The sequence below is a fragment of the Thalassophryne amazonica genome, chromosome 7, assembly GCF_902500255.1.
Source record: "Thalassophryne amazonica chromosome 7, fThaAma1.1, whole genome shotgun sequence".
Classification (NCBI taxonomy): domain Eukaryota; kingdom Metazoa; phylum Chordata; class Actinopteri; order Batrachoidiformes; family Batrachoididae; genus Thalassophryne; species Thalassophryne amazonica.
The window spans coordinates 106,975,984-107,120,162 of NC_047109.1; the positions used below are offsets into that span (position 1 = coordinate 106,975,984).

Consider the following 144,179-nt stretch of genomic DNA (forward strand, 5'->3'; position numbering starts at 1 on the left):
GATATATGTAAAAATATACATTAAACCGGGTTTTCAATGTTAAATGGCCACAAAATCTGTAATCTGGATCAGATCCAGATCAATCTTTGTCAGTCAATAAAGGACACCATCCTACATAACACTCCCCACATATGAAATAAATTTGATCTTTTTGTCAGTTATAAATTTTTGAAAATTTGTTCAGTGTTAAAGATAGGGATTTTTCAAATTTTCCAAGATTTTTTCCTGACTTTGCCCTTTGGCCTATAACATATAAACTGAATCACTTCTTGCCCATCAGGATATTAATCTTCAGTAAAAATTTCATAATGATATATGAAAAATTGTGGGCTTCAGGCTCTTCACAAACAAACAAACAAGGGCGATAACGTAACCTCCTCCAACTTTGTTTGTGGAGGTAACAATAGCAACTTCCTTTTTAAAATTACAATAGAATTCTGATAGGAAACAAATGCAAATTTAAAACATTTGGAAAACTTTCAGGCAGAACAGTAGAAAGCTATTAGCACAGATAATTAGCACAGATAAATACCCACACTGTCTTTTCTGTCATCTTTGGCTGCTCACTGCTCCTAGTAGCTGGATTGTGTCTAACTGTAATCTGGATGGGTTACATGCAGAAGACAATTTAATTGTATGTAGTACAATAAAAGCCCTTCTTCTTCTTAAAATTTGCAGTAGCATAATAAAATTGAAATTACTCACACAAGGTTTCGGACTCTGCCCTCCGGTGGCCACAATTAGAATTGAAATGCACCCCAATGTCAACCTTGTCTGAGGTTAAACTTGCATACTATCTTCATTTTGATACACAAAGTCTTGGTCAGCTATATTTCATTCCGCATATGACACACACACACACACACACACACACACACCACACACACACACACACACACACACACACACACACACACACACACACACACACACACACACACGACACACACACACACACACACACACACACACACACATACACATTAAGCAGTTCTACCATAAAGACCAGGTGGTAAGATAGTAACTCCCTTCAGTTTCTCCCTTGTTTCTCTTGGGATCATCACAGCAGATCCAAAATTGGATCTGCATGCTAATTTGGCACAAGTTTTACACCGGCTGCCCTTCCTGATGCAACGTCACACAAGATGGAGATGGGCAGAGGTAAACCAGGAACCTTCCGCTCTGGAAACAAGAGTACTAATCACAAGAAGTGGGACGAAGTCACTGTCAAGTCATTCTCAAGTCATGAATCGGCAAGTCTCAATTCAAGTCCCAAGTTAAGTCTCAAGTCATCTTGCAAACAACTGGTGGTCATTATGACTTGAGACTTGACTTGGGACTTGAATTGAGACTTGCCGATTCATGACTTGAGAATGACTTGACAGTGACTTCGTCCCACCTCTGCTAACCACTTGGCCATCACCCACCTTTTGTATAGGCTGGCTTTTACCTAGTTTTTATGGTTTTATGTTTCTGCTGTTTTTAATTTCTCTGTTCTTATGTGAAGCACTTTGTGATTTCTATCTTGAAAGGTGCTATATAAATAAACCTTACTTACTTACCTACTCAGGAGGCAAGATAAAGTTAAAGATTTTAATCCATTGTGATAATGTACAGAATGCTTGAACAGTCTTTGGTGGAGGTTCCATCTTGTCAGTGAACTGCAAACAGTGGAGAGCTTAGTGAGAAGTGACATTTTTAAGCAATATGTGTGTTTCTAATTAGTTGTGAGTCGATGCCAAAAAGGGTGACCAGCTGCTTCTTATTAGAAGAATGAATACTTTGAAATTTGAGTATATCTGGCTCCATTTCCTAGACCTGCTCTGCCTTCAGTGACACAGGTAACAAAAATGTATGCCTTGCATTACCCTAGCAGTATGAAGTTGCTCAGTTGACCCTCGGTATTGCATATTTAATATTTCCTTGGAGCAATGGACACTGGGGATGCTGTAGGACCAGATCAGTCAGAGAAGGATGGTGCTGGTGAGACCCAGAGGATTTGGAACGGTCACCTACCTGCACAGTGCCCTTCCTTGACCTCATGTTTATGTGTGTGCATCTATTTTTCAGGATGTACACCGCTCCAGAGAATGACCGCCGCCTCACCCCTTCTCCAACCAAATCGCCCCGTGCCCACCAGATAGTCCCCAGCACCCACTACACCATGCAACCCCTCTTCCAGGACCAGTTTGTCAGCAACCTTCCACAGAACCACTTCTACAACAAGCGAGCGGTACCGCAGACCAACGGCCTCCTCTCCCCTCAGACGGATGATGGTTCCTCACAGAGGTGGTTCATCACCTCCATGCAACAAGGGGCCAACGCCGGCGGCACAAGCAACAAGTTAGACCTGACGCCGTACGAGGGGGACTACTCAAGCTCTCTGCTTCCGTATGGTATCAAATCGTTGTCCATGCAGACATCCCATGCTCTCAGCTACTACCCAGACTCTCCTTTCAGCACCATGGCGGCAGGGTGGGGGTCCAGAGCCGCGTATCAGAGGAAGATCACTCCCAGCCTGCCTTGGTCCCCCAAGCCCAGTCCCACCACAGCTTTCCCAGAAGATTCAGACAAGGACAAGCCACAGCTGAAGAGGAGTTGAGCAGCAGTGGAGGTTTAATCTCCGCCTGGACAGAGCAGCAGCCATCAGCTCTCTCTCTAGAGAAGAGCAATTCTTATTCTACCACCTGCAAGCGGCGGCGTTTGTCCCTGAACGGTCCGAGCACAGAGGACCACCAGGTGACGTTAAATGTGAGGACTTGGCTTCTGCGGCCACCGCCAGCAACAACACCTACAGCAAAGAAGCCCCTTCATCCAAAAGCATGGCAGCTTATTATTCCTTTTACACAAATCCTTGAAAATTTTCTCAGTTTGTTAATAATACAGCGACAAAAAAGTAAAAGAATTCATCTTTTTTTTCATGTATGCATCCTGAATTTGCCAGAGCTGTTAATTATATATATATATATATATATATATATATGTTTAACTCCTTTGTGGAGATATCATGTAAAAATTAAAGTCATGAAATAAAACGTCCACAGACAGGTGTAACACAGTCATGTAAGTTGATGTGTGTGATCTGGACGCGGGAGTGCAGGTGTGTGTGATCTGGACGGGGAGCGCAGGTGTGTGTGATCTGGACATGGGAGCACAGATGTGTGTTTATCTGGAGTGGGAGCGCAGGTGTGTGATCTGGACAGGGGAGCACAGATGTGTGATCTGGATGTGAGAGTGCGGGTGTGTGATCTGGACATGGGAGCACAGATGTGTGTGATCTGGAGTGGGAGCGCAGGAGTGTGATCTGGATGTGGGGGCACAGATGTGGTGATCTGGACGTGGGAATGTGGGTGTGTGACATGTGGAAGGGAAAGTATCTTGGTAAGAAGGCATCACAGAGGAAGAGGTTTTCTTGCTGTCCTTGCCATTGTCGCTACCAGACCCGGCACCACGAGGGGGCATTTGGGGGCAACGCCCCCTCACGTCATCAACCCCGCCCCCTCGGATGTGAGAGTTATCAAAAAATAAAAAGAAAAAAGAAAGAAAAAGGAATACTGGAAAATATAGCAAAATATTGGTTATTCAATAATATCACGTATTTAACAAATAAACCAAATTAATTAACTAAAGTAAATAATTTTAAAACAAATGGATATGGCGTGTGTCTGTGTTCAAGCGATTTGATGGGTTGAGGGTTGCGCTTGTCAGTGTGGCAGAGGGCAAGGATCCTGAGTCCAGCAATTATGGCAAGGTGGACGAACTAAAGCATGCTCGATTATTCAAGCAATGTCAGAGCTGGAGTTCCTGGGATTCATCAAGTCCACCAAGCAAAAGGCAGATCATGCAGCACGACTCACTTGGGGAGGGTGATAATGCTGCGTTTACACATAACGATGACAAGTCACGAATGCCACGAAGTACATTCTTGGCCGCTGATCACGAATGTGATGATTCGGGGCAGAGGCGTCAGGCAAGCCCGGCGCCAGAAAAAAAATAGTAAGGGGGTGATGAGTTTATCACAGGGGGGGGTCGCCCCCCCCCCCCCAAAAAAAGTGCGCACCAGAGGGGACGTGCCTCTGAGCGTGCGTAATGAATTGGGTGCGCTCCTGGAAAGCTCATGTTTAGGCTACACCGTTGTAAGAGACTGACTAAGAGTAAAGAGTGATGACTATTTTTTAATTATTATTTGAACGTATAGACCCTCGGTCAAGTGATCTCCTGCATACCACAAAACCAAACCAACAACTGATCTGAGAAACGACACGAGACAGTAGATTAACCCCACATACAGCCCTCCATCAACACAGCGCAATTGGGCATGTGCGCCACTCCATGGCACAGAGCCCAACTACGCATGCAGTCACAAAGTTCTTCTGAAAAACTGGAGCGATCTGAATTCGGTTGGATGAATATGGGTGTGTGTGGAGACAATTCACCTCGTTCACAACGTGACAGAACTTAACGATGTGCTGTTACGTGCAATAGCGCAACAACACGGAACACTATTCTTGACCGTGCGTAATGGTTCCTGATAATTCTCCAGCAACACTGCCATTAATCGTAACGGTGGTAACAGGTTGCAGCAGTTCCTGAGGACACCTGACGCCTCTGCCCCAATCACATTCGTGATCAGCGGCCAAGAATGTGTACTTCGTGGCATTCGTGACTTGTCGTCGTTATGTGTAAACGCAGCATTAACACCCTCCCCAAGTGAGTCGTGCTGCATGATCTGCCTTTTGCTTGGTGGACTTGACGAATCCCAGGAACTCCAGCTCTGACACTGCTTGAATAAATCGAGCATGCTTTAGTTCGTCCACCTTGCCATAATCGCTGGACTCAGGATCCTTGCCCTCTGCCGCACTGACAAGCGCAACCCTCAACCTATCAAATGCTTGAACACAGACACACCATATCCGTTTGTTTTAAATTAATTACTTTAGTTAATTAATTTGGTTTATTTGTTAAATACGTGATATTATTGAATAACTAAATTTTGCTATATTTTCCAGTATTTCTTTTTCTTTCTTTTTTATTTTTATTTTTGATAACTCTCACATCCGAGGGGGGTGGGGCTGATGACGTGAGGGGGCGTCGCCCCCAAATGCCCCTCATGGCGCCGGGTCTGGCGTCAGGTGTCCTCAGGAACTGCTGCACCTGTTACCACCCGTTACGATTAATGGCACGTGTAACGGAGGCCAGCAGGTGTCGCTGTGCAGATGTAGTTAGTAAACCTCACTCCCAACATCTCAAAAGGATTCTCTGGTCCACAAGGCCAGAGCCCTGGGTTTTAGCCTTCTGGTTAGAGAGTCCGACTCCCATGCCGGAGCTCGTGAGTTCGCGTCCCGAGGGGAGCGAATGGGCAGAGTCATACCAACACAACGCACAGTGCAGCTGCTACAATGGTGCCGTGACCCGGATGGGAGTGAGTTTAAGGGGGTGAGTGTAACGGAGGCCAACAGGTGTCCGCTATGCAGATGTTTACTAAAACCTCACTCCCAAGAGCTCAAAAAGGATTCTCCGGTCACAGGGCCAGAGCCCTGGGTTTTAGCCTTCTGGTTAGAGAGTCCGACTCCCATGCCGGAGCTTCATGAGTTCGCGTCCCGAGGCGAGTGAGTTTAAGGGGAAGAGTGTAACGGAGGCCAGCAGGTGTCGCTGTGCAGATGTAGTTAGTAAACCTCACCTCCCAACATCTCAAAGGATTCTCTGGTCACAAGGCCAGAGCCCTGGGTTTTAGCCTTCTGGTTAGAGAGTCCGACTCCCATGCCGGAGCTCGTGAGTTTTGCATCCCGAGGGGAGCGAATGGGCGGAGTCATAACAACACAACGCAGAGTGCAGCCGCTACACATGTGTTGCTGGAGAATTATCAGGAACCATACGCACGGTCAAGAATAGTGTTGCGTGCTATTGCGCGTAACAGCACATTAAGTTCTGTCATGTTGTGAACGAGGTGAATTGTCTCCACACACACCACCCATATTTATCCAACCGAATTCAGATCGCTCCAGTTTTTCACAAGAACTTTGGGATTGCATGCGTAGTTGGGCTCTGTGCCAATGGAGTGGCGCACATGCCAATTGCGCTGTGTTTGCGCATGTGATGGAGGGCTGTATGTGGGGTTAATCTACGTCTCGTGTCGTTTCTCACATCAGTTGTTGGTTTGGTTTTGTGGTATGCAGGAGATCACTTGGACCGAGGGTCTATACATTCAAATAATAATTCAAAAAATACTGTCATCACTCTTTAACTCTTAGGTCAGTCTCTTACAACGGTGTAGCCTAAATACATGAGCTTTCCAGGAGCGCACCCAATTCATTACCACGCTCAGAGGCATGTCCCCTCCGGTGCGCACGTTTTTTGGGGGGGGGGGGGCGGCGCGACCCCACCCCCCTGTGATAAACTCATCGCCCCCTTAATATTTTTTTCTGGCACTGGGCTTGGATGCTACACTGAGCACCACCACAGTATAGAGGACACTGTGGACACATGGATGTCATGAGGAAGTTTGTGTCACAAATCCCGATGGATTCTGGCCACATTTGCCTTCACATTATGTCTATGTGTTGCTTTTGTGATTTTATTATTTTCAACTAACTGTTTTGCAGTCTGACCACTGTTATGTGGAATATAACATCCGCAGATTTGTTTGCTAGTCACTAGATCGGATTTTTAGTCACTAGGGAACATCAAAAGTCATTAAATCTAGCGACAAAGTCGCTAAATTGGCAGCACTGCTTGAAAGATTGACTGCTTTGAAGTACACAGGTGCCCTTTCTGTAAACTCAATCAACTGTTACCTTTCTGAGCAGTTACCAATTCAGACAGGCATTTCGTCTTCCAAACTTTTGAAACAAAGCTGATAATTAACTCTCAGTCTTATACCTCTGAACCATAAAGAGCTTACAGATTACCTTGGGGAAGTAATTACAACCATGGAAAACAATAAATCAGGCAATGAATCTAATGACGCCTGCATGCCATCGCTGGCATTTAGCTCTTTTCTCAGTCATCTGTGGAATAACAATGAGAATGAAGGGGATCATAGTTAAATTGTTAATCAGAATGTGATACTGCTGTCAGCAGAATCCCATATGTGAAAACGATGGCTCGTCGTCCTGCCTGTCTCTCAGAAAGGAGACATAATGTAGAAAATATTCATTCCACCCCACTTGGTGGACATTCTTCTAATAACACCAAGAATGCTTTTGTTCCTTTGCTTCTTCTTGGTTATTATACAAATGTTTTTCTATTGCTGTTTGCTATTGTAGCTGTTATATATGTATTTATTCTGTGCAAGAAAAGGTGTCCACCACAGGACTTATACTTTACTGCAACGATATTAGGATTTTTCATTGTCAAAATAAAGCCAATGTGTTAAAAGTGTGCTTTGCCATTCAACATTAAAGATGATCTTAAAGTAATTCACATTACAGGGTTATAGCAGCGACAAACACTACTGGCAACACTCATTTTGGGGTTCCATTATGAAAGGATCAAGACACTTCAGTCACCCAGTTGTAAATGAGTATCAGCCTCCATCTGGGAAAGACACCTGCATCAGACTGGTGTCCCGTCCAGGGGGAGTTCCAGACTCTCATCCGTTTAACGCTATAGAATCCGGAGATAAGTGCTGGCACCAACGGGCCTCAGGGCCTATTATGAAGGGATGACTCATCCACATTTGATAATGGACCTCCCTATGACTCCACAGTTTCTTTAAGCTATCCATTTCTAATGACTGCTCTGTGGTTTACTTTGATTCTAGTTTGCAGTCTACTGGAGTTGCCACTCAGACTAAAAAAATCTTGCATGAGACTATCAATTTTCAGAAGCTTTGCACCGTAAGTCCTGGACCTACAGTACAACTGTTCTGATTTCTTCCATCTCAGTGCACTTTCCTTCATCATGTATTAACTACATTCCTCAGGGACAATAGAGGACCTCGGGCCACATCTTGGCACGTTTTTGGCTGTAGACACTAGCAGATTGGTGAGTAGAAATTCTTAACAGTACAGATTGGGTGATAACGAGGGACACACTCTAAACAAGCTCCGCTGGCATTGGCCTGAGGCTCTATAACTTCCCATTAACTGGTTTTTGGGAGTCATGGTTCTTGGCTGAAGAAAGCTTCTAGGAAGATGGTGTACTGGTGAAGTTGTGATTTGGGTGAACTGATGAGGACTGAAGGAGTGAAATGGTTTCTGGTCTGGTTCGACAAATTTGCAAAGCTAGAGAATTCCACAATGGTTGTTGAATGCCGGAGTTATCACCTCTACTGCTGTGGATGCGAAACAGTTGAATCCTTACGTTTTTACGTTGAGGTTACTAGACTGGTTGCTGTATTGATATTGTCAGGCACTAAAGTAAAATGTAGAGTGATTGATACACTAACTCATCTAGGGTTGAATTATAATGTGATGCCGCACAAATACCTGCAATCTCATTGTTACCCGACATGATATGTTACAATTTTGCAATTTATTTACCGTTTTGTGTGCAACTATTGCATTACCATGAAGGAATTCTGTTGGTGAAGTTTCTCCTCAAAAAAGAGAGATGCTTAAGCTTATCTCTACTCAGTGCTAAATAAGATTTCTGCAGCCTCCTATATTTGTAAAGGGATATTCAGTGAGATAGTCTCCCCATATAAAGTCATGCAAACAGGATCTCATTAGCAAATGCAAATGAGAAAACACCAATCTTCGTGGAGAGGCAGAAGTGTATCTCCATGGGATAGCTGAACATGACAGCTCACCAACAGCCCCCACGCTGAGCACCAAATGTGATGGTCTGCTCCTGCTGCTACTCTTAACAGGATGTAGGACCAAACCATAAATGTAAGTACGGGGGAAGATATGAGGAAGAGGGTCACAAGTGGCCTCCACCTTCTGCCCTCTGTTTGGCGGCCTCCTTTGACCAATTTGAGGAATATGTATTTCTGCCATCATCTTCACAGTTCTTTTCCTCGAAAGTGTATTTCAGCATCCATTATTACACTTTTTAACTGTTACCAAAGTTTCAGCATTTATAACTAATTAAGAAAAGGAATTAAAAGATGGGTTGTGAAAATTTCATTTTAATTACAGATTTTATCATACAGAAGTGAGTGTTTCACAAAACTCACACAATCATCCAGTAGATTTGAGGGAGGCATATTTCTGGTGAAGGTACCTGATCAGCTACGAGGGCAGAACAGTGAGGTTTCAATCACTTAAAGTGATGATTAATTAAGGTTTCATGTCTGCACTGGTGGTTAAAGGGGGCATTTCCAAGGAAGTGAGAAAGACAAACCTGCAGACCCAAGAGTGATTTGGTTGTGATGTCACAAGCTGACATGGCTTTGGACCAACAGACCTTCTGCTCCCGGCAGGGTGGAGATGGCCTAGGGCAGGGTGGCGATGGCCAGGTCACCAGCTTTTTCCTCCTGCCTGGCACGAGCACTGCAGGAGGGCGCTGGCCGGCAGGATGGCAAGATGTCAGAAACAGCCCTTTAGACGTGTCAAAAAGCAGGCACAGCCAGAGGAAGCTGCTCACGGAGCATGACCGAGAGGAGCCAGACCACTCCACACACATACAACCAAACAAAAAGACACGGTTTGCTTCTCATTTTGGCAAAAAAATTGTGTTACCCCATGCCAAAATCAAATGCATTGACCGAGCAATGGGTCAATACTTGCATGCATTTGAATGGGAGACCAACTATGAAAAGTTTTGAAAGATTCAGTTAAGAGAACAATAATGCACCAAACTACTGTTACAGAACATTTGCCACCAATTTTGTGCAAACTCCCTGGGAAATACAGAAACTTTTTAATAGAAGGTGTTTTAACACTTCATGTTCTCACTTCTGACTCATTGGATTTACCATCAAAGCACGTGTTTGTGTTCGATGGCGAAGCAAAGAAGCAGCTTGAGAAACTCAAAACATGACACACTAAAATATATATAGTTTTCACAGCTTATATACTGTCAATAGTACCTGTTAGGACTAGACAAGTCCTCATTAAAATGCTTTTCATGCACTGCACTCTGGGTACAATTCTTTATCGAGACATGCCCTCACGTTTCGTGGTTCAGATTTCGGCACGTAGTTGATATTGGCAGCTCAGCTACCATCATATTGTTTATTGACACATCTGACAATGTAGCCAAACATTCCGAATAATGTAACAGAGCAGGTTTTAAATATCATTTATACTCAAGTGGCTTCTTTCATAAGCTAAAATGAATTTGTTATTGTATATTCTAAGGTGGATTGTTAGCCTTTCAGGCATTTCCCTGTGATGATATTAAGGTAATGCATGAGCAAAGCCTTTGCAAGTTGTGTTTCATGGCAGCATAATTATGCATTGTGAGAAAGATAAAATGAAATTCAAAAATATAAGCTCAAATCAGAAAATGTTGAGACAGTATGGAAAATGCAAATAAATAAAACCCAATAGTACTTCTTACATTTACTTTTATTTCTATTTCATTGCAGACAGTATCAAGCCATGATATTTTATGTGTGGTCAACTACATTTCATTTATTAATTTACATTCATTCCTGCATTTCAGGCCTGCACTACCTCCCAGAAAAAAAAGGATTGTATAGGAGGCAATTTAAGGCCATAATGAGGTAAAAATAAATACATAAATTTAAATAATAATGTGACTTGAAACAGGGTGATCTCAACAGGTGATTGTAGTTGTGATTTGGTGCAGAACCAATGTCCACAAAAGGCTAAATCTGGAAGGAGTTGGCATGTTTCTCCCTCTGCCACTATATCATTAAACAGTTCAAGGAATTTGGAAGAATTTCCCCTCAGATGATAATACATCAAGAACCGGCATTCATCAATAACTGACATAACCACATGGACAAGAAATTACTTTGGGAAGCCTTTGTTAAGCACTACAGAACAGAGTTACATTTACAAATACAAAACATTACTGGGCAAAAAAGAAGCCTTATATTAACCTTCTCCAGAAGTATTGGCATTTCTGGGCTCAGAGGCATTTAGGGTGGATCATTACACAGTAAAAATGTGTATTATGGTCACGTGAAACAGTATTTAAGATTTTTTTTTTCTTTTGAAGTAATGGATGCCGTATGCTCTGGACCAAAAAAAAAAAAAAAAAAGACCATCCAGACTGTTATCAGCAGTAAGTCTAAAAGCCAGGGTCTGTCATGGTATGGGGTTTTGTCAGTGCACTTGGCAAAGGTGATTTTTACTTCTGTGATGTAGCATTAATGCAGAAAAGTACACTGTGATTTTAGAGTGTCATATGCTGCCTTTATGATGACATCTTCTCCAGGGACACCCTTGCATGATCCAATAAGACAATGCAAAACCACATTCTGCACACTTTACAAAGGCACTGCTGCAGAAAAAGTGGGTATACAGATGATGAACTAGCCTACCTGCCAATCCTGTCCTGTTCCCAATGGAGAATGCGTGAAAAATTTTGAAACTAAACTAATGCAACAACAATGACCTCATAACTGTTTCACACCTTAAGATGTGGTTGCAGGACATGGGACAAAATAATGGGACAAAATAACACCTGAAATTCATGGCTTGGTATCCACAATGCCGATATGTCAATTAAGAGTAAGTAGAAATGGCAACATTACAAAGTGATAGTGCTTTTTTGTCCCAACTTTTTTTTTAATGTGTTGCAGGCCTTAAATGCAGGAATAGAAGTACATTAGATACCTGTGTCTGCATGGGTTTCCTCCCACAATAAAAAAAAACATGCTTATTTAGCATCTGCTCCTTTCTCTGCTCTTGAGCAAGGCAGCGTCTCTACCTCTGGAGTTGGTCCCAGACTGTGGCTGCCCACTGCTCCTAGTGGTTGGATTGTGTCTAACTCCAATTAGGATGGTTAAATGCAAAGAACAAATTTCTATTCTATTAAACCTCGGGTGTCCAGAGACATGAATAAATAAATAAATAAAAATAAAAAACATGTATTTGGATTCGCCTGTTGTGACATGGTTGGCTTGGAAATCTATTAAAAAACTAAAGTTTTTTTTCCTGCATTCTAGGGTAGTCTGGGAAACTAAATACTGACTCTTGAGGAACTGTTTCTAATACACAATTTTTATTTTAAATACTGGACATTCTGAATACAGCAGTGCTCATCTATCAGCCTTTGTTTGTCATTGGGTATATGATTACCCATATTTTATCACACCTTTGGTCAGTGGCTCAGTGGGGGGTTGCAACCTCTCAAATCCCCCTCTGGATCCACCACTTCATATACAACTCTGTGACCGTGACACAGAATGGAACCATAGTTTGTCTGAGCATTATGTGGCTTTCTGAGTATTTGTATTTATCATCTCTTGATCATCCATCCATCCATTTTCTATACCTGCTTACTCCAATTAAGGGTCACGGTGGGGTGGAGCCTATCCCAGCAGTCATAGGGCATGAGGCGGGGATCACCATAGACAGGACGTCAGTCTGTCGCAGGGCCACATACAGACAAACACATTCACACCCGCACGCACACCTACGGACAATTTAAAGTTTCCAGTCCACCTAACCTGCATGTGGGAGGAAGCCGTAACATCCGGAGGGAACTCACGCAAACACGGGGAGAACATACAAACTCCACACAGAAAGGCCACTGGTGGGAATCAATCCCATGACCTTGCTGTGAGGCAATATGCTAACCACTAAGCTACCATGCTGTCATCTCTTGACCAATTGCAACCAAAAAAGATGATACAAATTTATAAAAACTTTAATCATAAGCTGCCTTTTTACTGCTTGGCTCACTGTGTTGAAGCATATTTCACACTAGGGTCACATGATTGGTGATGCTAAGTGAAAACTCAGCATTTAGAAAGACTATTTCAAGTCAGTTCACTAGGGTTTTTTTTTCCCACAGACACACCATCATTTCCAAAATAAATTTAGTTATAATACACTTATTGTGTACTCCAAAAATGGAATTGCTTGTATTCTAGGCTCATGTCCAGCCTTTCTTCCAAGGTTCCTGATCATTAGTTCTTGTGTGATTCGGCGGCCTGTAGTCACACTACCTGTATTCTTGGACAAGAGACTTCATCTGCATTGTGCCAGTCCACTGAGCAGTAAATGGGTTCCAGACTCACCTGGGAATGGAACCTGTGATGGACTGGTGCCACATCCACTTCATTCTATGGAATTCAAAGGATAAAACCAACACAAATGTTTTCCGGGTATGCAGGGGGAAACCAGGTTCAAAGTAAATTTCGAACCTTCAGACACACCAGGACATCTGTGAATTCTCACTCTATATTCATGACTTCCTAAAACAATCAACTTGCTCATATCAATGCAATCAGTGGAAGTGCATTAGCTCAGACTGTTTGCTGTTCAAATAGTTGACCCAAATACTTGATTTGTCTTGTTTGATGATCGCTGTGTTTATTTCAGAGGTTGCTAATCTCCTCACCATCTTTCTCATGTAAACGTTCCTCCGGTGAGCAGCGATAGCTGAGCATCGTCTGGCCCAGAGTGGGTCTTTAAGCTCTTAAAAGGTGTCCAATTAGCACATTAATGCAGCATAATTTAAAGTCTGGGTTTGGTTTCTTTTGAACTGAAGAAAGTCAGGGAGGAAGTAGCTGAAGCATTTTATGAGCGTAAAGTGATCATTGAGTTTTATTGAACTTTTTGTTCCAACACATACTTTTGGTGTAACTGATTGCATGTAATGGGACAGAGTACAAAAAAAAAAACCTTTATTCTGAGAAAATAATGCAATCTGATTGTGCATTTTTATAAAAATGGAGATTATATTCTGCATGCATGCCACAGTTCTCATTATTTTGTTGCTTGGTGAACAGGATGCTGCTGAAGACCGACTACTTACAAACATCTTCACAGTGGAGTTCTGCAAATTGGAGACCACATGTGTATCCTCTCTGAAGACACGTCTGCAGATTCATGACTAGATGAGTTCCTCATTCAATGAGTAAGTGCGGTTTGCTTCAATCCAAAAGTAGATATGTGTATTGTACTTTTTTTTAAAAAAGCACCATACCATTATTAGGTCAATGTTTGCAGGAGCTGCACTGAACTGCAGTGAGACAGTTTTATTTATTTATTTATTTATTTATTGCTAATACTCTAATGCTATCTGCTGACAAACAGAAAAAAACCCTGGATAATCACACTTGTCTCTGAAGGCAGCTAACCGTGTAAAACTTGATCACATAGAGCAATATTGTTCTTGTATTCTACATGAAACTACATATCTGTTGCACTGTGATACATAATGCAAATGCAATATAATAGACACAAAAACAGCTGTGAGCAGGTAAAATGAGATGCATAGTAAACAGCCATGACTGAAAGTCAAAACTCACAACCAAAGTCAGAATAGTAAAATGCACAAGTTTGTTCCATTATGTTATGTGCTGGGTTACGGATGGAATCAAGCAGGCATAAAAACAGGAAGAAGAAAAAAGGAGGCTTTGGCAGCCGTGTCACTCTGTACAAATCTGATTTCATCAGATCTTCAGAGTTCGTGATTGGTGTTTGGCTGGAAGACGGATTAGGACCACCAGGAGTTGTTTCAAGAAGGGCACCCGGTGTAATACTTGTGCCAAATCCCACAGTAGATCTGTACTGGATTTGCTGTGGCGATCCCAAGCAAGTGGGGACAGCCAAAAAAAAAAAAAAAACTAAGAAAAAAAAATAAGATAATAAATAAAGGAAGCTTTGCATGTTTATGTGCTTTGACAGAATTGAATGAGAGTAATTATTTTTGAGATACAATTTTTCAAAACAAAAATGTGTCTACTGGATATACAGTATATATCAGCCAAAATGAGATGTGGAATTGATTTTTACAGAGAACTGAAAATACTTTGCCATGAACAGAATCAAAAAGTAACAGAAAGTAATCATATTGCATTATTCTCTAACTCTGACATTGGGATAATATTACTGATTTTTTTTTCCCTAAATGTATATATATATATTTTTTAAGTAACCCTCACAGGGATGATGACCTCAGATGGAGAAGTGCTGCTGTTCATTTGGGGATTCCCCTGTTAACTGAATGATTAGGTCTACAACAGTGATGATGTCATTGAAAACATGCACTTTAATACACATCTTTCTAGTTTGTCAAACATTTCAGTAATCTGTCAGAGCCACAGCTGCAAAGCTCCTGTATTCATGATCCACCCCAATTTAATTGTTAGCAGACAAAATACTATGGAGAAGTGTTTTGTGTATTTTTTCATAATGCCACATTTTGTTGCCATTGTTTTTGAATTTATTATTTCTTTATTTTTTACTTTGTTTTTGTCTCCTGATCAGTTTGGCAATAGAGTCCAGCTTGGTATGTGACCAAGCATTGTTTACCAGACGCTTATCCAACTTATTTTACAGGAAAATCTGCGGGAGGTCACCGTGAACTCACTCTTGACCTCCGCTGATGTGACGTCTTTTTCTTTTCTTGTTTGAGGCTGTTTTGGATGAATGGATTTGGGAAGTGGTCTCCCTTGACGAGGATCCCCTGCTCCTCCCCTGGAGATCAGAATATTGTGAAAGCAGGCTGCTCGGCGTGCGTCAGTGCGCAGCGCTCAAAGCAGGAGCAGTGCGCGCGTTGCGCTCCCATCACTCCACATGGCGCAGCCGTCCAACGACACGCACCGGGACGCTGCTGTTGGCAGGTCTGTCCCTGCTTTACACTGATTTTTTTTTTTTTTTTTTAATTTTATGTTTAACTTGATTTGCAAAAGGATCCCCATTGAGAAACTTCTTGGTAAGTTAATTTATTTTCACTTTTTTCCTAACTCTAAAATGATAAATCTGTTTGATTTGCGCGTAAAAAAGTGGATTAAAAACTTTATTTTAAATTTAAATGACAATTAACGTCTAATTTAAGGGGTTATTTACAACGGATTAAATTTAATTAAACAATCCAAAGCATCCAAGATTTTTTTTTTCGTATTTTTTATTCCCCCACCCCCTAATATCATTTATATTTATTTCTTGCATCGAACTGTCTGCTCAAAGAAACATTACAGATTTCTTCCAACGGAAAAATAATTGGGTTTGTCACGTCACGCGTCCCTTTGGGAGAGAGAAACGCGCCAGAAATGAATAAATGCAAATTGGTTATCTTTGAATAACGGCACTGGATTAACGGTGCCACATGCACGGGATTGAAAACGCGTAATATTTGAGTGTAATTTATTATTTAAAAATCTGACAGGCGAAAATAAAGTACAGTTTCAAAAATGATAATGTTCATAATTATAAATAATGCAACAAACATCCTTTCTAAGCGCCGTCGATTTGAAACTTTGTGGGCGAACTTTCACTTTAGTTTTCCGCCACAAATATGAGTAATAAAAATAATCAGTGCGTTTCTGCAAATTTGTCAGATGATTTACAAGAAATCCGAAATGAAAATGATTAAATCCGATTTCTGACACAATTGGAATAAGTAAAATAAAGGGAGAAAAAAGTAGGCCCACCGTGTTTTGACTCCTATCTGAAAATATCAAAAAATGCACAACAGCCTGCAGATTTGTTGATAAAATATAATAATTACTGAAGTTAAATATTCAGTGAAATGTCACAGTCAATCTTAAATTCATCTACATTTTTTTCTTTTAAAATCAGCTTCGCTTTTCTTAACTGACCTGATTGTATTTTTCTTTTACGCACAAATTTTGTGTGTCTGGAACGTACTGGGCCTTGTGTTTCAGTCTTCCTAGTGACCTAAACTCTCTTTAACAGTCACGTGTTTCTGTCTCAGACGTGAGGGGATGCTGACAGAAGAAGTTTTGATCACATTAAATCTGATAAAAACAGTTTGTCGTAACTGCTGAGGCGGAGGAGGAGGAGGAGGGCGCCCGGAAAAGAGTCCTCTGAACTGGGATCAAAGAAGGCAATCAACACCTGTGACAAGTAGCAGGAAAAGGTGAGAAGAGGAGGAGGCATGCTCGGCGGAGAAGGAGACAGCAGCAACAGCTTCTCCTCCAAAGACGCGGCGGAGGAAAGGTGCAAGTCTCCCGCTGTGGATGGAGACGATCCGGCCTCAGGCGGCCGTTACGCAGAGCACGCGATGGCCACCGACCGCTACTACATCCCACCCAGTGTTTGCAAGCAAGCCCCGGACCCGGTGAGCCCGTGTCCGTTCATCCCCTACACTCCCAGCGGCTCGGTTTACCCGCCGTCCAGCGCAGGCAGGTACGCGTCTTCTCTCCACCTGGGCTCCGTGTTGCCTCCCTCTGGGTTTTCTCCCTCCGCTGCCTCCCGGACGCACTTCAGTCCGCCAGCCTACCAGCTGGGACAGAGCCACGGCTGCATCTGTCCGTCCTACACCGGCTCAGGCTCCGGGCTGAGCGGCATGGCGCTGCCCGGTGCCGCCAGCGCCGTTGCCGCCGGTCCGGGCGTCAGGGCCCAGGTTTACCTGTGCAACCGACCCCTGTGGGTCAAGTTTCACCGACACCAGACAGAGATGATCATCACCAAGCAGGGCAGGTAATATATATTTATGGCATGTGTTAATCAGGTAACTTTGTCCGTGCACGTGGTTATGTGTCATTGTATATTCTGCAGGCGGATGTTCCCGTTTCTCAGCTTTAACATCGCGGGGATGAACATGACCGCGCACTACAACGTGTTCGTGGAGGTGGTTCTGGCCGATCCAAACCACTGGAGATTTCAAGGAGGCAAATGGGTCACCTGTGGAAAAGCGGACAACAGCAGTCAAGGTCTGAGGAAAAAGAAAAATCAAATCAACTATAAAATTATTGCGCACTCAGGCATCAAAATCTACATTCCTGCAGTTTAAGGTCTATGATTTTGGGGACTGTTTTCTCACCAGCAGCTGAATTAATCAAAGCAGCAGTTTGCAGTAAGTTAAATTCTAATAATTATTTGTGTTTCTAGGGAATAAGGTGTACATCCATCCCGAGTCTCCCAATACAGGAGCCCACTGGATGAGACAAGAAATCTCCTTCAGCAAACTGAAACTCACAAATAACAAAGGAACAAACCACAGTACGTCACAGGTAAAACAAACAAATATACAAAGGAATTAGAGTAATCCTCACCATGGACTAAAAAAAAAAAAAATCTATAGTCACTGAAAAAAGAGAATTGTTGGACCAACCTAATAAAGTGCTTTGGATCAACTTAATTAGCTGAACCAAATGAACAAGTCATATTTATGGCATATATATATATATGGAGAGAGAGCACAACCAGAAACCTGAGGAAATTGTATTATTTTAGCACATTCTGATCATGTGCAATTCATGTACATATTTAAATCTTGTAATCCAACTTTTTTCAGTTTATATATATTTAAGGGTTACTAAATACCTGTAATTGCCAATTTTTATTTACGTTTTATGTTCCGATTTTATAGAAAACAATTTTACAGCTGTCTTACATGACTTACCTTATACTTCCAGCTGTCACAGTCGGTGTGCCTTAAATTCAAGGTGCTGCCGTCAGTGTCTGAACCTTTTATGTGCAGTTTAGAAAATTATATTCTAATATTCAGACTTCCTACATAAAGCGGTGTGTTTGTTCAACTCTTTAAATCTGTGTGCAGATGATTGTTCTGCAGTCGCTGCATAAGTACCAGCCTCGGTTGCACATAGTGGAGGTGATGGAGGATGGGGTGGAGGATGTCGGCGGTGATACGAAGAGTCAGAGCTTCACCTTTGCAGAGACCCAGTTCATAGCCGTCACTGCCTACCAGAACACTGACGTAAGCACACGCCATTTGACTTTGCTGTCATAACAATCAGCTTTTTGTAGTCTGATAAATGAAGGATGCTCATATTCAAACACATCCTTTTGGAAATGTTTTTTATTTTGCTTTTCCTTCAGATTACACAGCTGAAAATTGATCACAACCCTTTTGCCAAAGGATTCAGAGATAATTACGATTCGTGAGTATTTTACTGCTCTGACAGTGTCAGGCATTATTATTTTTATATGCTTCTCTCTCTCTCTCTCTCTGTGTGCACATATATATATATACTTGGTTAAGATTATTAAAATTGCAGGTAGTTTGTACATAATGCATTGTGGTACTGTTCAATTGTCCAGAATATAATATATATATATATATATATATATAAAAGAAAATGGTCAAATCATATGTCTAGCAAATAAATTTATGGCTGATAGAAAGCTGAAAGGTTGAAGTTCTTCATACCAATGTCAGTATTGGCCCTGCATTTTGTCAGTCTAGCATAAAGTCGCTGCACCTGTTTGACACTCTTGGTCTGGTGCCAAAACTCAATAATTTTTGTTCGCTGTAGTATGGTTAATCTTGGCGTTTTCCTGAGTCTTGCTTGGCATCAACATAAACTTCAGGGTCTCTGCAAGTAAAAAAGAAACATAAGTGATTAAGTCTGTAGCATTTAAGGGTCAAACCGAGTGTTTTAAATGTATTTTTTTGGGGGGACACCCTATATATATATATATATATATTTTTTTTTTTTAATTGTAGTGTCAGTGTCCTGTGGAAGTGTTTTAACTAGAAAATAAAAGTTGCAGATTAATCATTATTAAAAGATTCAGATCAGGAGAAAAAAAAATGGATTAATTAAATACAAACTTGATTGGGAAATCTCTCATAGTAAGTATAAAGCTTTCTTCTGTCATAAGCTGGGGTCTTGTTAAAAGGAAACCACCACAGCCAGACTTTGCAACAGATTTGCAGTATTGTACAGAATCTGTGGTCATGTTCAGTCTCTTTTGCACACACAAAACAACTGCTGTCTTCATCGATAACAAATGGAAACAGAGAACAGATATAGTTGCGCACACTTGTTAAAATAACATTTTTTTGAATTAGGTTGACAACAAGACAGACATTTTCAGTATAACTTGGTAGAATTGTTAAGTATTATACACATGCATATTTTGCCAACCCAATCTGACACCATTTTGTGATGGCATCACAAAAAGTGAAGTCATCTATTAGTTTGTGATACCGTCACGAAATGTGCCACATATTTGTGATGGTATCACTTAGTTAGGGTTAGAGGAAGGAGGCGGATTAGAAATAGTAAAATAAAAACCATGTCATGAAAATGTGATTTATATCATACTCAAGTTAAATGAAGAAAGATTCTGCACCATAAACATACTATATTTTAATGAATCATGACCAAGTGCACTGGGATCATAGTAGCAGAATACTTGGGTACCACTGGAATGACTTTGTTTCAGATGTACGGGACACTCGGATGAGGTGTACCACTCACGTTGTGACAGAACATCGGATACAGTATTGTGGCCAAGTGGCGCTTTGGCATGATCTTGTATGCAGTTGCCTCAGTGCTGAAGAGCCAAAAGGTCAAGAGGAAACCTAGCTGCTGCAGCTTTCAGGAGGTGGGGATGAACAGGCTGTCTGCCTTGGTGGTTGCCATCCAGGATCCAGTGCGGTTCTGCAGTGTAGCAGACACTGTGATGCATGCCTCCGATGTATGCTTCCAGATCTGACCAGACGTTTGCATTCCAAACATGACGGGCACTGGTGCACTGAGCGAGTGAATCTAGGTGGTTTTTACCCTCAAAAATGGCAACGTTGGCATTTAACATCACGAGTGCCTGTGCTGTAGCAGTCACGATCAGCCAGGCCCGGCCTTTAACCTGCTCTGAGCCACGGATTTAGTTATCACTGAAAAACAACAGCTAACTGAGCTGCAACTAGAACACGATTTCATGCACGGAGAAACATTAAACGTACATAATGTCACATCTGATGTGCCCTCACAATGCAAACGATGCTCCTCTTCCGAGTCTCTCTAAGTAACCATTTGTTTGACACAAAGTCCTTCCAGTCCTACCCAAGTATCCTCTGAAGAGACCTGGTACCAAAGACACCCAGGTCACTGGATAGTGTCCAAGTCTGATAAACATACAGTAAGACAGGAAGCACCAGGACCCCAAAAAGGTTGACCTTTATTCGCTTGCAAAGATATTGGCATCTCCAAACACCTCCGTCCAGCAACCTTATGACTCCATGAGCTCTCCCCATTTCAAACATAAGGGTCTAGAGACATGAACGCCACTGCAGAGACAAGTGCAACACTTTCACCACATGCAGATACACTTAAGATGGCTGAGTCCAGGAAGTCATTAAATGCCTGGATCTTAGATTTGATCCAGGATAATTACCTCCGCCAAGGAGGTTATGTTTTCGGTCGAGTTGGTTTGTTTGTTTGTTTGTCTGTTTGTCAGCAGGATAACTCAAAAAGTTTTGAATGGATTTTGATGAAATTTTGTGGAGTGGTTGGAAATGACAAGAGGAACAAGTGATTAAATTTTAGTGGTGATCCGGATCATGATCCGGATCCAGGATTTTTTTTAAAGGATTCTTTGCCATTGCGGAGTAGGGGGAATTTTGACATTCTAGTTTCTAACTCCACAAAAACAAGGCAGAAAGGCTTGAAAAAAAATTAGGGTGTAACATAGTCAAATGTTCTATCAAACAACAAAGTTTGGTGATGATCGGATCCGGATTCCGGATGTGGTGATCCAGAATATGCAAAAATATAGGGAAAATAGAAAATGTGTCAGTGTGAGGTGACAAATGAAGCTAGAGATGCACAACTAACACCAAATTGTAGCTGAATCTGTACTGATTCAGTAAGGTGTCATCAGATTTGATGTAGCTTCAAATGTTATGGAGCTAGAGCCAGAAGAAAACTGCCATTACTGAAAAATCGTTTTTATACAATAACTTTTGAACTAATAAAGACATAAGTGATTCCAAGTTCTAGTGGTATGTTTTCATGGTCAAGGATGTCAAATATAAAGGAAAGAAAAGTGTATGTATCATAGTTTTGGTTGTAACACTGAATTGTTGAATAGATCACTGTGCCAAGGAGAGAATCTCTTTAGGGTCAGTGACCCTATGGCCTTGGCGGAGGTTTGAACTCTCTGAGTGCTTCTAGTTGTAACACTGTGACTCTTTGCTCAGCTTCCCAAGCGCCGCAATCAGTGTATGCATGGAACGATCATCATGTGCAAAGTCACGGTCATTTAGCGGTTGGGCAAAAAAATTTCATGTAAATGTGGCAGTATGTATTTCAGTTTCAAGTGCCCATTATTCTGTATATGTTTTTTAATTCACACATACAGTACCAAACAAATAGATAGATCAAAGGGGCTTTTCAATGTTAAAAAATATCAAATATCTGCTAAAGCCGCAATATGGAGCAGATGCGGATCAAACTTGGTCTGTTCATTGGAGTGCCAGTTTGCACCTCATTGTCACAAATAAAAGTATTTGAGGCACTTTTGATTGAGATATGTAAAATGTACATCAAATGGGCTTTTCAATATTAAATTCAAATGTCCACAGAATTCACAGTCCGGATCAGATTTGGATCAAACTTTGTCAGGTGATAATGAGTGCCAGTCTGCACCCCACTTTCAAATATGAGAGTGATTGGGGCACGTTTGATTAAGATATAATGTAAAATATACATTAAACCGGGTTTTCAATGTTAAATGGCCACAAAATCTGTAATCTGGATCAGATCCAGATCAATCTTTGTCAGTCAATAAAGGACACCATCCTACATAACACTCCCACATATGAAATAAATTTGATCTTTTTTGTCAGTTATAAATTTTTGAAAATTTGTTCAGTGTTAAAGATAGGGATTTTTCAAATTTTCCAAGATTTTTTCCTGACTTTGCCCTTTGGCCTATAACATATAAAACTGAATCACTTCTTGCCCATCAGGATATTAATCTTCAGTAAAAATTTCATAATGATATATGAAAAATTGTGGGCTTCAGGCTCTTCACAAACAAACAAACAAGGGCGATAACGTAACCTCCTCCAACTTTGTTTGTGGAGGTAACAATAGCAACTGTCCTTTTTAAAATTACAATTAGAATTCTGATAGGAAACAAATGCAAATTTAAAACATTTTGGAAAACTTTCAGGCAGAACAGTAGAAAGCTAATTAGCACAGATAATTAGCACAGATAAATACCCACACTGTCTTTTCTGTCATTCTTTGGCTGCTCACTGCTCCTAGTAGCTGGATTGTGTCTAACTGTAATCTGGATGGGTTACATGCAGAAGACAAATTTAATTGTATGTATGTACAATAAAAGCCCTTCTTCTTCTCAAATTTGCAGTAGCATAATAAAATTGAAATTACTCACACAAAGGTTTCGGACTCTGCCCTCCGGTGGCCACAATTAGAATTGAAATGCACCCAATGTCAACCTTGTCTGAGGTTAAACTTGCATACTAATCTTCATTTTGATACACAAAGTCTTGGTCAAGCTATTTCATCCGCATTGACACACACACACACACACACACACACACACACACACACACACACACACACACACACACACACACACACACACACACACACACACACACACACACACACACACACACACACACACACACATACACATTAAGCAGTTCTACCATAAAGACTCAGGTGGTAAGATAGTAACTCCCTTCAGTTTCTCCCTTGTTTCTCTTGGGATCATCACAGCAGATCCAAAATGGATCTGCATGCTAATTTGGCACAAGTTTTACACCGGCTGCCCTTCCTGATGCAACGTCACACAAGATGGAAGATGGGCAGAGGTAAACCAGGAACCTTCCGCTCTGGAAACAAGAGTACTAATCACAAGAAGTGGGACAAACTCACCAGCAAGTCACTCTCAAGTCATGAATCGGCAAGTCACAAGTCTCAATTCAAGTCCCAAGTTAAGTCTCAAGTCATCTTGCAAACAACTGGTGGTCATTATGACTTGAGACTTGACTTGGGACTTGAATTGAGACTTGCCGATTCATGACTTGAGAATGACTTGACAGTGACTTCGTCCCACCTCTGCTAACCACTTGGCCATCACCCACCTTTTGTATAGACTGGCTTTTACCTAGTTTTTATGGTTTTATGTTTCTGCTGTTTTTAATTTCTCTGTTCTTATGTGAAGCACTTTGTGATTTCTATCTTGAAAGGTGCTATATAAATAAACCTTACTTACTTACCTACTCAGGAGGCAAGATAAAGTTAAAGATTTTAATCCATTGTGATAATGTACAGAATGCTTGAACAGTCTTTGGTGGAGGTTCCATCTTGTCAGTGAACTGCAAACAGTGGAGAGCTTAGTGAGAAGTGACATTTTTAAGCAATATGTGTGTTTCTAATTAGTTGTGAGTCGATGCCAAAAAGGGTGACCAGCTGCTTCTTATTAGAAGAATGAATACTTTGAAATTTGAGTATATCTGGCTCCATTTCCTAGACCTGCTCTGCCTTCAGTGACACAGGTAACAAAAATGTATGCCTTGCATTACCCTAGCAGTATGAAGTTGCTCAGTTGACCCTCGGTATTGCATATTTAATATTTCCTTGGAGCAATGGACACTAGGGATGCTGTAGGACCAGATCAGTCAGAGAAGGATGGTGCTGGTGAGACCCAGAGGATTTGGAACGGTCACCTACCTGCACAGTGCCCTTCCTTGACCTCATGTTTATGTGTGTGCATCTATTTTTCAGGATGTACACCGCTCCAGAGAATGACCGCCTCACCCCTTCTCCAACCAAATCGCCCCGTGCCCACCAGATAGTCCCCAGCACCCACTACACCATGCAACCCCTCTTCCAGGACCAGTTTGTCAGCAACCTTCCACAGAACCACTTCTACAACAAGGAGCGAGCGGTACCGCAGACCAACGGCCTCCTCTCCCCTCAGACGGATGATGGTTCCTCACAGAGGTGGTTCATCACCTCCATGCAACAAGGGGCCAACGCCGGCGGCACAAGCAACAAGTTAGACCTGACGCCGTACGAGGGGGACTACTCAAGCTCTCTGCTTCCGTATGGTATCAAATCGTTGTCCATGCAGACATCCCATGCTCTCAGCTACTACCCAGACTCTCCTTTCAGCACCATGGCGGCAGGGTGGGGGTCCAGAGCCGCGTATCAGAGGAAGATCACTCCCAGCCTGCCTTGGTCCCCCAAGCCCAGTCCCACCACAGCTTTCCCAGAAGATTCAGACAAGGACAAGCCACAGCTGGAAGAGGAGTTGAGCAGCAGTGGAGGTTTAATCTCCGCCTGGACAGAGCAGCAGCCATCAGCTCTCTCTCTAGAGAAGAGCAATTCTTATTCTACCACCTGCAAGCGGCGGCGTTTGTCCCTGAACGGTCCGAGCACAGAGGACTCACCAGGTGACGTTAAATGTGAGGACTTGGCTTCTGCGGCCACCGCCAGCAACAACACCTACAGCAAAGAAGCCCCTTCATCCAAAAGCATGGCAGCTTATTATTCCTTTTACACAAATCCTTGAAAATTTTCTCAGTTTGTTAATAATATACAGCGACAAAAAAGTAAAAGAATTCATCTTTTTTTTCATGTATGCATCCTGAATTTGCCAGAGCTGTTAATTATATATATATATATATATATATATGTTTAACTCCTTTGTGGAGATATCATGTAAAAATTAAAGTCATGAAATAAAACGTCCACAGACAGGTGTAACACAGTCATGTAAGTTGCAGCTTTATTTAAGAGTGATTTGTGTGTTTCGTGGTTGCGTATATTGCTGCATCCGCCTTAACAACCGGGGTCACAGGGTCTCTTCCAGAAGGCTTGTTCATGCTCACAGTTATGTGTGAGAATAATGTGCTGTATATACCTTGCAATGTTCAGATATTTCCAAATAAAAGATGTGTTTTATGTCATACCTGAGTGCTCTTTATAATACAAGACACGTTTGTCCGATTATATTTAATATTATATTTACTGCTTCATAGAAACTAGGTAATAGGACCTGCAGACATGAAGAGAGTCAGCGCTACAGCAATCTGACCTTGCCAGAGCAATTTCGGAATCCACCTATACATGTGCCACATTTGAGCCAGTCAAATTCATTGACCTTTCCAAAAATGAATTCTTTAAGGTCAAACGTCACTGACATATCAAGTTGCTTAGAATCAGCAAACAGACCTGATAGGCTGATAAACAGACCAGCAGATACGACCTTGACCCCAATGAATGACCTGAATGAAGGAGCTTTGGCAAGGGTGACCATACCTGGGTAATTCTAGAATGCACTGTCGTCTGTGTGACAGGTTTGGTGCAAATCAGACTGAAAAACCTAAATTTTGACCTTTGACCACAATGATTTTGATTGACTTTTGGCAAATTTGTCGCTGGAAAATTACAGAACTTATCTCCATACGTGTGACAGGTTTGGTGCAAACTGTTTTGAAAAAAATTCATTTTGACCTTTGACCTGAGTTATCTTGACTCTGTTGATTGACCTTTGGCAAGTTGGATCTTGCCTGGACAATTGCAGAACCTACCTCTGTATTTTGTGCCATGTTTTGGTGTAAATTATAATAGGAAAAAAAACTTTACATTTTTACCTTTGACCTCAATGATATTGACCCATTTGATTGACCTATGACAAACTGGATCTTGCCTGGGCAGTTTCAGAGCCCACCTACATATATTGGTCAATTTTGGTGTAATTTGTAGCAAAAAAAAACAACAACAAAAAAAAAAACCCACCCACAAAAACTAAATTTTGACCTTTGACCTCAATGATTTTGACCCAGTTGATTGACCTTTGGCAAATTGGATCTTGCCTAGGCAATTTCAGAACCCACCTACATATATAGCACAATTTTGGTGTAATTTGTAGCAAAAAACAAAACAAAAACACAAAAACTAAATTTTGACCTTTGACCTCAATGACATTTACTCCATTGATTGACCTTTGGCAAATTGGATCATGCTTGGGCGATTCCAGAACCCAACCAACATGTGTGCCAAGTTTGGTGCAAATCTGAGTGAAAATCTTAAATTCAGACTTTAAACTGCAATAACTTTGACATTTGCCACAAAAACAAAACAAAACAAAAAAAACCCTTCAGGGCAGTTTGGGGGTTGACTGTCATCGAGATGTTGAGTTTTGTGGAAATCAGACAAAGCAGCTGGTACATGTTGGGCAACACAAATATTGATGTACGAGGTAGGTGATGTACTCTTGCACCTAACAGTGATAACGTGCGTGTGTGTGTCGTTGATTATAAAGTTTGCTAAACTAAGCTGAATCACTGCCTCAGACTGTCAGGAATGAGATCATTTTCAAACCTGATTCAAGACATATTCAGCATTAGAACTGATTAAATCACAACAATCACAGTAGTGTTGTTCCTGCAGCCGGAGTGCTCTGTGTTGTGATGGACTCTGTCGCACTCTAGTGGTCATTTCTTGTAATCACAAGCTGTCCATATTGTAGTTCGTGTTTGTGGTGAAAATATCCAACTTAAAACAAAAACACAAACAAAAACCTGCAGCTGAAATAAGAAGAGACTGCAATTAAACTAAAAGGTTTAAATGAATATGTTTGCTTTCTCTCTGGGAGATGTGGGTGACTTTACAAATATCCAACAACCCCATAATATGCACAAAACTCTCCTCGGGACTCTGAGGTGTTCCCAAGCCATCTGGGACATATAATCCCACCATCGTATCCTGGGTCTTGGGTCTCCTTCCAGTTTGACGTGTTGTAAGACCTCCCTATGGAGACAACCAGGTGACATCTTCACCAGATGCCTGAACCACCCCAGCTGGCTGCTTTTGATGCAAAAAGCAGTGGCTCTAATCGGTGTCCCTCTCAAATATTCAGGCTTCTCAGCCTGTCCTTGAGAATAAGCCCAAGTACTACTACTACTACTACTACTACTACTAATATAAACTACAAGTAAGCGAACAAGAAAGTGAACTCATTATTTACTTTTGATGCAAAAATTGCGAGATTTACAAAAAAAATCCACAGAAATGGACTTGAACACTTTTATTAATAATATCACTTCAAGCTAACAGCCCCTCTTATGGTTTATCCGTAATCTGAGTTGCTGTTGCTGAACAATGGGACACATTTTTGAAAAAGGTGTGCGCCTGTTTTGCGGTAGTTAAGCCCAAAGCTGGCAACACGGACGGACGGACGGGCGGACGGAGGGGCCTCAGCGGGAGAGAAGTTGACAGGAAAAACATCACCAGTGCTCTTTGAGCGCTCGGTGTTTATGGTGAAGCACTTTCTAACTTAACGACAGCGTACGCTGCCACGCACAGTTCAGTGACAACAGCGGGCTTGAAGCCACAACATGTGCCGTTTGTGTAAGTCTAAATAGTTATTTTCCATTGTTTACTCTGACTTTTAACAACTGTGCTAGCTAAGTTGGCTAGCCGTTGCTGTTAGCTTGCTAGCGCTATCGTAAGCGCTGACGTTAGCCAACGCAGGCGCTAGCGTCACGACGTGTTGATTTTTTTTTTTCCCCCTTTCCCTTTTGTTTTTCAAATTTGCAGTACTGGCGAAAAATATAGTGTATTTTAATTATCCACAGTCCTTTCATCAATCGGAATCGGTTCGAGGCTGTTTGAGGTTAGTTGGCTGGAATGTCGTGTTAATAAACAGTGTATTACCTCTGAGCGTGCGCCGTTAATAACAGTAAACGTGGGTTTGCTAGCAAAAAATGGAAAACAGACAAAAAAGCACAAATGTCAAGCTTCATTTTGTGGCCGTGTTATCCAGTGCCGCTAGGCGTTTTCTCATCGTGAGATTGTATTATTCCATTGTTCAGTCAATTAATATAATGTATACAAACTCATAAACCCTAAATTTCCCACAGACAAAAGTGACAGTTTTCAACGTTGTTTGCAGGTTTCGTTTTTGCTCACAATTACAATGCTGGACCACAATGGAAATAAGTTTTTTCCACTTTCTTTTGTTATCTGTGTTTGAATGTTTTAATGTCTTTTGTATTATTTTATTGATTAAACTCAATCAATTAATCAGTCAGTCGTTTAGTTACCAAAATAGAAGGATTTTAAAAATGCCCCTCACGTTTTCCCACACAGCAACATGGTCATATTACGTTTTGTGGACTTAACAGTCCATAATTCAAATGTCTCTACCATCTGGTCAGTACCAGTGTCTCATATATTCAGCAAGTATAAATCCACTTTAAACCAGTCTCATGGGTTTAGAACTGTTTAAAACCACTTCAATCACAACTAATATAGCTTGTTTGAAATCAGTTTAAAGTCTCAAAGCAGTTTCAAACAGCCGAGTCTTTATGTACAGTGTAAACAATTGCAGACCAGATTTTAAAAAGCCTACAAGTAAATTGAATTAATCTTGTGCAAAAATGTTTGCCACACCCCTCCCTGAAACACCAAAAGAAAAAACAAAAACCTAGAATGCACAAAAGAAACAAAAACCTAGAATGCACAATGGTTCCATACGTCACTTATGTCACTGAAATTTGGTGACCCACTGAAAATCCATAGTGTCTTCATTAAAAAAAGAAAGCAATGCAAATAATTTGCTGTTGAAAACTAGCAGTCTCTCTCAGAAAAGTAATGTGGTTGAGGACAACGTGTTCATCTTCCCCATACAGCCCTGAGTCCACTGAAGGGAGCACCAGAAGTCCAGCTCTGAAGAGGCTGTGAGAAATATGACTAATGCTGGATAGAGTGAGTCCAGTTTTTAGTATATGGCAAATTTATATAGCAGATCTGCCAACCTGCACAGATTTTGTGTGCCAGGCACGCATTTTTATGCCAAAGTATGCTGGTATGATTTGTCTTATCAGAAGTATTCTAAAAGAAAAGAGTATACCTATCAAACAGCAATAAATAAGTAAGTCGCCCAATCACAGTGCTATCTTCTGCCCACACAGCTAAATTCGTCTAATCACAGTGCCATAATGTATACCATGATTTGTGTGCTTTGCACAGTCTACAGAGATGGCAGCTGGTTGCTGTGGATTGACCATTTCTGTCCTTTTTATGACAAATATTTCAGATCATTCGGCCTGATGTGGTTAGTTGTATGAATGGATCATCTAAGAAATCTGGGCTGTAGTATTTCTGTTGAGTGAAAATTTTGTTTTATTTCATGGTCAAAGTGCTTTACAGTGATCACGCACACACACACTAGGAGAAACTTGGGGATTAAGAACCTTCCCTAAGGACCCTTAGTGCCTTTTCTGGCCTGATTTAAACTAATGCTGCGTTTACACATAGCGACAGCAAGTCATGAATGCCATGAAGTACACATTCTTGACCGCTGATCACGAATGTGATGATTTGGGGCAGAGGCGTCAGGTGTCCTCAGGAACTGCTGCAACCTGTTACCACGCGTTACGATTAATGACGTGTTGCTGGAGAATTATCAGGAACCATTACGCACAGTCAAGAGTAACGTTCCGCATTGTTGCGTGCAGTCACGTTGTGAATGAGGCGAATTGTCTCCACACACACTCCCATATTCATCCAATCATTAGTTGCTGAACAATTCAGGTCGCTCCAGTTTTCTCCTCAAAATCCATATTAATCCACAGCAGAACTTTGTAAATTGCATACTTATTTGGGCTCTGTGCCATGGAGTGGCACAGAGAGGAGGAAGAGACATAAGCCAGATGTGTGGCTTCATGCAGCTCTCATCTCGCTTGTTTACCGAAACATCAGGCACATGCAGCAGGTGGAACACCTGCAGGAGCTTCAGCAGGAGCTATGGAATGACACTTGGCTGACTTCGCGTCACTGATCCTCTTCGGCATACTGCATCAAACTGAACGCTGTGGAGCCGGGTTTAATTGTGCTCACGTGACAGAAAACAGTGATTTGTCATGGTGCGCAGTGAAATGTGACACCGCGTTACAAGTCGTGTCAAAACTTCTGTGTCACTTCGTAATAATGCGTGACAGTTTGGGCTCCAAGAACCATCACAGGAACCACTACGAATGCATTTATGTTCTATTAAGGATCACTAGTAATCAAGATGGATCAACACGCTCAGTTGCGACCTCCACGACATGAGACGAAATGAGGGTGGTGCGTGACATTTGTGGAAGAATTTTTGACAGGCAAAAACATGCTTCACGAAAATCACGAATATCACACACCAACACGCACTATTAAGAAACTTAATCAGATGCGTTAAGTCACGTTAAGAATGTCAGGAATGTGCCAAGAATGACAGAAAAATGACATTTGTAACGCGTCCTGCTTATGTATAAACACACCATAAGGATCCTCTGGTCACAACCCCATCTTTTTACCTTCACTTCTCAGTGTATATGATAGGTAGAGTTCGGCTGGCCGATAATGTTGGCAGATATGAGCCTTTCATGGGCATAACAGTATCAGTCTTATTTTTGCCAATATAAAATCTTTTATTTTACCAAATAAATAATGTGGAAAGACACGTCGGCTGTTGGAAATGGTGTCATTATGTAGTTTGTCCAGCAGAAGGCACTTTGATGGCATTGTTTAGTTGGGGTGTCGGAAAAAATCGATTCACGTCCGAATTGCGATTCTTATTACGATTCTGAATCGATCCACAATGTCCAAGAATCAATTTTTAAAAAGCATTTTTTTAAAAACATTTTCTTGCTTACTCGCTACGTGTACTGTTTGTCACGCAACAGCTTCCCTACTACAGCGTCCCCGCGAGACGGGGGGTGGTCCAGCGTGCTTCAAACACTTGTGAGCTGCAGAGTTCAGTGGCTGTAGCTTAGCATGGTGGACGAAAAGCTAATTCAGCCAGCACCATCTTTTCTGAAGGCAAATGTTTGGGCGCATTTTGAAATGTAATTATTTGCTGCGTAAGAAGGAGCTTGACATGACTTATGCAGGGTGCAAATACTGCAAAATGAAAATCAAGTACTTCGGAAACACTTCAAATCCGCAAGCCCACATGCTACGCTATGACCCGGAGCTAAAAGAGGGGAGCAGTGGTCTCTGCCGACTACTGACCAGCGCTTCGCTAAACTGCCACCCAACTCCGAACAAGCGAACCAGATAAGTAAATTTACATCTAGAATCACTTGATTAACCTTGTAAAGCTGCATTTTCTTAAACATAAACATTTTTAAGTAATATAACTATTTCCCAGAGCTCTTTGAATCAAAAATCAATTCTGTATCGAATCGTCACCCCAAGAATCGGAATCGAATTGAATCGTGAGTTGTTGTACGATTCACATCCCTATTGTTTAGAGTGCTGTCAAGCATCCCTTGGTCACATTAGCTGCAAGAGATGTAGGCAAAGTGACCAGCTGCCATTCATTTTCATTCAGAACATTACTATTAACTATATTTATAGTTAATACATTTATTAATTATATTTATAAATATTATATTTATAGTTCGTTATAATAAAGTTCATGTTTAAATTGTAAAACATCAAGCTTCAGTTACATTTCTTTGTCATAAAGGTTTGATAATAAAATGTTAGGAATCATTACCGTTGGCAGATATATGCAGTGTAATTTTGTTACTCCCTAATGTACTGTTATATCGGCCTCCCAAAAATCCAGTCGGTCGAGCTCTAATGATAGGCAAGCTACATATTAGCGGAAGGTTTAATGTCTTATTGGTAGTTTAGCCTGAGCAAAAGTGTCGGTGTTGCTTTGCTCTCAAACTGACTTTATTATATTGGCTTTGATTTGATTCCATGCTGTTTTGCTGTTGCAGCATGGTGGTGGTATCTCCTTGTGGAGACATGATTGTGAAATAGCTTCTGCATCTGTAGCGTGTCAATATGTATTGTTGTGTTTAAAGTGGGAGGGTGAAGACAGTTGGAAAGCTAACATGTTCATTTATTTGAATAACAGTAGCTCATATTGCCAGCTGCTTAAGCAGTGATACAGCAGCAAAAGCTGTTTGTTGCTTAAGGTGTGTATATATATATATATATATATATATATATATATATATATATATATATATATATATATATATGTGTATATATATGTGTGTATATATATATGTGTATATATATGTGTGTGTGTATATATGTATATATATGTATATATGTGTGTGTGTGTGGTGTCCATATAGAATAAACAGGAACTGACTTAATTGAAATAAGTAAGATTAAGATGGAGAGAGGTCTAACTCTTGATTAATTGCCCAGAGGTTTGAGTTAAGAAGAACACATTAGTTTTCTCTTAACAGACCTGTTGTTGAATGAACAGAAAACTTTTAATGCTTAGACTTCCTCAACAATACTGTTTTTTTTTTTCTTTGCAGTTCTGTTGATTTGTTCTTATAAATGTGTCCCTTTGCCCAAATGACCTTGACCATATGGTGTTCGAGTGGAAGCAAAATGCTGACTGTCTGCATGTTGTACATGAGTTGAAAATACCTTGGTTCATGTTGACTCCTGGCCTCAGTGGGATGAACAATATTGGCGCGGAGAGACGGAAGCGCCTGGTAATGCCAGGAGAAGTCTTGCCCTTCTCTCTGTGTGAGCTTTGTTGGCTCAGTGTTGAGTTATTGAAAAGAAAAAAAACAAACAAAAAGAGACACAGGGAGGTGGCTTACAGTGCAGTTATGATGCTGACACTGAGGCTTGTTTGTAGATTTGCCTGTGGAACCTTGAATGCACCATTCTTGTTCTTGTCATTTAGTATAGAATTGTCTTTAGACAGGTTTTATTAAACAAATGTAAAACCATTCCTTAGAAGAACTGATTTGATATTTTCAGTAAGTTATTTGCTTGAGTTTTAAGTATTTTTGCTTGAAGATCTTAATTGTTATGGCGTGAGATCTTGTTGGATTAACAAGCAGTCATGATGGACTTTAACTCCAGTTTTTGTTATTTTCTGTAGGACATTCACTATGCTGCCTGGTTGGATTTGGAAAAGTTGAAGACAACTTGAGAAGCTCCTGTGCCACTCAGCGCTTGAAGTTGGGGAAAGGGGAGAGATGGGGAATTCAGCGACCAAGTTTCGTAAAGCTCTCATCAATGGGGATGAAGTACTAGCCTGCCATCTATATGAGACCAACCTGCAGTTCAAGGAGGCTTTGGATCCAAATGCAACATATGGAGAGTCCTATCAGCACAACACTCCGTTGCACTATGCTGCTCGGCATGCCATGGCGCGCCTACTCAGGTAAGGGCACGACCTAGACAAAGTCAGAACTACTAAATGCAAACAAACATGTAACTGTAGAGTCATGTGTTTCTTGACTGATTATCACTGGCCTTGTTCTATGGATAAGGTTTTATAGGTAAGGGTCCACTTGGACCTGCTGCAGCTTTTTGATGCGCTGTAGATATTATTGAATTATCAGTATATAGGCTATATGTGGGACATCAAGACATTGAATGACCTTAGTCTGTCTTCAGCTTGCTAGTGCAGTTGGTGCTTAACTAGTTCTGTCTATTCATGCATTACTACATCGTAAGGGAAACATTTTCATGTTTATAAATTTCTGTCCCATCTGTCACTCCACATAGCCATCTGGTAGCAGCTTCTAGGAATATAGCATGCTGGGATGGAATAGTACAAGGCTCCAATGGCTTCCCACTCAATAAGATAATACTTGTGTTCTTCTGTAGCCCTCTGGGATATTCTTTTGTGTGTGTATTTGTTCTTGGGGCCCAGTAGTGTTTGCTTTTTGAATTTCTACCTTTATAAAAAAAGTCAAGCATATTAAACATAAACAGAAGAAATTCCTAAAGTTGGAGAAAAGGGAATCTTTTAAGTTGCACTGATGCAGTGGCTTTACCATTAACTGTTAGTCTATTCAGACAAGTATCAGATCCTTGCAGAAAACCAAAAATCAGGTGTGTACAATAAATGTAATTTCAGATCTTCTGGAGCATACTGCATATAAAAAGCAGAATAGTTAGACAAACTGCAAATCATTTGCATGACAAGCCATAAATGTAATTTATCATTTCTACCATCTGGGGCTCTGAACATAAAGTGGTTTCCATGTGATTTATTATGTCTTAGGTCCTTTCTGTTAAACAAAGATGGAAATCCCAACAAGCGAAATGTGCACAATGAGACATCACTACACCTTCTCTGCATGGGACCCCAGATCCTAACCTCAGAAGGGGCGCTGCAACCTCGACTTTCACGACCATATGAGGATGAGCATCGTCGGGCGGACTGTCTACAAGTCATTCTAAACTGGACTGGGGCAAAGTTGGACCACGGGGAGTATGAGACTGCTGATATCAATGCCACAGACAACAAGAAGAATAGTTGCCTCCACTATGCTGCTGCTTCTGGCATGAAAACATGTGTTGAGGTGAGGGTTTTTGGAACCTTTCTAAAATCCAGTGGATAATTCTGTATCCAAAATAATGAAATTAATATAACTATTTTGCTCCATCTTGTTGCATGAAGCAGTGGCACCATGTCTCGAAAATTTATGTAAATATATTTTTATCGTCTTCATGACTCCTTTTTTGGGAGATATGAAAAATACTCTGGTGCAAGATATAGTACAGAAAATATAGTAAATATATAGCCTTCATGTGTTGTTGTAAATAAAGTCAAAATAATGAGCTATGGATGTTATTTTTGGGTAAGTTATGTGATAATGTTAAATATAGGGCTGAAACGGTTAACAAATAGACAATAAAGCTGTCTGATTGACAAATGTTTTCGGCTTCAGGTGTTCCATTTTCTCTGTAGAACTATTTACATGACAGCATGTTAAGTGTTCATTGATGTACAAAACCAAATGCCTGTTGAAATGTTTTCACCAATTATGCAGTATAATCCCCTCATCTGCTGTCTATATTCATGCTTGATATGTTAAAACCAATCATATTTCCATGAGATTATGGCTGCATACATTGCTTCATTGAGTTGGGGACTAATATTGGAGCCTGTGGTCCTCCTGTTTGTCTAAGAATACAAGAGCTTTTTTTTTTTAAAGTAGACATATTTGAATGTTTCTAGTCAGCAGCTCATAAAGGCTGCCTTAGTTGTGCAGTCATAGCCTAAAATAATATTAGTTTTTTAGTTTTTTGAGATTGAAAGCACATCAAATTGAATGCTCCATGTATTGTATTCCTGTATCGATTTGGTTTGTGTATGAAATTTTATACAAAGGCAAATATCTTTTCTTTTCCTCCACTTTCTCTTTCTCTGGTTGTCATTATGTAGTTCCTTGTGCAGAGAGATGCAGACCTATTTGCAGAGAATGCAGACCGGGAGACTCCATGTGACTGTGCAGAGAAACAACACCACAAGGAGCTGGCTCTGTGCCTGGAGTCACAGATGGTCTTCTCTCTTGCCCCCGAGGCAGAGGGTATCGAGGCAGAATATGCAGCCCTTGACCGAAGAGAGGTACAGTATACCATAGCAAGAGGCAGTGGATAAAGCACTCAATGACATTAAACTGGTCTGAATTAACACATCAATACCAAACTACCACATGGTCCTGTGATGTCAGTGTTTCAAAGGCTATGTTTCTGAATACACAGGAGAAATGTACTCATCTGTCTGCTAATCCTACTGATAAAACCATTTTGTCAAGCAATGTTTCAAAAAGATACGTATCTCATCTGCCTTCTGGCAAACTGTAACTCAAAATCTTTCTCTCCTGGCACACCACCATGAAGCGGTATTGTTTTGTGTCTTGGTAGATTCCCTCACTAGTCTCATTCTTGCACAGTTAAGTCTGGGTTGCACCGAATAATGAAGGATGAATAATGAGCCACGCAGCATGTTTTCTTGGCTACAAGAGGGTTTCTTCAACTATCATGGGAGAATAGTGGCTCTGAGTGGCTGTTAGAGGCATTATCTTCAGTTAACGAGGCTTCTCTCTGAGTGTGGCGCTAATTTCAAGATGTTCAAAATTTAGCAACAACAGCGTCGGGCAGTTTGTGTGCGAGGTTTGAGAGGCATGTGTGTGGTGTTATGAGGCTGCTAAAAGCCCATTATCACAGTGTCTGGCAGCTACGCAGGACCTGAGATGCTATTTTTGGAGTGGCTGCCCTCTTGTGCGCAAAATTCCACCTGCTCTGTGTGCTGGACGCTGTATATGAAATAATTATTTTGTAGTGGATTAATCCTTTTCTCCTAAACCTTGGATGCTGAAAACACCTCCAATTGCTTCTGGAATCACAGAGGACTGTTTCATCTGGTCACCTATGGTCATGAGATTTAACTCATGACCGAAAGAACGAGATTGCGAGTACAAGCTGCCGAGATGAGTTTCCTTCGCAGGGTGGCTGGGCGCTCCCATAGAGATAGAGTGAGGAGCTCGGTCACTTGGGAGGAGCTCGGAGTCAAGCCACTGCTCCTCCACGTCGAAAGGAGTCAGTTGAGGTGGCTCGGGCATCTTTTCCAGATGCCCCCTGGACGCCTCGCTGGAGAGGTGTTCCGGGCACGTCCCATTGGGAGGAGGCCCCAGGGAAGACCCAGGACACACTGGAGGGACTACATCTCTCGGCTGGCTTGGGAATGCCTTGGTGTTCCCCCGGAGGAGCTGGGGGAGGTGTGTGTGGATCAGGAGGTCTGGGCGGCTTTGCTTGAGCTGCTGCCCCCGCGACCCAATTCCGGATAAAGCGGAAGAAAATGGATGGATGGATGGATGCTTCATCTGGATGCTTTTTTCCCTCTTGTTCCTGCCCCATGAGGAATGTATTTTGGAACAGCTTAAGGTAACTATTTTTAATGTTTTTATAGCTTGATAAAACAGTTCCTAGTTGTAAAAGTATGTCTATGGTTGATTTAATATCTTATTAATGGATCACATGAGCTCCGCGGTGTGTGTGCACTGTGCACTGAGGCAGTGACTCATCATGCTCCAAACGAGCATTTAGGCAGATTGCCAGCTCACAAAAGAGTGATTTTTCAGTCAATATTGTACGAACACAAAGTTAAAATTTGGATAACTGTGAGAAAGTGGCTGTGCGTTTAAGCCGTGGAAGAAATAACTCCTGTGAAGCCGCTAAAAGCAGCACAGAGCTGTGCAGCAACACCGAATGAGAGCGCGCAAAAGACCGATTTTGAAGACAAAACACAAAGTTAAAATTTGTATCATGGTGACTTGTAAGCTGTGGAAGAAATAAAGAATTTTTTTTTTAAAGTGATCCACATGAGTTGTGGCAGCAGGTGTATATAATTAAAGAGGGCACCTCATTGTGTATGGAGAATGGCAGCGCGCATGCAAATGAGTGATTTTGCAGAAATAAACAGACAAACACAAAGTTAAAAGTGGGATTACAGTGTGAAAATGACTGTTTAAAGCCAGGGAAAAAAATAAAGCCAGCAAGCCACGGATGGAAAGGAAGCCAGTGTGAAGGAGCACAGAGGCGGCTGTCCATGACAGACAGACAGCAGCGCGTGTGCAAAAGAGCGATTTTGCAGAAATAAACTGACAAACATAAAGTTAAAAGTGGGATCACAGTGTTCTGTGTTTAAAGCCGCAGAAGAAATAAAGCCAGCGAGCAGCAGAGCCAGCGAGGAGCACAGAGGTGGCTGTCCAGGAATGGAGAACATCAGCACGCATGCACAAAAGAGTGATGGACAAACACAAAGTTAAAAGTGGGATCATGGTGTGAAAATGACTGTGTTTGAAGCCAAGGAAAAAATAAAGCCAGCAAACTATGTGGCTTAGCGTGTCTCACTAGAGGCTGCTAACGTGACACATGCGGAGTACAGAGAGGCACCTTAGTAGCAGATACGTGATAGATGAAAACGTGGGTCATTCTTTGAATAATCGCTGACACACCCATGCGTGGCTCATTAGTCATGGCTTATTATTCGGTGGGACCCAGGCTTTACTCAGTTTTTTGAGAGCTGCCTACTCCAGACAGATTTACCATAGAGTAATATCTACTTTGTATTTCTTAATGATTGATGTAAAAGAAGTCCAAGACATTCAGTGACTTGGAAAAGGGTCATGTATCCATCCCCTGACTGGCCTAAAGAAACCTGGCTGTAAAAGTCATGATTTGTAGTGCTAGATTTAGTTTTTCCAATTAATTAGGACCGCTGAAAAAAATGGCTGTAATTCCTGCAGGGTTAATACAATGTTCTTCAATCCTTGAATTAAAGGTGAAAGTCTACGATACAAGCAAAGCTGGATTTGGTTCATTTCAACCCCTTGTGTTGGTGTACAGAGGCAAAACCACAATAATTGTGGCACTGTCCAAATACTTATGGACCAGAGTGTATGTCAGCCGGGCACACCAACATTTTATCTTGCAGATGCTCACGATAGACACAAACACACACAGATTAGTCACACTAAATAAATCTGCCATAAGGCATGTGACCCCTGTCATCATCAGTCTGTTAGTTTGTTGGCTGTGGTTGAGTCATGCCTCAGTGATCATTTGTCTTTTTTGCTTTTAATGTGACCATTTGTTCCTTCTCTTCATTCATTATGCTCCAAACCTGCCTCCCCTTTTTGACCCGTTTTCTCTCTTCATACTCTCCTCCATGTCCTCATTTTATCATTCTCTCTCCTTCCTCCCCTCGTCTCTAGATATATGAGGGCTTGCGACCCCAGGATCTGCGAAGGCTCAAGGACATGCTGATAGTGGAGACAGCTGACATGCTGCAGGCCCCACTGTTCACTGCGGAGGCACTGCTACGTGCCCACGGTACCATGGCACACACATACACAGACACTTGAACACTCAAATGTGAGTAATACCTATATTTTGTTTACAGGCTGTGAACCCTTTTTATTTTCCATAAAGAAATACTGAATTTTCTTAGCTGTTAACTATTGGAGAACATTCTTGCTGAAAAAGTGGTCTTGAATTTCATTTTTTTTTTAAATTAGAAGCTCTTTGTCACATAAAGCAATGGCAAGAAGTGCAGAGAAAACGGTGTCCTCATCCAGCATAACTTTTTGGTCTCAGGGGAGAATTACAGTAGATCCACTGTGTAAATGCCAGTTCAGAAGTCTACCTTTTTCACAAAATGTCTGAAAATACAGTCATAAATATTTGAGTACTTCTATTAATAAAATATATAATTAAAAAATACTGTACAGAAATTTAGTAAGTAAAGAAAATGAGGGTGACAAATCACATAAAATATGAACAAAACAGAAAATATATATGTCACCCCTTATATCTTTGCTTTTTGTCATCTTCCAACTTTCTTTCATGTCAGTGTTTCACAGATGTCATACAGGATAGCTTTAGAATATGAGAATATGTGCACACTACATCACATTATTTGTCTACTGGCATTGATAGAGTGGTAACCGCTAGTTATAATCCAAGCTCCACTGGTCTGCTATCTTCAGACCAGGTTGCTCATTGGTTAACGATATGCACTGCCACCCAAACTAGCTGTTTGTGTCCTTGAACAAGGGAATTCATCTGCATTGTCCCAGTCCACCCACCTGTACATGCTACTAGCCTCGGCTAGGGAAGTAACCCGTGATGGACTGGCATCTCGTCCAGGGGGAGTTGTAGACTTTCATCCTTCTGACAATATGGTATCCGAGGTTAAGCACTGGTCTGATTGGCCTCAGGATCCATGCAGGATTTACATGGAATCCAGGAAGGATTGATTCTTCTTCAACTTACTCTGATTAAGTGTATAAAGTGCAGCCCATTTACATAATAAATACAGTTCTGTCCACTTCAGCATGCATGCACCCGCTCTAATAAACATATACAAAAGAGGCATATGCTTCCGGAAGGTCAAATGAGTGAAAGCCTTTTTAGAGAATGAAAAGAAAGACTTTCTGTTTATACCTACATTTTTATGCACAGACATAAGTAAGCTTACCTTCAGCTACATCTCTGTGCTCTGGGAACTTAAATCTTGTGGAGTACAGAGATGTCATGACCTGAATTTAAGTTGCAACCTTGAGATTCTAATTTTCATAATATCATTTTACTGAGCTAAGCGTCTGTATGTGAATCACTTCAAAAATATGTTATTTTATTATTGTGGTTCCTCAAGAAATTCAAGCATTTAAGTTAAAAAAAATTATAGGGTGAGTTTTCTGCTTTGAAGAATCATTTTAACCATGCAGCTAATGTACACTGCAGCAGTCTGCGGATGATACTGACTGAAACCTGTTGGCTGTGTTTTGACAGTAGTTGAAGAAGAAAAGCAATAGGACATTATAAATAATGTAGAGCAGTGGTTCTTAATCTTTTTAAGTGTCACCTTAGAAAACACTTGCCTTTCCCAGTACCATCATTACAATCAGAATTAAAATTTATTTCAACTCAATTTATTTATATAGCAGCATATCACAAGATAGTTGCCCCAAGGCACTTCACAAGTAGGACTGGGTATCGATTCAAATTTCAAGAATTGATTGGATTCCAATTGTTCAGATTCAGAATCGATTTTCAATTCAATCCAATTTTTGATATAGATTTGGGTTAGTGTTATAAAAACAGTTTTTTGAGTTTTTTACCTGATTGTCGAGTTATGCAACATATTAGCGCTACTTCACAAAATTTGAGTCAATCTTTTCAACCCAGCGCTATTCACAAGGTTAAGGTCTAACCTTACCCTCTGAGAAAGCATCTTGACAATAGTGGTGAGGAAAAACGCCCTGCAAAAATTGAAGTATACAGAGAACTAGGCTAGCATAGAGTGATTTGCACATCTTGACTTGCCAGCTTCATTGTGAGATCTTGGTTACAACACAACAGCTCAAAATAGCAGGATGCATATGGATTATGATGATTTAGATCAGTTTAAACTGAAGTTGACAGATGAAAGCATTTTGTATTTGTCGTGGACCGGCTGTGACACCCAGGACGGTGTCCGGCAGTAAGGAAGAACTGATTTCTCTCACACAGTATTGGTCCAGAACCTGCAGTGCATTTTGACAGAGGCGGACGACAGAGAAGTTGTCAAAATGACTGCATGTCGTTGAAATTAGAGCGTGGATACCCGATCTGGGTCCGACAGGTTGGGTTGGGTTTGGACAAATATTTCAAAATGATACTCAGGTGAGTCGGGTTCGGTCACGCCTAGACATGGGCCGATAACTGGTTTCACGGTATACTGCAGTATCAAAAAGCCACAGTATCAAAACCACTAAAATTTTACGTTATACCGTCCCTACGGTATGAGCGGGTTACGAGAATTCTTGACAGGCAGAGCGGAGGCGACCGCTGCCGCCCTTCCCCCTGGTGCGCACCTCTGTCTCTGTTTACAAACAGGCAGCTAACGTTAGCTAGCTCTGCATCATGACTGAAGGAGGTGAAGCCTGCACTGAACTTTTCCCTCCGTCTAAAAGGACCAAGTCGGCTTTTTCGTTTTATTTTCTGAAGAATAGCACTTCAAGCCAAAAATGGTGGCAACAAAGCACTGTAGCTATGGCCTGTGTCGGACGCGGAGTGATTCAAGATACCCGCAAAGGATTACATGGAAGGAGTAAACTTTGTCCCTTCTTTGAAACCACTGAGAAGTACAAACGGTGGACTCAAGCTTGTGGTCGACCAAATTTCTCCCACAAACATGTCAAGAAGGACAAATACATCTATTCCAAGCAGTTTGTTGGTAAAGTATTGAGCATCTGGACTTCCGGACCTTATTCCAGCCACGTTTCTCCATAAGCAAATAAGTCATGTTTCCCACGGGGCAGATGCTACATGTTTAAAAGAGAAACTATTATTTTGGCATTTCCTCTAAAGTTATCAGTGGTATAGTGCTCGTAGCGGTAGACATTGCATCAATTAGTGCGTCTGAATCACGCACGCATCATATGCAAATAGCCATAATGTTGTTAAAGCACATTTTAAAGCTATACATAATACTGTGAAACTGCTGTATTTTTGCCCACGGTTATCATACTGTCCAAATCTCATATCGGCCCATGCCTAGTCATGCCAGTACAAAGAGACTGAACGTACAGAATGTTTGTGAAACAATATCATAGTCCTGCCTCTGTAACCTCAGCTGCTCATATTTAATGGCATGTTATTGTTGTTAACAGTGTTATTTAATACACTTTTTTTTTTGTCTTGGTGGATCATTAATAGGATTTATTTTCGTCATGAGCAGAATGCTACAGCAGAAACTGATTTAGAGCTCGGTATCTGAAGTGTGCATTAGCAGAGTCTGACTCTTATGAAGTATTGCTTCATTTTGCTTCGCTTCTATGGCTGAGCCAAATAGTTATATTATACGAGGTCTGTGAGAAAAGTATCGTACCTTTTTATTTTTTTCAAAAACTATATGGATTTGAATCACGTGCGAATACATCAGCCAACCTTGAACCCTCGTGCGCATGCGTGAGTTTTTTCACGCCTGTCGGTTACGTCATTCGCCTGACAGGCGTGAAAATTAAAAAGGTATGATACTTTTCTCACAGACCTCGTAGATATAACTATTTTATATTTCTATAATATAACTCTATGGGCTGAGCCCGACTCTTACAATGCATTGCTTCATTTTGCTTTGTTTGCAGAGCCGATTCCGACTCTTATGAAGCATTGCTTCATTTCGCTTTGCTTTCGGGAGAGACCGGTATCAATCATTTTAAGTGTCGAAGCCGTAAAGCCGTCAACTCCTTCGTTATGAATAGTCTGCTCCATTTATTTGTATTCATTCAATGAAACATTGTTTAGTTAGCCTTAACCTTATTTGAAATAAAGCAGCTGACTTAATTACACTATAAAAAATAAGTTTGGTTGACTGGGCGTACCACCAGAAGGGGGCCCATGTGTACCACAGTTTGAGAACTATGGCTGTAGAGAGTTTTCATAGTGTTCATGTATCATAATTATCTAATATGGTGTCCCCCAGGATGCTTAGTATGTTAAAATTACTCACTTTATGAAATGCGGCTAAATGCACCACCTTCCCTATTCAGAGAGCTAACAAAGGGTTAACTGCTCTCTGCTAATAGGATTGTTGTGTATATATGAAATGTTATAAATCTAGTTTTCCGGTAAGCCACAATCTTTTCCAATTGCTCAATTAATCATAATAATAATCAGAAAACATGAAAGTAATATATAATTTATGCCATATCAGTATCTTTTATTTAATCTCAGGGTTTTGAAATCAGTATCCTGCTTAAGTTAACCACCTCAAGTTGCGTAAGTTAAGGAATTTATTCTGTTTAATCGTTGGCCTGAGTGGCTTTTGAGCTGTGTGCCACATTTAGAACATATTTTGGGAGCTTAGAGGGGTAAGACTGACCTCTGAATGATGCTATATTTGTTCACCCCAACTGTGGGAATACTGCTTGCCTGTGGGCCTGCTCGGAAAGGGACATTTCTGGATTTTTGTTTATCAAGCGGTTTAAGAATTTAGCGCTGTAGGGATGTATCATTTAGTTCTAGTAACAACTTGAATTGATGCATTTCTGATGTTTAATATTTCCCCAATGCTTATCACTTCATGTCACATTGTTTTCATTTGTATTACTAGACTGTCTGTCTCTGCTTTCAGCCAACTTATTTGCTTTATAAGATAAGATAATATTTTATTGTCAGATCAGAGATCCGAAATTTGTCTTACATATTCAGTAGTTCTGTTACAACACAGCTTCATTTTGTTAAAGATAATTTTTCATATTGAAGACTTTTAATGTCAGAGTTTCAGATAAATTTGTAGTCCAGACACCATGAAGGTATAGTCACACTAATCGACCAGTCGCAATGTTCATTATGTAAGTAGGGCTGTTTACAGTCTGTCTCATTTTGATTGGTGGGAAAATGTGTTTCTAGGTTGGTTGCTTGTATCCTAATTGTACAGTTGACATCATGCTCCTTATTTTAGAACAGGATACTTTCATGGAATGTTTGTACTCAGGATAATGCAGAAATTATTTATTTATTTTACAAGTGGAAATGTGCCTTTTCCTCTGCTGAGAGTTAGCAGCTATTATAAATGAGAAAACCAGGTGGTAGCAGGTTTATGTTTTTGGATGTTTGGAAGGCTGAGGTGGGAATGTTTTTGCTGGACAGAGTTATGCTTAGGTTTAGGTAAAGTACTTTCACCAGTGTGCTTTCCAACCCTTGAAAATTTAAGCCATGATGAGTTGTACACAAATACCACAAAATACAAGCACATTTTAAAACCAGTAACTGCCTTTATAGTAAATGTAGAATTCAGTGGAGAGAAATATGTTTTCCGTATTTGACAGTTCAAAGTTTATGTTTATGAAGACTTGAAAGTTAGCATTTCAGAATACATTTTGTTTTAAAAAAGTTTCTTAGTCTGTTTTTGATCAGTGACCCTGTTTTAACAGTGTAAAGTATTTTTGTTTGTTGTTTTGTAATATGTTTGGCATTTGCTTGCCAAATAGCTTACAAGATTATGTTGTGATCCAAAGAGATGAGAGGTTTTTGTTGATTATAAAAGCCAGTATAACAGGTCCTTCAAGATTTAGGCCCACAGCGGAGATGGTTTATTTACCGCTGACTTGTAACTACACTGCACATATGTTTCTCTTACAGGGATAATCTCTCTGTTCCTCCCTCTCTAAATGTATTTCCTTGAATGTCATCAAAACCTGTCCCCTTCAGCTTGTAATAACACTTACCTTTTCATTTGTCTTGGAGGTTCTACTCTATTTGTTTTATGTGATGTTTTATACATCAGACTGGGACAGAGAGAAACTCTTAGAAGCCTGGATGACCAACGCAGAGGAATGTTGCCAGCGCTCTGGCGTACATATGCCAAACCCACCACCATCTGGCTACAACGCCTGGGACACCTTACCTTCACCTCGCATGCCCCGCACCACCCACTCCTCAATCACTTCCCCGGACCAAATCAGCTTCATCCCTCCTGATGATGAGTCTAATCTGGTGAGAGACATCTTCAGGTCTCCAATTATTAAATTATAACTGAATATGTGATAAAGTGACCAGTACTTTATTAGACAGGATGGCAGTACTAGGTGGTCTGATTCTATGGGAATGCTGAATGGACAAAAAGAACGTTACATTAATTATAATTGCATTATCTCAGTATGTTATATCTGCTAACGTATTAAAACATGTAATGATATAAAATCAGATTATCTCAAGAATCTTGGATATGCAAATTGCTATTAAAACCTGAGCAATGTCTTTTTGCACAACATGAATGCGTTTATAGTATCTGCAGTGTCAGTATTTTCTTCTTCTTTATAATTCATATTATAAATTGCTGTTTTTATACCTCCTGCAAACAACCATTTTGAGTAGGAATCACTCTGTTCCTTAACTGTTCCAAAATGATTTCAACAAAAGTAAGACCCTTCGGCTGCTCCCTTTTTTGCACTTTGGGTCGTCACAGGAGATCCGAGGTGGACCTGCATGTTGAATTGGCACAAGTTTTACGTTGGATGCCCTTCAGGACGCAACTCCACATTACACGGAGAAATCTGGCAGGGGTGGGGTTTGAACCGGAAACTTCCACACTGAAACCAAATGCACTAAACGCTTGGCCACCACCCCCTGCCCTCCAAAAAAATTTCAATGAAATGTCAAAAAAAAAAGAAAAAAAAAGCAGCCCATAAAGGTGTACTTGAAGGGAAATAATTCTGAACTGACATCGTCAAGGGGAGGTAATAGGAAATTTGTGTTTAATTGCATATTGCTTGATTACTGCCCTGGTAAGCGCAGGTTCTCTACAACCACTTAAAGGATTTCAGTGAAACGTCACACAGCAGTAGCAAACCATGTGAAAATGTGCATGAAGGAATATATTTACAGTCTAACATCTTCAATGGGAAGTAACCAGACTTTAGATACTTCTGTAATACATCGTATTTGTCAGTTCTGTAATACATCGTATTTGTCATCACAAAAAAAACCTTCCTACCACTGATATGTATGTGTCACTTTGTGAGCTTGATCACAGTCTGTAAGTACTTAGACTTTTAATTGATTGCATTTTCTTTTATTCAGGGTTTACATTATTCTTGTTCTTAATACGTTCTAATATTTTAGCACTATTATTGACTTTAGCTAACCTATAATGGAGAAGGTGCTTGTTTTAAGAATAATATGGAATAGTGCTCCCTGTCTTTAGCTAATACTACTATGTCGCAATTTGTGCAGTTGATCATGTGTAGTTTAGTATTGTTGACTGTTAATAGCTTTGTGAATGGATCCAAAAACATTATTCGTGCATATTTTTTATTTTTTATTTTGCTGCTTCTTGTTATTTAGGCTAGCTTCCATTTCATTAGTTGAGGACACGGTCGGTCAGTATCGTAGGGTAACTGGTCAGAACGCACTAAGGTTAATATTTATTACACTGTAGATACAGGTGGAACATCACTGTAAGAAAAGTAGTGTTTCTTTGAGCTTATTAAACCATGAAAGCCTAACACAAACATTTCTTTTATTAGAAGTGTGCTTCTTTTTATGACATCTGACTGTGGATAATTTAGGCATTTGATATTTTAGAACTTTTTATGTGACCAAGTGGGAAAATTTTACGAGAAGAGATGGATGACCGACTTGAAATTTAGTGTATGCTTCAGTCTGAAGTATTTCAATATGTGAGCTAAATGTTGATGAATAATAGCTCAGGTTCACAGGATTGATATATCAGCGACTTTATGAGAAATAATAGGATGGGTTTGTTTGACAGTGTCCTTTGTTGTGGGTCTGACAAGGCGTGCTTTGAACCATAGTCTTCCAATCGATCGCTTCTACTCAGGACCCATTTAAAGTTTACAGTTGATTATATCACATTCTGCTCTTTCACAAATCAATACTTGCATTGTTGAAGTACACTGCTCTCTTTGTGTTTTCCGTCAGGGCAGTTTTTCACTGTAACAAGGCGTGTTTGTGTTTCTGCATGCTTGACTGTTTTTGTGTCTGAAGTGTCTGCGGGTGTGAGAAAATGCATCTGATTCTAGAACCGTCATCACTGAGCCACATACTTAGGAGGTGTCATCGTAGTCATATAAACACTGACTGACACTTTGGCCTCTCTCAGATACGTTAGTTGTCCTGTCATTCTGGAATTGTACATTTATGATGAGTTGACCTATTGATTTTTAACATGAGACCATAACAAAGCGTTTCACATAAGCACGTGGGTCCCTTCTATTGCTTTGTTTTGACTCTGTATCGCATTGCAGAGGGGTTGTAGCTCAAACAAATCATTTATTTGGCTCCACATTTTTGAAATAAAACCAGGACACGAGTCATCACAAAACTAATTTAACATGGCTTTTAAGACATTAATCTGCACTGCCCATGGTAAATGCCAAAATTTTGTATCTGTATTAAAAAACAAAAGAAAATAACTGCCCTGTACAGATGTATTAGGGACAAAAATGAATTTAATGTTGTATGTTGTGAAAAATGGTTAGTGATCTAATGTATATGCAGTAAGTTTCCAAAAAAAAAAAATCTGTTTTTGAAACACTAGCAGCTACTTTATCCATAGAAGCATACAGCAGATGTGAAGACGTTCACAGGAGCATTTTTACAGATCCAGTTTGGCCAACCTGGCTATTGCACATCTCTGTCTGTGTGAGTTTGCTTTTGGTGCAGTGTTTTTTTTTGTTTTTGTTTTTTTTGTATGGAGCATCAGGATCTGGGATGGTCCAGGAACTTTTTTAGTGCTCAGTCTGTTTACAGTCCATTTGTTTGCTCTGGGTAGGACAGCTGTCACAAATGCCCCATCACACACCCTTAAAATTGTGCATAAAATGCACAGCAGCCCACAGTTTCTTTTAACGATATGACATGGATATAATGATATGCATCAGTAAGCAAACCAAGCTACTTTTTTTTTTTAACTTTAAAACATGATTTTACAGATTACACAAAAACTTCATTGCACTATGCAAAATATTACAGGAAATCATTGAAGAATTTCAGGTTATAACATCAGAAATGTTTAAATTGTTTTCTTCATGTTAATGTAGGCCTGATACAGGCTAAGTGTTGAAAACATGATAGATGTGTGCTGTGACTGTTCAAAGGATAAAAAAAAAGTATTTCCCTGTTTATACAGTCTGACAGATTGACTACAAGAATTTTTTTTGGAACTATTATTCCATTGTATATTACAGTCACGCTGCTCATCACATTTTGATTACTGGTCTACTTGAATAGATGATCTGTTCAGGTCTGGGAGCATGTGCTGGTGTCAGCCATCACACCAGCCATCGCACTACGGAACTGCATTGGGTCCTGGATGACAACCATCCAGGCAGCCTTCTCCACCTCTTGAATGTAACCATCTACAACCCCTGGCAAAAATTATGGAATCACCGGCCTCGGAGGATGTTCATTCAGTTGTTTAATTTTGTATAAAAAAGCAGATCACAGACATGACACAAAACTAGTCATTTCTAATGGCAACTTTCTGGCTTTAAAAAACACTGTAAGAAATTAGGAAAAAAAATTGTGGCAGTCAGTAACGGTTACTTTTTTAGACCAAGCAGAGGGAAAAAAATATGGAATCACTCAATTCTGAGGAAAAAATTATGGAATCATGAAAAACAAAAGAACGCTCCAACACATCACTAGTATTTTGTTGCACCACCTCTGGCTTTTATAACAGCGTGCAATCTCTGAGGCATGGACTTAATGAGTGACAAACAGTACTCTTCATCAATCTGGCTCCAGCTTTCTCTGATTGCTGTTGCCAGATCAGCTTTGCAGGTTGGAGCCTTGTCATGGACCATTTTCTTCAACTTCCACCAAAGATTTTCAATTGGATTAAGATCCGGACTATTTGCAGGCCATGACATTGACCCTATGTGTCTTTTTGCAAGGAATGTTTTCACAGTTTTTGCTTTATGGCAAGATGCATTATCATCTTGAAAAATTATTTCATCATCCCCAAACATCCTTTCAATTGATGGGATAAGAAAAGTGTCCAAAATATCAACGTAAACTTGTGCATTTATTGATGATGTAATGACAGCCATCTCCCCAGTGCCTTTACCTGACATGCAGCCCCATATCATCAATGACTGTGGAAATTTACATGTTCTCTTCAGGCAGTCATCTTTATAAATCTCATTGGAACGGCACCAAACAAAAGTTCCAGCATCATCACCTTGCCCAATGCAGATTCGAGATTCATCACTGAATATGACTTTCATCCAGTCATCCACAGTCCATGATTGCTTTTCCTTAGCCCATTGTAACCTTGTTTTTTTCTGTTTAGGTGTTAATGATGGCTTTCATTTAGCTTTTCTGTATGTAAATCCCATTTCCTTTAGGCAGTTTCTTACAGTTCGGTCACAGACGTTGACTCCAGTTTCCTCCCATTCGTTCCTCATTTGTTTTGTTGTGCATTTTCGATTTTTGAGACATATTGCTTTAAGTTTTCTGTCTTGACACTCTGATGTCTTCCTTGGTCTACCAGTATGTTTGCCTTTAACAACCTTCTCATGTTGTTTGTATTTGGTCCAGAGTTTGGACACAGCTGACTGTGAACAACCAACATCTTTTGAAACATTACGTGATGATTTACCCTCTTTTAAGAGTTTGATAATCCTCTCCTTTGTTTCAGTTGACATCTCTCGTGTTGGAGCCATGATTCATGTCAGTCACTTGGTGCAACAGCTCTCCAAGGTGTGATCACTCCTTTTTAGATGCAGACTAAACGAGCAGATCTGATTTGATGCAGGTGTTAGTTTTGGAGATGAAAACTTACAGGGTGATTCCATAATTTTTTCCTCAGAATTGAGTGAGTCCATATTTTTTTCCCTCTGCTTGGTCTAAAAAAGTAACCGTTACTGACTGCCACAATTTTTTTCCTGATTTCTTATAGTGTTTCTTAAAGCCAGAAAGTTGCCATTTGAAATGACTTTAGTTTTGTGTCATGTCTGTGATCTGCTTTTTTCCTACAAAATTAAACAACTGAATGAACATCCTCCGAGGCCGGTGATTCCATAATTTTTGCCAGGGGTTGTATTTGCTGCATCAAAGTGAAACATGGGCGTGCAATGGGCCATTTCTGTTTACTGGGGACCTCAGCATTGAGGAGCTTGTGTAATGGATCATTGCTAGAGACATGTGCCACATGGGCAAAATGTTGTTGCTGATGTTCCCTCATTTGAGTCTCCTTAAAGTGGCTGATCGTTTGACCCAGAATCATTTCAGCCAAGATCTATTGAAGAGACCTAGTGCTGAAGACATCCATTTGTCGCCTCAAGCACTAGGACCCTAAATAAATACCTGGCCTGTCTATCTCCATCAAAAACAAACGGCAGTATCCATTGACATCATGGCTCCATAAGTTCTTTCCAGGCATCTCTGTCTCAAAGGTAGAGTACCCAGAGGCAGGAATGCCGCTGACAATATAAACAAAACTCTCAAGTTAAACACTTTCACCCCATACAAATGTGCCTCTGATGGCTGAGCCCAGGAAGTCTTTGAAATCCTGGGTCTTAGTCTTGATCCGGCACAATCGCACACCCAAACATTTAGTCGTTTCAGCTTTTAAATTGCTGCAATCAGGGCACCTACTCAATCAGCAAAATCACAGACTCATCTGAACTGATGACAGGTTGAATTTTAGGTCAGGATGTTCACATACATACACAAGCCTCCACAGGTTATAGAATTTAAACATTTATAGTGCGTAGATTGGATCAAAAGGACATGGGCTGATATTCTTTCCTGTTTTCTGTTACAGTGTGGCATCTGCATGCACACCATCTCTGTCTTTGAGGACCCCATTGACATGTCCTGTGGCCACGAGTTCTGCCGAGCATGCTGGGAAGGGTGTGTTCCATTTTCACTCATTTCTTTTGACTTTAAAGCACATTTCACATTTTTAATTACTTTTTACTCATAACTCACACTTTCAAATATCTCAGCATAACAAGATTAACTCAAATAATGAGTTACTCAGTAAGATGCCAAACCAAAATAGATGAAATATGAGCACTTACTTTCTTTTATTAACTAATTATAATACTTTGGCATAATAATTCATTTTAAGATGTCACTTTAGACAGCATTTAATTAGTCTGGGTGCTTTTTTGTTATTTTATTGTCTAAAATGATTAATGAGTTGAGTCAAGAAGTAGTTCAAAATGACTATTAATCTGCCACATCATTGATACAATGTTATTTATTTTGTGTAGTCTGTAGTTCACTTGCTCAGATTGCTGTACAATTGCAGTTAGAAGTGATTTGTGCAACTGTGTATTAATTTATATAAGCTTTACACACATGGATGCAGCTTTTGTAGCCAGAATGTCCCTGTCTTCTGTGTTCAGATCTTCAGCTTATTCTTGCTTCTAATGTGTCTCTACATTTTCAGATTTCTGAATCTTAAAATACAAGAGGGTGAAGCCCACAACATCTTCTGCCCAGCGTTTGACTGCTACCAGCTGGTGCCTGTGGAAGTCATCCAAAGTGTTGTTTCCAGGGAGATGGACCAGCGCTACCTCCAGTTTGACATTAATGTAAAGCAAGAAAAGAACAAAGTTGAACAGTGAACTCAGTTGTTTAAATATTATGTCATCAATCAAGGGTGGTGAAAATTTTTTCGAGGTGATACTTCAGTCTAGGAGCGATACTAAATGTAGATCATTGTTGACTGAGGGTTTGGGTGCAGAAATTTAAACACCTTGATCGGGTGATACGACATGAACTTTGATAGTAAGTCAAAGATGTAACACAAAGCCAGTAAAATTTCAGCTCTGCTGTTATGGCGAAGTCACGTGGCAGTCTGTTTGGAGCGGTCCAATCACTTGTGTTAATTGTGCTGTTGAACCAGAACAATGGTAGAAAGCAGTGCATCTTCTCACATCTCTTTCTCTCTTTTAATTGGTCATAAGTGAATTTCTGAAAATAAGGCAGCTGATAGAGCCTATTGTTAACTGATGGCCTAGAGTCAGGAAAACACAAGGGATTATAAATTAACATGATTTCATCAACAAAACCTGTGATTATTTCAGGATTTGCCTTTTTTGTGTGTGTGTGTGTGTGAGAGAGAGATTTAGATGACGACCGTTTTAAAATTCTTTGGTTGGACAGTACACAAAGTATTTTGGAACAAGATCCAAGTATAAAAACAGTATTCTCCAAATCATGTTGATAAATAAAAATTGATATAAAACAGTGCCTTTGGGTGTTGTTGACCCAATCCAAAGGCTGGTCTTTTTATGATTTATAATGACTGTAAACTGCAGTTGTCAACTTAATGTAAGCTGCTGATGAAGTGAGGTGTTTTCACAGATGTTCACTATCCAGTTTCATAGCTTGTAGATGATTATACCTTGTAACAGTGATATGTTTAACTGGATGTTTCTTACCACTTTTAGCTTTGGATTATTTGCACTTTGCAAGTAGCATGCTGAGTACTTGTTGTATGACTGAGAATGATGTGGTACAACAATGTTGATAGTTTGTGTGCAGGAAATCCCACCTTTCTTGGTGTTTTAAAAAAATATAAGAATATAGTCCATTAATACAGTGATTCCTCTTTTGAAAGTACCATTTTTTTTTGGAGCTATAATAATGATTGTGATGCAAGAATCGAAACTTATCTGATGTTTGTGCATTTTGTTGGCAGGCATTTGTGGAGAACAACCCAGTGATTCGCTGGTGTCCTGAAGCCGGGTGTGAAAGGGCAGTGCGATTGAACACCCAGGGCCCTGGAACATCCACCTCAGACCCCCTAAACTTTCCCCTCCTTAGAGCCCCTGCCGTTGATTGTGGCAAGGGTCATCTCTTTTGCTGGTCAGTAAGTATATGCAGCATAAACTGAACATAAATCCATCCATTTTGTATACCTGCTTACTCAAAATAAGGGTTAATGGTGGGGGGAGCAGGAACCTATCCCAGCAGTCATAAAAGGATTAATAAATAGAATAGTTTTGACTGTGTTGAATGTTTGGTCTCCAAAGTAAGGTCAAACAAGGTCAACGTCCATTGGATTCTATGACTTGTGACATATGTTACCCTGCAACATGATAACTAAGTATGACAGATGGTGCAAACTATTCCTTTTTAGAACTGTGTTAACCCAAGCAATAATTTGCATCATTTTTTACTAAAATTGGAACAACTTTAACTTTTGACCCCTGTACAAACTGAAGCTGACCTTTGTCACTATGTTTGCTGTTTTTACCCCATAACTCCAGAACATTCAGTCATAGATAGTCCATACTATACCTTTTTGGAATCGTTATGACCAGACAATTACGTGGTATAGTTTTCAACATGATTGGGGCATTTTTACATTTTGACCTCTGTGTAATTATTTATTGACCCCTACCTGGCTACAGCTGCCACCCTGGGATTGCTGTACTACATTTTTTTTGTGTAGGCTATGGTACGCTGAGACTGGAGTCTAAGTGTTGTTTCGTCACTTTAAGTGGTACCGAAAACCCGCTTGGCCTATGGACTAAAACCAGTTTATGAATTTCAATAAAACATCAAACTGTGGTCATACATGCATATTAAAATGTATGTCAATGAACATAACTGGTGGCCTCTACTGGTGGTTGGCTCTCACTGCGGTATTGTATCACTTCCTGTTCCGGAGCACAGCGGTGTTTTTCTGTATCTGTTAGCTGTTTAATCTGCGCAGTTAGATTGATGTAGTTATCTAGATTACGATTTGTTTCCCAGTGTAATCTTTACGTGCCTTAACTAAAGCACTCATTCTGCTGAATCACCTCTAAATTATTTACACATTATTCACTTTGCGTGTTTTTAGGAATCCGCTAGCTTAGCATAGCTACTAGCTCTTAGCCGATTTAGCATGGCGGCTTCTCCTGTCTCTCCCGCACTTTTCTGCTCTGGGTGTGAAATGTTTAGTTATTCCTCGGCCTCCTTTAGCAGTAATGGTACTTGTAATAAGTGTAGCTTATTCGTAGCTTTGGAGGCCAGGCTGGGCGAATTGGAGACTCGGCTCCGCACCGTGGAAAATTCTACAGCTAGCCAGGCCCCTGTAGTCGGTGCGGACCAAGGTAGCTTAGCCGCCGTTAGTTCCCCTCTGGCAGATCCCGAGCAGCCGGGAAAGCAGGCTGACTGGGTGACTGTGAGGAGGAAGCGTAGCCCTAAACAGAAGCCCCGTGTACACCGCCAACCCGTTCACATTTCTAACCGTTTTTCCCCACTCGACGACACACCCGCCGAGGATCAAACTCTGGTTATTGGCGACTCTGTTTTGAGAAATGTGAAGTTAGCGACACCAGCAACCATAGTCAATTGTCTTCCGGGGGCCAGAGCAGGCGACATTGAAGGAAATTTGAAACTGCTGGTTAAGGCTAAGCGTAAATTTGGTAAGATTGTAATTCACGTCGGCAGTAATGACACCCGGTTACGCCAATCGGAGGTCACTAAAATTAACATTAAATCGGTGTGTAACTTTGCAAAAACAATGTCGGACTCTGTAGTTTTCTCTGGGCCCCTCCCCAATCAGACCGGGAGTGACATGTTTAGCCGCATGTTCTCCTTGAATTGCTGGCTGTCTGAGTGGTGTCCAAAAAATGAGGTGGGCTTCATAGATAATTGGCAAAGCTTCTGGGGAAAACCTGGTCTTGTTAGGAGAGACGGCATCCATCCCACTTTGGATGGAGCAGCTCTCATTTCTAGAAATCTGGCTAATTTTCTTAAATCCTCCAAACCGTGACTATCCAGGGTTGGGACCAGGAAGCAGAGTTGTAGTCTTACACACCTCTCTGCAGCTTCTCTCCCCCTGCCATCCCCTCATTACCCCATCCCCGTAGAGACGGTGCCTGCTCCCAGACTACCAATAACCAGCAAAAATCTATTTAAGCATAAAAATTCAAAAAGAAAAAATAATATAGCACCTTCTACTGCACCACAGACTAAAACAGTTAAATGTGGTCTATTAAACATTAGGTCTCTCTCTTCTAAGTCCCTGTTGGTAAATGATATAATAATTGATCAACATATTGATTTATTCTGCCTAACAGAAACCTGGTTACAGCAGGATGAATATGTTAGTTTAAATGAGTCAACACCCCCGAGTCACACTAACTGTCAGAATGCTCGTAGCACGGGCCGGGGCGGTGGATTAGCAGCAATCTTCCATTCCAGCTTATTAATTAATCAAAAACCCAGACAGAGCTTTAATTCATTTGAAAGCTTGTCTCTTAGTCTTGTCCATCCAAATTGGAAGTCCCAAAAACCAGTTTTATTTGTTATTATCTATCGTCCACCTGGTCGTTACTGTGAGTTTCTCTGTGAATTTTCAGACCTTTTGTCTGACTTAGTGCTTAGCTCAGATAAGATAATTATAGTGGGCGATTTTAACATCCACACAGATGCTGAGAATGACAGCCTCAACACTGCATTTAATCTATTATTAGACTCTATTGGCTTTGCTCAAAAAGTAAATGAGTCCACCCACCACTTTAATCATATCTTAGATCTTGTTCTGACTTATGGTATGGAAATAGAAGACTTAACAGTATTCCCTGAAAACTCCCTTCTGTCTGATCATTTTTTAATAACATTTACATTTACTGTGATGGACTACCCAGCAGTAGGGAATAAGTTTCATTACACTAGAAGTCTTTCAGAAAGCGCTGTAACTAGGTTTAAGGATATGATTCCTTCTTTATGTTCTCTAATGCCATATAACAACACAGTGCAGAGTAGCTACCTAAACTCTGTAAGGGAGATAGAGTATCTCGTCAATAGTTTTACATCCTCATTGAAGACAACTTTGGATGCTGTAGCTCCTCTGAAAAGAGAGCTTTAAATCAGAAGTGTCTGACTCCATGGTATAACTCTCAAACTCGTAGCTTAAAGCAGATAACCCGTAAGTTGGAGAGGAAATGGCGTCTCACTAATTTAGAAGATCTTCACTTAGCCTGGAAAAAGAGTCTGTTGCTCTATAAAAAAGCCCTCCGTAAAGCTAGGACATCTTTCTACTCATCACTAATTGAAGAAAATAAGAACAACCCCAGGTTTCTTTTCAGCACTGTAGCCAGGCTGACAAAGAGTCAGAGCTCTATTGAGCTGAGTATTCCATTATCTTTAACTAGTAATGAGTTCATGACTTTCTTTGCTAACAAAATTTTAACTATTAGAGAAAAAATTACTCATAACCATCCCAAAGACGTATCGTTATCTTTGGCTGCTTTCAGTGATGCCGGTATTTGGTTAGACTCTTTCTCTCCGATTGTTCTGTCTGAGTTATTTTCATTAGTTACTTCATCCAAACCATCAACATGTTTATTAGACCCCATTCCTACCAGGCTGCTCAAGGAAGCCCTACCATTATTTAATGCTTCGATCTTAAATATGATCAATCTATCTTTGTTAGTTGGCTATGTACCACAGGCTTTTAAGGTGGCAGTAATTAAACCATTACTTAAAAAGCCATCACTTGACCCAGCTATCTTAGCTAATTATAGGCCAATCTCCAACCTTCCTTTTCTCTCAAAAATTCTTGAAAGGGTAGTTGTAAAACAGCTAACTGATCATCTGCAGAGGAATGGTCTATTTGAAGAGTTTCAGTCAGGTTTTAGAATTCATCATAGTACAGAAACAGCATTAGTGAAGGTTACAAATGATCTTCTTATGGCCTCGGACAGTGGACTCATCTCTGTGCTTGTTCTGTTAGACCTCAGTGCTGCTTTTGATACTGTTGACCATAAAATTTTATTACAGAGATTAGAGCATGCCATAGGTATTAAAGGCACTGCGCTGCGGTGGTTTGAATCATATTTGTCTAATAGATTACAATTTGTTCATGTAAATGGGGAATCTTCTTCACAGACTAAAGTTAATTATGGAGTTCCACAAGGTTCTGTGCTAGGACCAATTTTATTCACTTTATATATGCTTCCCTTAGGCAGTATTATTAGACGGTATTGCTTAAATTTTCATTGTTACGCAGATGATACCCAGCTTTATCTATCCATGAAGCCAGAGGACACACACCAATTAGCTAAACTGCAGGATTGTCTTACAGACATAAAGACATGGATGACCTCTAATTTCCTGCTTTTAAACTCAGATAAAACTGAAGTTATTGTTCTTGGCCCCACAAATCTTAGAAACATGGTGTCTAACCAGATCCTTACTCTGGATGGCATTACCCTGACCTCTAGTAATACTGTGAGAAATCTTGGAGTCATTTTTGATCAGGATATGTCATTCAAAGCGCATATTAAACAAATATGTAGGACTGCTTTTTTGCATTTACGCAATATCTCTAAAATCAGAAAGGTCTTGTCTCAGAGTGATGCTGAAAAACTAATTCATGCATTTATTTCCTCTAGGCTGGACTATTGTAATTCATTATTATCAGGTTGTCCTAAAAGTTCCCTAAAAAGCCTTCAGTTAATTCAAAATGCTGCAGCTAGAGTGCTGACGGGGACTAGAAGGAGAGAGCATATCTCACCCATATTGGCCTCTCTTCATTGGCTTCCTGTTAATTCTAGAATAGAATTTAAAATTCTTCTTCTTACTTATAAGGTTTTGAATAATCAGGTCCCATCTTATCTTAGGGACCTCGTAGTACCATATCACCCCAATAGAGCGCTTCGCTCTCAGACTGCAGGCTTACTTGTAGTTCCTAGGGTTTGTAAGAGTAGAATGGGAGGCAGAGCCTTCAGCTTTCAGGCTCCTCTCCTGTGGAACCAGCTCCCAATTCAGATCAGGGAGACAGACACCCTCTCTACTTTTAAGATTAGGCTTAAAACTTTCCTTTTTGCTAAAGCTTATAGTTAGGGCTGGATCAGGTGACCCTGAACCATCCCTTAGTTATGCTGCTATAGACGTAGACTGCTGGGGGGTTCCCATGATGCACTGTTTCTTTCTCTTTTTGCTCTGTATGCACCACTCTGCATTTAATCATTAGTGATCGATCTCTGCTCCCCTCCACAGCATGTCTTTTTCCTGGTTCTCTCCCTCAGCCCCAACCAGTCCCAGCAGAAGACTGCCCCTCCCTGAGCCTGGTTCTGCTGGAGGTTTCTTCCTGTTAAAAGGGAGTTTTTCCTTCCCACTGTAGCCAAGTGCTTGCTCACAGGGGGTCGTTTTGACCGTTGGGGTTTTACATCATTATTGTATGGCCTTGCCTTACAATATAAAGCGCCTTGGGGCAACTGTTTGTTGTGATTTGGCGCTATATAAAAAAAAAATTGATTGATTGATTGATTGATAATTCCAGTTAGATAATTGAACTTATAAAAAAAATATGTTAATTACTTTTACAGAGGTTGGCCATTTTGTTTGTTCACGTATTTAGTAACAATAGATTTACGACCATGATATGCAATGCAGTATGGCAGAGTGATTGCCATACTCTATATTGAGTTTGCTCACAGATCTCTAGTTTGATGTAATATTTAGCCAATATTTTTGGCCTATCATTGAGCTAATTCCAGAATTTGGAGTCTGTTTGTGGCAGATGCAGTTGCTCAGCTCTTAATTAGAGAAGCGTTTTCTCCGATGCACTTTAGTGTTCAGAGTCCAAATATTTTTTATTTTTTTTTATCAATTTGAGATGATGAAACTTTAGAATCATTAAAACTCTTCTTTGAACTTTAAAATCAACAGCAAATGACATCTTTTGCAGGAAGGCATATCTGCAGTAAAATGCTGCTGACTGCCTGCTAAACACAGCTATGAGTGCAGCATATCAGGAACAAGACAAAGAGAAAACAAAATTCTCTGTGTTGAAAAGGGGGTAACACTCGTGACTGACCCGATACCATCGATGTGGTGAAGAACAGTTGTGCATGCATGGAGAAAGAGATGTGGGAAACAATGAACCTGAGGGATTTAATAAATTCTGCAGATGAGTGTATTTGACTGCAGAGGGGTGGTGGCCAAGTGGTTAATGTGCTTGGTTTCAGTTCAGAAGGTTCCGGGTTCAAATCCCACCCCTGCCACATTTCTCCATGTAATGTGGAGTTGCGTCAGGAAGGGCATCTGGCGTAAAACTTGTGCCAATTCAAACATGCAGATCCACCTTGGATTTGCTGTGGCGACCCCAAGTGCAAACAAGGGAGCAGCCGAAGGGACTTACTTACAGTGTATTTGACTGCAGACTATCAGATTCATTTATCTTTTTCTAATACACCCACGTGGGTATGCTAATTACCTCCGCCAAGGAGGTTGTTTTCGGTCGAGTTTGTTTGTTTGTCTGTCTGTCTGTTTGTCAGCAGGATAACTCAAAATGTTTTGAACAGATTTTGATGCAATTTTGTGGAGTGGTTGGAAATGACAAGAGGAACAAGTGATTAAATTTTAGTGGTGATCCGGATCCAGGAATTTTTTAAAGGATTCTTCACCATTGCGGGATGGGGAATTTTGACATTCTAGTTTCTAACTCCACAAAAACAAGGCAGAAAGGCTTGAAAAAAAATTAGGGTGTAACATAGTCAAATGTTCTATCAAACAACAAAGTTTGGTGATGATCGGATCCGGATCTGGTGATCCAGAATATGCAAAAATATAGGGAAAATAGAAAATGTGTCAATGTGAGGTGACAAATTAAGCTATAGATGCACAACTAACACCAAATTGTAGCTGAATCTGTACTGATTCAGTAGGGTATCATCAGATTTGATGTAGTTTCAAATGTTATGGAGCCAGAAGAAAACCGCCATTACCGAAAAATCGTTTTTATACAATAACTTTTGAACTAATAAAGACATAAAAGTGATTCCAAGTTCTAGTGGTATGTTTTCATGGTCAAGGATGTCAAATATAAAGGAAAGAAAAGTGTATGTATCATAGTTTTGGTTGTAACACTGAATTTACTGTTATTTATTTAGAGAAGTGTTTCATAAATGTTAAAAAATTTATATATTTGCAGTTTAGTTGAATAATAAATTGAATTTTGTCTCATTTGTTTTTGTCTATAAGCACATGCAACTGTGATGCCAAGTGCTAAGGATACATGCTATCCAGTCACAGCAGATGAAACTTTTTTATTACTGAGCAAACTTCATTGTTAGACTGTTTTAGGTTCAGTGATTCCACGACGTGTAGATGTTATGGCGTCAGTGACCCCATGGCCTTGGCGGAGGTTTCCACTCTCTGAGTGCTTCTACTTGCATTAATTAGTCTGAATACCAGTGAGTAACTGTCAAAGTCTGAATTTGTACCAAACTGAAAAATCTTAAGAAATTGTTAGTAACAGATCAGAGATGCTGTTTATGTAAATGTGTAGACATACAAAGTGTTTTGTGTGTGTGCGCGAGTGATACGCACTCGTCTGAATAATGTAAGTTTGTCAAGGTGTTCTGTGTGTGTCCACTGTTGACTCCCACGCATATTTGTAACTACTTGTGTTCTCTGTGTGAGTGTGTTTGCTTGGCAGCGGACTCTGGGGCAGAAGAGCCCAGATGCTGTAAAGTTTGACTTTTGTCCTTTTTAAACATGTTCTTGGAGCTATGCAGAATCCCTACAGCAGTTCCTCCACCACAGTCCAATGAACGCCACATGTCTGACTCAACCGAGACGTCACTGTCTGCTTCATAAAAGTGCCCGTTAGGTTTTTCTTGTCAGTCTCACTGAAGAGCTCAGCTGACATGACATTTGGTAATGGAAGTGGATGTAACACAGGCTCAACTTTGATGTGTCTTTGATAAAGGGGCGCATTTCCTTTAAAGGTTTACGACCAGTTGACAGCTTCTGTGAGAGGGCTGAGTTCACACTGCTCACCGTGTGCTATAATTTCATTTGAGTACAGTAGTTCATATCACCTGTACATTAGTGGTGGAAATTATTATTATTATTTTAAATTACAGAGTAATCTGTCAGTCATTTTGACCTATAATCATTTCCTTCCCAAGCGTGCATGCCTTAAAGCTGTCCAAAATTGAAAGAAGACAGAAAGAAAGGAATGAGAAAGTTTGAAAATATATTTGAAAATGTAAAATAATTTTTAATCCCTCTAAACCAGTTCATCCTAAAGCAAAAGCACAAATCTATACATTTGAAAACCTTGAGCAAGACAGAATGAAAAACATTTGAAATGAAACATCTTATAATTGTTTTAATGCTTGTTTCACTTCTCCTCTGGATTTGTATGGTCAATATAGCTGTATATCTTGCTTCGCCCATCAGCGTCCTGGCTGGTCAGTAAATTGCTGCTGCTGTAACTACCTAGATTTGGTGTTTGACAATAGATTGATGGGTTTCCCTGTCATTTGTGAGAGATTTCTTGCTTTGCCAGACTCTTTAACCTCTGTGTCTTTTGTTTGTGTGCCTCAGCCACCTCAGTCTTTTCAACTGTCTGCATCACCTTTATCCATCTGTGTACCTGTGCGGTTAATGCAGGGAGTGTCGAGGAGAAGCTCATGAACCCTGTGACTGTGATACCTGGAAGATGTGGCTCCAGAAGGTCACTGAGATGAAACCTGAGGAATGTGAGTTTCAAAACAACTTTATTGCTTTCTTATTATTTTTTTGGTTTTGTTGTTGTTCCTTCAGTGTGGTAATGTATTCTTGGCAGGAAATTAAAGGTACACTCCAGTATGGTTTTAACATAGGCACTATTTTTAGATGCTTTTTGTATTTACCTGTTTCCACTGAACAAAAATGATTTTAATCTGTGCCATATTGATTTTGTTGCTCACTCCTGCTGTACATGCAACCAGACATTAATAATGACACAAGCAGTTTACTATGAGTGGTTTTAGATTGCCCCATGCAATTGCATTATGTAGCTGCTTCATCCGTGACTGTGTTTGTGTTTTAAATCAACACTGCACTGAATAAAATAGTTTTTGTCCTCAGTGAAAAGATGACCCCAGGATGAAAAGTTCCTTTTTAACATCTGAACTTGCACAGAAACAGTACATTGTTTTACCCAGTGTTGCTAAAGTTTACTGCAGCATAATACAAATAGTGTAAGTTACCATATTTCCACATTGGAACACCTCAGTGTGTTCTGTGTGAAATTCTGCTTGAAAAAGGTGGGCGACTGCAAGAGTGCCAAGCCAATATTACATTCTTTGGAATGCTCACCCCTCCATATAGTTCAGTAAGTTGTCTGATTTCATCACAAATAACTCACCTGTTTAGTGCCAAGGGGTTTCAGATCCCTAATGTCATTGTCATGCAATGACTACTATTGTTAAAAAAATTAAAATAAATTGCATACATGTGTAAGAAAGACTACCACCACACGCTGATGATGTTGGAGGCAAGACGCGGAAGTGACGAGAAAAACTTAATGAAAGCTTGCTATTTTTTTGCTTCCAGTGTGTTGGGGTCAAGAACTTATTGTAGCATGATCATTTCGTCAACTTTAATTAGAAGAATAATTTCCAATTTATTTAAATTTTTTCATTTCAATTTATTTTCATTTATATAGCGCCAAATCACAACGACGTTGCCTCAAGGTGCTTCACACAAGTAAGGTCTAACCTTACCAACCCCTAGAGCAAGCACACAGGCGACAGCGGTATGGAAAACTCCCTCTAATGATTTGAGGAAGAAGCCTCAAGCAGACCAGACTCAAAGGGGGTGACCCTCTGCTTGGGCCATGCTACCGACACAATTTATAAAACGAATATACAGGAAATTTTGGGCATCCATGCTGGTGCAGAGGATGGAAGGCTTGCATAATAATGATTTAAGGTAGGTCTTTGAGCAACTTTTTTTTTTAAAAGGGGCTGGGCATATGCTCAAGGGGGCGTTCCAACATGCAGTACGGTATAATGTTGGAAATTGTAGTACAGCATTTATGTGTTTTGTGGTTATCTATATTAACACCTGCTACTTACAGTGGGTGTTGTTAAACTACTAACATAAAGAAATTTCAGTGATTGGCTTGAATATTGGATAGAGATTTGATTTGAAATTTCATGGAACTCAACCACAGCAGTTACAGTTTAGCGATTGAGCAATTAAAATTCACCATGTTTATCAGTACCAAGTAATGTACGTGCACGTCCTGCTTATTGAAATTGTGCATTGTTCATGAACAGTAATTGGACTGCCGCAGGTTGAATTGATGGTGGCTGGAGTCTGTCCATGTATTTGACAATTCAAAGATAAAAGCAATTATTTTGTTATGGCACATCTATCCCTGTGTATTTTCCAGATTGTATTTCAGTGTGGCATTTTGAATGGTACGCCAGAGTTGGTGTGAGCCAATTACTCTGCATGTGTGCAGACTGGTGTGTTTGTGTTCACCTTGGTAGATGTTAACAGAAATATATAATTAATATAATTACTCATTAGTCAGGCAAGAGGATTTCCAGCAAGAGCAGTGGTCTGTTAACACGACGTGCTAATAGCTATTCATATTCCATCTCTGTTCTGTTTACTGTTCCCTCCTCAACTGAAGTGGCGGGTGTGAGCGAAGCTTATGAAGATGCTGCCAACTGCTTGTGGTTGCTCACTAACTCCAAACCCTGTGCCAACTGCAAGTCTCCCATACAGAAAAACGAAGGATGTAACCACATGCAGTGTGCTAAGGTAAGCCAGACCGCGGAGTTTCTGCTTTTATTGATGAGTACATCAATCAACACTTACTCTTGATTGTTAATCATGATGTTTCAAGGATTAAAAGGATTTTATTTGTCACGTGCATAGAAATATGGAGTAATATGCAGAGAAATGACAGGGGTGCTCAGCTCTGTTCACAGCAAGCAACAGTGTATAGAACATAAAATACAAAAAAATATAACAAACCAGTATAAAATTGAGTTGCAGTAAAAAAAAAAAAAAAAAAAATTCCAAGCAACTCTGGTTTTCTTTTTCTTTCCAATTGTATGAAATTTACATATGCAAACTTCTGGCATTACATATTTAAAATTCTTTATATTCTGCTGGTAGTGTGACAGTTGGCATGATTCTGAGGAAGTGCACCTACAAATTGGTCATTAACGTACTGGTAGATGTTAAGATGGAGTAACAAAAATTTATACTAAGATAGTTATCATTGTTTTATTGGTATCACTGTTGAATTACTTAATTCATCACACTAGCTGAGATTTTATTATTGTATCCAGCAGCTGGGAGCACATTTACATAATAGTTTAAGACCTCCTGTGAGAGCTTTTAGCCAGATGCATTTAGTGTTATTTATTACACATGTAAACAAACCACACTGAGAAATATGTGATTTAATTGAGGCAACTTTGTGGTCTAAATCTTCTTTTTATGTTCTTTTATATTGTAACCCATTTTAATTAAGGTGTTTCTATTGTGAATTTGAGGCTCAAAATGGAAATGATTTATTTTTGTATGTTTCTTTAAGCATTATTCTATTGATCAGACTGATCAAATATTCATTTATTTGATTAGTCTGTCCAGCTATCCAACATTTTATTTCAGGGCAGCATATCCCAGATTAATAGATTCCCAATAAATTTGGTGTGATTTTAATAATCACCCTTATCTTTGGTGCCACTGTCACATGCTAAGAACCTGTAACCAGCATGTGATGTAGAATGTAATTAAATTACATCAGTTATGAGTGAAAACTTTATTCTTAATTCTAATATTCAATACAGGAGTGAGTGCGTTCCTGTGTAGCATCACTTGAATGTCCAATGATTTAAAATTGCATCACCTCAGTGATTGCATTATGTCCAAGCTGTCAGGTGGAGCTGCTCCTCTTATGAGCAGCATGTAAGTGCATGTCAGTTTAGAACTACAGTATTGTGCAAAAGTTAGAAACACTCTTGTGGTTTCAGATTTTTTTTTTCTTCTTCATTATTATAATGCAAAAGAACTGTTAATTAAAAAAAGTTACAAAGAACTGTGTCTGTTTGTGTTAATGGGTCAAACATACAACTTCAAATGAAGAAAAACATGATTACATTGTAAGGTTACAGACTAATGCACAATTCCACAAAGACAAGATAATGAATAATGAATTGGTTAAGATGACATTATTTAGAAACAATAGTTGTATTTCACCCATAAGAACTCGCTATTAAAGGGGAATGTTGACATTTTTCAACCTGGGCTCTATTTTTAAACAATTTGTGGGTCATATTTTTACTTGGTACAAAAACAAAATTAACTGGTGCATTATTAATTCAGAACATAAACTAATGGGTTAAACAGTTACTTAATATAATGTATGAGGCAAAAAAAAACAGCTCAGTAAACCACTTCTTGTCACCACTGAACAGCTGAAAATGTCATTAGAAGTGTCCTAGAAGTGGTTTTCTCATACAGTAACATTATATAGCTGGTGAGCTCAACAGCGTTTGCATACAAATTAATATTGTGCTGATAGGTTGGAAAATCCTCGAGGTTCCCCCTTTAATTGTAGCATTTTAGTATTTATTTATTGAGTATTTAGTAGTTTTGTATTTATTTCATTTTGTCTTTAATGTTTAGCACTTTTTATCATAAATGATTTGGCAAATTATTTTTTTAATACCTTTCAGTGTAGGATTCTTTCTTTCTTTCTTTCTTTCTTTCTTTCTTTCTTTCTGTAATTATGTCTAAGATTTTTGTACACTAGTGGTCTGTCATACTCTTGTGGTCAGAAACAATCCCTCTGCAATAAGTGACCCAGTTAGTCTGACTGAGATGGTGGAAATGGAGAGGAAAACATGATCAGTGACAGCGAGCGTGAGACCGAGTCATACCGTACGATCGCACCTCTGGTCCTGTGACTGGGGCTGGAGGGCAGACCCCCAGCACCGTTCTGTCAGACAGTGTTGCCTGCTTTCGTCTTTCTGGAAGATAGAACGGTTCTAAAAAGGAATAGTTTGGACCATGTATCATCCTTACTTAACACGTTACGGGGTAATATATGTCATAGAATCCAATAGATGTAGACCTTGTTTGACCTTTACTTTGGAGACCAAGCATTCAACACTGTCAACACTATTCCATTTATTAATCCTATTAGCTCAACCAATAATTTGCATCACTTTTTACCAAAATTGGAGCAACTTTAACTTTTGATCCCTGTACAAAATGACACTGACCTTTGTCACTATTCTTGCTGTTTTTATCCCATAACTCCCTAGAATTCAGTCACAGATAGTCCAAACTATACCTTTTTGAAATCTCTATGATCAGGCAAATAATGTGGGATATTTTTCAATATGATTGGAGCATCTTTTAATTTTGACCTCTGTGTAATTCTTCAGTTGACCCCTACCTGACCACCGATTGAAAAGTCAAGTGGCCAATCGTTTTTTTCAAAAGAGGAGTGTCTAAGGAGTATTTCTGCCGAATTTGATGCTTTTATCACCATTTGCGTGATTGTTTCACTTATCTGCTGCACTATAAAGAGGTTGTCTAGAGATGGAGATGAGTTTGGGAGGGTTGGAGCAGTTTTCACAAGTGTAGAGGCCACAGAGGCCTCAGCCTCTTGACCCGTTATTACCTGGTAAGAAATGGCTTTCCCCTTGTTGCTTGGAAACACAAGACTCAGTGTTGCTATGGAGCATTTCTTTGTGTTTTCGCTGCCATATCGTTCCCTCTGGTGTGGCTTTGCACTTAACACTTATACTGTCTTCTCTCTCTCTCTCTCTCTCTCTCTCTCTCTCTCTCTCTCTCTCTCTCTCTCTCTCTCTCTCTCTCTCTCTCTCTCTCTCTCTCTCTCTCTCTCTCCTTACATTCGCTTGCTTTCATATTGTATTGATTTTTGTTTTTTAAGTGTCATGTAAGTGCAGTGTTTCCAGGACAACAGAGGTCTCAGCCTTTAGTGTTTTGTGTTTGTTTGCTCTGACTATCTTGTCAGAACAGAAATATTTGTGGCAGTGGGAAAAAAAATTGTTCAGTCCCAGAAAGTCTGCCGGCTGGAGTGGCTGAAGTGTTTTGTTTTCCTGAAACATTCAGTGAACGTTTCTAAGTTAAACCACTGTCTAAGTGCCTTATATTTGTTGCATGTTACGTGGAATGATATTCATGGCCATCATAAGTGTAAAACAATTAAAAACAATTGATCACAACTCAGTTTATCTTCACACCTGTTTTTGGGTGAAGACACTGAAAGACGTCTTTAGTTCATATTAATGTTCTATTTTTCTAGCCCTGTTTTTAAGAGTGATTACTTGCCACTTGTTTTCAATGATGAAAGTATTTTTTCTGCTTTTGTTATTTAGAAATACGACTTTACACCTTTTTGACTAATTTCAAAGTGCCGAACAGTTGATTTTTAATGTTTTCACAATTAATCGTGTTTAAAAAAGATTAGCCTGATTCCATGCTTTTTAAAAATATATCCAACTAATTTATTTTGTTTTGTTATTTTTCCCTCATGTTAATTATCAAAGAGAAGGTTGTTATTCTTGGTTGGCAAATGAAGGGAATAGGTATGTAGATTTCTTTTTAATTTGCTTTATCTTCAGTCTAACAGTTGAGTGGTTTCACCTGGACAGGTAAATCTTTTTTAAGGCCCCCTCAAATGTCTTATAAACCCTGACAAGAAAAAGGTTTTCAAAACTTTTGTCATTTTGTTGTATTTTGCATCAAAGGCAACAGTATGTGTCACCACTCTTTTGTTTGTTTTGCTGTCTTTGATAATATAGTTGGATAAAGCAGAGGTATAGTGGACACTGGGTTTTTAAAATTTAAGTTATAAAAAGAAATTTCTTTGGCACCACCATATTTTTATTCCTTAGCATGTAGATAAGGAATTCATATTATGATATTGCCAATATGATTAAAATTCATGCTGTCTGGAAACAATTTAGAATTTCAACCCCTGAGGGTAAGAAATTCAAGAGATCAGATGCTATGACCAACATTTCGTCGCCAATCCGTCCGCACGTCTTTCATTAAAAAATCTCCTTTAACAGTGGAATGTCTGGATAAACTGCTGATTCCGACCTCTTTTGAAAGTTCTCTGTTCTCTCACGACGTCCTGGGTCAACAGAGGCTTAAATTTGGAGGTTTTCAGCTTGAAACAGGATGACGACGTCGCCTCGGAGCGCTGCGCGATGTCCCGCTCCGTGGGAAGTCCTTACAGCGATAGAAACAATCCAAAATCTCTCATCAGCCGTTAAAATTTTCACCGAAAACCAGCTTAATTTCTCGAATGGTATCCACTCGGATGTGCCTCACAGTTCCTGAAAACATTTTGATGAAGCACAGCGCCAGTCTCTCAGCAACTGCTCAGACAATGAAAATCCGACGAGGGGGCTGGACCACTTCTCCCACAAGGCGTGCTCACAGGCGAATGACGTCACCGACAGCCGTGGGACAAACTCATGCATGCGCACGAAGGTTCAAGCTTGGCTGATGTAAAAACATATGAATCAAACCCATATAGTTTTTTAAAAAATAAAACGGTCGGTTTCTTTTCTAATAGACCTCGTATATAACTGTCCTTGCAGTTTTTTTCTGTTTTTAATGTCTGCACTGAGCCATCATCCAGCTGTCGGTGTGCTGCGATCAGCTGACAGGCACCTCCCCGTGCTGTGTGCGCTCAGACCTGCCTGTCCAGCCTCAACCAGTCCCAGCAGAAGACTGCCCCTCCCTGAGCCTGGTTCTGCTGGAGGTTTCTTCCTGTTAAAAGGGAGTTTTTCCTTCCCACTGTCGCCAAGTGCTTGCTCACAGGGGGTCGTTTTGACCATTGGGGTTTTTACGTAATTATTGTATGGCCTTGCCTTACAATATAAGGCGCCTTGGGGCAACTGTTTGTTGTGATTTGGTGCTATATAAATAAAATTGATTGATTGATTGATTTTATGCAAGTGTGCTCCCTCTCCGGCACGCCACATGTATTGGAGGGAGTGAGGGGGAGAGGGCGCGAAGCACGCACACACATGCGAGACACGTGCACCACACGTGTTGCTTTTTGCAACACCACACTTGTGGGGGCACTTGGACGAATTTCACATCCAGCTCAAAAGTGATCGTCTGCTGACCGTTTTTGTGGTAACAGCGCGGATGACAACACATTTTCTAAGTGCAGGGATGAAAAATGTCTGCTTTTTTGGCAGATTTCCCTTTTTTCCATCAGGCATCTTGTTGGGCAGCAAGGGGCCCTTGAAGTAAAGCTGTTGGTTTTTATTTCACATTCTCTTCATTTTCCCCATTAAAACCCTAAAGAGCATATGTCTGTGAGTAATATTTACCTTTTTATGTTAAGCTGACCTGCTATGGTCACTTGAAACCGTTGATAGATGTACTTTATAACTTAAGGTCCTGTCACACCTTGACAATTTAGCCAGCGTATGCCGACGTATTAAAAACCGCTGGCATGAGTCCAATAAGTTAAGGGTAAGTTTTTAATAAATTAAGAAAATGTTGAAACACGTTGAAGCTCGCTGATGTACGTCCTGATAAGCTGAGCTCCTCAAAAACTTTTGGGCATGCTGAAAATTTTCAACGAGTGCCAGCGTGTGACTCACGTCCCGCACATGCTGGACATAAGTTGTAGGTAAGTTGTGTGATTGTTGGTAGATGTTTCTTGGAATTTACTCAGTCTAAATCTGTCCATTAATGCTGGCCACTGATTGGCTGAAAGCTGTGGTCCGTATCATTCACAAACTGAAAAAATATAAAATCTGATCTCTTCATTTCAGTCCATTTCACCATCACAGACGGACATGAATCCACATAAAGCTCCTCATTTTTGAAAATGACCTCGGAAAACCCTTTAATTTGTGGCTGGAAACGTAGCATTTTAAAGCAAGTCCCTCTGGGTTTTCCTGCTCCAGGTACATTTCTCAAGTCACACTCTCATCACACAGAAGCGCTGTGATGATTTAAGCTTTTAAAGCACTGTCACTGTGGTGTGATCATCCTGGTGGTCACACCTGATTAATGTGCTGTATAAATATTTAAAGTGCCGTGGCTGTCGGTGATCACCACGCTGACGGATCACACAGCACTTCATTCAGATCACACCTGATTGCGGTCGATTGCCGCTTTAAAGGCTTAAATCATCACAGAGTTTCATTATTCAGGTCTGTGATGACGGAGCTAAAAGCCAGCCGCTTGACGCTTTCAGCTCCGCTGATCAGGAAGCAGCCGGCACTTTAAAAGTTAAGAGTCACAGCCCTCCATGCAATCATGGCAGCGTTTCCCCACAGCCAGTCCACTCATCAGCATTCTGTACACAATGACAATGGTCCACCAAGATAAAAAATGAAAATAAAAAAATAAAATAAAGTTTTATTACTTTGTTTCAAACACACACCACACGGTGCAGTACCGACCAGAACCACTGGGTTGAACCTGGGCTGCCAGCAGATGCTGAATAATCGTCAAGGTGTGACAGCTGCATAAATTTTTTTTTAGACGTACAACAGCGTGTGCCAGAGTTTTTAATATGGCTGGCATACGCAGGCTAAATCATCAATGTGTAACAGGGCCTTTAAAATACGAGCGACGCTGACATGTTAGCATGTCTATGACATTTTCAATGTTAAAGTTAGCATTAAGCTGTCGCCTGTCAGCACGTTTGTGTGTATTTGTTTTCAGTATAATAATTAATGACTCAGCATTTGTTGAAGTTAAATAGTGTTTGTTGACATCAAAGAGTCAAATGCATTACAAATTGTAATTTTTTTCATTTAGTTTTATGTTTTTGTTATGTTTATTATGTTTTATTATGTTATACATTGTAGTAGAGAAGCTTGAATCTTCGACTGGACTGGGTTGCTTGTCGAAGATCGAAGATTCAGGTCGAAGATTCAAGCTTCTCTACTATGGAGACCACCTGGACAACTGAGAGCCTACACAAAAACGTTATACATTGTAGTTTCTCAGTGATCCTCGCAGTGAACATCTCAAACTTACCTGGTGATTCCTGGATGTTTAGTGTTGAATTATTGATTTGAAGGTTTATTATAGCACATAACAAAAGAAATAAGTGCAGAGTGATTTGTGATCCAGAACATGTTTTTCTTTTTTTTTTCTTCTTCTTTTTTTTTTAACACTGAAATGCTTCTTGATCATTTGGTTTGTTTTTATTTGATGTGTGGTTTCCAATTGACTTTCTCATCTATTGTTATTGCCCCAAGAAATTTATTTTCATTAACCCTTTCAATTTACACCCCACCAATCTGTATTTGTACTTGCTCATTCGTTCTGCACTTCCCAAATAACATTAGTTTTGTTTTATTTAAGTTTAATGACAATTTGTTTCGGTCAATCCATATTTTCAATTTGTTCATTTCTTCAGTGATTTCTTCCAGCATTTCCTCCAGAACTATGCCAAGGTAGAAAATTGCTGCATTCTAGTAAGGGCAAAATGCTACTAGAGGAGTTATTTTGAATAAGGAAAGTTGTTTTTTTCTTCATCATAATGGGTGCTGTACTCACTACAGTTTATTGTCTGGAATAGCCCCAGATTGCATTTCAGATTGTCTAGAATTCAAAAATTTTCAGGGGAGGGGAAATAATTTTGTGTTTCAGCTTTTTTTGTGTTTCAACACTTTCATCCCTGTATGTGCCATGCGAGCAGTGTTAGATGTTCGTGTGTGTAAATTTTTTCATTGGAATTTGGAATTCATTTGGAATTTCTGGAATTTGGCTGACACCTGCCGCGAGAGGGATCGAATGGGCTCTCACAGGGCACGCTCTGTCTTTCAGCCGCTGTTGTGCGCAAATAGTTGCAGCAACAGGTGTACGAGGCATTGGAGGCAGGTCCGATTTTACACGTATTGCATATGATTCCTGCTTCATGCTCAATAGGGCAGCGCAGTCTTATTTGGGGACGGGCGCTAAAGGGGTAAACTATGACGCATATGACGTAATTTCTCTATTTCCCGGGTACAAAGCACGGCATTTTCAATGGGGTTTTGGGTAAATTATACGCAAACAAAGTGAAAATGCAAAGAAAAAGTGACAGTGTGGTGGGAAAGTGGAATGCGTTGTGGTTTGTTTATGATTCGAAGCACAAACGTGTCGAAGCGGTTTTGCAAGCGAGAGAACGGAGCTACTCTGCTTAGCTGTGTCAGTTAACACTTACTGACATGACGTCTCCCACCTCGTCGCCTTTTCTTCTCCACCGGGAACCCCCCCAAAAAAACTTTTCGCGACAGCTTCAGTGATTGCAGCCAAAAACAAAACCGTACACCATTTATCCGTGTGAAGTTATGCTGTATATATATTAAATGGAGGTCCCCGTAAGTGGTCAAATCCCACGATATCACGGAGGGTTCAAATAAGCCTACAGTCTCCTATTCATGCGCAATTCGACCACATTCGTACTACACTCAACAAAAATATAAACGCAACACTTTTGGTTTTGCTCCCATTTTGTATGAGATGAACTCAAAGATCTAAAACTTTTTCCACATACACTATCACCATTTCCCTCAAATATTGTTCACAAACCAGTCTAAATCTGTGATAGTGAGCACTTCTCCTTTGCTGAGATAATCCATCCCACCTCACAGGTGTGCCATATCAAGATGCTGATTAGACACCATGATTAGTGCACAGGTGTGCCTTAGACTGCCCACAATAAAAGGCCACTCTGAAAGGTGCAGTTTTATCACACAGCACAATGCCACAGATGTCTCAAGATTTGAGGGAGCGTGCATGCTGACAGCAGGAATGTCAACCAGAGCTGTTGCTCGTGTATTGAATGTTCATTTCTCTACCATAAGCCATCTCCAAAGGCGTTTCAGAGAATTTGGCAGTACATCCAACCAGCCTCACAACCGCAGACCACGTGTAACCACACCAGCCCAGGACCTCCACATCCAGCATGGTCACCTCCAAGATCGTCTGAGACCAGCCACTCGGACAGCTGCTGAAACAATCGGTTTGCATAACCAAAGAATTTCTGCACAAACTGTCAGAAACCATCTCAGGGAAGCTCATCTGCATGCTCGTCGTCCTCATCGCGGTCTCGACCTGACTCCAGTTCGTCGTCGTAACCGACTTGAGTGGGCAAATGCTCACATTCGCTGGCATTTGGCACGTTGGAGAGGTGTTCTCTTCACGGATGAATCCCGGTTTACACTGTTCAGGGCAGATGGCAGACAGCGTGTGTGGCGTCGTGTGGGTGAGCGGTTTTCTGATGTCAGTGTTGTGGATCGAGTGGCCCATGGTGGCGGTGGGGTTATGGTATGGGCAGGCGTCTGTTATGGACGAAGAACACAGGTGCATTTTATTGATGGCATTTTGAATGCACAGAGATACCGTGACGAGATCCTGAGGCCCATTGTTGTGCCAACATCCAAGAACATCACCTCATGTTGCAGCAGGATAATGCACGGCCCCATGTTGCAAGGATCTGTACACAATTCTTGGAAGCTGAAAATGTCCCAGTTCTTGCATGGTCGGCATACTCACCGGACACGTCACCCATTGAGCATGTTTGGGATGCTCTGGACCGGCGTATACGACAGTGTGTACCAGTTCCTGCCAACATCCAGCAACTTCGCACAGCCATTGAAGAGGAGTGGACCAACATTCCACAGGCCACAATTGACAACCTGATCAACTCTATGCGAAGGAGATGTGTTGCACTGCATGAGGCAAATGGTGGTCACACCAGATACTGACTGGTGTCCCCCCCCCCCAATAAAACTAAACTGCACCTTTCAGAGTGGCCTTTTATTGTGGACAGTCTAAGGCACACCTGTACACTAATCATGGTGTCTAATCACCATCTTGATATGGCACACCTGTGAGGTGGGATGGATTATCTCAGCAAAGGAGAAGTGCTCACTATCACAGATTTAGACTGGTTTGTGAACAATATCTGAGGGAAATGGTGATATTGTGTATGTGGAAAAAGTTTTAGATCTTTGAGTTCATCTCATACAAAATGGGAGCAAAACCAAAAGTGTTGCGTTTATATTTTTGTTGAGTGTATGTGTGAAGGGGCTCTTATGGATGTTAATGTAAGATGGGTTACAGATAATCAACAAAACATGACACGTGCTTCCCCCTAGTCTGCATGACTGCGATTACGGAAAAGACAATATTCACGGTGGAATTTTCACCCAGATAAATATGGCCTCTTTATTAAAATGAGCTGTAATTTTGGAACATGTTACAAAAATAAACCTGCATTGTAATTCTTAGAATCCAAATTTTGTCAGTTTTGTGAAGTTTGAAAAGCCCTAAAGCTTTAAGTAAAGTTTATTATTTCCTGTTTCTCGCTGTAGTGCAAGTATGACTTCTGCTGGATCTGTCTGGAAGAGTGGAAAAAGCACGGCTCATCAACAGGAGGCTACTATCACTGCACCCGCTACGAAGTAATCCAACAGGTGGAGGAGCAATCAAAGGAAATGACTGAGGAGGTACCCAGTACTATTCTTTTTTTTCTGTTAATCTGCAGAAAATTGTTAAATGTCAGTCACCTTGAGTGTAGACTCTTGATCTTGACATGGCCTGTGTTGTGAGAAGACGGTCCACAGAGTGTAATTAAAATTGTGCTCTGCATTTTATAGATGTTGCCATGGAAAGACAGACAGACAGACAGACCAACAGACATGGCCATTACAGTGGCCTCTTTCAGCTTCGCAGTGGGGCTAATAACATTGTGCAGAACGCTCAAACAATGTTGCATCTGTCCATTAACTATAATGATTTTCCAGCCAATTAACGCTGGTAAATTACCACGTCTGCTGTTATTATGTGCAGTCCGCCAATGCGGACGACAGTAATTCCGCTATAACGACTGTTTTTCTACTGTCAACATGTGAATGCAGCATTAGAACAGTGCGTCGAACTGTGTTGTGTTTGTACATTCAAAGCAAAGTGTGAGAGTCTGTGGACCCTATGCAAAACCTCAACACCTTCACAGTTTTTTTTTTAAGGGCTCTTGACCGTGGAGCCATTCACAGTTAGCTCTGATTTGGCTTGTAGATAAATAAAAGTTCAGTAATGTAATCACAAGTATCGACTTAATGCGTAACACTCCTCATTGTGATTGTTCTCAACCAGCTACCTACTGTTTTGTCTGTGAGTGAGGAAAGAAAAAGTTCAAGAATCTGAGTGACTCGTGTCCCTCTTTTTCTTCTTGTTTTTGTAGGCAGAGAAAAAGCACAAGAGTTTTCAGGAACTTGACAGATTTATGCATTATTACACACGATTCAAGAACCATGAGCACAGCTATCAGGTAAACAGAGCTGTCTGTGTCTTCCAGTAAGGTCTTGTTTTGTGTAGGTTAACAGTAGCCTTTGTGATGGGCGGGTTTCATCTTATCGTGCTCTGTAGACCTTCTTTCAAATGTAACACGCTGTGAAAGCAAAGACTGCACAGCAGTGTCATGTAACCACAAGCTTTTGTTCAACATTATTCTTATCGTTTAGCAGCTGTCAGTCATTTCTCAGGAACTGAAGTGTGACAGCAACACAGAGCCAAAGAAACAGTGACATTTCTTCAATCCAAAATATCTGCTGCTCCAGTTGTTTCATTTGCATCATATAAATGCTCAATGAGCTGCATTTATATAGCTCTTTTCCATCTGCATCAGATGCTCAACGCACTTTACAAATAATGCCTGACATTCACCCCAGTGTGAGGGTGCTGCCACACAAGGTACTCACTACACATTCCACTACGTATTCCAGCAGTTTATTCTTTAAAAGGTAGTGTGTATGATTTGGTGTCACCTAATGGTGAGGTTGTAGATTGTGTTATACAATCTCTCGTCCTGATTTTGTTTCCCTTCATATTTTTGCATCTTTGGAGACATATTCATGCTCCCTTGCAATAAACAATATGTATGATCCTTCAGTTCACAAAAGTGAGGGTTCCTAAACTTGCGAGGCGACACAATGATCATATGTAACCATTAGTTTTTACTGGAACTCAGTGATGCTAAACTTTCTCTACTTGATCCTGGAAATTCTAAATATACATCTTTGTTTAAAATTGTTAGGGTAAATTATTTTTTGTGGTAAAAGAAACCCAGCAAAATCCCTTTTATTTGATTCATCAAGGAGACTATGTGGTCTCTAGCATTTTTCTTTGCTTTTTTCCCCACCAGGATATCATATACACAGGAACAGATTGCAGTGACAGTTAGTGGAGAAGTTCAGCTGTAGATCAAGGAAGAGTTGAATGTTGAGGTAGAAACATTAAGGCGACCACAACACTGTGCTCTCTACCTTTTGATATGGAAGAAGGAGGGAGACGATAAGGGCTTCATTGCAGTGCATGTATTGCATAGTGCACGTTAAAGTGCAACAATAGTGCCTTTTATTTAGATTAGGCAAATTTGCAGAGATGGGAGTAAGCCACCATCAAGTCACTCTCAAGTCTTGAATCAGCAAGTCTGAAGTCATAATGATCACCAAGTGTTTGACAGCTGACTTGAGACTTGACTTGGGACTTGCAGATTGATAACTTGACAGTGACTCACTCCCACCTCTGCAAACTTGACATACCGTATTTATTTTTTTTTACTCCGGTGTGACTCACACTAAAAAACTCAAGTTTGTTATAAGCCACAGTAATTACAACAACTATCGATACAGAATTCTCACAGGAATCAAAGCAATAAACAAAATAAACTCCAATAATTTAAAGAATAAATGCTAATCATAAAAAAAATGATATAATTACCCCAAATCCCAAATTAAAGAGTTCATAACACAGAATGAGAGTATGAGTATTCCAGCATTCTCTCCCATATGGTTGAGCTTTTCGAGACCTTTTTTATGCACCAAAAATCCTAACAGATTTTGTCTCACTCATAATAGCTGGAGCAGCGCCTGTTGAAAACAGCCAAAGAGAAGATGGAACAACTCAGTCGAGCCCTGAGCAGAAGTGAGTAAGCAGCTGCTGCCATAATGTCAATTTCTCCGCCGCATTTGGATCTTAAATCTCATATGAGCTCCAGTCAGCAGGCCACAGGGAGGAGCAGCATGGGCGGGTTTTATTGATGCCTCAGTAAGAGTGTTATCATTATTCAGCAGAGGTTTTCATGGTTCCAAGATTTTGGGCCGTGCTCAAAAGACAACCTGAATCTGAAATGCACAAAGGAAAAAGCAAGGAAGTCCAGGATGGTTAGACCAACTCAAAAAATATGTTCATGCTAAATAGACCAAGAGAGTGAACATCAACGTGATGCTTTAAAACAAATAAACAGTCCTTCAGGATACAGTATTTTCAAGTCCTTTTGTTTCCTTCAATTTAGCTCTTTCTATAGCTTGAAGAGAGAGTTGAGGATTACACTACAAATTGAATTACTAACTGTCAAATGACAATTAAATTGGATACAAAGAGTCCATACAGTTTAGCACACGTTCTGACCCTTCCACAAAACTCAACCTGACAGTCAAGATGAGATCTGCAAGAATAAGATGTGTCAAGTCCAATGTTTGATATATATTGTGAATTTGCTGGAGCTCAATTTACACTCCTGCGATTTATTCCTAAAATGTGTTAGTGAAGCAGATATTCATTTTTCTTATCTGACTTCTGCTCTTGTTTCTGCCTCCATGTCAGTGTTTATCTCTGTCCTTCTGTTCTCCAGGGGAAGGTGGTCCACCTGACACAACATTCATTGAAGATGCAGTGCTAGAACTACTGAAAACTCGCCGTATCCTCAAGTGCTCTTATCCATACGGGTTCTTTTTGGAACCCAAAAGCACGAAGAAAGAAATCTATGAGCTTATGCAGGTTTCTGTCTGTCTTATTGATCAATCAATCAATCAATCAACTTTTTTCTTGTATAGTGCCAAATCACAACAGTTGCCCCAAGGCGCTCCACATTGCAAGGCAAGGCCATACAATAATTATGAAACACAGTCTACGTCTAAAGCAACATAACCAAGGGATGGTCCAGGGTCACCCGATCCAGCCCTAACTATAAGCCTTAGCGAAAAGGAAAGTTTTAAGCCTAATCTTAAAAGTAGAGAGGGTATCTGTCTCCCTGATCTGAATTGGGAGCTGGTTCCACAGGAGAGGAGCCTGAAAGCTGAAGGCTCTGCCTCCCATTCTACTCTTACAAACCCTAGGAACTACAAGTAAGCCCGCAGTCTGAGAGCGAAGCGCTCTAATGGGGTAATATGGTACTACGAGGTCCCTAAGATAAGATGGGACCTGATTATTCAAAACCTTATAAGTAAGAAGAAGAATTTTAAATTCTATTCTAGCATTAACAGGAAGCCAATGAAGGGAGGCCAACACGGGTGAGATATGCTCTCTCCTGCTAGTCCCCGTCAGTACTCTAGCTGCAGCATTCTGAACCAACTGAAGGCTTTTTAGGGAACTTTTAGGACAACCTGATAATAATGAATTACAATAGTCCAGCCTAGAGGAAATAAATGCATGAATTAGTTTTTCAGCATCACTCTGAGACAAGACCTTTCTGATTTTAGAGATATTGCGTAAATGCAAAAAGGCAGTCCTACATATTTGTTTAATATGCGCTTTGAATGACATATCCTGATCAAAAATAACTCCAAGATTTCTCACAGTATTACTAGAGATCAGGGAAATGCCATCCAGAGTAACGATCTGGTTAGACACCATGCTTCTAAGATTTGTGGGGCCAAGTACAATAACTTCAGTTTTATCTGAGTTTAAAAGCAGGAAATTAGAGGTCATCCATGTCTTTATGTCTGTAAGACAATCCTGCAGTTTAGCTAATTGGTGCGTATCCTCTGGCTTCATGGATAGATAAAGCTGGGTATCATCTGCGTAACAATGAAAATTTAAGCAATACCGTCTAATAATACTGCCCAAGGGAAGCATGTATAAAGTGAATAAAATTGGTCCTAGCACAGAACCTTGTGGAACTCCATAATTAACTTTAGTCTGTGAAGAAGATTCCCCATTTACATGAACAAACTGTAATCTATTAGACAAATATGATTCAAACCACCGCAGCGCAATGCCTTTAATACCTATGACATGCTCTAATCTCTGTAATAAAATTTTATGGTCAACAGTATCAAAAGCAGCACTGAGGTCCAACAGAACAAGCACAGAGATAAGTCCACTGTCCGAAGCCATAAGAAGATCATTTGTAACCTTCACTAATGCTGTTTCTGTACTATGATGAATTCTAAAACCTGACTGAAACTCTTCAAATAGACCATTCCTCTGCAGGTGATCAGTTAGCTGTTTTACAACTACCCTCTCAAGAATCTTTGAGAGAAAAGGAAGGTTGGAGATTGGCCTATAATTAGCTAAGATAGCTGGGTCAAGTGATGGCTTTTTAAGTAATGGTTTAATTACTGCCACCTTAAAGGCCTGTGGTACATAACCAACTAACAAAGATAGATTGATCATATTTAAGATTGAAGCATTAAATAATGGTAGGACTTCCTTGAGCAGCCTGGCAGGAATGGGGTCTAATAAGCATGTTGATGGTTTGGATGAAGTAACTAATGAAAATAACTCAGACAGAACAATCGGAGAGAAAGAGTCTAACCAAATACCGGCATCACTGAAAGCAGCCAAAGATAACGATACATCTTTGGGATGGTTATGAGTAATTTTTTCTCTAATAGTCAAAATTTTGTTAGCAAAGAAAGTCATGAAGTCATTACTAGTTAAAGTTAATGGAATACTCAGCTCAATAGAGCTCTGACTCTTTGTCAGCCTGGCTACAGTGCTGAAAAGAAACCTGGGGTTGTTCTTATTTTCTTCAATTAGTGATGAGTAGAAAGATGTCCTAGCTTCACGAAGGGCTTTCTTATAGAGCAACAAACTCTTTTTCCAGGCTAAGTGAAGATCTTCTAAATTAGTGAGACGCCATTTCCTCTCCAACTTACGGGTTATCAGCTTTAAGCTACGAGTTTGTGAGTTATACCACGGAGTCAGACACTTCTGATTTAAAGCTCTCTTTTTCAGAGGAGCTACAGCATCCAAAGTTGTCTTCAATGAGGATGTAAAACTATTGACAAGATACTCTAACTCCCTTACAGAGTTTAGGTAGCTACTCTGCTCTGTGTTGGTATATGACATTAGAGAACATAAAGAAGGAATCATATCCTTAAACCTAGTTACAGCGCTTTCTGAAAGACTTCTAGTGTAATGAAACTTATTCCCCACTGCAGGGTAGTCCATCAGGGTAAATGTAAATGTTATTAAAAAATGATCAGACAAAAGGGAGTTTTCAGGGAATACTGTTAAGTCTTCTATTTCCATACCATAAGTCAGAACAAGATCTAAAATATGATTAAAGTGGTGGGTGGACTCATTTACTTTTTGAGCAAAGCCGATAGAGTCTAATAATAGATTAAATGCAGTGTTGAGGCTGTCATTCTCAGCATCTGTGTGGATGTTAAAATCGCCCACTATAATTATCTTATCTGAGCTAAGCACTAAGTCAGACAAAAGGTCTGAAAATTCACAGAGAAACTCACAGTAACGACCAGGTGGACGATAGATAATAACAAATAAAACTGGTTTTTGGGACTTCCAATTTGGATGGACAAGACTAAGAGACAAGCTTTCAAATGAATTAAAGCTCTGTCTAGGTTTTTGATTAATTAATAAGCTGGAATGGAAGATTGCTGCTAATCCTCCGCCCCGGCCCGTGCTACGAGCATTCTGACAGTTAGTGTGACTCGGGGGTGTTGACTCATTTAAACTAACATATTCATCCTGCTGTAACCAAGTTTCTGTTAGGCAGAATAAATCAATACGTTGATCAATTATTATATCATTTACCAACAGGGACTTAGAAGAAAGAGACCTAATGTTTAATAGACCACATTTAACTGTTTTAGTCTGTGGTGCAATTGAAGGTGCTATATTATTTTTTCTTTTTGAATTTTTATGCTTAAATAGATTTTTGCTAGTTATTGGTGGTCTGGGAGCAGGCACCGTCTCTACGGGGATGGGGTAATAGGGGGATGGCAGGGGGAGAGAAGCTGCAGAGAGGTGTATAAGACCACAGCTCTGCCTCCTGGTCCCAACGCTAGACAGTCACAGTTTGGAGGATCCCAAAAAATTGGCCAGATTTCTAGAAATGAGAGCTGCTCCCTCTAAAGTGGGATGGATGCCGTCTCTCCTAACAAGACCAGGTTTTCCCCAGAAGCTTTGCCAATTATCAATGAAGCCCACCTCATTTTTTGGACACCACTCAGACAGCCAGCAATTCATGGAGAACATGCGGCTAAACATGTCACTCCCGGTCTGATTGGGGAGGGGCCCAGAGAAAACAACAGAGTCCGACATTGTTTTTGCAAAGTTACACACCGATTCAATGTTAATTTTAGTGACCTCCGATTGGCGTAACCGAGTGTCATTACTGCCGACGTGAATTACAATCTTACCAAATTTACGCTTAGCCTTAGCCATCAATTTCAAATGTCCTTCGATGTCGCCTGCTCTGGCCCCCGGAAGACAATTGACAATGGTTGCTGGTGTCGCTAACTTGAGACACAAGTGTAATCTCAACAGCAGGTAGATAGAAATTACAGTGAGTGACATAATATATGTCTGCTTCCCTGTATATTCTTACTTTGTTCCACTGATGCTGTCTCTGTCCTTCAGCTTTCCACTTTAGGGGTTTTAATATTCTCTCAGGCAACAATGAAACTTGAGTTAGTCTGAAATTTTTTAGCTGACTCTCTCTTTTCCTCAGATGGACTTGGAGATGGTGACTGAGGACCTCGCCCAAAAAGTTAATCGGCCTTATTTGCGAACTCCGCGCCACAAGATTATTCGTGCAGCGTGTTTAGTCCAGCAGAAGAGGCAGGAGTTCCTGGCCTCTGTAGCCAGGGGAGTGGCCCCCACAGACTCTCCTGAGGCCCCGAGACGCAGGTGAAACATACGTGCAACTCATCATATTTATTAATCTGACTTTACCTCCAGCAGTAAAACCTGAGATGTTGATTTTACAAAAGCATTTGATTTGCTTGACCAGGATGCTCTAAGGGAGATCTTGATAATTTTTGGGAACCCCAACAAGTTGCTGAACTTTATAGCTCGTCTATATGTAGGGACTGGTAGTGCTGTGAAGAGTTTTTCCCAGTTGAGCAGAGGCAAAATCTCTGACTTTTTCCCAGTTAATACTGATGTTCATCCTGCACTGTTCATTGCTTGCATGGACTGGATATTGGGTCGGGTTGTGGGAAACAGCACTTTAGGTACCTTTGTTGGTGAAGAAAGGTTTACTGACATTGACTTTGCAAGTGTTGCTGTGATAAATGGACTGCATTTATATAGCCAGGGGTGCACATAACTGGTACTCATGGTGCTCGTGTGTGCGAAACATCATTGATGCACAGCAGTGGGAAACACTTTCCTCTTATGAAGTGCTTCCTTTGTGTTTTCTGCTGTACATCATTTATTTTTAGCATGTACAAGCACCATGAGTACCAGTTATATATCACTTTTCCATCTGCATCAGATGCTCAAAGCGCTTTACAAATTATCCGTCACATTCACCCCGATGTCAAGGCGCTCACTACACACCGGGAGCAATAGGGGATTAAGGACCTTGCCCAAAGGCCCTTAGTGATTTTCCAGTCAGGCTGGGATTTGAACCAATGCCTTAACCACTAGACCATCACCTCCCCTTTGTGATCTGCTGTCCTGTAGCAGTCTTCATTTAGCTCTAACCCACTTCGGTTGCTGTATGACTTCGACTGTCACCTTCATCTCTTATTCCACTTTCCCACACCAGAGCAGAACCACATCACACCATGTGTCTGAAGCATGACTGACCCAGTGTGTGTCTGTATGTATGTGTGTATACAACTTTTTAATTTTTTTTTTCCCCGCAAAAGCAATTTCATTGATCATATTTAGATGGGCATTTATGCATAAGTAACTAAAGTGAACTCACTTTTGAGCTATCTTTGAAAAAGTTCACTCATGAACCTATGTTTGTAATCTTATGCAAAACCTGTTTGAATATGAGCAAGGTTACACAGCACTCTTGGCTTTCAAAAAATTCTTAGCATTTGTAAGACTTCAGTGGTGATTAGATTGTATTGCTGAGTTGTCATGCTTTTTACCTTTTTTGTTTCTTATTCAACCAGGGTTGTAGTTTTTGGAAATCCACCCAAATGCAATGGAGTATAAAACTTTCAAAGTTAGTCATGGATGAATGTTTTTGATCAAAGACAAAAACAAACCAAAAAAAAAAAACCCAAAACATTGATTTCCATTGTTTTCTAACAAAAGCTCATTTGCTGATGTGCATTCACAAGTTAGTTTGAGCTTTTCTGTGTGTTTGTGCATGCATGCATACATGCATTCTCTCTCTCTCTCTCTCTCTCTCTCTCTCTCTCTCTCTCTCTCTCTCTCTCTCTCTCTCTCTCTCTCTCTCTCTCTCTCATTCAGCTGTACAACAGCTGTCACCCATTCCTGAAAATGCACTATTGATTTTTGTTTTCTTTTTTGGAGCAACCTGTGATTGACTTTATTGGAGTAGGGTGAACACTGAGTAGAGCAGAGGGAGTGTGACATGGCAGTGCACGTTTCTCAGCGCAGCTCTCGCCATGTAAAGCTCCTCCCTGAGAGCGTTGTGTGGTATGAAAAGTCACAAACACATCAAAATTCTGATCTGAATGTTCAGACCAAAACATTTGCGAAAAATGCGATTTGAATCACATTTCACACTACTCACGGATGAGTCATTTGGAAAAAATCTATTTCATGCCACTTTTGACTGTTCAGACTTGCAGCATGGATTCAAATAAAAATCTGATATGCACATAAATGTGATTTTTCCTGGCAGTGTAAACAAAGGCAAAGTGTCTGGGTTTGTGAAGGTCCTGGATCAATCAATCAATCAATCAATCAATTTTTTATATAGCGCCAAATCACAACAAACAGTTGCCCCAAGGCGCTTTATATTGTAAGGCAAGGCCATACAATAATTATGTAAAACCCCAACGGTCAAAACGACCCCCTGTGAGCAAGCACTTGGCTACAGTGGGAAGGAAAAACTCCCTTTTAACAGGAAGAAACCTCCAGCAGAACCAGGCTCAGGGAGGGGCAGTCTTCTGCTGGGACTGGTTGGGGCTGAGGGAGAGAACCAGGAAAAAGACATGCTGTGGAGGGGAGCAGAGATCGATCACTAATGATTAAATGCAGAGTGGTGCATACAGAGCAAAAAGAGAAAGAAACAGTGCATCATGGGAACCCCCCAGCAGTCTACGTCTATAGCAGCATAACTAAGGGATGGTTCAGGGTCACCTGATCCAGCCCTAACTATAAGCTTTAGCAAAAAGGAAAGTTTTAAGCCTAATCTTAAAAGTAGAGAGGGTGTCTGTCTCCCTGATCTGAATTGGGAGCTGGTTCCACAGGAGAGGAGCCTGAAAGCTGAAGGCTCTGCCTCCCATTCTACTCTTATAAACCCTAGGAACTACAAGTAAGCCTGCAGTCTGAGAGCGAAGCGCTCTATTGGGGTGATATGGTACTACGAGGTCCCTAAGATAAGATGGGACCTGATTATTCAAAACCTTATAAGTAAGAAGAAGAATTTTAAATTCTATTCTAGAATTAACAGGAAGCCAATGAAGAGAGGCCAATATGGGTGAGATATGCTCTCTCCTTCTAGTCCCCGTCAGTACTCTAGCTGCAGCATTTTGAATTAACTGAAGGCTTTTTAGGGAACTTTTAGGACAACCTGATAATAATGAATTACAATAGTCCAGCCTAGAGGAAATAAATGCATGAATTAGTTTTTCAGCATCACTCTGAGACAAGACCTTTCTGATTTTAGAGATATTGCGTAAATGCAAAAAAGCAGTCCTACATATTTGTTTAATATGCGCTTTGAATGACATATCCTGATCAAAAATGACTCCAAGATTTCTCACAGTATTACTAGAGGTCAGGGTAATGCCATCCAGAGTAAGGATCTGGTTAGACACCATGTTTCTAAGATTTGTGGGGCCAAGTACAATAACTTCAGTTTTATCTGAGTTTAAAAGCAGGAAATTAGAGGTCATCCATGTCTTTATGTCTGTAAGACAATCCTGCAGTTTAGCTAATTGGTGTGTGTCCTCTGGCTTCATGGATAGATAAAGCTGGGTATCATCTGCGTAACAATGAAAATTTAAGCAATACCGTCTAATAATACTGCCTAAGGGAAGCATGTATAAAGTGAATAAAATTGGTCCTAGCACACAACCTTGTGGAACTCCATAATTAACTTTAGTCTGTGAAGAAGATTCCCCATTTACATGAATAAATTGTAATTTATTAGACAAATATGATTCAAACCACCGCAGTGCAGTGCCTTTAATACCTATGGCATGCTCTAATCTCTGTAATAAAATTTTATGGTCAACAGTATCAAAAGCAGCACTGAGGTCTAACAGAATAAGCACAGAGATGAGTCCACTGTCCGAGGCCATAAGAAGATCATTTGTAACCTTCACTAATGCTGTTTCTGTACTATGATGAATTCTAAAACCTGACTGAAACACTTCAAATAGACCATTCCTCTGCAGATGATCAGTTAGCTGTTTTACAACTACCCTTTCAAGAATTTTTGAGAGAAAAGGAGGGTTGGAGATTGGCCTATAATTAGCTAAGATAGCTGGGTCAAGTGATGGCTTTTTAAGTAATGGTTTAATTACTGCCACCTTAAAAGCCTGTGGTACATAGCCAACTAACAAAGATAGATTGATCATATTTAAGATCGAAGCATTAAATAATGGTAGGGCTTCCTTGAGCAGCCTGGTAGGAATGGGGTCTAATAAACATGTTGATGGTTTGGATGAAGTAACTAATGAAAATAACTCAGACACAACAATCGGAGAGAAAGAGTCTAACCAAATACCGGCATCACTGAAAGCAGCCAAAGATAACAATATGTCTTTGGGATGGTTATGAGTAATTTTTTCTCTAATAGTTAAAATTTTGTTAGCAAAGAAAGTCATGAAGTCATTACTAGTTAAAGTTAATGGAATACTCAGCTCAATAGAGCTCTGACTCTTTGTCAGCCTGGCTACAGTGCTGAAAAGAAACCTGGGGTTGTTCTTATTTTCTTCAATTAGTGATGAGTAGAAAGATGTCCTAGCTTTACGGAGGGCTTTTTTATAGAGCAACAGACTCTTTTTCCAGGCTAAGTGAAGATCTTCTAAATTAGTGAGACGCCATTTCCTCTCCAACTTACGGGTTATCTGCTTTAAGCTACGAGTTTGTGAGTTATACCACGGTGTCAGACACTTCTGATTTAAAGCTCTCTTTTTCAGAGGAGCTACAGCATCCAAAGTTGTCTTCAATGAGGATGTAAAACAGTTGACGAGATACTCTATCTCCCTTACAGAGTTTAGGTAGCTACTCTGCACTGTGTTGGTATATGGCATTAGAGAACATAAAGAAGGAATCATATCGTTAAACCTAGTTACAGCGCTTTCTGAAAGACTTCTAGTGTAATGAAACTTATTCCCCACTGCTGGGTAGTCCATCAGAGTAAATGTAAATGTTATTAAGAAATGATCAGACAGAAGGGAGTTTTCAGGGAATACTGTTAAGTCTTCTATTTCCATACCATAAGTCAGAACAAGATCTAAGATATGATTAAAGTGGTGGGTGGACTCATTTACTTTTTGAGCAAAGCCAATAGAGTCTAATAATAGATTAAATGCAGTGTTGAGGCTGTCATTCTCAGCATCTGTGTGGATGTTAAAATCGCCCACTATAATTATCTTATCTGAGCTAAGCACTAAGTCAGACAAGTCACAGTAACGACCAGGTGGACGATAGATAATAACAAATAAAACTGTTTTTTGGGACTTCCAATTTGGATGGACAAGACTAAGAGACAAGCTTTCAAATGAATTAAAGCTCTGTCTGGGTTTTTGATTAATTAATAAGCTGGAATGGAAGATTGCTGCTAATCCTCCGCCCCGGCCCGTGCTACGAGCATTCTGACAGTTAGTGTGACTCGGGGGTGTTGACTCATTTAAACTAACATATTCATCCTGCTGTAACCAGGTTTCTGTTAGGCAGAATAAATCAATATGTTGATCAATTATTATATCATTTACCAACAGGGACTTAGAAGAGAGAGACCTAATGTTTAATAGACCACATTTAACTGTTTTAGTCTGTGGTGCAGTTGAAGGTGCTATATTATTTTTTCTTTTTGAATTTTTATGCTTAAATAGATTTTTGCTGGTTATTGGTGGTCTGGGAGCAGGCACCGTCTCTACGGGGATGGGGTAATGAGGGGATGGCAGGGGGAGAGAAGCTGCAGAGAGGTGTGTAAGACTACAACTCTGCTTCCTGGTCCCAACCCTGGATAGTCACGGTTTGGAGGATTTAAGAAAATTGGCCAGATTTCTAGAAATGAGAGCTGCTCCGTCCAAAGTGGGATGGATGCCGTCTCTCCTAACAAGACCAGGTTTTCCCCAGAAGCTTTGCCAATTATCTATGAAGCCCACCTCATTTTTTGGACACCACTCAGACAGCCAGCAATTCAAGGAGAACATGCGGCTAAACATGTCACTCCCGGTCCGATTGGGGAGGGGCCCAGAGAAAACTACAGAGTCCGACATTGTTTTTGCAAAGTTACACACCGATTTAATGTTAATTTTAGTGACCTCCGATTGGCGTAACCGGGTGTCATTACTGCCGACGTGAATTACAATCTTACCAAATTTACGCTTAGCCTTAGCCAGCAGTTTCAAATTTCCTTCAGTGTCGCCTGCTCTGGCCCCCGGAAGACAATTGACTATGGTTGCTGGTGTCGCTAACTTCACATTTCTCAAAACAGAGTCGCCAATAACCAGAGTTTGATCCTCGGCGGGTGTGTCGTCGAGTGGGGAAAAACGGTTAGAGATGTGAACGGGTTGGCGGTGTACACGGGGCTTCTGTTTAGGGCTACGCTTCCTCCTCACAGTCACCCAGTCGGCCTGCTTTCCCGGCTGCTCGGGATCTGCCAGGGGGGGAACTAACGGCGGCTAAGCTACCTTGGTCCGCACCGACTACAGGGGCCTGGCTAGCTGTAGAATTTTTCACGGTGCGGAGCCGAGTCTCCAATTCGCCCAGCCTGGCCTCCAAAGCTACGAATAAGCTACACTTATTACAAGTACCGTTACTGCTAAAGGAGGCCGAGGAATAACTAAACATTTCACACCCAGAGCAGAAAAGTGCGGGAGAGACAGGAGAAGCCGCCATGCTAAATCGGCTAAGAGCTAGTAGCTACGCTAACCTAGCGGATTCCTAAAAACACGCAAAGTGAATAATGTGTAAATAATTTAGAGGTGATTCAGCAGAAGGAGTGCTTTAGTTAAGGCACGTAAAGATTACACTGGGAAACAAATCGTAATCTAGATAACTAGATCAATCTAACTGCGCAGATTAAACAGCTAACAGATACAGAAAAACACCGCTGTGCTCCGGAACAGGAAGTGATACAATACCGCAGTGAGAGCCAACCACCAGTAGAGGCAAGCAATTTTCAAGACTAAGATCCAGGGTTTCAGTGACTTCCTTGTCTCAGTCATCAGAAGGGTATCTGTATGTAGTGAAGTGTTGAACTTGTATACACATTCAGTTACCAGTTTATATCTCCCCTGTGCCAATGTTAGCGGATAGCTGCCGTCATTTTGTTTGCGGAGGTTGTAGCATTAATATCTAATAATTTCTGGTAATATCTTATAATATGACCAGAAATATGGTATATGATTTACTTACCTAATCATAATTACACAGTACCTGTGGTACTAATTTGGTGAGCCACACATAACTGGATATTAATTCATATTCATTTGGACAGAATTGTCTGTCTGAAGTGAACCAATACCATTTTTCTTTTCTAGTGTCTAAGAAACAAACTTCAGAGAGTAAAACGTTAACCTCTATCTGTTTTTCTTTTGCAGTTTTGCTGGTGGAACATGGGACTGGGAGTATTTAGGTTTCGGATCACCGGAGGCAAGTTATTAGTTTCAGCTTGTCAGCAAAATGCAGAGTTTTGTTTTGTTCTTTTGGACACAAAACATAGAGATACAAATATCATCATTATATGTTACAATATACTTTATGATTATCATTGTAGATATTTTCAGGAGGAACACAGCATCATCTTCAAATCTTATAAAATGATAAAAAAAAAAAAAACAGCCTTCATTTTTAACATATAACACAAGTTCAGTTATATAAATATTTGTAGTGTTATATGTCAGATTTGAAAAGTTTCTATTGTAGAATCCCTCAGTAGTAGTCGTAAGAAACACACAGCAGCAGACAACATAGTAATGCTGCCCTTAATAATTCCGTCATTTTTGGTAATGAAAAAACATGAATCTAAAGATCACTGACATTCAGCACAGCAGATGGCTCAGTGTTCCTGTGTGCACCCAGTGCATCGATTAGAAGCAGATCACTCTGTCAAACCACTTAAGCAGGTTACTGTGCATCATCACTGCATTAGTAACTGGTGTTTGTAGTTAACACTCATTAAACTGATGTTGACGTAATGGTTGGATTATTGACCTGCTGCCTTTTGCTGCACTGCTCTGTGCATGTACATACATATGTTGGATCAGAACTGGACTACCAATATACAGTTGTGCTCAAACATTTACATACCTTGGCAGAATTTTTGATTTTTGGCCATTTTTCAGAGAATATGAAAAGCACAAAACTTTTTTTTCCACTTAGTGGTTGCATGAAGCCATTTATGGTCAAACAACTGTTCTTTTTAAATTATATTTACAACAGAAACTAACCAAATGACCCTGATCAAAGGTTTTCAAACCCTGGAGATTTTGGCCTGAAAACATGCACACAAGTTGACACAAATGGATATGAATGGCTACAAAAGGTGGTCGTCCTCACCTGTGATCTGTTTGTTTGTAATCAGTGTGTGTGTATAAAAGGTTAGTTAGTTTCTGGGCTCCTGACAAACCCTTTCATCTTTCATCCAGTGCTGCACTGACGTTTATGATTTCTGAGTCATAGTGAAAGTAAAAGAATTGTCAAAGAAAAGGTAATTGAACTGTATAAAACAGGAAAGGGATATAAAAAGACATCTAAGTGACTGAGAATGCCAATCAGCAGTGTTCAAACTCTAGGAAGTGGGAAATGAGGGATTTTGTTCGAACTAAATGACGGTCAGGCAGACCAACAAAAATTTCAGCAACAACTGCCAGGAAAATTGTTCAGGACAGAAAGAAAAACCCATAAATAACTTAAGCTGAAATACAGGACTCTCTGGAAAAAGTGTCTCTGACAAAAAGTCTTTCCCGAGTTCTGTAAATGTATTGGGTGGGCCACAAAAACTTTTGTTTTGCATGGGGGCATTATTTATTAAAAATTCATGAATTATTTTACACCTGCATGCAATGTTATTATTATTTTTGTAATCAGTAGCAGTTGGTTGACACTTGGCAGTATTTGCACACAAGGCGGAAAGGATCTGCCACTACGGGGGAGTTATTTGTGATGAAATCAGACATTGTATTGAACTATATGGAGGGATGGGCATTCTGACGAGCATAGTATTGTCCGCGTGCTCGCTCGTGCCCCCACCCACCCTGTTTTTCAGGCAGAAGTTCATGCAAAAAGCCCAGTTCATACTCCTGACAACAGTAAACAGCTTATAATGTAGGGACCTCCATACAACTGACAACTATTCATAGGAAATGGTTAAACTGAACCAGTGATACAACAAAGACACGCACATCCAAAACACATAAAAAGGCTTGCAGGACCAAAAAAAAACCCATACCAAAAACCAAAATGATCCGCACAGCCACAGCGCTCCGACACAAAAAGAGGCTGCATTGCATTTAACAAAAACTAAATGTAACGTTTCGGGCACAGCCCTTCATCAGACAATCTGCTCAATGTGGCACACCTGCTGCAGGAGAAGTCCTCCTCAATCAGCTCAATAGGCAGGAGTCAAAAAATGGAGTGCAGCATCAAAAAAGTATACAAATGATACAACAAAGACACGCACATCCAAAACACATAAAAAGGCGTGCAGGACCAAAAAAAAAAAAAAACATACCAAAAACAAAGTAGTCGTAAACTGAACCAGTGGACTTTTTGCACTGCCAACTCGTTAATTAACACAGCCTACCTGTTAAAAATGTGAAATTGTAAAAATCTTTGATTTATTGTTTTTCACCCAGATTTTAACTTTGAAGGAGCAGATTTGAAATTTAAAAGTCAGGTCTTTTGTTTTAAGAAACATAACTATAAAAAGGGTCGTATAGTGCAATGCAAAAAGAGTAATACTGTGATACTAGTTTTAGGTCACAACAGTTCCGAACAGTTGAAAGTAACTGACAGCAGTTTGAACCGAATCTCTTTTTATTTTTTTATTTTTTGCACGCAACAGGAGAATGCATTCTTCTCACATCCCCTGTAACTTCTGACCTGCATTATCCAAGGTCTGCTTGGCTCTGTGGAAACATAAAATTTCTGTTTGCCCAAGTTTTGTCAACAGCTGCCACTGCCGGACAAATGTGTTGATTTTCCAAAACATTTGGCAGTTTTACTGTTGTTCTTTCTAATAGAACACTTCAGATCAACAGCAGAAAACTTGCATGTTAGAAACTTTTTTCAGCATTTTACTAGTCAGTGATATGGAGTAACATCTTTGTTTTGATATATCTGTAAAAGCTCTCATCCACTTTTTATCACCCTGGTGGTGTGAGATGCGGGGAGATATAGCGATCAGCATGTCCATCCATCTGTCCTTTTTCAATTCTTAGCGTGATATCTCAACGAACCAGTTCGCCAGTATCATTCATATTTAGCATAAAAGTGTACTTGTGTGGTCCTCCGACACAGGTTGATTATGGTGATGTTGGGGTCAATTTCAAGATCACTGTGAAATAATCAAGATATTGATATTGTCATTGCCACCCTTGTTAGTGCTATATCTCAAGAACCAGTTGGCCAGTTGCATTCATATTTAACATAGGGGTGGACTTGCACGATCCCCCAACACTTTGTATTACTGATCTGTGGGGATCGGGGGATGTGTCATCTCCCAATTACTATTGTTTCCTTTGTTGAACCCGAATGTGTTTTTATCCTGCGCGCTGTAAAACTGTGTTGCATTTTTGATTCTTTGGAGGAAATGTGATGCACCACAAAATGTGTCATGTTCATGGGCACCTGTGTATTCAGGTGAGACAATCCTCTTAACCCCTGCCTCTCTTTTCTTCTAAAGGATTTAATTAGAATCCTGTCAGCAGCCCATTTTGTCAGTTATTTTGTGCTTGTGAATCTATGACAGCATTCACAGTGAAATTTGATAGCAGGCTCTGAATACCTAGTTATGCTGGAAACTAGATTTAAATTTTTGTTGCCTAATTAAAAGCCCCTGTCTCGTAGCCACAGTAGTTAATGGTAAGAGCAGAGTAATAATCAAAGCTTGTTGACACTGCCTCACAGGCACAGCTACAGATGGCCCAGTCCATGTTTCTCACAATACCTCAGAACGCTTTACAATGGCTACTTCCAGAGCTGTGCAAACATTTGCTCGACCAGCTTTTGATTACATGAGAGTAACTCAGTAACGTTTGTAGGTGGTTAACTGGAGAAAGCTCTCAGTAATCTTCCAGGTGTTGATATGCAAATAAACATACTGCACATTTTGTTTGTTGATGTAGAAACAGGTTTTACAGTAGTTTAACACTTGTCTCATTGATTATACTCACTTGACTGCTGCAGTTACCATCTGATACTGTTAACAAAACAACCGTAAAATTATAATTCCTGCTTCGTGGCAGTTCTTGTTGGTGTTTTAAATGACATTAACACAGACACAACAAACAGTATATAATAAACACTCAAACGGTTATCTGCAAATTTGTGTATTTAGGCTGTATAATGCCTGATGTCACTGTTTGTAACTCTAAAGCAGCATTTGCAAATGTACCTGCCACATGTGTATCATAAGTATCTGACCTGTATCAGAAAAAATGCAGATCACCTGATATCACTTCCTGACCAGCGTGCAGCGTGTTGTTGATGAGAGCAGGGATTTAATGTGAGAGCAGCGTTTGTCGAAGCAGTGTGAACTTTGCATTACATGATGAAGTGTGTTTTTAAGATTGTATTATTTTGTTGTTCATAGGAATATGAAGAGTTCCAGTATAGACGGCGACATAGACAGCGTAGGCGAGGTGACATGTCCAGTCTCCGAAGCAACACACCTGACCCTGATGACCCCAGCGACGGGACTTTAGGTAGTTCATGCAAGCCCTCTTTAATGTTTTTAATGTTTGTTATTTTTCTATCATATATATACAGTAGTGATCAGAATAATAGTAGTGCTATGTGACTAAAAAGATTAATCCAGGTTTTGAGTATATTTCTTATTGTTACATGGGAAACAAGGTACCAGTAGATTCAGTAGATTCTCACAAATCCAAGACCAAGCATTCATGATACGCACACTCTTAAGGCTATGAAATTGAGCTATTATTACAAAGTAGAAAAGGGGGTTTTCACAATAATAGTAGTGTGGCATTCAGTCAGTGAGTTCGTCAGTTTTGTGGAACAAATAGGTGTGAATCAGGTGTCCCCTATTTAAGGATGAAGCCAGCACCTGTTGAACATTCTTTTCTCTTTGAAAGCCTGAGGAAAATGGGACGTTCAAGACATTGTTCAGAAGAACAGCGTAGTTTGATTACAAAGTTGATTGGAGAGGGGAAAAGTTAAAATTATAGGCTGTTCATCTACACTGATCTCCAGTGCTTTAAAATGGACAAAAACCAGAGACATGTCGAAGAAAACGGAAAACAACCATCAAAATGGATAGAAGAATAACCAGAATGGCAAAGGCTCACCCATTGATCAGCTCCAGGATGATCAAAGACAGTCTGGAGTTACCTGTAAGTGCTGTGACAGTTAGAAGACGCCTGTGTGAAGCTAATTTATTTGCAAGAATCCCCCACAAAGTCCCTCTGTTAAATAAAAGACGTGCAGAAGAGTTTACAATTTGCCAAAGAACACATCAACTGGCCTAAAGAGAAATGAGGGAATATTTTGTGGACTGATGAGACTAAAATTGTTCATTTTGGGTCCAAGGGCTGCAGACAGTTTGTGAGACGACCCCCAAACTCTGAATTCAAGCCAAAGTTCACAGTAAAGACAGTGAAGCATGGTGGTGCAAGCATCATGATATGGGCATGTTTCTCCTACTATGGTGTTGGGCCTCTATATCACATACCAGGTATCATGGATCAGTTTGGATATGTCAAAATACTTGAAGAGGTCATGTTGCCTTATGCTGAAGAGGACATGCCCTTGAAATGGATTTTTCGACAAGACACTGACCCCAAGCACACTAGTAAAGGAGCAAAATCTTGGTTCCAAACCAATAAAATTAATGCCTCGCAGATGTGAAGAAATCATGAAAAACTGTGGTTATACAACTAAATACTAGTTTAGTGATTCACAGGATTGCTAAAAAAGCAGTTTGAACATAATAGTTTTGACGCTTTATAGCGTCAACAGCAGATGCTACTATTAATTGTGAACACCCCCTTTCTACTTTTTTTTTTTTACTAATAGCCCAATTTCATAGCCTTAAGAGTGTGCATATCATGAATGCTTGGTCTTGTTGGATTTGTGAGAATCTACTGAATCTACTGGTACCTTGTTTCCCATGTAACAATAAGAAATATACTCAAAACCTGGATTAATCTTTTTGGTCACATAGCACTACTATATATATATGTGTGTGTGTTTGTGGGTGTGTACCTTAATCTAATCCTAACCCGGTGCTTCTCAGTTTTTTTGTGTTACGCCCCCTTAGGAAGAAGAAAACTTTTCTCGCCCCCCATCCCACTCTCCACTGTGAATATAAATGGTTTCATTTGTCCATAAAATTGTTATAAGTACACCTCTACATAACATTGTATTCTTATTAACATTAAAGAAAAAAAGAAAGAACTTTAGATCAACTTACAACAAAGAATAACTTCAATAAATAATGATTTCAAATGGATCAGAACACTTACTCAGGAGCACAATATATAAAATACTTTAACGGACAAAACAAAAATGAATACAACAATTTGTGATTATTTTTTATTATTATTTTTTGTGATTTTTATTTTTTTTTTATTAGTTTTTATTTTTGCAGAACTTGCGTCATCCAGTATGACAGTGACCATTTCTACTGCTGCTTTGGTCCTCTGCTAAGGTGCTATGATGCTAACGGTGCTCACGTGTTTACTGAAGCAGCATTCACAAAGCTGGATGTTTGCTGGCAATATTCGGCACATTTTTACTGAAAACAGATCAAGCGGCTTATATGCGTGATTGGGGTTTAATGTCTTTACGTGACACTTTAATTTATTTGGCTTCATGCTGTCCACTGCCAACATTTTAAGACACAGCGGTCTTTCCTTGTCTCCACTATAGTGCGAAAAAAAAAAACCCTGCATAGAGCTGCGTTCCATTATGCTAGAGTCCTCAATACTCCCTGTGCACACTCTGACAATGAGAGTGCCACTGCCACCTACAATAGTGGATGTGAAATTACACTTTTTTCTAGTATGGGGAAAAAAGCATGTTCCCCGCAGGATGACATTTATCTAACTGATGTTTTAGTTACAAAATATAAATAAGAATTTAATTAAATAAATTAAATGATTACTGGTGTAAAATAATCTAAATTGATGAAGTTGGGTTGTCTTAATTTGTTTGGCAAAGTAAGCCTTTGATTGAAATTACCCCAATTTAACCCCCCAAAATGGAAAATGTGGTCAACTCCAAAGCTGCTGTAGAGATTGTATGTATGATAACTTTACCTTTTGGTATTTTTTTTGTCTTTCTTCCTCTCGTACACAGATGCACAGGACGTAGGAGGTGAACATAGACAAGGTCCTCTGATGGTGAGTTCACATTTAAAAGTCAGCCAAACTTTGTTCTACTTTTAGAGTTTTATATGTAAGGGGACTTCTTTCCCCTTAGCTGCAGTAAGCCACTGTTATTAATGCTGTTCATTTTCTTACCTACAGATAGAATAGGTTAGACTGAAGCCATTGAAAGATACTGGTGCCACTTCCTGTGTGTCTTTAAGACTTTGTTGTTGGCACTGTATTTTCTTCCAGGGTCTCAGTTCTTTGGAGGATGATGATCCAAACATTCTGCTGGCCATTCAGCTGTCACTCCAAGACTCAGGCATGGCGGGGATTGGGGCCAACCATGAGGCCCTCTCCAGTGAGTCATCACTTGGTGCGATTGGGACCTCCCTGCCTTCTCGGCTTGAACAAGGTGCTCCAGTTGTAAGTGTCCTCCCTCGAGCTTCCCTCAGCAGCTCAGAGCTGCTGGAGCTGGGCGACAACTTGGCTCGACTCAGCAACGTCAACCTCAGCAGCCAGTACTCTGGTCCTGTTGGTGTTCCCACACAGCACTGTGTGAGCCACAGCCGCATGTACAGGGATTCCGGTGCAATGCAAGCAGGTCCAGCAGGCAGCAACCCCTCCACAGGTCTTTTCTCCTCATCCAGTGACACAACAGACTCCACCACCTGCGGCAGCCACGACCCGTCATCATCTTCTGCATTAGCAGGAAACGCCAACCTGCTGGGTAACATCATGGCTTGGTTCCATGACATGAACCCTCAAGGCATCACCCTGGTCCCCTCAACCTCCTCTGACACTGACGTAGACATGCTCCATGTAGGTGGAGGAAGAGGCCTACGGGATGATGAAAAACTAGAGGTTGTCGTCCTCCCCGAAAATAAAAAATCTCAGGAAGAGGTGGCAGACGTAGCTTTCTGCTCTCAGATAAGGAGTGAGTTGGAGGAGGAGTCCGCTGCCGCCGAGAGGCCGACGCGGTTAGATCTACTCGGGATGGGCACTAAGCCGCTTTCTTACGTGGCTGCCATTGATGCAAGTGGCAGCCACGCTGAGGGGAGGGGTGCAAAGACTTGCCATGTTGACACTCCACAGTGTGAGTCTGACCACTTACCCAGCACCAGCTCCTCTGAGTGGGAGGAGCAGGTGCACTTAGTGTGATCTGATTGGATCATGATTAGCCTTTTTATTTGATGAGGGGCAAAGCACTGGTAAATTATATAACAAGTGAAGACTATGTGTTGTTGATGGAATGTACACTAAAGAATGTGTCTTGGGGTCCTGTTAGGAAATTTGTGGAAAGTAGATTTCTGCTGAGGGCGCACGAAGACACCCAACTGTGAAAACGCCTTTAACGGGCGACAACAACGAGAATCCACACTCGCACATTCTAATAACATTTTCTGTGCACATAAAAACAGCTGCATCACCTGCGGCAGGTGGAAAATCATTTGGATTGGGATCACTTCCATAATCTGGTAAGGACAGTAGCTGCACATACGAATGTGGCTTTTAAATCGTGTCGTGTAATATTTGACCCACAAATAATAAAGTAGGTAACACAGACCTGTGCTCGTCCCACGTTTGCAACTTTATCAGGAACTACGTTTATATGAAGGATTTTAATCAGGATGGAATCATTTTGATTTTTGGCCGTAATAACAAAGATCAGAATTGGCGCATTTCCACTGCATAGTTCCTGCTCAATTCGATTTGACTCGACCCGCCTTTTATCGGTTTTCCATTGGCCAAACCTCATACCTAATTCTGTTTTTGGTATCACCTCTTAAATTAGCTGAGGCAGTACCAAAAGGTGATTTGAAAATACCACAGATGACTGATTGGTCAAAGAGAATTGTCGCTGTACGGGTTTCCACTACCCTCAAATTGCTCAATTTTAAGTAGGGAATTAAAAATATGCTTAATGGAAATGCACATTTACCAAAAAAAAACAAAAACTCAGACATTGCAAATAGTTTTTTTTTCTGCTCGCATTAAGTAGTTTTTCAGATTGAAAAATTGCAATGGTAAATGAATTACATTTATATAACACTTGGCCCATCTGAATCAGAAGCTCAAGTGCTTCTGATTCAGTGATGCCTCACATTCAGCCATTCACACACTGATCTCAGGGTGCTGCCATGTAAGACACTCTACTATACACTGGGTACAACTTGTGGGTTAAGGACATTGCTCAAGGACCCTCAGTGATTTTCCGGCCTGACAGGGATTGAATTTAGGATTCCGCTGGTTTCAAGACCACCGCTTAAACACTAGACCTCTACCTTATGGGGAGGTGATGGTCTAGTGGTTGCTTAAGAGATGCTGAAGAAACCTACCATTTTTATATCATTTGACAAGTAGCATGTCTGCAGTGTACTATATCATATCACAGAAGCTAAACTATTTAATGAGAAGTGTGTGTGTGTTACAGTGAAAATGGCTTCACAGCATTTTCATGTGGCGGCTCTATGAAGAGTTTTCATTAATCTAATCTGAAGTGGAAAAGGAAGTACTAAGTACCAAAAGCCAATGGCGTTGAGTCGAGGAGAGCTGAGCCGGTACCATCCAGTGGAAAAGTTCTAACACACGTTTATATGTACTGATCAAAACAACTGGATTGGCTATTTTGGCATGTGCACAATGCAGCTCCTTTTCCCCAATGCAATTTTAGTTTGGCACTAAACCCTCATCATTCGTTATTCACTGCACAAACTACAGCAGGAGAGATTTTGTCTTAAAGAGAGCAGCAGAATCACACCACGTTGTGCACTTTTTAACCTCTTTCTTCCCCTCAGAGTAGATTCTGCTGCAGGGGCTGGTGGTTTGTGCATGTTGTGGATGGAATAACTCCTCATTCTGTTTGGTTCTAGCCATCAAAACTGTTTATTTAAAAATATTTATTTTTCATGTTTATGAAATCTATATCGTCTCTTCCCTCATCCTTTTACAGGAAAATCTCTGAGGACTTTTCCGACTTTTAATCATCATTGATCTTGTCGATATGTAAGTGATGAGCACGTGGGGAACAATCTGATTGGCCGTTCCGTGTTTTTCCACATAAACGCTTGAAACTTCCTTGTCAAACAGAGCAGGTTTCTAGTCAAATCCACATATTTCATTCTATTCTAGTTTGAGACATTTCTGTTGAGATTGTCAATTATTATGACAATTGTCAGATTATTAGTGTCAGTTGGAGATAATAAAGCACTTTTTAATAGCTTTGTGTTCACTGTCCAGACAGAGACACACAGTCGCCGTATTTCCATCACTGGGGAGCACCTTAAACTCTATGAGAGTTGTAAGATCTGGAGTTGTTTGCAAAGTGCACATTGTGTATTGTTCTCCCCCCCAGGAGTAAAAAGCCTACTGCATTTGGCTCAGGTGTGAAGGAGCTTTTTCTAGCTGTACATAATGATCAGATTATTATGTTTCTAGGTGGGGAAAAAAACCCCATCCTGTTTTTGGTCCATATCTGCCTACTTTCTCGGTGCCAAACACTGACCAGTTAAAGCACAGTTTGCAGTCACCAAGTGGATTCTTTGAAGCAAATCGTGCCTGCTGATTACAATCTCATCCACTCAGCTCCTGTTTCAATGTGAACGCCTCAGAGAGCCATATTTTATTGAAAGAAAAAAAAAAAGATTCCTGCTGAGCGATGTTTTCAAACCTCGGTGTCTAAAACCTGCAGTGTGCTGTGTAAATCTTTTAAGACCTTAATATTTGTGTGCTTACTTTGTATCTTTCATGCTAAGAGTCGTCGACGACGACCTGCCTGATGGAGCCGCCGAGCGTCATTAAATTTGCATGTTCATATTCAGGATTTGATTGTAGCCTGTCTGAAAGGGCTGCAGCTCAACAGGCATCGAAACGAATCACGGCGTCGTCAAGTAAAACCTCAGAACTTTGCAGGACAGAAAACTGCGTTCACATTACCACCTGAAGTGATCTGATCTGACCGTTCTCACAGCAGTCACATTGCCACGGATCAGATTTACAGCCGCTCGTATACGTACACGAGGCTGAGTTCAGACTGCAGATCACCTCCCGTAAAATCTCATTTGAGCGTCCAGAGTGAGACGCATCTGTTGAAATCTGAATCACATTTCAGACAAACTCCAGGTGCCCGCACACACGGAAGAGAGTTTAGGCGCATCTGCTGAAACCTTTGGATCATATCGGCGTTTCATCCACACGGAACCAACATTTTCCGTTTTCGATAACGCTACTATTTGAAAAGGGTCCCAGAGTGGATAAATCTCAAAACTGTGTTTTTATGTTTCATGTGTACAACCGTTATGCAACTTTTGTGAAACGGTATCTTAACCCCACCTGTCTAACCTTAGCCTTAATCGCGGCCAAGTATTTGTCACGTGTCTCGGTACTGCATCTGAAACGTGTTCATTATATCGGCGTATTTGGATTGACACAATTCCCAGACAACATTCTCTCACAATTTTATGACATTTGTGAATACCCATCATAAATTAAATAGCTGTGTACAAGGTCCAGCTCAGTAAAACACTTGCCAACAGAGCAAAATATTTGAAGGTTTCATGAAGCAGAGAACATTTTGACACCAATCTGGGCTTTCTGCGTAAAAAATCCAGTAACAAGTTCATGTAGGGCCATTTTGCATATTTTGAAATTTTGTGAAAAAGTATCATGTGACAAATGGGCGTGGCCTATACCCGTGGGAAGAGCACCATCCACTAAAATTTTACAAGTTATTACAAGGTGTTTTCTTGCAGGGGTGGTGGTCAAGTGGTTAGTGTACTTGGTTTAAGTGCTGAAGGTTCCTGGTTCAAGCCCCACCCCTGCCATATCTCTCCATGTAATGTGGAGTTGCATCAGGAAGGGAGTCCGGCATAAAACCTGTGCCAATTCAACATGCAGATCCATCCATGGATTTGCTGTGGTGACCCAAAGTGCAAAATAGGGTAGCATCTGTGGTAATGGCACAGTTTCATTAAATTTGGCATTGCAACTCTAACAGAGGCCGTGCACATACCTGCCCGAGTTCATGCTGTTCTGTGATCCCATTAATGCGAAAATGCATCATGAAGTAAAGATGGTTAAAGTCAAAGCCATGACAATTGCAAACAGAGCAACAAATTTTCAAGTTTCTGGTCCAATTATTAAGATTCATGAACCAGAGAACTTGTTGAGACCGATCTACATTTTCTATGTCTAAAACTCGAGCCAAGTTTTTTGGGGTGGGGTCAGTTTCACAATATTGCCACAAAAGCACCAATGCGGGTGGCCTGCACCATTAGAATCACTTCACCAATCGCAATGGTGACAACACTTCTTTCTTCAGCTTCGCTGGTGCTTGGACCCTAAAAAACAAAACAAAAAAAATATTCAGGTTGCTTTAGATCAGAGGTCTCAAACCGGTTCCAGAAAGGGCTGAGAGGGTGCAGGTTTTCTGTGAAACCACCCACTCCAGCAGGTGATTTCGCTGATTAACATCACTTTGAGCAGGTGAAATCAGTTAATCAGCGAAATCACCTGCTGGAGTGGGTGGTTGCACAGAAAGCCTGCACCCTCTCGGCCCTTTCTGGAACCGGTTTGAGACCTCTGCTTTAGATGGTAATGTGAACGTAGCCATAGATACATCTTGAGCTTTAGCCTGAATCCAGTTCCTGTAATGGTTTAAATTGAATCTGATGGATTTAAGCTTTAACAGGACGAATGTCACCAGCTCCGGTGTAAAGAGTTAAGTATTATATTTAACAGGGTATTAGTCTGACACCATCACCTTAACCAAGTTATCAGCTATTTCACCAAGAATTACATCATTTAACGTAGCTAACGGTTTATGGTAATGCTGCAACTAATTTTTTAATATGTATTTTTCTTCAGTGTATAAAATGAAGATGGTGATTCGGTTGAATCATATAAACACTTGATGAGTGAACTCATGAACTCAGAAGTGGTTTTTGTAGGAATTTTTGTTTTTTTAAGCATCAGACTTGTGTGAACGTGTGTGTTTGACTCCACGTAAAAATCACAATTGAACTTAACTAGCAGCTGAACCTAGTTAAAACCAGCTGAGAGCAGAGTTCCAGTGCCTTTCTAACCCATCACCTTTATTTTACTTCACACAGTATTTACAGCGAAAACACAATAAAAGCTGATTACCTTCAACGCATTTCTCACAGCTAATAGTGTCAAAACGAGCTTTTAATTTTTTTTAATTTATTTTTTTAAATCCAAGTACTTGTAGCATGAAGCTGTTTCTGTGACTAATGTGTTCATGACTGAATGTAATCTGGTACTAACTGTGGGTCAAACTTGGTCCCAGCTATGGCCCAGTTTTTTGTTTTTTTTAAAAAAACATGGCAGTTTATGTCTGTGGTTTGAAATGAATAGTCGCAGTGCCGCAGATAGAACGATTCAACCATAAAACACTAAAATGGTGGAAAGTTGCAGTAGAAGTTCAGTATTTCAAATTCCTGAAAAGTGGATTGTGAGTCGTTCAGCACCACTGATCCGTGTTTCAGCGTTAATCGTATCCGTACAGATTAACGTCTGACTCCACTGAGGAAACTTCAAACCTGATTGCTGTGAAAAGTGTCTTGACTTTGAGTGCCAAACGGTTTGTTTTTGACTTGATTCTTATCACCGGATGAAGTGCAGGAAAAACAAAAACACAAGTCACAGTATTTCACCTCTAAATGTCCAGGTGATTTATTTGCAATGAAATGTAACATTTGTAACTCACTGAGATTTTCCAATGAAAAGTCACTAATCCTGGAAATGCTATTTGCACTTTCATAGTCTATACTTGATACATTCCCTCTTTATACAAAACATGTTTGATGTGTGAAGACAATAAACTGTTGACTTTTAATTTGTGTGTTTTTCATGCATGCTGTCAAAATACTCATTTTTAGAATTACACCAGTTGTGTTCTGTGGATGTGTTTAAGATGGCAGATTCTGACTTTCACTTCCTGTTTGCAAGGGTATTAATCCAGTTTGAAAAACAGCATTTTCAATTTATTCACAAACATTCTATTTGTCAAATCAACACTAAAACAGTTGTATAAGTGCCATGTTGAAAAAAAGAACCTTGATTTACAAAATACACTAATAAGTGACTCACTTTCCCACATAAAGTTCAAGAGCTCTTGGTGAAACTCTATCGAACCTGCATTAATAGGAAATATTCACCAGGTGGTGGTATTGCTCCATTTTAAGAACCCAATCTCCTTGCGGAGATAAAAGATCCACAAACATAAAAAAGAGACCTCTATTCTCCCTCTCATTTACAGTTAGCATACTGGCATAGTATGGAACTATGCTTCCTATCCCTTTAATTCATCTTAATAGCAATGGAACAGGTCTCAGCCTCACTTCCTCTAAATTTTGAGTCTGTTAGTAAAGCTCAGGGCTAGCTGGCAGGGATCAACTTCGTATTCTCTCTGATTCCCTGTTGATTTACTGTTGGTGAACTCATACCTTAGGTGCAGTTATTTCCAGCCGACTGATTCAGCTTTCTCTCTCTCTCTTGTCTGGCCGAGGTACTGAAGAGACTGCATGAGGTTAATGGCTATGCACCAATGGGCGCTGGACTAAGATGCCTTGGCTAAAGCTGAGGCAGCGGCCAGTGGAGCACCTTGCTGAGGGTGACCTCTCTGAGCCGACGTTTACGGGAGTGAAGTTAACGAGGCAATGGATGAATACTGGCTCTGCATGCCAGGGTGATGGACAATGACTCACCTCAGTATTGAGGTTCACCCCAATGCACTTTGTTTTTGATGCTATTTGTGGTTTTCCTGTTTCTCCAGGATGGTAAAAGTTTGTAAAAACCTTGCAACTTAGAATGGCCTAAACAGTGGGTCACCCCTCTGTGAGTCTGGTCTGCTTGAGGTTTCAGTTGCATTTTTAGTTTTTAAAGCAGTTATTAATTTCAGTTTTCACTGACAACCGACCTGGTGCTTATATTAGTAGATGATGACGTAGCAATTAGTAGCACCTGGTAATTCATTTTAAATATCCACAAATGCATTTTGTCCACTAAATACAATTTTATCATCTTAAAGTAAAAGCTTTATCATTTATTACTCACAGTTTGAATAATACACAGGTATTGCAATTTTATTTGTGAAACATCCTGACTGTAATTCAGTATGGGCTTGAAGAAAACTATCTAAGTTGAAATTCTGACTAGTAGAGGTGTTTATCACTGAGATTCTGAAGCAATGTTAACTGATCATACACGAGTATGTGTTTACTGGACTAATGCCATCATCTCAATCTTCTCAGAATTCAGAAGTAGAAAGTTACATGACCTTCATTTCTTAACTGAAGCCAGACAGTCCTATAAGATATTCAAATTACATCAGCTCAGCTTTATATGCTGATTAATATATCTGTACAAGCAGTGCCACATAAAGTGGCAAAGGACCTAAAACAGAACCCTGAGGTGTCCCATACTTCATCACAGAAGTCTTGGAAGTAGTAGTACATTCGGTTGGACAAGGATGTAGTCTGACCAGAAATGTAAAAAAAAAAAAAAAACGTTTATTTACCTATATGTAATGAGCTATAGCATCAACAGCTACACTCAAATCAAGCAGTCACAACACTGAAGTGGTATCCACAGCCACAGCAAGAAGCTGATTTACTACTTTAGCAAGAGCAGTTTCTGTAGAATGACAAGCCCTAATGGGCCGAAAAAGCTTGTTTCTGGACAAATAATCAGCAGGTTGTTGCAATACAAATTTTCTAGAAACGTATTGGGGGAGGGTGGGGTGTTGAAGCAAATATCAGGCTGGCCTGTAATTATATGATAATCCAGGATCAAGGCACACAGCACAGAGCCTGTTATAAGTGAGAGGTGAACATTCAACATGATTGGTCCTTGTGAGGGCCTTAATCCTCAAAGAATTTGGTTGGCAAGGGATCAAAGATACAAGTAGTAATTTTAGCACCCTTTTACATCTGTCAAATATCTAATAAATATCTAAGCCACTGAGCGAAGTGACGGTGATGACAGACGAGCACAAGTGTGTTCTTGTAGCCCATCCAGCTCAGTTTTTGTGACCGCAAACGGAAAGTACACAAGAAGCAATATGACTGACCAAGGTACATGATGGGAGGACTTTTTCCCGGAAATGCATAGAAACGCAGTAACCTGGTTACCACTTTCGCTGCAATGGTTTTGCAGTTGTCACGCCGGACACCAGCGAAAGGCTGGTGTAGGAATACACTGAACGAGCCGCATTACCTCCATAACTGTATCCAGTTGTTAAGTGTGATGTAACGCATCATGTGATTTTCAACTTCCGGGTCCAAACAAAAAAGGCGCGCTGTCATTAACATTGAGAACTGCACTGAGACACTCTGATCAGGCTGCACTTAAACCGTTGCACACCGACAACAGCATTAACATCGCAACATAAAGCTATTTGTATATTGTGCCTAAAACTCTCCTGGATATATTAACTGGGTTTTTAGACATTATTATTGCATTTGTTTTATGTAAAAACGCCAGAAGCTCAGGTCATTTCTCGGTTATTTTCAATGGGAGTTGCTGTGAGCTGCGATCGCTTCCTGTTCATGTCGTTCGGGGGGAAAGTGAAGTTTGCACTTTAACATCCTGTTAATTGTCCTTTACAACACTGTTGGTCCTCTTTGTTCCAGAGTAATATATATAAGATGTCTGAAATTCGGTTTGCGTTTATAAAATTCCACACAGGTTAAATGTGGCAGACATGGATTATTGATAATATTTGTTTTAGCAAGTTTTCAGGGTCTCATGGATGCAGTCTCTTATTAACGTGATGAAAAGCATTAAAAAAATTACATTTTAGTAGTACAGTGGAACTTTGATTTACGAGTTTAATTTGTTCCGTGACCAAGCTTGTAAGCCAATCTGCTCATATTTCAAACAAATTTCCCCTATTGAAAATAACTAAAATAATTTGAATCCATTCCAGCCTTGTAAAACATCCCCAAATCACTGTAAATTATGAAAAAAAAATTTTTTATTAACAAACAGACATGTATATTTTACCTGTGCATAATAAAATATATAAAGTAAAAGAAACAAAAATGTATTAAGTGTTCTTACCTTAGAAACAGACGAATGCAGTCAGCTTGGGACTCTGACGAGGGCGGTTGCATCTCCTCCACTCTCCCTTATCTCTGCTCTCTACTTTAACCTTCAAGTCCCTACTTCACCAGACTGTGAATTCCTCAAATTATATTGGATTCTGGATCTATTGGACTACTATTGGATTAACCATGGAATTGATCAGCTGGTCTCTGAACGTTATTGACACCATTTTTTCTACAAGAAGGTCAGGAGCGGGGGATCCTACCTGCCCAGATGGAACGTATCCTGGGGGTCTTGGCATGTTGCATGCTTGGCGCCTTTCTCCATTGAGGACGTTGAGGATTTATTCATTTTTGGTCTTATGGTAGCAGGGCTGGTACGTTCTGGATTATGTGCTGCCCTGATCTACCGGATTGGCAAGACGGCGGCATCAAGAACCACGGCCCCTCGCTTGTCCATCATGATTAATGAGGTTGGCAAGGCAGTGCATTCTCAGACTGCAATGACTCTTGAACTCAGACGCAAATTGGATGACATCTTGGAGCAGATGCGTACCTTGCCGTTGAAGTTGAAGGTTTTGGAGGCCGGTGAATATTCTTAATTCATAATTGGGAATATTCTTAATTCAAAATTGGGATTTGGTTGTTCAAGTGGAACTGTAAACAAGTGTTTGTTTTTCACTGCTCAACCACAACACTCCAGGCTTATCAAGCCAGTAGGACAAATTGCCTGACTGTTTTTCCTCCAGAGGAATGTCTTTGGCCTTGGTGAGATTATTCGGCTCCTTTCTTATCTCAACCCATCTCAAAGACAATAAACTGACAGACTTACGCATGGACAAAGATTGAAGCATGCTCCATTTTTTTCCCTATACCTCCCTTCCTGCCCCGGCCACTGCCCACTTTGCCTCAATTCGGATGACGGACTGCTTCAAGTTTAGTGCACATAAACAATGTCAAATGTATATGTGTTGTCTTTCATTTTGATGTGTGCCATTATTATGGTAAACAAGTAATAATTGTGGATTAATTGCTGTATCCTGAGGTAAGTGGAGTGTAAACGTAATTTGCCCTTTTTTGGGATGAATAAAGTTGCCTGAAGTCTGAATGCGGTTAATGGAGGCGGAGAAGGGAGGGACGGAGGTTTGCTCACACTGTAAACACAAACTAAACTTAAACTGTAGACCCTTAAAAGGATCATACAGACGCAACTTTAAGTGTAAACTTGCAGGTCTTTGGATCCGGAAAGAGATTTATCACGTGATGCGTTACATCAGCACTTAACAACAGGATAGCCTTGATCAACAAAGTAGTTCAGAAAAATTAAGACAGTTTTGAGTTTCTCAGTGTGCATGCGTGATGAGCTAGCTAACACTTCCGGTGTCGCCGACTGAACGTTCCCCCCCTTAAAAATCGTTGCACCCTTCACTGCACGTGTCATTAGCCACGGTTCACCGATTATCACATCGTTTCTGCTTCAAACTGCACTCCACCCTTATCAAAAAGTAGTACATGCAAGTATGTTTCAAGTATACTCAAAGTATTCTTCCAGTTTACTTTTTATATACTTATCAGAGATATACTTGACAAAGTTTACATTGCTTATACTTGTCTTATACTTAAAAAATATACTAAAAGTCTAAGTCTTTCATCTATACTTAAATTTATACTATTATTTTTTGACTAAGATACACTTACAGAGTACATTGATAGTACAGACACCGATTTCTCTGTAGTATAGGCTACTACAATATGCTTTATATCTTATCCTGTTTTTAATTTTTTTTTTTCAGATTTGGCAAAACTATAGTTTGAGAGTGAGCAGTGGCGTAGGTCGGGTCTCCAGCCTGTTTTAAACTGCTGAGCCATTTTATGTAATAAACATATCAGAGAACTACTTCCACATGCAACTATGAGGGCAATTCACGCAGTACAGATAGGTGTTAAGGGATATTTTAAAGACAATGGTTTGAGATTAGTCTTTACTCATTTTGACCTAAATGTTTGCTGATTGTGTCACAACAACAAAATGTGACAACATGTAGAGATCCCTGGTGTAGGTGAAACTATTTTTCTTGTACAAAGTAACACAGACACAAAGACAAATTAAACATTTACCAATTAAACATTAAATGAAACAAACATTTAATAAACATTTATTTTAAATTAAATTTGACTTTAACCGAGTTGATTCATACTGGCATTCATCACATGCTAATAGCAACAATGTATGTACAATGCATGCATAAAATAAAGCAGAGTGTAGACATACTTAAAGACGGCACTGAGTTTTGAACTTCCCACACTGAAAAAAGTGAAATACACTGCACTTCATTCAAAGTACTTATTTACATTGGTTTAATGGAAAATTGTGGCTGTAACAAATTACAATTTTTTTTAAGTTGATCCAAAGTAGCACTTTTTTTTCCAGTGCAGCAGGTCTAAGCCAGTTGCATATCTCAAACAGACTGCTCAATATAACATGTATAAAAGTGGACTCTGAAAAGTGCATGTTTCCAGATGAGTGTTTACATTCATTATGTCAACAACAAGGCCAGTGTGTCTTATTTATTATTATATTATAATTATTAATATATTATATTATTGATTTTTATCATTTTTCCTGCCTAAAATCAACGGGTGCGGCTTATAATGAGGTGCGCTTTATAGTCCAGACTTTACAGTCAGTCATATGGCAAAAGCAGTCTGTATCAACTTTTAATCTCGTTCATATGGATTTGGCAATGGTATAATGTAAAGTTTATCAGCAGTTTCAATAACAACACATTTCGCAGTAATCATATCAGGCCAAATGGCACTTAAGTTTCCAGTCTTTCTGACCTCATGTATGAAATGACTGTGTACATTTATCTGTGAATCTTTACATGAAGGCCGGCCAGATTTAGCCAGTTTCTCAACCAAAACACAGCAATGTTTGATACAAGTACAAAGAAAAGGGTTTTGATGTGCACAGCTCTGTTTAAAGACAACCAGACTATTTATTAAACACAGCTGACCATTTTTCAAGTACACAGCACTGTTGAACCTTTTCCTTAATCGGTCATATGTCTGAATGTGATACAGAACTTCATCAATCAAAAAACGTCTGTAATACCAGAAGCAGTTGCAAGCCAATGTGAAGCCGAGATATTTTCTTGGAATGTGGGATTACCAAAACCCTTAACATTTCCATTTAAGGTGACACATTTCTCTGTTCTACACTTGCGGTAATAAAGTTTTTCTATAAATGATTGAACATTTGTATTCCTAGAATTAATGGCTTGTTTGGCCTTTCTGGGCAGTTCTCTCCACATTAGAAATTTTTCAGCTATTTGCGAAGGGATAGATTGTGTTCCATGAAAATATTTAAGTAGAGTGCCCATATTGGACTCAAATGGAAAAGTTGAGGTGGCCCACAAAGGCCCCCGGTGTTTAACGCTTTGTGTGACATGTGTGAGCAAGTGTATGTTGAATGTCATGTGGTCCTTTCCATAAAGTCTTTGAAACTCAATAACAAATTTTTTAAGAGCCAGTTCTGCTACCACGATGTTTCTAGCCTTGATCTTATCCTGCAGTAATGTGTATATGCTGAATACCAAAAGGAACATATGATTCCAAAATTTGGCAGGGAGAATACCTCTCAAAATTGGCAAGGCATAGAAGAGGAGAAAGGCTCGCCACTCTGAAGCTTTCCAAAACTTCCTTTCACTAATTGACCTTGGGGTCCTAGTTATCTCTACAGGAGGCTTTATTTTTTCTAGGCGCAAATCAACCTCTTTGATCTGTTTACCAATGTACCAGGGGGCTTCACTGTTTGCTGTATCAAGCCACAGCGTAGTCAGTTGCCGCGTGACCCCAAGGCACACATTGTGATGATACTCAGGAATAAAACCGTTTATCATTTGAAAATGACCAAGCTTCAGTTAAAGGAGATGGGCCTTTAACACCAAACACTGGTTCATCACTTGATGCTGACATTGCATGACTAAAATGTTCCCTCTCATTTCGCAGCTGAGGTTCGGGTCTTTCATATGGATAGTTTTTACCACCTTTGTGGTAACAAAAATCACAGCCATAAAAGCCATTGAACTGCTTTGTGTTACGAAGTAAAGGTCGGGCCACCGAATCAGAGCTACAAATCAGCACAAACACTTTAGAAACATGCTGGTTACCCTGGATGTCTTGCCAATTAACACCTTCAGTTTCCAATAATGACGCTTCTTTGACAAATGGTGTTAGAAATGTAAACATGGATGGTTTACTAGGTCCAAACCATAACGCAGGTATCAAAATTTGATTTTGTCTTAGGTCTGGGTGCAGTTCAATGATCTGGCATTGAACAGGCCAAATGCTGCATTTTGAACTTTTGAAGACTGGTGCTCCATCACAATTCCAAATTAATGTTATGTCATCTTTTCCAAGAACTCCACTTTCACATAACTTTTGATATTCTTCACCTGACTGTATGTCAGAGAGAATCCCATTTGTTTTAGCATTGTGATTAAGACTGGTACTGTGCTCTTGCAGAAGCTGCTTTATCTGTGCACAAAGGGGCAACACTAAGAAATAGAAGCCTTTTCTTAGGTTGGCGTCTGGATCAAATGGTGTGCTACAAGAGTCACACTGACGGGGACAGTCAGCTCTAATGCCAAAATATTTTGTACAGCATTCACAATAAAAATGTACTTCAAATGTAGATGATCTTCCTAATTCTTTGTGGAACAGGTAATGCGTGGATGGGATCAGACCAGGAAATATTATATTAAACATTTCCAGCAGATGAGTAAGTGCTTCACCAGTTAGGTTGTGTCGCAACAGAAAGGACATCAGCATCAGTAAAGTCTCTCCTTTCGAAATTAGAGCACCAGGATACAAGGGCTTGTCACCATTATCTCTCTGATCATCATTGGCCTAGAAGAGAGAGAGAATTAAAAAAAATGTAAGGTCAAACTGTTCATGTTCAGTCAAATTTTGCAAATAAATTACATAAATCTGCAGTCCTAAATCTGCAGATCCTTTACAAGAAAGGTGAAGTAATTTTAATTAGCCACAAACATATATTAAAAAAAAAAAAAAAAAATTACTTCATACCATTGCAAATTCAGATGCATTTTCTGCACTGGCATTGTGCTCCAAATCTTCACAGTCATCATTTTCATCTTCGCTGCTGGCCGCTTCTGGTATTTCGTCGTCTTCGCTGCTGGCCGCTTCTGGTATTTCGTCGTCTTCGCTGCTGGCGGTATCGAGCATATCCCCATCAGAATCAGATAGGTATTCTTCATTCTACAGGTTAACAAAAGGTAATATATCACTCCAGAAAATACTTAAGTATTGAAACTCCTGGCATAAATAATAAAACTATTTACCACTTGAATATCTATACCCAACAGGGTAGTTATAGATGAGTTTTCATTATCTATGAATTAAACAATACAAAGAGAATTATTTATGGAGTACAATAAACAATGACAATGTCATAGGCAGGCATTCTGTCACTCCTGTCCCAATGGTTTGCTGTGAAGATAAGACAAAAGAGGGATATATTCTGCCTTGGCCTGCTAGTAGCATCACACAATCTTTTTCAGGAAATATAACTTCAAAAAGAAACAACAATTTACAAACAACTTGAAGATTCATACAGAAATGTAATAATATTCAAATTTAAGCAACAAATTGTTCAGTATGTTTTAAGATTGCTTCTTTGTCAGTTCAGCCAACCTATTGCTTCTTTTGAGCAATAGGATGGATAAAAGAGACACCAGTGGAAGTCTAAAATGTACTTATTTACCTTCAGTGTGGGCAAGATTTGGTTCTCCCCAACCTCCTCCTCACTATTAGGGGCAACACCCATGTTTTTTTTGTCTCCATTGTTGTTCTCCAGGTTGTGCAAGAAAAAAAAAACAAGGATATAATTTGTGTGCGCAGAAAATTGAAGAGAGAAGCATAAAGACAAAAAATAAAAATAGAATAACTTAAAACTATGTTTAAGCACCACCTATTATTGCAGATAAGATGTGGTGTTTAGTTCTAGCTTTTTCACGCATTTAAATACTCCATCACATTTTAAATAGCCTTAATTTGTCATATTTCTTGTATATCATTTGTTTCTGTACATCATAATAATTAATTAAAAAAAACAATTACAGTTATTCAAAATTTGCAATTAGGTTAAGCATCAACAAAATTATTCATTATATTTACAATCATCAAAAATGCATACCTTATTTTGCAGAGTGTCTTCTCCATGTTCATTTTCCTCATTGAACTTCTTCACTGAACTTGCCTCTTTGCGTTTCTACATGAAATGGCAAAAACCGCCATCAGCACGGCATTGCATGGGAGAAGAGTGTGTTTAAAACAACGGAGTTACTTACTTTTGCTAAATTCCATCTGTACTGCGTCCTCCTCGGAATTTTATCTGTGTCGCTCTCCCAAGTACTTTTTGTAAGGTCCACAGCGTTTTGCCATCCTCTCAAGTCACAACAGCTAAACTAAAACTATTTCGTTTCTTCTGCGTTCTCGTTCGCCTTCAACTTCAACGTCAACTTCGTCTTCTTCTTTAGTTTCCGGCCAACTGGACGCCTTTTATCAGCGTGAACGGCGTCGGCAGTCTATTTATATGTATTGACCTGTGAACCGGAAGTGTTAAGAGCTCTCCGCACATGCGCACTGAGAAACTCGAAACTGGTTTATTCTGGGTTGCCCTCGTGTAATCCGTAGTCTCGCGATACAACACACATCGCACGGTCTAGCACAACACTCTTCGCGATATGCATTTTCGCGCTCTTGGTTCTGCTCGCGCTCACAGATGCCTACAGTCTTTGAAGTGAACTCAAATGTGGTTTCATTAAACTTCGTCAAATGGCTTACGCTATGTACTTCTTCAAAGACGGCTCAGTTGAGGTTGGTAAAATGGATTGGATGAGTGTCGAAGACCAGAAGGAAATATCTTCCAAATCAATCGCGGACTGCCCAAATCTGGAAGAGGATGGTGGCTGGTTGAGTGTAAAGTGGAAAGGAGGGAAAAGGAAAAAAGGCGGCCCAGAGTGTTTTCCAGCTAACGTTTTAATGCTCGGCGGTAAGTGTGTGTTATCTTTGTCACATTATACTTTAATATTGGTGGATTTTGGGGGCAAGGCTACTTTACAGATTCTAGCTTCAGTCAGTGCAGAAATAACGGAGGCTGATAAAGCGCTCCACATGCACCTGCCGCGCATTTTCGCAGTCCCATCTCAGCCACGGGCGCAGGGAGCGGGAGGGAGCGGTGCAGCTTTAGCCGTGCTCTGCTGCCTCCGCAGGCACTCTCGCTCGGCTCACCACGGGAACAAACGTAGAGCTTCAGTTATATAAGTGATGCAACACGCATATATACGCAGATGGCAACGTGTTGGGCGATGTCGGCTATGCTAATGGTTTCGTAGCCCCTGTATTCCCCGCTGTTTTGAGCTGGGCAGTACTTTATGTAAGTTTCATACCGTGGATGAGCTAGACGCTTTCTGTGCCTTTCCCTGTGTCGCGGCAGAGGTGCTTGGAGCCCACTGTCATCTGCCCACTCGCACATCGCCCTCAAAATTTCCCGCACTGTGCATTTTTGAGCAAACAAATTTGATTTAAGTTCAACTCACTGTGAATGGAAAACGCCCTTTTAGTCTATAAATGAGCCAAACTGTATATGCTATGTTGGTAATAATCTTGCTATTATCTGTTTTTGTAGGAATAACTGGTTTAATTAAATTAACACATGTTGGACATTTGGATTTTTCTAGCATGTGAAATATGAAGTGAAGCATACATGATATTGTACTGTTTTTAAAATAGAAAACTACACCGACCTGTGCAAAAAGAGGGAGGAATTTATAAATGGCGAGGATATATGGAAAAAAGTGGATGAAAAAGAGAGCGGAAAGAGGAAGAAAAAACCCAACACCAGGTGGATGGGCAATGAAGAAGAAAATCAAAAACAATCAAAACAGGTAAGTAAAGTGATTTAAAAGCATAAAGATTAAGTTACAAATTGATTTTGTAACACTGTAGCATACAGTGCCATATAGAAGTGGCATTTACTTTTTTTTTTTTTCTTGCTTTAAAACGTTCAAATCCTTCTCACACCTCGCGAGAAAGCGTCTTCGGTTTTTCCTGCCACACTCCACGCAGCGGACAATCGGAAAACATGATAACACCGAGTTCTCCCCAGACAGTGGAACAACGACGCCGCGCCATCAGTGTTCTCACAGCAACGTCACACTCTGCCATGATATCAGGTCGTTTTTAAAAATTCAGCCAGGCTGTTTGTGCAGAAGTGGCCGCCCTCAATAGCGCTGCAGCAGAAAAAACTCCTTCAGTCTAAACATAAAACGAGCTCCTCCTGGATGCATAGCTCCAGAAATTCATTTATAGGCTTTATTTTACTGTTGAAAGTCTTCATGTTTCCAAATTTTGCTCAAATACGGTGTGTGTGTGTGTGTGTGTGAGAGAGAGAGAGAGAGAGAGGAGAAGGAGAGAGGGAGAGAGAGAAAGAGAGAGGAGGAGGAGGAGAAGGAGAGGGATAGAGAGAGAGAAAGAGAGGGAGAGAGAGAAAGAGGGAGGGAGGGGGAGAGAGAGGGAGGGAGAGAGAAAGGGAGGGAGAGGGAGAGAGAGAAAGAGAGGGAGGGAGGGGGAGAGAGAGGGAGGGAGAGAGAAAGAGGGAGGGAGAGGGAGAGAGAGAAAGAGAGGGAGGGAGGGGGAGAGAGAAAGAGGGAGGGAGAGGGAGAGAGAGAGAGAGGGAGGGAGGGGGAGAGAGAGGGAGGGAGAGAGAAGGAGAGGGAGGGAGAGAAATATGTATATGTGGGATGAGTCACATGTGTCATTGTGAAATGACCACATAGTTTACAAGTTATACAGAGAATGTTGCACATATAATGAGTCAGGCTACAGTTTTTGATTTAGGTTTTATGGTTAACTGGTTATGCTAATTGCTCATTTGCAACAATAAAATACCTATTTTTTCACCATATATGTATTTTATAACATGTATAAATGTTTCAGTGTAGTTTTATGGCAACTCCGCACTTTGATAAAACAATGCCATTTGAAATAATTATTTTTGTTCTTTATTATAAACTGTTTTATTCTTTAATATTTTATATTTCAACAGCCAAGGGACATTTGACAATTTGTTAATTTTCAAGTATTTTAAGTTTTCAAATAATGTTCTGTTGTTAAATAAAGTGATGAAGGGGGTGGTGGCCAAGTGGTTAATGCGCTTGGTTTCAGTGCAGAAGGTTCCGGGTTCAAATCCCACCCCCGCCACATTTCTGTGGAGTTGTGTCAGGAAGGGCATCCGGCGTAAAACCTGTGCCAATTCAACATGCAGATCCACCTTGGATTTGCTGTGGCGACCCCGAGTGCAAACAAGGGAGCAGCCGAAGGGACTTACTGTTAAATAAAGTGATGGAAGGAGAGAAAAATTGTTTCCCTGGCACATTTTTAAAAAATTCCCCGCTAATCCGATTAATCAATTAATCGTGTCGAAACCCCATCAGATTAATCGATTACCCAAATAATTGTTTGTTGCAGCCCTAATATCTTTAGTTTTTGACACATTCAACTCCAGAAAAGATTCCTCACACCAAGAGACAAAGTCATCAACAGCAGGCCCATGGTCCTGCTCATCTCCCTGAAGAAGACTAACAATAACTGTATCATCAGCAAACTTTAAGATGTGTCTGTTACTGACACTGCTACGGCACTCATTAGTATACAAAATAAAGAGCAGGGGTGACAAGCAACAACCCTGAGGAGCGCCAGTAGAAGAGGAGAGCACATGAGAAAAAACACCGTTGACTCTCACACACTGTGACCTGTGAGTTAAAAAGTCAGTTATCCAACTAATCAGGTGAGGATCAAGTTTAAAATGATGGAGGAGCCTATCAGCAAGCAGAAAGGGTTGGATGGTATTGAATGCTGAGGAAAAGTCTATAAATAAGAGTCTGGCATGTGTCTTCTGCCCCTCCAAATGCCTAAACAAAAAGTGCAATAATGTTACCACTGCATCCTCGACACCTCTGCCAGTTCTGTATGCAAACTGCAGTGGGTCAAACTGTTGTTCAACATGCAACAAAATGTCCGACCTGATGATCTTCTCAAAAGTCTTCATCACTAAAGAAGTCAAAGCTACAGGCCTGAAATCATTAAGTACTTTGGGGGAGCCACTCTTTGCTTTTGGAACAATAACTGAATGTTTCCAAAGCTTAGGTACTTTGTGCAGCTCAAGAGACAGTGAAAAAATATAATGGAAAATGCTGCTCAGCTGATCCGCACAAGTTTTTAATACTTTGCCACAGATATTGACAGGTCCAGGGCTCTTAGCCTTAGTTTTCTTAAAAAGATTTGCCACATCATCCACATCAATAGAAAATGCCGGAGACATATATAAAGTATCTTTTAAAACACCTGTCCATGCAATAAAATTCTGATTTTCAAATCGAAGATAAAATCTGGTTAAATCATGTGCTAACTCTTTATCTGAAGTAAAAAAAATTGTCATTCCCCTTCCTCAGTAATCCTGTCATTGTTCTCATTCCATTCCTGGCTTTCCTCAGGTTGTTACTGCTCAGTTCAACATCAATTTTATCTTTATACCTTAATTTTGCCTTTTTTTTAAATTTCAGACCTCACTTCCTTTTTTAATTTCTTTCTGTAAGGACAACACCCATATTAAAGGCAAATATGATGGTTTTTCAAAAAAAATGTAACATCTTTGATATAATGTAAATTCAGATGGACAGAAATAAGATGTACACCTATTAATCATTAAGAAACATCATATTTACAGCATCCTTATTGTTTCTAGTTTCCATTGATATATGACGTGGTACTTTCGGGGCAATTACAGCTGGTCTGTCCTGTTTTTCTTCAATGAAGCATATTGCAAAAATACCAAAATTTACCGTACACCCGCGTCACCTTGCATTTAGTGGATAAAAAAATGCACGTTAAAACTTCTGGAAGTACCATACCTATTTGGAAATGTGCCTTTTTTATTATCTGTGAATAAAGACACTTTTGTGGGGCAGGGATCATTATTTTGGCAAAATATTCCAGTTGTTGGGCCTTTTCATGCAAAAGAGTGACCAGGATTTTATTCAGAGAATAAAGTTTGTAAAAACTACATTCTCAAGACCCTAATGGTCCATACTTAAAAACAAATACATGTTCCACTTGTTTTGAATAATTCTTTTTTCACTGTTGTTACATTTTGATGCCCAGCTTGGTGTACACACTCCTTTATTAAATCATGGAAGTTGCATTTCCTAATTTACTATTTATTGTGTTTGACTCTGTTCTTATTTTGCTTGTGTTGTTTACGATGGGAAGAAATTATACCGCTTGATTCTCACCTGCTCTCAAAAGTAATTTCATTTGTGTGGGGACGCTGTGGTCAAAATTTGAACCAATTGTCTTTTTGTGGACTTTCGATTTTTGTTATGTGTCGGACGCAGCTCGGAGAACCGACCAGCGTTTGAAGGACCCAGTATGAAATAAGCAGAGCACGGTACAAAGGCTAACTGAATTTAATACATAACAGTGATACAAAAAATACAAAAGAAAGTGCGGTCTGGCGTGGTGCGCTCCCAGCAGCGCTAACGGTCCGGAGCCAGAAGCTGTTCGGACCCAAGGACCCCGCCGACACCCCCCAGGTGGCCGCAACAAACCGAGTCTGTGAAAGAAGGAACCATTATGTGAGTCCACACTCTACACACAGAGAGAACACTTAAAGGTGTACAAACAGCAAACACTTCCTGGCTTGATTACTAATCAGCTTCCCAACCTGCAGGCATGGAACATCCAGTTCACAAAACTCCACTGCAGTGGAAGCCGATACATGACTAACGTACAGCTCAATATAATAAGGTGTGAGGGACACCACATTTACTGACTGTATAAATGTTAGTCACAAAATCTAACGTACCTCAGGAAGTGTGCTGACGAGCGTGAGACCTCACCCCCTCCTCTTTCACAGACCGTGCATCAAACCCTGGACGTTCTCTGCATCCACTGATGATGAGATGGCTCCCGAGACGACGATCTCACCCGTCTGGTCACAAGGTCGAGTCTCTGGCAAATACACACTGTATACTCCAGTCTTAAATGCCACCATGTTCCAATCCATATAGATGCACCTCAGCTGTGAGTCCTGACGAGCCGCAGGTGATCAGGGTGAGGTCCTGATAACCTCAGCAACACAGCCACTCAGTCCCAAATGCAAGCCACCTGGAAGGAAAAACAAAAGACAGAAACAAAAAGGCAGCCAGGCCCCCCAGCCATACAACAGTTTTGTTAGAAACACACATTGCGGGACCAGCAAAAACACCTCTACGCCACTGGAGAGGGAAGAAAGTTAACTTGACTGATGTTTTTGGTGATATGCCAATGATTATGTGTTTTGCATATTTGATGTATCAATGCAAATGGGAATGGGAGAGTCTTGTAACCAGAGTTGTATAAGTTCAGCTTCAGAAAGTAAAAACCCTCCCATGTGTTGCTTCTACCTGTGCAACTAAAACAGGTGATCTCAATAATTAGCTCATCCTCCTACCTGAAGAGCTGAACTAATTACAGTCAGCTGGTTTATTAGGAAGATGGAACCAATATGTGGCTGGACTTTTACTTTCTGAAACCGGACTTATACATCTCTGCTTGTAACTGATTGGGTGCTGCAACAGACCGGAGGTCTGGGACAATTGTCCATGCTGCAACACAAAATCCAATCACAGTGCGAATGAGATTATTTTGAGAGCAGACGTAATACTTATGATGCACTTTGCAAAGTAGCACTTCTCCACTGTACGAGTATATGTTCTAGACTCGTACATTTAAACCATGCAAGGCACAGATCCCTGTTAATCCTTATTTACCATATTGCTGATATGATATAATATAACATCTCAATTTTGCAGCAAAAAACTAAAAAGGCACCCTGTCCTGCAAAGAGGGCTGCAAATGAAATGATTGAAGACTTAAAAAAGGATCTGATGACACAAGTGGGTGATGAGGTAATTTAGTGCAATATACACAAGCTTATTTTCAATTAATGACACTGCCTGTGTGTGGAAAATGTGCAAAAAAAATTTTTGCACATTTTCCAGTGGAATGGTGAGTTGTTAATGGCTGTGTGGTTTTAGTAGTTGATAGTGGGTTGGTTAGGGCCCTGTCCCACTGGCGTTTAGGAGGATTTGCGGATGGAATGCGCACAAAAGTGGCTCACATCCGCCAAACAACCGCAATAACCGTGTAACATTCCTGTATGAGTCGGCTGCCATCCAAACACGTCCGTGATCATCCGCAGAGGCACGCATGTCTGCAGCCAGGCAGATGACATCCGCATCACTGCCTGAACACATACTGAAGACATACGCAGGACATACACAACCAACGCACCGCATATCCCCTGTCATCCGCTGATATCCGCAACCGACGGGTTGGCGTGGCTTGGCGGCAGACTGGGACAGCGTGCAAGACAGATATGACGTGTGCCCAGCACGGCCACATCACGGTCGCAAATCGTATGTCGCACATGCAGACAGAGTGGGCACGGGTGAAGCGAGTGCATCACGGCCACTGTGCCCCTCATGGGGGCGCCTCCGCGGTCGCCTTCGCTTCTGTTCCCTGTTATATCCGCTTTTCCTCCTCATGTATTCGCTGATCCACCCCGGGACCCTCGGCACCTTTGTTGTGGACGCTCAGCTTTTGTCTCCTCATTTCATGCGTAAATCCTCCTAAACACCAGTGGGACAGGGCCCTTAGATTGATTTGATGTCTTTTCATTGGTTTTAAGGTTATTTTATTGTTGGTTGTATTTATTCTGTGGGTATCACTGTAAAAATGTTGGTACTATTAACTTTGAACTTAACTTTGACTTTGCTATACATTTTTTTGTATGTTGCCTGCTTCAGAAATAGCTGAAAATATTTTAGTTAAATGAACTGTTTTTAGGTTATACTATATCTTGAAAATGAGAGCCAGTTTAAAATTGAAAACAATTTTCAGTGTCAGGGATCATAAATTAGTTAAGTTTTACTAAATTTATTTCTGAAACATTTTATTTGTATACTAGTGTTGTCATTGGCAATCTTGCATGACACATTCTGTATCTGTGTGCTTTGTTGTTTGTGTCTTGTAGTCAACAACCGAATATGAGGAATCATCAGAGGACGACCTGCTGCCCAGGAACTGGAGCAAGGCTCAGCTGCAAATAAAGCAGTTAATGGCTGAGAATAAGACGCTTAAAAAAGGCAATCTTAAAGAGACTGTAGAAGCAATGAAAGGTACATATATATATTAATATATATTTTTGTGTCTTTTCATGTAGAGCTGAGATGAATATTTCTTAAGCCCCGGTCACAACCCACCGTGCGTTTCTTTTTAGCGCGTGTGTCATCTGTACTGCTGGTGAATCTGCAGCCTGACCGCAGCACGCAGACACGCCGTAGAGGTTTTAGTGCATGCATAACTTTCGCTGTGGTCAGGCTGCAGATTCACCAGCAGTACAGATGACGCACGTTGTGAGTACTGCCTCAGTACGTATTCACAGCAGCACATTTTCATTCAGTTACTATTGAATTACCCAAATCCGTACGTAGGCAGTACAGATTTGGAGGCCGACAGACTTGCATGCACGAAGCAGCTTCTCACTTGAACTTGGACTTTATTTCCAAACCTCAGCAACACACACTCCACAGCTTCAGTCTGATAACTAGTTTTAACTTTTCGAGGCAAGTAAACACTTGTACAACTGACCGCTGCAGGCTGGACATGCTCATGCATCGCCGACGCTGAAAAACACCTGCCGCTCCGTTCCCGCTCATAAAAAAAAGAAAAACGACACCCCCCAACACACACACACATACACACTGCTTTATTGTCAACACTCTTTATGGTTACACTCCTAGAGACGTGCGTTGAACGTACTCCCTCCCTCCTCTTGCTACTGCCTCCGTACGTTTTCACAAAAACGTAGTGGCTGTGGCATCCGCAGAAAACGTACGGCGAAAAAAAACGCACGGTGGGTTGTGACCGGGGCTTTATGAAGTATTAAGATTTGTAGTTTTTTTAAGTTTGTTATGGTTAATTTTATGTTTATTGTTTTGATTAGTAACTGGTATAAAATATTAATTACTTAATTCAATTATTTTTAAAAGTCAGTCTCTCCTCTCTCTCTGTCTCTCTCCTGTCTGTCTCGCCTCTCTCTCTCCTGTCTGTCTCTCTGTCTCTCTCTCCTCTCTGTCGTCTGTCTCGCTTAAGTCCAGAAGATCATGGGTTCAAATCCCCGCCTGACTGGAAAATCACTCAGGGCCCTTGGGCAAGGCCATTAATCCCCTATTGCTCCCGGTGTGTAGTGAGCGCCTTGTATGGCAGCACCCTGACATCGGGGTGAATGTGAGGCATAATTGTAAAGCGCTTTGAGCGTCTGATGCAGATGGAAAAGCGCTATATAAATGCAGTCCATTTACCATTTATTTACCATTAAAAGTTAAACTCTTAAAATGTCAAAAATTAATGTAAAATAGTCTTCCTAAAAAAAATATAAAAAGTATAAAAGTATTGACTTTTTAATGTACTTTATGAGAAACATAAAGTACATTAAAAAGTCAATACTTTTATACTCAAGAAGAATTTGAATCTGATAGTTTTACTTAAGTAAATCTGTTGCTTCTGTATATGAGGAGTGCTTCTTAAACCACTGGATAATTCTTAAACATTTAACAAGTAATAATATGCAGTAAAGATACATAGGATCTTATTGAGGTTTTTTAAACTTGCATTAACTAGCAGGCATAAGGTTTGAAGTTTATAAACATTTTTTCTCTCATTTCATTCTCAACAGAGCTTCCAGAAGTTGTGCAGAAGTTGAAAGAAATAGCTGAACAATTTTCATCAGCTTCCATGAGTGCATCAGCTGCATCAACACCTGTGCGAACACCAATGCAGTCATCAGAGCCATCACAACTACCAGTGTCTTCCCCTGCCTCTGATTCTGCTGACATGGTAATTCTTTAACTATGCTCTTATAATCCCATGACATTTCTGTTTTTATATAAAAAAAATTCTGATAGGAACAATAATATAAAATATTTGGGGTGGGTTTTGACTAGATGTGTACATTTCCTCTCTAGGTGGCACTGTAATTATTTTAATCTCCAATTTCTATAGGCACTATTTGGCAAATATATGTCAAATTTTTACAAGGAGTACATTGTGTCTCCAGACTATTTCACCCATGTCTGTCGTAACACTGAAATTTATATCAAATAAATCTGTTTATAGCACTCTTGGTTACAACATTAAGTAAGCTTTGAGGCTTGACTTTGTTCTTCACAAATCTGTCAGACAGTTTTCTTTCATTGGGCCTTTCACTGACCTGAAATGTGGCTGATGTAGACTGATGAGATAATTGTAAAATAAACTATTAAGGCCAATAAATGCTGATAAAAATGATGACAACACAATAAACACACAAACACAATAAACATCTGGGTGCGTCGCAAAGTAGTACTCAAAAAAGTTTTGCAAGGTAGGTAAGTCTGCCACTTCGTCACGTTGCCGGCTTTACGGCACGATAGTCTATTTGATGATTTCAGGCCAAACAAAGAGACAAACACTATACATAACAAAAACAGATACCATATTTTCTGGACTATAAAGCGCATCTCATTATAAGCCGCACCCGTTGATTTTTGGGAAGAAAATAAAAAAAATACTTAAATTAGCCGCACTGGACTAAAAGCCGCATCCTGTATTTTGATCCGGGGTTCAGCGTGATGTTCCCCGTTGCGTGTGCATCTGTCTCCGTTAAGCCGTGGTCACAACCCGCCGTACTTGCACGTGCGTGCAGTCTACTTGCAAAAACGTGGGCTAAATTTGGAGATCCGTACGTCGTAAGTACTGCCTCAGTACGAATGTAGGAGCACGCAGACACGCCGTAGAGGTTTTAGTGCATGCAGAACTTTCGTTGCGGTCAGGCTGCGGATTCACCAGCAGCATAGATGACGCACGTTGTGAGTACTGACTCAGTACGGATTCCAAACGTCAGCAACACACACTCCACAGCTTCAGTCTGATAACTAGTTTTAACTTTTCGAGGCAACTAAACACTCGTACAACTGACCGCTGCAGGCTGGACATGCTCATGCATCGCCGACTCCGAAAAACACCTGCCGCTCCGGTCCCGCTCATAAAAAAGAAAAGTGAGCCCACACACACACACTGCTTTATTGTCAACACTCTTTATCGTTACACTCCTAGAGACGTGCGTTGAACGTACTCCCTCCCTCCTCTTGCTACTGCCTTCGTAAGTTTTCACAAAAACGTAGTGGCCGTGGCATCCGCAGAAAATGTACGGCGAAAAAAAAAACGCACGGTGGGTTGTGACCGGGGCTTTACGCTCTGCCCATGTCGAGCGGTGAATGTGTCACACCAGTGGCTCTTTAAGCCTTTAAGCGAATAGCGGACGTGAGAGACCAGCAAAAACCTCACGAGGTAAACGTTTGCCATGGTCTGATTATGTTTAGTGATACATTTCGTCTGTTTAAGCAGAGACTTCAGGCTGTTGCAGCGCTCCTGTCCCGTGTAGCCGCTCATAGTGTTGTTTTCCTTGTAAATTCCTTGTTCTCGTAAGTTACCTAATCTTGAAGATAATTTAGCTTTTTCTCAAAATGCCGCTTAATATTTGCATCTTAACAAGAGCTACAGACTGTATAAATAAGACACACTGGCCTTGTTGCTGTCATAATGAAAGTAAAGGCTTCAGTCCACACGTCTGGAAAGATGCCCTTTTCAGAGTCCACTTTTCTTATTTTTGACAACACCGTCGTAGTTTATTTAGTTTTCTGATGCATGTACTACGAGAGAGCAGCTAAACAGTTGTTGACTGCTCTGTCTGGTCCTTCTATCAGCAAAACATTCCCAGGCAGACAGGGTTGTCCTTGCGTGCCTGTTCAAAAATCACTTACTTACTGCCTGGCCCCAGTAAAAATCCTTATATTAGCTGCACCGCATTATTAGTCGCGGGCTCCAAATATAAGGATAAAAGTAGCGGCTTGTAGTCCGGAATATACGGTATTTGTTTGTGATAACTTTTTCATTTTTCTGTCAAGGCAGAATCCCTTTCATTGTTTCCATGAGACTGTTTATAGGACAGCACCAAACTTTTTTAGTGCTCTTGGTAACAATAATAAATAGCCATTTGCAAATAACTGATTATTGTTTTGCAGGTGTCTCTTGTGCCAGGCTCTGATGTCAAAGTCCCCAGGCAGAAGCTAAGCACTCTGCGAAATTCAAATTTGTCTGTTTATATTGGGGAACTTGCAGTGCTTGTCTACGGCAGGGAAACACTGTCTTGCTCAAGTTTAACAGGGAGACAGTCAGGAGCACACAAAGATGTGGAATCCAAACCACAACTTGATGGAACAAAACTTGATGCTATTATTGGTGAGTATTATTTTTCTCAATTAATTATTACACTTTTTACCTTTTTATAAAAATGATGTATTTTAGATGTAAAAAATAGAGTGCTACAGTGCCTGTGAGTGCTAGAAACTGCATGTTCTTGATACACATTGTTGGGGAGTAATAGGCCTTTCACATTGAACGCGTCGGAAGCGTCAAACGCATCACAAATCGGTCTAAAAAGCATTATTTTCAATGAGACACGTTGCTTTTTAGATGCGTCAGAAGCATCGCGTCAAAAGCCGAGCTAAACCGACACTTCTGACAGGAGCGCTCATTGCTCCCCACCTTTTCAACCAGGGGGGACAGAATATGGTATGTCTCCCCCACCTTCTGACATATATGTGTGTACTTGAAACATGCTATGTCAGTCTTACGTGCAAACCATGTCAGTCTTATGTGCAAAACCATGTCAGAATAGTATCTTTGTTTCTGCAAGTTTGTATTTTTAGCAGCATTGACTTGTTTACACCTGTTTCTTGTTTGTCACATTCAGAATTTTCTGGGACTGCATTTGTCCAGATTTGAAACCAAAAATAGTTGCCTCTAGGGACTAGTGTCTACACATAAGTATCAATGGACCATATGCATGAACTTGAACTTATTTATTTGGCACACAACTCGCCAACAACAAAAACTGATATACAAAACAATTCCACAGTGACATATGCGATCAATATGCCAATTTACTAAATTCTGAAAGTTAGAAAAGGAAATCAGAAAAGCTATCTGGGACCTCAGAAAGCCCATCTGCAATTATTGCTTGATCTCCAAAATCAGTCGATGCAAGCGAAATTATGTTCAGTAGGAGTGTTGTCATTAGTGCCACTTCGAAAATTATATTCATGATAAGTAATTTATCTTAAACTTATGATCTGTTGTTTTTTCAAACTTATGCAAAAACAAATCTTGAGGAAAAAAAATACAGTATGCAATAGTTAATAATTATTAAGAGCCTGTTTTCATATTTATGAATACATTTTACCACATAGCAGTTGTTTTTTAATGACAACTCAACCTATCATTCTTTTTGAGTTCTACACATGTGGTGATACCTTATTTACACCAGGATGTTAATAAAATCAATGCTGGATATTCTCAGAATAAAGTACTTATATCCACAGTTTCAAATTGCTTAAGTCAAATGGTGTCCACTTTATGCTCTTCTCAAAACATTAAAATTACTGTTCTGGATGCTCAGAATACATCTGAGCTTATCTAGAAACCGTTGGCTTCTGGGGGCCGCTCTTGGGCTTCGGCCCTGCGGGCCTCGCACTTTGTACCCCACAATTTCTAGTTCTAAACTGCATTTTTTAAGTCTGGTAGACACTAAATAACAGACACTAAATAAATACAAATGGTTATTATAAATGCAACAGCAAATAATTTAACAATGACTGCAGTGTGATTGTAAAGTAGGATTTCTGTGACATAACCTCATGATGAATTTTTTTTAATGGTCATTTCATCTTGTAATTACATCAAAATATGTAATTACCTTTAATGTTGTTATCAGGACAGAGTCATTTCTAAAATATGAATTTGAGCACAATAAGTGGAGAGCTTCTACCTGTTCAAATGTCTTTGGACTTTGAGTCGTGGACATTTTTAATGATCCGTTCATTTATTGTTAAAAGATAAAATGAAACAGGTTTTTTTAAAAATAATAAAATAGTTGCTGTTTAAAGAGCCTTTTATTTAGAAGCAGGTGATGTTCTGCTGGATTCTCAGGACCAGATGAAGGTCTCTTCTGCAGCTTTGAACTCTGGTGGTGTTGCTGAAGAGCAGAGATGTTTTCTTTTGACTGGACTTCATGGTGTTCAGCTCATCAATGGAAGTTTGGTTGTCTGCACAGCAAATGTTCCTGATTGGGACAAATAAATATTTATTTAAATATGAAGAAACATTAAACAGTTTATATATAAAAAGGAAAAAACCCCGGAAAAAACAATTGGAAAAAAAAAACTCCCCCAAAAAAGTTATTTAAAGTTGAGCTTTTGTTGTGTCTGAAAAAAGCTGTAGCTTTATTTGGTAAAAATAAAAAAGACTGAACCATTTACAAATTAAAGCGTTCACTCAGATCAACAAGCTGACATTAGCCGATCAATAAACCTTCACAGCAGTGCAAATGTCACATTTTATTTTAATATTATTCTCACCTCGATAAAGCTGCAGAACTAAACTCTGTTGGGCAAACTGGGACTTCGCATATATCCAAAAAGTGGGAGATTTCGGACTGAGTGGGTTTGCTTCATCCCCCCGGCTGCCTGCCACGCTCTGCCCAGTGATGATGCCTGAAGGCCGGCTTATCCGTGCGGGTCGGCCCGCTGTTGCGGTTCAATGGATATCCCACCAAGTCGTCAGTCCTCCCTTGGTCGGCATCACGCCAAAAAGTAGCTGAAAAAAGCTTCTCCCAGCAGGGTGATGGGAGAATCGTTCTGCTGCTGTTTTTTAAAGCTTTTTTGTGGTTCAGGCAACGCAAATTCAAGTTGGCGATCACTGAACTTTTTTCAGGTTGTGGAAACAGCCAGAGTGTGATGTAGCAATCTCCGCCCCCTTGCCGCTTCCGAAGCGTTAAAGCGTTGGGAGGCGTTATGAAGCTTTCAGTGTGAAAGGCCCATAACAGAATACATGTATTCAGAATGCTGTGAGTAACTCTATTCTGGTACAGTGTTTTCATTTGATATTGGGGGTTAGAATAAACATACTTTACTAAAATCAAAGGGACACATCACAGCACTCAATCTTTAAATTTCAACTGTAAATTATTAACTGTTGAGTACAAAGTAAATAACGTTTCTTCTGTTTTTATCTGTTTAATTCACAGCATGCTCTGGCCAAGTTCCCTGGCACAAGTGTACAGGATGTCAGGAGAATCTTTAGAAAAAAAATGCAACAACGAAAGCTTCAAGCAAACTGCAAAGAAGACGTAATCAACTTTCTGCATTGGTGACTTACAAATGCATCAGTTAAAAAAATGTTCAGTTCTTCTGTATGTTTTTAACAGAAAGGTTCAAATAAAATCAATTGTTTTCCTATAACATGGAAGTTATTTGTATGTTTAGATTTTTTATACACTGACCAGTAGATAAAATGTCTTCTGTATGTTTTTAACAGAAAGGTTCAAATAAAATCAACTGTTTTCCTATAACATGGAAGTTATTTGTATGTTTGGATTTTTTTATACACTGACCAGTAGATAAAATGTGTACTATTAGTATACTTAAAAGGGAAACTAAAAGAGTACTTTCAGTATACTTCAAAGTCTACTTTGATGAACTATATGGTCTTGATGAGTTTACTTGTAGTAAATTAATAGTATACATTGAAGGTTACTTTCAGTATACATTAAAGTATACTTTCATGAACTATAACTTATAACTAGTAAACTAATAGTATACCCTGAAGTTAACTTAAAGTATACTTCAAAGTGTACTTTTATAAACTTAAATTGGGCCAATTTAGTCCCAATTTAGTCCCAAGAAGTATACTTGTAAGTAACCTGCAAGTATATCTGTAAAAGTGTACTTGGGCAATAAAAGTACACTTGAGGAAATGTACTTTTGTATACTTAAGTATACTTATAAAAATGCAGTTAAAGTATACTATTTTTTGGTAAGGGCAGTCATCATCTATCTCAGAGACATATCTGAAGCTTTTGTACAACAATCATTTCCACATAAATTCAGCATTATTTCATCATACAAGATGGAGGAAGCAATCAGAGTGCCGCGGCTACACGAGCTGCTAGCTGATACATTCACTACACGGTCATTTCAAAGCGTCACAAAGTATCACCTCGTTTCTGCTTAAAACTAACTTTAGAATGATTTAAGAGGTTTTATCTTGTCATCTGATGGTTAATCACATTAATCCATTTGATCACTTTGGGTGAAGACACTGAAACTGCTGAGCTCTGAAATGACGCATGCGCAGTGGAGGCAGGGCAGACCAATTTTTTGGGGGGGAAGGGGGCATTCCGTCTGCGACACCGGTTCACAGGTCAATGCAAACTCGCTGCCAACGCCATTCACACTGGTAAGAACACAGTGTTTTTGAAGCAACATAACAGCTAAGAGAGTCAAAAGAAGTTGCACGTTTGTAGCATGGCCCAAGCAGAGGGTCACCCCTTTGAGTCTGGTCTGCTTGAGGTTTCTTCCTCAGAGGGAGTTTTTCCTTACCACTGTTACTCTGTGGGTTAGTAAGGTTAGACCTTACCCGTGTGAAGCGCCTTGAGGCAACTCTTGTGATTTGGCGCTATACGAGGTCTATTAGAAAAGTATCCGACCTTATTATTTTTTTCAAAAACCATATGGATTTGAATCACGTGATTGCGTCAGACAAGCTTGAACCCTCGTGCGCATGCGTGAGTTTTTCCACGCCTGTCGGTTGCGTCATTCGCCTTGAGCAGGCTTTGAGTGAGGAGTGGTCCACCCCTTCGGGGGATTTTCATTGTCAGGAAATGGCGGAATGATTTGGGCTTTTTTTCCATCAGAATTTTTTCAGAAACTGTTAGAGACTGGCAGCTGGAAACCATTTGAAAAATTTATCTGGCTTTTGGTGAAAATTTTACGGGCTTCACAGAGAATAAAGACTGTTACTACAGCTTTAAGGATGGCTTTAAGGACGCTCGGCGTGCCGCGCTCCGTGCCGCCATCGAGAGCCACAAACCACCGGATCATTTCTAAACGGATGGCTCTGTGGAGCCGGACCGTCGTGTGCACTTTCTCTGGTTATCACAAGAGCTGGACATCAACCATTTTCCGGCAGATTTCACGTTTAACAAGAAATTTTGTCATGGAAAACCGAGCGGAGGCTTCACGTGTCAGGACCGATTCGCTGATCGAGCGAGACAAAGGAACACCTCCGTTTTGGTCTCACAGGACGGCTTTGAGATGGCGTTCAGACAGCTGTTGGTGGTTTTTCCATCGAGTGATTATCCGAGAAATTGTGGATGTGCCTGGACATGCCAGAACATGTCCCGTGAGGCTTCATCACAGTGTTGCTGTGCGCCAGTCAGTAGTTGGACTATGTAGGCCCCGTTCTATGACAAGCCACTTCCAGTGTTTGTAGACAAAGTAGCAAAAGTATCAGGCTGCGAACACTTCACCGTGCAAGGCCTGTTCTTTGTTGTGTAAGTATGTACTTCTGCTCTCATTAGAACAACTTAACTGTTGAAGCTGTTGTATAAATTTATGTTTAACGTTGATAACTCTGTCATTGTTATTTTTCTCTTTGTATGTGTCAGCTTTTCACTTATGCAAACAACATATCATAAAGGCCAGGAAAGCACGCTTCTTGAAGAAACGGAAAAATCCAGCACACATGGACTTCAAACTAAAATATTCATCAAACTGAACGGATCACCAGAACAAGCAAAAGTCATGGCAATAAGGAACATCGAGGAGCTGGACAAATATGAACAATAGTGTTTCTTAAAGCAAGGATCTGGACAAATATGACCAATAAAGTATGAGGACACAAACACATCACAACACCATGACACAGACCAGAGGAACCTATTCATCTACTACCTATTCATCTACATCTGGAGACAAGAAGGATATAACTCAAAGGATTGCTGATCATGGAAAAGTAGAACTGAGAACATTTAAATACACTAGCCACAATGTACTGGACTTGGAGCACGATATAGACCCGGACAATAATTTCTTCTCAAATATCAATGACAGTTGTTGCTATTATACAGATGAACAGTTTAATCGGATCATTAGAACGGATAACAAATTATCAATAATCCATTTCAACAGCAGAAGTCTATATGCAAACTTTAACAACATTAAAGAATATTTAAGTCAGTTTAAAAAAATATTTAACATAATTGCTATATCAGAAACATGGATCAATGAAGATAAAGGAATGGATTTTGAACTGGATGGATATGAATTTAATTGTGTAAACAGAAAAAATAAGAGTGGAGGAGGAGTGGCTGTGTATGTGGATAAGAACATGGATTATAAAATAGTAGACAATATGACAACTGTGATTGATAACTTATTAGAATGTATAACTATTGAAATATGTGAAGAAAGAAGCAAAAATGTATTAGTCAGCTGTATATATAGAGCACCAGGATCTAGTATTGAAACATTCACTGACTGTATGGGAAAAATGTTCTCAAAAACTAATCAAAAAACTGTTCATTTGTGGTGACTTAAATATTGATCTGCTCAATCCAAATAAGCATAAAATAACATGAATTTATCAGTATAATGTACAGTATGAGTTTATATCCAAAAATCACCAGGCCAAGCAGAATTACATCCCATAGTGCTACCTTAATTGATAATATATTCAGCAATGATATTGAGAATAACACTGTGAGTGGATTATTAATCAATGACATTAGTGATCATCTACCAGTTTTCATCGTTTATAATAGAAACCATCGGCGGAATCAGCCAGAGGAGAAAATAAAATACAGGCGAGTGCGGACAGAGGAAAACATGAACACACTAAAGAAGGATTTACAGGAGCAAAACTGGGAAAAGGTATACAGTGAAAGTGATGTTGATAGTGCATATGAAACTTTTTTACAAATATTTACATCATTATATGATAAAAAATGTCCAATTAAACAAGACTACAGAAAACAAAAAATCCAAGCTCGACCATGGATGACGAAAGGGTTACGAAATGCATGTAATAAGAAAAATACACTGTATAGAGAATTCATAAACTAAAGACTAAAGAGGCAGAAAATAGATATAAGAAATACAAAAATAGATTAACTAATATACGGGTATGTAGGAAGGAATATTATAGTAACATATTATATAATAACAAAAACAATATTAAAGGAATATGGGATATATTAAATAGCATTATCAAAAATGGTAATAAAAAACAGAGTTACCCTCAGTATTTCATTGATAATAATGTCAAGAAGGAAAATAAGGATGAGGTAGTCAACGGTTTTAATAATTTTTTTGTAAATATTGGACCAAGCTTGTCAGAAAAAATTCCCGATTCCCAATCTGAGGATTGGGATAATAATCTTATAGAAATAAATCCCTGTTCAATGTGCCTCACAGCAGTGGATGGAAATGAAATTATAGACATTGTGAATAATTGTAAATATAAAACATCTACCGATTTAAATGAAATTGATATGGTGGTGGTAAAACAGGTCATTGAATGGATTGTAGAACCATTAACATACATCTGTAACTTATCATTTCAAACCGGTAAATTTCCCAATCAAATGAAAATAGCTAAGGTTGTGCCGCTGTATAAGACTGGGGATAGACACCACTTCACAAATTATAGACCTGTTTCTTTGCTTCCACAATTTTCCAAATTATTAGAAAAGTTATTCAATAATAGATTAGACAAATTAATAAATAAACATAAATTACTTACTGATAGTCAATATGGATTCAGAGCACATAGTTCAACATCACTTGCATTAATAGAATCAGTTGAGGAGATTACAAATGCCATAGACCACAAATTACATTCAGTTGGAATATTTATAGACCTTAAAAAGGCTTTTGATACAATCAATCATGACATATTAATCAGTAAACGTGAACAGTATGGGATTAGGGGGTTGGTGTTGCACTGGGTGAAAAGCTACTTAAGTAACAGAAAACAGTTTGTGAAGTTGGGGGAATATACATCATCATGCTTGGACAATGCTTGTGGCGTCCCACAGAGGTCAGTATTGGGTCCAAAACTGTTTCTAATTTATATAAATGATATTGTCAATGTTTCCAAAATATTAAAATTAGTATTATTTGCAGATGACACAAGCATTTTTTGTTCAGGGGGGGATTTGCAGGAGTTACTGAGGAGGATCAGTATAGAAATGGGAAAATTGAAAATATGGTTTGACAGAAACAAATTATCATTAAACTTAAGTAAAACAAAATACATGTTATTTGGCTATTGTAATACAGACATACAGGTTCAGTTACAAGTCGAGGGGGTAGATATTGAAAGGGTACATGAAAATAAGTTTCTGGGGGTGATAATAGATGATAAGATAAACTGGAAGACTCATATAAAACATATACAAAGTAAACTGTCAAGAAGCATTTCAGTTCTAAACAAAGTGAAACATATTCTGGACCACAACTCACTCCGCATTCTTTACTGCTCACTGGTTTTACCATATTTACAGTACTGTGCAGAGGTATGGGGTAATACTTATAAAGGTACAACACAATCACTATCAGTAATGCAGAAAAGAGCTATAAGAATTATTCATAATACTGGCTATAGAGATCATACAAATCCACTATTTTTACAATCCAAATTCTTAAAATTCACAGACTTGGTTCATTTTCAAACAGTACAAATTGTGTATAAAGCAATAAACAATTTACTTCCAGCAAATATTAAAAATATGTTTTTTAACAGATCAGGGGATTACAGTCTGAGGGGGAAATTTAAAGCATCAGTGGGCACGAACAACATTAAAAGGTTTCTGTATTTCTGTCTGTGGGGTGAGGATGTGGAACAGATTGGGAGTGGGGCTCAAGCAATGTCCAAGCATGAACCAGTTCAAACTGCGGTACAAAAATATGTTTTTTTCTGGGTATAGGGAGGAGGAAGGGTAATGAAGGTTAGGGTGTTTTTGTTTTTTGCTTCGGCTTGTAAATATATAGTATTTTGTATGTAAGTAGGTATGTGTAGGTGTATATTTATGTTTGTGTATATATATGTGTATATATGTATATGTGTATATATGTGTATGTATATGTGTATGTATGTTGATGTGTGTATGTATATATATATGTGTATGTGTATGTATACGAGGTCTCTTAGATAATAAACCGACCCTTTTATTTTTTTTTTAACTATGGATTTGAATGACATGCGATTACACCAATCATGCTTGAACCCTCGTGCGCATGCGTGAGTTTTTTCACGCGTGTCGGTGACGTCATTTCCCTGTGGGCAGGCCTTGAGTGAGATGTGGTCCCGCCCTCTCAGCTGAATTCCTTTGTTTCACACGTTGCTCGAGACGGCGCGCGTTGCTTTATCAAAATTTTTTCTGGACCTGTGAGGAATATCCGAGTGGACACTATTCGAGAAATTAAGCTGGTTTTCTGTGAAAAGTTTAACGGCTGATGAGCGATTATGGGGTGTTTCTGTCGGTGTAAGGACTTCCCACGGAGCGGGACGTCCTGCAGCGCTTCCAGGCGTTGTCGTCGGCCTGTTTCGAGCTGAAAACATCCTAATTTAAGGCTTAATTCACCCAGGACATCGTGAGAGAACAGAGAAGATTCAGAAGAGGCCGGCATGAGGAATTTATGCGGACATTCCACTGTTTAAGGACATTTTTTTAATGAAAGACGTACGCCGAGTCGTTTCCGTGACGACTCGGCAAATCTGTGTGCGCCGCGACAGGAAAAACACCTCCGTGTTGAAAACCATTTGTAGAATTCAGGCGGCTTTTAATGGCTTTCAACAAGTGAGTAACTGAGAAATTGTTTAACAGCTTGGGCATGTTCCAACTTGCCCGTTAAGGTTTCCAACGGAGGTGTTTTTCCTGCCGCGACCTCCCGCGGTCGGGTCCGGCCCGACATGCGACTCTGCCCGCACGTTCTTTCATTACAAAATGACTGTTAACAATGGAATGTCCGAATAAACTCCTCATGCCGACTTCTTCTGAAAGTTCTCTGTTCTCTGACGACTTACTGCGTCAACAGAGCCTGAAATGTGGAAGTTTTCAACTTGAAACGGCGAGACGCTGCCGCCTCGAAGCGCAGATCGCCGTCAGGCGCCGTGGACCGTCCTTAAAGCGACACTACCAGACCAAAATATCTCATCAGCCGTTAAAATTTTTACCGAAAACCAGCTGAATTTATTGAATGGTGTCCACTCAGTTGTGCCTTACAGTTTTGAAAAAATTTTTATCAAACAAAGCAACAGTCTCTGAGCCATTCCTAAACAATGAAAAAAATCGACGAGCGGGTGGACGACTCCTCACTCAAAGACTGCCCACAGGCGAATGACGTAACCGACAGGCGTGAAAAAACTCTCGCATGCCCACGAGGGTTCAAGCATGTCTGATGTAATCACACGTGATTCAAATCCATATGGTTTTTGAAAAAATAATAAGGTCGGATACTTTTCTAATAGACCTCGTATGTATATATATATATATATATATATTGATATCGGTTTAGGTGTGTAGGAATCTATGTGTATATGTGGCAAAGGGTATTACTGGTTGTGGGGAAGAAGGGGTAGGGATAAATAAGCTGATGCTTCACCCTACCCCTTTTCGGACATGTTGGGTACACAGTAGGAACTTTTTTGTTGTTGTCTTTACTGATCTATCTTGTAATTGTTGTTGTATCAAATGTTCGAAATAAACAGTTTTCATTCATTCATTCATTCATTCATTCATAAAGGTAGCTTTCTTCTTATTTTAATATATCTAAAAGAAGCAGATGAGAGAAATTAAATGTTTTATTTTCAAAACATTGAGAGTCACATTTGTAACTTTGTGTCATTGAAATAAGAAGCTTCTTTTACCTTCAGACTAGAGAGGTCTAAAATTTGTACAATCCTGGTCTGTTTGCTGTAGTTACATTGCAATAAGATTGACCACAAATGTAGCTGATTTAAAAATAAGGGTTGGGTTGACCCACATCCAGTCTAAGCTTACTTTTTTAGTTTCAAAATTTGTCAACACTGAGGTGCCACTTGTCACAGAAACATTAGCTGTTGTCTGCCAAGGATCGATACATTTCATCTAGTCACTGTCACTACAGAGAATATACATTCAGATTAGTAATGTTTTTATCTGAAAGTCAAATATAAAGCCGTGTTAGTACGAACTGTTAGTCATTTGTTGCTTATTCATCATGGCAGGTACTATAATGAACATTTTACATATAGAAATACAGTGAACTGTTACTAATTTGTTGCTTATTTTTAATTAGAGGTCCTGGAATGAATATTTCTACATTGTACATAGCATAAGTATCTAATTTCATTGAATTAAAACGTTTTATTATGATATTGTCATTAAATATATTTATAATTGCAATTTAATACATGTCAGTGCCACATAAGTCAGGAGAATAAATATCTTTTGTTGTGTAAACACCATTTCTCTCATGAAATCATCAACCCCTGAAGAAAATTATTAAAATAATATTGCCCAATTGAATCAAAGATTTTTGCAGTATTTCAGTCAAACAACTTCAATATTTTTCGAGAGAGAAAAATGCTGTTTGGTCAAAGACTTTGCCTTCATTTTATTAATATGTATATGTCGCGAACATGAACGAGCGAAGCTCTTCAGCATCTCACCATGTCATTCAGGTCCTTCAGACTTTTTTTTCAGTAAATGCTTCTTGGAAGCATTAGCATGGCTATAAACGTTCAGCTTTTGTTGAACATTTGTTCAACATTTTGTTCAAGATTTGACATTTCCTGTTGCATTGTGAGCTCCAAATTTGGCACTTCCTGTTTCAGTGTCAACTTGCCACTGAATTCCCATGAAATCCCATGAGATCTCCTCTATGTCAATCCAGGAAGTGTTGAACATTTGATATTTCCTGTTTCCCTGTGGACTCAAAATTTGGCACTTCCTGTTTGGGACTCAGTGTGGCATGAGCAAGCTCACACCGCTTGTATTATGAATTCCTTATTTGAACGCTAAAGAATAAAATTATAGTGGCGCCAAAGAAAATTATTTATATCACTTAAATAGTAAAAAGCCCAAAGGCCGCACAGCTTTAACATAGCTAGTCTGACCAGTGTTTGCTGGGATATTTTAGTTCTAAATGATAACAATAATAATAATATGAGCAAAGCGACGCGAAGCTCGCTCATGGTACAGGGAGTCCCACACAGGAAGTGCCTAATTTTGAGTCCACAGTGAAACAGGAAATGTCAAACATTTCCTGTATCGACACTTCCTGGATTGACAGACAAGAACTCATGGAATCTCACGGGAGCTCAGTGGCAAGTTCACACTAAAATAGGAAGTGCCAAATTTTGAGTCCACAGTGAAACAGGAAATGTCAAATGTTGAATACTTCCTGACATGGGTGGAGCTACAGCGGAGGCCAGGGCTGCACTGGACTCCCCTGAGATCTGATTGGACACAGATGATTGACATGTCACGGCACCACACTTCTGGTTGAAAAGAGCTGCATGTTAAAATCAGTGAGTCATTTTGACAGCTAGGTTCCTCCTTTCCAGTAGTTGGTGCTGTGTACCACAAAAAGTTCCAATCCACCTTAGTGGAAGAAAAAAAAATTGCCTCAGATTTGAACTGTTTGAACGTTTGAACCATGGACTAATAATGATAGCAAAGTTATATTGGTGAGTAAATGACCATATTTTATGCCAGAAATGAGGTCCAGGTTGTTAAAAGCAGCATTTCTCCTTTAATTCGGGTTGTCTTATATATGTGTGTGTCTCCAGTGATTTTTAAATGAGCAGGCAGATGTTGATTAAATAACCTCTTAATTTTGCTGCCTAAATTTTTATTCTTTATAATTTTTTTTGTATGTCTTGTATTTGAAATAGCATAAACCAAGTGTTCCAATACTTTTGGAGGGCACAGTATCCTAACCTTATGACGAGTGCAAAATGAGTGTGGTATTATTACTGTTTTGTTTAAAAATGTTTAATTTTCACTGTTGCTGCACTTTGAAATCATAGTCATATCGTGTATCATATTGATATGAAAATATTGAGATACAATAATTTGGCCATATTGTACAGCTCTTCTGTCAACTAGCTGAAAACTTTAATTAAAAATTAAAGTTTAAAAAATGCTTAAAGTGGCAGGGGTTTAAGAGGGTTCTGGGAGGTGGAGCCCCCCCAGAAGCTGAAAGGCAAAAAAGAGAAATGCTTAAAAAGGCGGTGAGTCTGGGGGGGGCACCTCCAGAAGCCGAAAGGTTTTAGGTCATGCTAATGCTCCCCGGAAGCATTACTCAAAAAAAGTCTGAAGGACCTCAGTGACATGGTGAGCTGCTGAAGAGCTTTGCTCGTTCATGTCTTGTTCAGTTGTGATTAATATCACAACTGAACTTCAATAATAATAAAATGCTCTCGTAATATATTAGTTCTAATTAATCCATACAGTTTTGAGTAGTGGATGGGCAACAACTTGTGGGTTGTTTCCCTTCAATGGGTTTAGCTACTGAATCAACTAAGATTGTGCTTATTTTTTTCCAAATCATGAATAAGGATCTAAATCTGAAGAGTTTTAGTATGAATAAGCATAATCCAAGATACTTCTTTGATAGTCTCAGATTGTTGGCATTTATATTTTTGTCAAGTCTACATGGAGAGCAAAGTGGTGGTGTTTGTGTGTCTTCAGGGTCACGCTGTGGAGTGTGTCAGCGGCAGAGACCGATCAGCTGCAGCAGGAGCAGGAACAGGGTGACGATGTCCAAGTAGAGGTTGAGGGCCGCAAACACGTACTCCTCAGGAGACACAGAGTACTTCCTGTGTTTCCCGCCTAGGATGAGCTGGGTATCAAACACCAGGTACTGCAGAGCGGAGGACAAACAAACACCAGAACCTTCAGCAGTGTAGAGCAGCGAGCGTGCATCCGCACCTAGAAATAAAAGTGCACGTCCTGAGGCCGAAAATAACGTGATGTGCAGCTAGCACGGTGGGTCACAACACGGTGCCGTTAATGCCGGAAGCACCTACAGAGGTGACAGAGAAAATGAAGCCCGCTGCTGTTTAAGTGGTGTATATTTGAAATTAAAGGGCAGAAGGACATCAGACGCTCTGCACACTAAACGCTGTGACAGACACTGGAGACGGCAGATCAAACCTGCACAGGATCACTTGACATTAAAACATATTTCCTGATGAGTCCTTTCATCACAGAAGGTCACTTTTAATGTTTTCACCCTGTCCCCGATGCAGAAAGTGATGCCTTCAGGAAGGTCTGAGTGCACTTACAAGGGAGAACACCAGCGTTCCCAGGCAGGCGTACACAATGTGGAGGAACTGTGGACACAATCAGGAACACCAAATCACAGCGTGTACTTGAAGGGGTCATATTAGACACATTTGCAATAAACCAACATGGTGTGTCTGAACACACGTATTAAAATTTGCAGCTAAAAATACTCCACATAAACACTGAAGTGATGCATCCTAAAAAAATACAGCCTGTGTCCATGGCTACAAGAGGCCGGGGTTACTTGCAAGACTTGAGCACCCCAAAGTTTGGGGGCGACAAATGTTTATACACCTTTTTTTAATCTGTAATTGTAAATATCATATACGAGGTCTATTAGAAAAGTATCCGACCTTATTACTCAACAAAAATATAAACGCAACACTTTTGGTTTTGCTCCCATTTTGTATGAGATGAACTCAAAGATCTAAAACTTTTTCCACATACACAATATCACCATTTCCCTCAAATATTGTTCACAAACCAGTCTAAATCTGTGATAGTGAGCACTTCTCCTTTGCTGAGATAATCCATCCCACCTCACAGGTGTGCCATATCAAGATGCTGATTAGACACCATGATTAGTGCACAGGTGTGCCTTAGACTGCCCACAATAAAGTTGAGTTGAGTATATTTTTTCAAAAACCATATGGATTTGAATCACGTGTGATTACATCAGACATGCTTGAACCCTCGTGGGCATGCAAGAGTTTTTTCACGCCTGTCGGTTACGTCATTCGCCTGTGGGCAGTCTTTGAGTGAGGAGTGGCCCACCCTCTTGTCGTTTTTTGTCATTGTTTAGGAATGGCTCAGAGACTGCTGCTTTGTTTGATCAAAATTTTTTCAAAAACTGTAAGGCACAACTGAGTGGACACCATTCAATAAATTCAGGTGGTTTTTGGTAAAAACTTTAACGGCTGATGAGAGATTTTGGTGTCTAAGTGTCGCTTTAAGGACGGCCCACGGTGCCTGACGGCGATCTGCACTCTGAGGCAGCGTCGTCTTGCAGTTTCAAGCTGAAAACTTCCACATTTCAGGCTCTGTTCACCCAGGTCATCATCAGAGAACAGAGAAGTTTCAGAAGAGGTCGGCATGAGGAGTTTATGCGGACATTCCACTGTTACAGGAGATTTTGTAATGAAAGAACGTGCGGGCAGATTCGCATGTCGGGCCGGACCCGACCGCGGGGGGTCGCGACAGGAAAAACACCTCCATTGGAAACCTTAACGGACAAGTTGGAACATGCCCAGCTGTTAAACAATTTCTCAGATACTCACTTGTTGAAAGCCATCAAAAGCCGCCTGAATTTTACAAATGGTTTTCAACACGGAGGTGTTTTTCCTGTCGCGGCGCAGACGGATTTGCGTCGTCGTCACGGAACCGACTCGGCGAATTTGCCCGCACGTTCTTTCATTACAAAATCTCCTTTAACAGTGGAATGTCTGCATAAACGCCTCATGCTGACTTCTTCTGAAACTTCTCTGTTCTCTGACGACGTCCTGGGTGAATAGAGCCTGAAATTAGGAAGTTTTCAGCTCGAAACAGCCAGACGAACACCACCTCCAACCGCGCCGCGCCGATCCGCTTTGTGAGCTGTCCTTAAAGCGAAAGAAACTCCACAACCTCTCATCAGCCGTTAAACTTTTCACCGAAAACCAGCAGAGTTTCTCGAATAGTGTCCACTCGGATATCCTTCAGAGGTCCTGAAAAAATTTTGATAAAGCAACGCGCGCCGTCTCCAGCAGTGTCTCAGACAAAGGATTTCAGCCGAGAGGGCTGAACCAGTGCTCACTCAAAGCCTGCCCACAGGTGGATGATGTCACCGACACGCGTGAAAAAACTCACGCATGCGCACGAGGGTTCAAGCATGTCTGGTGTAATCGCACGTGATTCAAATCCATATAGGTTTTTTTTTTTTATAAAACTGCCGGTTAGTTTTCTAATAAACCTCGTACTATGAGCCAAACGGTATGTTTGTGTGTGTGTGTCCCTCTTCTGTCAAAACGGCACCTCAGAAGTGAGCCAAACTTATACTGAGCACACATATAAGGTATTGAGTACTTTAGTAGTAGTAGTAGTAGTAGTAGTAGTCGTAGCAGTAGTACGAGTTGAGGGGAGTGACACTTTTGTGCTGAAAAACTGAGTCAAAATTGTCACACATATACTTTGACATACAGGGAGTGACATTAGGTATTGACTATTTTCGTAGTAGTAGTAGTCGTAGCAGTAGTACAAATTGAAGGGAGAGCCACTTTTGTGCTGCAAACTTGAGCCACAATTGTCACACTTATACTTTGACATACAGGGAGTGACATAAGCTATTGAGTACTTCAGTAGTCGTAGCAGTAGTACGAGTTGAGGGGAGTGACACTTTTGTGCTGAAAAATCGAGTCACAATCGTCACACATATACTTTGACATATAGGGAGTGACATTAGGTATTGACTATTTTCGTAGTAGTAGTAGTAGTAGTCGTAGCAGTAGTACGAGTTGAAGGGAGAGCCACTTTTGTGCTGCAAACGTGAGCCACAATTGTCACACTTATACTTTGACATACAGGGAGTGACATAAGCTATTGAGTACTTCAATAGTCGTAGCAGTAGTACGAGTTGAGGGGAGTGACACTTTTGTGCTGAAAAATCGAGTCAAAATCGTCACACATATACTTTGGCATACAGGGAGTGACATTAGGTATTGACTATTTTAGTAGTAGTAGTAGTAGTAGTAGTCGTAGCAGTAGTACGAGTTGAGGGGAGAGCCACTTTTGTCCTGCAAACTTGAGCCACAATTGTCACACTTATACTTTGACATACAGGGAGTGACATAAGCTATGGAGTACTTCAGTAGTAGTAGCAGTAGTATGAGTTGAGGGGAGTGACACTTTTGTGCTGCAAAATTCAGTCAAAATAGTCACACATATACTTTGGCATACAGGGAGTGACATTAGCTATTGACTATTTTAGTAGTAGTAGTGGTAGTAGTAGTAGCTGAGGGGAGAGCCACTTTTGTGCTGTAAACCTGAGCCACAATTGTCACACGTATACTTTGACATACAAGGAGAGACATAAGCTATTGAGTACTTTAGTAGTAGTAGTAGTAGTAGTAGTAGTAGTAGTTGAGGGGAGAGACACTTTTGTGCTGCAAAACTGAGACAAAATTGTCACACATATACTTTGACATACAGGGAGTGACGTAATGCTAGCTAATGACACTAGCTAATGCAAACATTAGCTAGTGTCTAACCTTTGATCGTAAATAGCTAAAGCTAATGTTTGCATAATTTAGTGTTTGCTAGCTAACGTTAGGACCGCCACCCCACCAACTGTCATTGTATAATTTACTGTCTGTCTGCTCCTCTCCCACAGACTGTGTGTGGGTGTGTCACACATGGGGTTCATATATGAACCTCTGTGACATATGTAACACAAGCCTAAAATAAGGTGTTTCAGGCCCATATTCTGTTTACAGCAGAAAAATATTTAACATGCACAATCAAAGAATTGTGTTCAACATGACCCCCCCCCCCCCCCCCCAAATATGTAAGTATTAAAATATTTTACACAATAGGACCCCTTTAATACTGATTTGCATTACTTAAACATCTCATTTTCACTGTTCTAAATTTCATCCATCCACCCACTGAAAAGCTGTGGCACAAATTTTTATTTAAATGTTGTTATAAGCTGGTAATTCTGAGTAATGATTCAGATACTTGATCCGGTAATTTAAAAACCAAAGCATACAGTAGTGTTCAGAATAATAGTAGTTAATCCAGGTTTTGAGTATATTTCTTATTGTTACATGGGAAACAAGGTACCAGTAGATTCTCACAAATCCAACAAGCCCAGGCATTCATGATATGCACACTCTTAAGGCTATGAAATTGGGCTATTAGTAAAAAAAAAGTAGAAAAGTTTTGACGTTTTGACGTCTTGACGAAGTTTGGATGTGCATGCATTTGTGGACGTATGCACTTCATGATTGCCCTCTAGCTGCAACTGTGTGTTGCTGGATTTAGTATATTTCATGAGATTAAGTGTTGGGCCGAGTTGCATGTTTCTAGAGAAAATGACAGAGACTTGTGGAGCAATGCTCCAGTACACAGTGTCTTCTTTGCTTTCTGTTCAGGTCATTGCTGGGACGCCCTGACAATAAGAGCTGCTCCCTTCAAAACATTTTCTTTGCAAACAGCAGCTCTGTCATTTACCTGCGACCGCAGGATAGTGCAGAGCAAGCCGAAGGACAAGAAGGACCAGGCGAGCACCCACATGCACCCGTTAGCGGCGGTGAAGTCCCACTGGTGTCAGAGAGAAGAGAGAGGGAATGTGATGAGCCTGTCAAACAGTACATTTCTCATTTACACTCGTCTTTGCTGTAAAAACGAGGACACCTCATGTCCTCTGCATTGCAGCTGTGCTGTGAGCTGCTGCAGATTACTAAATGATGAAGACGTACCGCATTTCAGCGCATGTCTACAAGGAACAAGACAATAATGATGCTGCATAATTAATCTGCACGGTGCAACCCACGCTCTTTGCAGAGGAGAGGCGGTGACCTTTTACCCTCACATCCCTGTCTGGGGAAACAAAAAAATTACAGATTGTGTGTCGTTAAAAATGAGCTGAATGTGTAACCAGTCTGACATTTCAACAGTATTTCCCAGGTAAACCCAGCGCATGTGCCGGCTGTATCAGCAAACATCTGCTGCCTTGTTTGAAACGTTAGTGAAGAGAAATGTCTGCATCACATAAAATAAAAAGCATTGGAAGCAGTAAATGCATAATCTGTTAAAGTATATTTAAACTTTTTTTAGGATAAATTTTCATGGAACAAAATGGACAGACAAAAATTCAAATTTTTGAAATGTGAATTCCAGTTCTCTCAATTAACAATGGGATGAGTCAAAATAATAAGATGCAAAGCTCACACTGAACCACAATTTTCAGATTAAACTGTTGGTGTGGAGTGTTTTATAAAGACTCCAGCCACAAGTTAATGCTATATGCAGATTATGTTCTTCTGTTCATATCAGGTTCCTTTATGTCATTGTCATAACATTTGTCATATTCTTATTTCATATGTAATAACATCAGTAAGGTCCCCCTTACTGATGTTATTACATATATCATTTCAAATATTTTCTGTCTGCAGGACCTCAGTCGTTCAGAACAATTATTTCTGTGGGTTTATGGTATTGTAAATACCTTTCTAATAATTTGAAATAGACATTCTGAGTGAAATAGTTTTACTGTTTCAAGTTACAAATATAATGTGACATAAATATTAGACTACCCAGGTGGTACACAAAATGTTATATTCCTGGCTATGTTTTTAAATTCGCAGTAAATGATGTAGTCTGGCAATGTATCACAATATGCATCATATTATGATGTATTGTGAGACATATCTTTTTGTGATGTCCTTGCCAATACAACATAGTTATATGTCAACTGAACAGCCAGGGATAGAAAACTCAAACCAACTTGGTGACAC

General features: G+C 40.1%; 3 protein-coding genes, 1 long non-coding RNA gene and 1 pseudogene across 5 annotated transcripts in view; 3 read left to right on the forward strand and 2 right to left on the reverse strand.

Annotated features, from left to right (window-relative positions):
* The window catches only part of LOC117514722, an 8,180-nt pseudogene extending 5,316 nt beyond the window's left edge, over positions 1-2,864 (forward strand).
* Positions 2,865-5,180: 2,316 nt separating this feature from the next.
* On the reverse strand, positions 5,181-5,623 carry LOC117514723. The gene is made up of 2 exons (XR_004561947.1): positions 5,489-5,623; positions 5,181-5,231 (listed from the first exon to the last, which is right to left on the reverse strand). It is a non-coding gene; the product is annotated as an uncharacterized LOC117514723 (long non-coding RNA).
* An 11,105-nt stretch (positions 5,624-16,728) lies between these two features.
* Positions 16,729-25,330, forward strand: LOC117514724 (eomesodermin-like). The gene is made up of 6 exons (XM_034175286.1): positions 16,729-17,480; positions 17,559-17,713; positions 17,892-18,013; positions 18,562-18,720; positions 18,843-18,904; positions 24,515-25,330. The coding sequence occupies exons 1-6, from the start codon at positions 16,936-16,938 to the stop codon at positions 25,302-25,304; spliced, it is 1,833 nt and encodes a 610-aa protein (XP_034031177.1). The 5' UTR covers positions 16,729-16,935; the 3' UTR covers positions 25,305-25,330.
* A 2,668-nt stretch (positions 25,331-27,998) lies between these two features.
* On the forward strand, positions 27,999-101,515 carry LOC117514725 (ankyrin repeat and IBR domain-containing protein 1-like). The gene is made up of 20 exons (XM_034175288.1): positions 27,999-28,147; positions 33,651-33,935; positions 34,785-35,085; positions 35,952-36,134; positions 39,286-39,403; positions 45,345-45,553; positions 51,351-51,439; positions 51,984-52,128; positions 53,241-53,407; positions 61,946-62,034; positions 63,963-64,093; positions 74,671-74,805; positions 75,540-75,626; positions 77,215-77,281; positions 77,991-78,136; positions 82,059-82,237; positions 89,266-89,317; positions 93,480-93,591; positions 96,206-96,249; positions 96,469-101,515. The coding sequence occupies exons 2-20, from the start codon at positions 33,748-33,750 to the stop codon at positions 97,375-97,377; spliced, it is 3,351 nt and encodes a 1,116-aa protein (XP_034031179.1). The 5' UTR covers positions 27,999-28,147; positions 33,651-33,747; the 3' UTR covers positions 97,378-101,515.
* A 36,454-nt stretch (positions 101,516-137,969) lies between these two features.
* zgc:110410 (uncharacterized protein LOC553618 homolog) overlaps positions 137,970-144,179 on the reverse strand; it is a 23,642-nt gene continuing 17,432 nt past the window's right edge. Inside the window, exons 9-11 of one of the 2 annotated variants that reach the window (XM_034175289.1) lie at positions 142,894-142,983; positions 138,687-138,734; positions 137,970-138,262 (exon numbers count right to left, since the gene is read on the reverse strand). In XM_034175289.1, the coding sequence (XP_034031180.1) occupies positions 138,110-138,262; positions 138,687-138,734; positions 142,894-142,983 (291 nt within the window). In that variant the 3' untranslated portion in view covers positions 137,970-138,109. The remainder of the gene's footprint in view (positions 138,263-138,686; positions 138,735-142,893; positions 142,984-144,179) is intronic. The other variant, XM_034175290.1, reaches the window with a different exon arrangement.

Excerpts from the sequence above, each read along its gene's own strand:
- LOC117514725 (XM_034175288.1), top strand. The coding sequence starts at position 33,748 with ATGGGGAATTCAGCGACCAAGTTTCGTAAAGCTCTCATCAATGGGGAT. Across the intron at positions 64,094-74,670 it reads ACCACATGCAGTGTGCTAAG|TGCAAGTATGACTTCTGCTG; the intron begins GTAAGCCAGACC and ends TTCTCGCTGTAG. Across the intron at positions 78,137-82,058 it reads AAATCTATGAGCTTATGCAG|ATGGACTTGGAGATGGTGAC; the intron begins GTTTCTGTCTGT and ends TCTTTTCCTCAG.
- LOC117514724 (XM_034175286.1), top strand. The coding sequence starts at position 16,936 with ATGCTCGGCGGAGAAGGAGACAGCAGCAACAGCTTCTCCTCCAAAGAC. Across the intron at positions 17,481-17,558 it reads ATCATCACCAAGCAGGGCAG|GCGGATGTTCCCGTTTCTCA; the intron begins GTAATATATATT and ends TATATTCTGCAG. Across the intron at positions 18,721-18,842 it reads CTGCCTACCAGAACACTGAC|ATTACACAGCTGAAAATTGA; the intron begins GTAAGCACACGC and ends CTTTTCCTTCAG.